Raw genomic sequence first — 110224 nt, forward strand, 5'->3', positions numbered from 1 at the left:
CATGCTTTTGGCGTGACCACCAAGGTTTCACCATGGCGACCAGCGAGAAGAGGGGTTGAGAGAGAAGGTCATCAACTATCGGGGAACGAGAAGACCGATCGAGGAGGGGGATACATATATATAGTTCCACGTCCATCGCCTTTGTGTCCAAATGACGCTTCATGCTTGCCTTCTAAATCCGTGTCAATCTCAAGGTTCTCTACACAATTCCCTTCGACCCATGCATTGTTTCGTCGGCGAGAAGCGAGAAACATAATCGTTCTTCTTCTGTACATATGATTCTTCCACCATCAACAATTACATTCATGCATGCGCGATATGGAGACACACACACACATTTATTTTTCCTTTATAGGCAAAGCTGAGGCTTAAGATGCGCTTTTTGCATGCACATCAAGATGATGGACGGTGGAGAAGCACCGACAAGATTTAGTGTCTTCAGCTGCACGTCTTGCTGGAATCATCAATTTAGGGCACCGTCAAGTACTATCTCAGGGGGCAACATGCATCAAGCCTTTGGAGGTAGCATCTGTCTATGCATGTCTTTATGGTCTGCTAAAGGAGTTTATATCATTTTGGTCGAACATGAGACGATACACCGACGGAAGAACTCGCAACAGCCTCTGCTATACAATATGCACATATATCCAAACGATGGTTTAGCTTTAGCCAGTAGGAATTTGGATGTTAGAATGTCGATTAATTATTATTATATATACAAATAATTCATAAAATCAACACCATGTGGGACCCGATTAGGCTTCGTCCGTTCAGATGGACGACGCGGTTGGTAATTTAGACTCTCGTACCGGGACACGCATTTCACACGTTGTTTGCTAACTCCGCGCGTTCACCTCCCGGACGGAGAAGAAGACGTCGAAGTCGTCGTCACATAAAACAGAAGAGAGACAAAAAGATGGAGGAGGAGAAACGGCGAGTGGAAAAGGAAGCGTTGCGGAGCATGCAATAACTGGCTGGCGCGTCAGTCGTCCGAACGAAAGGAGAGAAACGATCGATGGGTCCCGTCGAAGCAGGCAGGCGTTCGAGTCGAGGCGACAGAGTCATCCTTAACGCATGAAGAAGAACAAGAGGACCACTGTGCTTTCGGATGTCAGGCAGCAATGTCACGACGGTGGTCCGTCTAGCTGTTTGTTTCTGGTCGGCTGCTTCTGATCTCGCGTGGTGCGACCCACCCCGGCCATTCAAGTTTGAGGATCAGTTTCACGCATAAGTCGCGAGTAGGTTCAAAAGAGGGAGGAGCAGTGGTTGCCTTTCTTGGTCATCGGTCGCTGATTTGTGCTTCCGTTAAGATGATCGGTATCATCTTCGGATATCATAAGCTTCCCTGCAATCTGAATCTACAGACGGTGCGCGCTATTTGTTTGTTTGCCTCTCGTTTTCTTTTCTTTATTATTGTTGTTATTTACATCGGCGGGAACTTGATCGATCAGGTGACTTGGGGTGGAAGTAAGGGTTGCCCCGATCCATCACCCTGGGACGATAGATAACCTATACGGAGTCACCAACATGGCGGAGTCTCATCGTATATGTTAATCTTAGAGGTAAAGCAGTAAATCACAAAGGAAAAGCGAAACTATAATTATTTATTGAAAAAGAAGAACCGAGAAATAAGGCGGGAAAAGAAAAGAAGAATGGATCGGTGCTGTTGATGGAATTTAGGCCTGTGAATGATGCGAATGGGCTGTCCCTTCCGAACATTTCGCGTGTGGGCTTTCCAAAACGACGTTCGAACAATCGGTACGAGGTGGCTGGTTGTTGTTAGTTTGGCAAGTCCCATAGTCCCACATCGGAAAAATCAGACTTGTTGTCTCGTCTTGGAACTATAAATAAGGGCCTGAGCTTTGATGTTAGACACACCACGAGAAGTACCACAGACACCACAAGAAGTACAGCAGGCATCACAAGAAAACCTGCTTATGGTTTGAAGTCTTCTTGTTTAGGAAGCAAGCTGAAGGTGTTTTATGGCCTAGGAACATTTCCTAAGGCATTTGTAAGTGTCCCTCTTTTATAATAGTAATTGGCTCCTCTTTCTTCCGTGGATGTAGGTCTTGTCGCTTTTGAGATTTTACGGGAGGTAGCTACGAAGACTACGGCTAAGAGCATGTGGGACAAACTTAAAGCCTTGTACATGAAGAGGACAGTGGAGAATCGTCTCTACTTGAAGCAGAGTCTGTATATGCTTCAGATGGTTGAAGGTACATCTATACTCTCGCATCTTGATAAGTTTGATTCTTTGGTTATGGAGAGTCTGTATATGCTTCAGATGGTTGAAGGTACATCTATACTCTCGCATCTTGATAAGTTTGATTCTTTGGTTATGGATTTGGAGAATATAGATGCAAAAATTGATGATGAGGATAAGGCTTTGTTGCTCTTGTGTTCTCTTCCCCAATCTTTTAAGCATTTCCGTGATACTTTGATTTATGGAAAAGAAACAGTTTCTTATCAAGAAATTAAATCTGCACTGAAATCTAATGAGCAGATAGACAAGAATATCACTGGGGAAAGTAGAGAGAATCAGGCTGAGGGTCTGGTTGTTAGGGGGAGAATGGATAAAAGAGAATTTGACAGTAGTAGATCTAAATCTAGATCTAAATCCAGACATAGAAATTTGGAATGCTATTGAATCCGCTGAAGCTAGTGTAGCATCTGATGAGAATTTTGGAAATATTTTCTTTGCTACTGATGACAGGACAAAGTCTAAAAATGAATGAATTTTAGATTCAGGTTGTTCTTATCACATGTGTCCCAATAGGGAAAATCTAATGAGCAGATAGACAAGAATATCACTGGGGAAAGTAGAGAGAATCAGGCAGGTTGTTCTTATCACATGTGTCCCAATAGGGATTTGTTTTCCACATATGAATCTTGTAATGGTGGAATTGTTTTGATGGGCAATAATGCCGCATGTGATGTTGTTGGTAGAGGAACAATCCGAATTAAAATGCATGATGGTATTGTGAGGACGCTCACTAATGTTAGACATGTTCCTGATTTGAAAAAGAATCTCATCTCTTTAGGCACCCTAGAGGCCCTTGGGTGTAAATACACAGCTGAAGGTGGAGTTATGAAAGTTTCTAGAAGTGCTCTTATTGTTATGAAAGCTTGTAGGTCTGGTAGCTTGTATATTCTGCAGGGAACTACTGTCACAGGTTCAGTTGCAGTTTCGTCATCATCATTGTCTGATTCTGACATCACCAAATTATGGCATATGCGTCATATGAGAAATATTCGACCACCACAAAGGTATGCAAATTTGGTTGCATATGCTTTGTCTGTTGCAAAAGAAACAAGTGAAGTTGGTGAGCCTACTTCCTATTCAGATGCAGTTTCTTGTGATAATTCCGCTAAGTGGTTGATTGCTGAGGGAAAAGTCCTTGTTCAGAAAATTCATACGAAGGACAATCCAGCTGATATGTTTACGAAGCCTCTTCCGGTTTACAAGTTCAAGCAGTGCTTGGACTTGGTTGGTGTTCATTGTTGGTGATTGCCCGTTGGGGCTTTTGTGAAGAAGGTGGAGCAAGTTTTGTTAGGACATGCCAAGGTGGAGATTTGTTAGTTTGGCAAGTCCCATAGTCCCACATCGGGAAAATCAGACTTGTTGTCTCGTCTTGGAACTATAAATAAGGGCCTGAGCTTTGATGTTAGACACACCACGAGAAGTACCACAGACACCACAAGAAAACCTGCTTATGGTTTGAAGTCTTATTGTTTAGGAAGCTGAAGGTGTTTTATGGCCTAGGAACATTTCCTAAGGCATTTGTAAGTGTCCCTCTTTTATAATAGTAATTTGCTCCTCTTTCTTCCGTGGATGTAGGTCAAAGTCATTTGACCGAACCACGTATATCTGGTGTTCTGGTGTTTTGTTTGTTCTTGTCGCTTTTATTATTTCCGCTTTATTACCTTTGTTGTGTTGCCAAAATTACACTTCGGTAAATATTCTGGGGCTAGCTCTAACAGTTGTCTCTGTGTATGTTCGTCTCACACTGTTCTGCTTTATTGTGGCATTAGCTACTGTCAGAATCTCGAAGAACCAACCTCCAGTTCTTGTGGTTTCTCCCTCGAGTTCGACTCGCGAAGCTGTTGAATCTGAGAAGTAGATGGAGCCAGCGAATACAGAGAGAGAGAGAGAGAGCGAGAGAGAGAGAGAGAGTGTGTGTGTTACCTAATTACTCCCTCGAGGACCAGCCACAGGAGGAGAGACGAAAGGAATCTCAGCTTGAGGCGGATTTGCTTTAGCCTGTGGGGTCCTGCCCCCGAAAACCAATAGGACGCAGAGTCTCGTGGCTTGGCGGCGACCCCATCGGGCCGCCCACTAGATTTGTAGTGGCGGGAATGTGTTGTACATGAAAGATGGACTCGGTTTGAGAGGTAATGGTGCATCATAAGCATATCAATCATAACGTGGGGGTGAGGCCCCACTTGGAGCGTCGCGTGACCACCGAACCCCTCTCGGGACATGGATGGTTAACTACTTCCCAATCCCTTAATGTTCTTCCATGTATGCGTGTGTGAGTGCTGACACGAGAGAACAAATTCTTCCCCGATTCCTCTCATCCCCTTCAAAGAAGATTCCTCCGCCATGGTCGATCGGAGATCACCTGTCGCGGTCCTGTCAGCCAACACGAACCCACAGAGACCGACCGAATTCCAACCCGTCTAGCGTCCCACCGTGGACCTCCTGGACGTCTCGATGACGGGGCGGGGGGGAGGAAATGGTGTTTCCTGTCTCGTCTGGTCAGGCGACCTCGACCACAACAAAAGACGATGGCAAGAGCCGGTCCCCACAACCCCCGCCCGGCCCACCGCCGATATGCTATTCGGCCACGCAACGAGTCACGATTCCACCAACCGTCGTGCTCATGCTCATGCTCATGCATTGGTGAAGCCATCAAACACGGAAAGGAGGTCCTCCCACTGGTCACTAACCACGGACCCCACCAGTCCAAAGGGTCAGGTTTAAAAGGACAAGGACCGAGTTGCCCGTGACAGGTCGTCTTGTTGCTGGGACGACAAGGGGCCCACGGAATCTGACCTGTTATTCCGTCTCCGTTTCCCAGGCCGAAATCGTGTCACCTCAATATGACGTGTCTGCCGGCCGACCCAAACGGTGAGTATCTGAAACGTGGGACACCGCAAACACCTGATTCAATGGCAAATGGTGAGGACTGACAACCCCTTCACATATACCACCGTTTCGCCTATGCAATTTCCCAACTCCAAACCCCATAATTAATCTGCATCGAAAAAAGAAGAAGAAGGTTTTTCCTCTTTATATTTCTATTTCAATTGTTTTTAAACTTAGAATTTAAAATTCTAACTTTTTTCTAACTCAAAAAACGATCGATCCCTTTTTTTTTTGTTTTCTATAATGTTGGTTGGGTCCCACCAATAAGTAAGATGTAAAGTTGAAAAAACTGAAATATTTCGTAATAAAAAGAAATGATGGTCGAAGATGTTTGGTCGGCGTGGTTTTTTACTTGGTGAACTCCTCCGACCCCCCTCCTTTCCTCCTCCCCCAAGTCTTGATCGGAATTCTCGGTTGTGTTTATGACCGATGCATAGTCCTCCTCCGGTGCCGTGCTGTGGCGTCTGCTTCCTTTGTGGTCTTTGTTTCTGCTGGACTCCGTAGATCCATGTCTCTTATCCCTCGCGAGTTCTTTTTCCTCGCTCCGCTCCTTTTCTCCTTCCCGTTGCCTCTACCCACGAGTAAGAGGTGGTTTGCAGTTTGCTTTCTCGTGGCATTTCTTCTCGGCTTTTGAATCAAACTTCACCCATAAAATTTTGGGGGGTTAAAAGGTTGCGGCGTCGGCTTTCTTTTATCCGCTTTGTCTCTTTCTTTTTGCTTGATTTTCTGCGAGAGGGGCTGATTCTTTTCTTTCTTTTATTTTTTGTTCACTTTATATTATGGAAAAGGATTCAGCCCCAAAGTTCAGATTCGCTGTGAAAGCTGGTTTGGTGTTTAAAAATCCACCTTTGTTTCCGGAACTAAAGGAAAGGTACGCATTCTTTGCCCTTCACAATGGGGACTATAAGTAGCGTCGCCAGGGGAGGTGGAGAGGAAGGGCAGGGAGGGAGCTGTCATTCTCAGGGAGAGGCAGAGGATTTGATGGGGCAGGGCCCTCCCCGGAGTCCCAGTGGCGCGGCCCGCTTACCTCTGCTCTTCACTTCTCAGGTTCGCTTCTTCCCTTTCCAGCGCAATACACATATCACGAAACCAAATGGGCTGATTCAATAGAAATCCTTTTACTTTCCTTGCAAAAAATAATGAGGTGTGGAAGTATCAATCCTTCTCTCAAGTTGCGTATATGGGTTTACTTTTTATTTTAACTCAATTATGAGCATGAATTCATGTGTTGGCTTAGTTGGTGCTTCATTAATGTTTCAGACAGGTTCATTTGCACCGATTTGTCGGATGTTTGTTTTGTGTGACTGTGCGCAGCAGTGCTACTCATCTAAATTTCGAAACTATCTTCGATTAATGGGTTCCTCTTTTCTCATTGTTAAATTCGCTAAGCATTGAAGTGGATGATACACAGGTTTATTTAAATTTCTGACTCATTATGAAGCAATAATTGACTAGGTCTTCACTCATGATAGATATTGTTATATTTATTGAAATTGAACATGTGTTACCAATTAGTTTCTCCTGGAATGGTGCTTCCTTGTGAGATCAGAGATGCTGTAATTACGTTTTTTTTCCTCTCTTTTTGCCTGTGCTGGTTACTGCCACTGAAGTGACAGTTTCCTTGGACTATCAATTAGGTTTTCCACCAGTAGGTGCTATTGATACATGAAGCTAGGGCTTCCTTCTAAGTTGCAATTCCTGGACAGTTATCTCAAAGGGCCTTTGAGGTAGGAATTTTTCTGTTTTTTTTTTTGGGTAAACCCCCTAGGTTGTGCCTTGAAAAAGCTTGCTAATTTCACATCCGATATGTGCACTTGTCTTCGATAAAATCGTTCAGTTTGTAGGATTTTGCCACCTCTATCCTCAAGGAAATTAGGTTTTTCATAATTAGATGTCAGTCTCATTGCTTGGTGATCATCAGAGTTCTCTACAAATAATGTTCATCACACAAAACCAAAGTTAGCTATGTGAATAGCTACAAATGCAAGTATTTTTCGCTTGGTAGACTTGCCATTGATAATACGCAGAATGCATTCTCCTGAGATCAACTATGTTCCTCTATGATTTTAACAGATTTTGTGGTGTAATTCTCACTCTAATCATATGATTAGCGTAATTCTATGTCCTGCAGGTTCTGCTAAACGTTATCTTGTATTTCTTTTCCAGATTCCCGTGCCCCCGTTGCAGGGACGAGAGGAGATGCATTCACCAAGTGACTCACAGATGCCAAACTCCATTACGTATGAGGATGCCCTCGATGACCAAGGGATTCCAACGATGATCACCTGGATCCATGGTGGCATGGAAGTCTTCGTGGAAGGATCCTGGGATAACTGGAAGACAAAGTACTGGCAATTAGATCTTGTATGCCAAAATCTATTTTTGTTGATAGTATGTGGTGGTTCAATGAGGCTATGCTTTGTTTGTATTGTTGCAGGAAATCCTTGCAAAGGTCAGGCAAGGATTTTACAGTCATGATGGTGCTTCCTTCAGGTTTCTACCGATACAGATTCATAGTTGATGGAGAATGGCGATATGCCTCTGATGTCCCATGGATGAATGATGATATGGGGAATGGCCACAACATTTTGGACTTGAAGGTATCTATTTTACTTGTTATTCTTTTAAACCTCCATTAGACTCCAGGAGTCTTTTTTTATGCATAATTCTCAAGCTGGCTAATAAAATGGAGCATATTATTTGTAGAAATAAAATTTACATTGTCATATATGATCATGATACCGCCACACTGCGGTCAGTATTTATCATCTAGATTCACGAGGCAGAAACAGGCATGCGTTTAATTCTCATTGTCGTTCCTGCATCTTTTCCAAGAAATTTTTTTGTAGCTCTTTTGATAAATACTACAGAAGTGGCACACAGAGTGACAGGTTCAATATGAGATGTATTTTCATATCCATGAGTTTTATGCCTTCTTAGTGCTTATAGAATTTATTATAAATCCACTCGTATTTTGTTGTCATTATTAAGTAGTTGTCAGATGAGATATAGTCGGTTCCTTATCATTTATATGGACTGTCATGCTCTTGAGGCTTTTATGCGTTGACTTAGGGTCTTGATGAAGAATTGATCGGATGAGAAGAAAGAATTATCTTCTCCGGTTCTGAAGTAGCTCTGCATGAATCCTCTCATTTGCTCAACCATTGTTAGCTAATCTGGTTCGTCCACTGCCACCATCCATATATTTTCTTGTTGGCCTCGTTAGGGATTTCCTGATCAAATGAAATGGTCTTTTTTCTTGTTGGCCTCGTTAAGGATTTCCTTATCAAATGAAATAGTCTTCTTGGCAACGCATCTATTTGTTCTTTGTCATAATTACTTTTAACGGACAACAAATCTTGGCATAGAACACAAAAAAGCTTCTCAAATTGACTGTTCTTGATGCAAGCATCATGATAAGAACTTTACTGTATCATTAGGCCACTTAAAAGATTATCTCCTTTAGCTGAAAGAATAAAGAAAAGCATGTTGCTCACGTGAAACCAAACAAGGATTTGGGTGATGATTGCGGTACCGAAGAAACACTTGTTGAAGCAAAGTAGATGCAACAATTGCTTTGGAATTTGCTGTGCTTATGCCTTCCGTTTTATTTGTCTGTCTGTCGTTCTTTTCGCCTTCTGCCTATTCGAAATTAACAGTGAACAGAAAAGTATGTCTTGTTTCTCTTCAATTTTTTGGTTAACATCTAATGGTTACCCATGAATTGGAATTGGTATGGCAAAAACCCAGATCCAGAACTCCCCAAGGTTAAAGAGAACACGTTCTTGTGGTGCAGGCATTTGTTCCCGAGGATTTGAGAGGTGTTGCTGGGTTGGAAATGCCTCGATCCCCGGAGTCGAGCTACAACAACTGGCCGCTTGGTTCAGAGGACTACAGCAAAGAACCACCACTCGTACCTCCACAGTTACACCTCACCCTCCTTAATTCACCTGCCACCGTGGACTGCACCGCCTCTCTCACGAAGCCTCCCCACGTGGCACTAAATCATCTCTACATTCAGAAAGAAAAGAGTGGTCAGCCTGTCGTGGCACTCGGGAAAACTCATAGGTTTAATTCCAAGTTTGTCACCGTGATTCTCTACAGGTCCTTGGCAAGGTAAAATGTACAGATCGTACCTGCTGGTACAGTGTGTGACGGTCAAAACCATGTGCTTGGAGTCGAGGTAACTCGATCTATGATCAGTGAAACTGTGATGTTATGTTGAGGACCTCCAAAACCGATGAAGCGCGTCGTCATCTTCAAGGTCCTGCAATCAAGAAGCGAGCACTTGCTACTTGCTGCAGTGCTTCTTTGTGCTAGAAGAAGGAACAAAAAAAGAGCTGAGGTCTCTTTCACGGTGAGTGTGACCGACAGTAGCCATTAAAATTAAAGTCATATTTTGTTCCTTCTATTTCTTTCCCGTTCTTTTGACAGGTTGACGGCACTCGCTTTTTGGAGGAATAATTACATGGGAGTTTTGAGATTTACTTGGGTTGATAAGAGAGTTTTCAATTCTTGTACTGCTGCATGAAATAAATCTGCTATGCGATCTCTAAATTTCCATGGATTTCGAGAGACCATCTTCTTGTAATCAGAATACTAGGCGATAAGTAACATGGCTGAAGTCGACCTGACCTGTCACACTCGATCGCACCCATGCGTGCAACTGCTCTTTTACTTGCATAAACTAAAGACGAGACGAAATTTTTACCATTTACTTGCATTATTATGGTTCCATGTTATTGACATGCACGCATGCATGCTCTTATCGGCAGCTATATATAAAGATAGATACGCACGCACGCATGAATTTCCGCGTTGGTGCGGTGCGGTGCAGCGAGCGAGTCAGCAGCAGGCGACGGAGGATACGGACAGAGGGTAGCGGTAGGTATTGGCGTACTGGAAGGAGAGGCTCTCGCCGGAGGCGAGGGCTGCGCCATCGTTGACGAGACAGTCGTCGAAGCGGAGGCGGCGGAAGAGGAGGGGGTTTATGAGGCGGGCGGAGCTGAACCAGCCGCACCTCACGTGGATGTCCGCCACCGAGCACCTCGTTGGGCACGCGTTCAGGATCTGCACCGTGTACGTCGGGATCCCATTTGGCAGCGGCGCCGTCGCCCCCTGGTACAGCAGGATGTCGTCCTTGGAGCATTCCTCCTCCCCCATCCTCTCCGCCCTCGTTCCCTCCTCCGATCCCCCTCCTATATGTACACACACACACACACTCAAATCAGACAAACAAGAAAAGTATAAAATAACACGAATACGTATGCATATGGAGCCATCAAGGCCGTTGGATCTCACCAATTCCGAGAAGCTTCCGCGGTTCGGCCATCCGATAGCTGCCGGGAAAGTGGACGGCTCCTCCTACACGGCAGCGGGCCCCTGCGCACAGCACCGAGCACGTCAGTAAACAGCACCATCTCGTCGTTGCGCAGTTCATAGGATCGCGGCCTGATCTGATCTGCATTGCGTTTCGGTTTCGATCCGGACCGCCGACTCAGAGACGGATTATCAAGTGCCGATAAAAGGACTTTTGCTCTTGATGAAATGCTGCTGTGAGCGAGACGGCGGCTAAGCTTCGGTGAGACGAAGTGGACGAGGGGGGGGGAAGCGGGAAAGGTGCTTACCGTAATGAAGAAAGGAGGAGAGGGAGAGGGAGAGGGAGACGATGCTTAACAACGCCGCGGTCAACCACCAGGGTACCCGCCGCTTGAACCAGCCCATGGTCGAGCTCAGTCGTCGGATCCGCGATCACCAGCTGGTGTTGGACGCCTCCTGCAGTTGCAAGTGTGGATTCCGGGAAAAGGGAGCAGGAGAGAACTGTGGGAAGTCGACCTCCGTGCTTTCCCGAAATGGCCGGGGGTGGGTGGGAGCGGTTCCTCTCAAAGAGACGGATCCTACTCCCGTTATATAAGGGAGGTCCATTTCTCCCCGCTGCCGGGAAGAATTCGTAATAATCTATGTTTCTGCCGCCGGGTCTCTTCCGTTTGTTGGGGCCCGCGTTCTCGTGAGTGGGCATTTATGGGTGGATGGGTCCTTCCAAACCATTTACCTCTCGATCGGAGACGTGAGATCGTGATCGGAAGGTTGAGGCCAGGCCATGATGGCCCGGACCTGTTTTAAATGAGGGCGTCTTATCGGATGGCGTCCCCGAGGGACGAGGAAAGAATACGCCGCGAGAGCACTCCGACCGTCCATTCCCTGGACCCCGCCTTGGTTCGTCTATTTTGGCATCCCGGCGTCGAGGAGTAGATGCCCCTCGGTTTTCGAGAGCAAAGATAGCGGGAGTTATGCTGTATCTTTGACCGAGGGTCTCGCTACCGTACGATTTTGATTGGACGCCCTGTGAAGACAGCTAAAAAGATTTGTGGCATGGGATGCAGCGCGTACTGCACTGCACTTCCCAACGAGCCTCAGTTAAGGTGAGCTCGAGTGCTGTGATTAATGGGCTTTACGTGAGCGTCATAAATCGACAGCCAGCTCATCTGAAAATGAATGAAGAGTTTGTGGGAAATGCATTCTTGTTCCTACAAAACGTATGTATTGATTCCGATGCTGATGTATATCGACTGAAGATAATGCGTGTAATGCCTGCTTGTGGAACGTGGCAGGCCAACCCGTAGGTGGAAGAAACGGAGGCGGAAGCTGAAGCGGTGTCAGACTAATGGAAGAGACATATAACGAGTGAAAGCATATAATATATATTGCCAGAAGCAGAGAAGGGCGGAAACACGAGGAACGAGATAGCCGGAAGCAACAAGAAGAGGGTACCAGCGGACAAGATGGTGGAAGTAAATGAGGAGGTGGTGGTGGGAGTTAATGAGGGGGGAGCCTTGAGGTGAAAACTGGAGGCACGTTGGAACGTAAGCCGCCATATTGCCAGGGAATAATAGCAAGAGTGAGGTCGGAATGGGTCCGAGAATAATGGCAGGTGCTGGTGCAGGTGCTGCCTGCGCTTTGTGTTCTCCCCGTTTGCTCTGCATCGATGGCTGCTACCGGCGTAGGGGGCCGTCCTAGTCGATGATACAGACGAGTAGACACCACGTTTCACAAACATGTTCGCCAAAGGACACTCGTCGTGACTCTTCATGTGCCCGAATGGGAAAACCTTTGTACTCCAACCATTTGTTTCTTTCGTTGATTCCTTGTGATGAAATGTGCACAGAGACGAGCACTGCAAGATTGAATTTTAAGCAAGATGACAAATCTCCGCACCAGGAATTCTGCAATCAATGGGTGGATGGAATCATCATCCTCTGTTTGCTAACACCTCGAGGAACCCAATGCGAAGGATCGACAGGGCTGCACGCTCCTGTTGTTGTGTGAGGGTCCCTCTACTTGCATGACTTTGAAGTCGTAAGCCTCTTCAACTACTTGGTACACGCAAAACGTAATATTCCTGTTTATTCAACAGTGGCGAAGTTTTATTTTCCGAAGAGACATTGGATTTGCATTATTGTCCGCAAGTCGACAAAGAGATTCAAGAAAAAAATACATGATACGTTCAAGGTAGAATCACGCCTCAAGACGAGTTGTTTTGGGTACTGGTCATGTCATCATCAATGTCACACCACGCCACCGTCAGATCAACAAAAAGAGTATTTTCATGCGCTGAGCCATAACCCGTACCAAGATGTTCTTGGTACATCCCATCTCAGAAAACTTGAGACAATGTCGTATGACATCGTTCTGCGCGTCATGGGACGACGACCGTACAAAGGTATCATCTCGCTCCTCGAGGATTGATCGTCATGTCAAACTGCGTACGATCGACCCTCGTACAGTAGTATAAAAACCCCTGGCCAGATGGGTAGACAAAAACAGCATCCCGATTGAGAGAGAGAACGACCACCCCCCAAGCCAAACTGCGTAACCACCCAAATCTTATGTGAGAGAGAACGATCACCCCCCAAGCCATGACCATCCCGATTGAGAGTTGCCAACCAGCATCCCGATCGAGAGACGTCAATCAACATTCTGACGCCAACACCTCGTCCTGAGGGCTTGACTGACCTCGACAATTAGCTCAATCGATTGAAGATTCCCAAAGTCGATACATGGATAAGGCTGTGTTGACTCCTCAACAACGGCGCATCAATTCATCAACACCATGCAAGTGGGTATGAGCATTTGTTTCAGCGTCTTAAATGCCCATCTCTATCTCTCCAAATAAATATCTAGCCATCTATTCCCCAAGGACGCCACCCTTCTCGTTCCTATCTATTTATTCGTTGGACAGAGTTGGATCACGCGGTTGGACTAGCCACGCTCCATCAACACCACACGGCAAAGCCCAACCAGAATACGTTATGGAAAGAATGATGGGGCTAATCTCATATCAATTTGGGTACTGCTGCTGCTCTTCCTTCGGTATCCACTGCCATGAACACGCCTGTGCGCATTCGGTCATACTTCACTTTCCCATTGTAGAACTACACGAAGGGCTTCCATGTATGGATCCTCAGCAGTCCCTCCTACGGATCATCGCCTTGGACAAAGTCAAACCCTCCGACGTCTTTCTCCATTTGGGCTTCCAGCAGGCCCACATTTAGCTACGCACGCAGTAAGTCACCCACCCATCTCATGGAGAGGGTTCGGATTTGCAATTGTCACGGATCTTGTGAATAACATGGTCCGAACCCGCAATCGACGACTCGACGCGGAAGACTAGGTCAAATTCGTCGGCTCCTCCTGGTGATAGAGTTACTGAACTCACACTCTCGTCCATCCTGAAAACACAAGTTTCCTCCACATAGTTCCTCTCTTCAGCCGAGCCGTCCATATCGTACTACCACCTCCCATCTCTTCTCCTTTGCAGTACACATACACACCCACCCTCCAACTGGTCGTACTACCGCTGCCAAGAAAAACGAATCACGGATTCACCCCTCGGCCCCACCTCTTTTAGCTCCTTCCATAAGCTAACAAAACATATAATTACCCCAACGGCCCATCTCCTCTGTCCTTGGAACGCCTCCGCTGTCGCCATGGCCAAATCCCCATTCCCCTTCGTCCTCATCCTGCTCCTCCTATCCCTCGCCGTCGCCGTCTCCGCCCACGGTGGCAGTGGCGGCGGCGACGACGATGCGGACGCCGACGCCGACGCCACCGGGGACAACAAGCCGGATCTCCGATCTAAGTCGCTGATCCTCACCAAGGTCTGGTGCCTCATCGTGATCTTCTTTGCGACCTTCCTCCCCGGCGTATCCCCCTACTTCTTGAAGTGGAACGAGGCGTTCCTCGCCCTCGGCACCCAGTTCGCCGGCGGCGTCTTCCTGGGGACGGCCATGATGCACTTCCTCAGCGACTCTGACGAGACCTTCGAGGATCTCACCGACAAGGACTACCCCTTCGCCTTCATGCTGGCTTGCGCTGGCTTCGCCATCACCTTGCTCGCCGACTGCATCATATCAGTCGTGGTGGCAAGGGGGCGGAGCGTCCGAGACGTGGAAAACGGGCAAGGTTGTCTTCTTCTTCTTTATACTATATTTACTTCTCTGCTTGATTTATGTTCAGAACCGTAATGTGATGGAACAATCCTTTTCTTTGTCATGATTTTTCCCCGTTTAGAATATTCCGTTTCGTAGATTAATCTATCTTATGTTCTTCCAATCATTTTGATGTTTTCTTATCAACATCATAATCCTCGCTTGCTGAATTTGATCTCTCTTTTCTTTCGTGTAAGTTTTGACGGGAAAATTTTTTGAATCATGGCAGAAAGTTCGCTTCAGAGTAAACAGGTCACGACAGGCGGAGTCTCCCAATCCCAACAAGAGGTGAGATGGCCTCCTGCCGGTTTTATAAATTAGAATTTACTGCTTTCAAATTTACAGAATGCAATCATGCGATCAACAACCAGTAGCAGTATCTGAAGCCAAAACGTCACTCCTCCGATGATAATCTAATGATTCACAAATTGTACGATCGCGTTAAGTCGATCGTTATCCTATTATAAAAGCCCCGAATGTAACAAATTGGTTCAAGTCACTTGAGCTAAACCTTTGTACGACGCACGCAAAGGTTGTGCGTTTGCTTCTAAGCCTGTTAACTATTTTGATAATATGAATGAACTTTTCGTCCTACATGCTTCTTGCAGGTCGGACAGTGCACCGGTGATCATTCTGTGGCATCTCTACTACGTGATGCTAATTCACTTGGAGATAGCATATTGTTGATTTTTGCCTTGTGCTTCCACTCGGTTTTCGAAGGAATAGCGATTGGCGTCGCAGGTATATATATATTGTGTTTCTGATGCACTATCTGTTTTCCTGTCATGTTTTAGATCTGTGTTTCTTGTAGCGTTAAAAGAGATTGAAATTTACTTAGAAGTGAACAGAATTAAGATTAACATAGAAGCGAAATGCATCTATCGACTTTTTTTTTCTACAAAGATACAAGTGTTCCCACTGAAAAAATAAGAATTGGAGAATGTGATGAGTATATATAGAGGTCATTTTGGAAAAATTGAAATAACATGATGAAGAAAGAAAGGGAGTCATCATTGAAAGAGAAGTTGCCACTAATTATTATTTGGGACCTCTTGGAGAGAAAGCCAACTTGTTTGAAGGAATCTAATGCCCCCCAGTTGATTTTGTCAAAACAGTTTGTGGCCATCACTGCCTGGTAGAAAAGTCTTATGGTGATCGATAAGTCACTCTATTACTAGGTCAGGAAAAGTACGCTGGAATAGGAGACTTTTATTTTCATCATGGCTACAACTCCATTAGATGTCTATTCTTTCTGATAAATACCCCAGCGGAATGGAAATGTAGAAGAAACTTCAACCTTTGGAACCTTGCTATGCTTTCTTCCTCATTATTATGACCTCATAAACATAAAGGTCCCAATATGACAAAGGAATACTGCGTCCTTGTACTTACTTTCCAAGTTGTTTTTTTAATTTTTAGCAGACTTCGCTTGAACATTTTTATATGTTCTCGTTAGATGTCCTAATTTGTGGCTGCTGAGTACCATCACAGCCATATATCATCATCTAAAAAACTCCCACAAATTTGTTTCAAATAAAGATTAAAGGCTGCTTCAGTTCAGCTGAATTTACATCGAGGCGATGCTGATGTATTGTCTTGCTTGCAACGATGCACTTTTCGAAACTAAAATAGCCCGTTCGCTTTGATCTCTTGCTGATGCCGTTCGCCATCTTCCTGTTTCATTTATTTCTTCCTTTTTCTTCTTTTTGATGTGATGGTTGATGTGCAGATACCAAAGCTGATGCATGGAAAGCTTTGTGGACTATCAGCCTGCACAAGGTGTTTGCAGCCATCGCCATGGGCATAGCTCTCCTGAGGATGATGCCAAACCGTCCGCTTCTCTCCTGCGCCGCCTACTCGTTCGCTTTTGCAATCTCCAGCCCCATCGGGGTGGCGATTGGCATCATAATAGACGCAACCACGCAAGGCCGCGTGGCAGACTGGATTTACGCCATCTCCATGGGACTCGCAACTGGGGTCTTCATATACGTATCCATAAACCACCTGCTCGCTAAAGGCTATAAGCCACAGAAACCGGTTGCTGCAGACACGCCTTTTGTAAGATGGTTTGCTGTAGTGTTAGGAATTGGGGTGATAGCTGTTGTGATGATATGGGATACATGAGGCGCTACGATAGGAAGAAAAGTAGGAGGAGGATGTCTACTCTCTCTCTCTCTCTCTCTTATCAGTGGTAGGAGAAAGACGGATTCATTACAGTTGCAGAACAGACCATGGACGGACACTAGGATGAAACGTGGATCTCAAGGCCGCAGCCAGCTCACTTGAATCAGGCTAGGTCTGGTGTGAAAATTGAAGTGTCATTTGTAACTAGGTAGCTATTATTGTCAAGATCTGGATTAGAACGCCTTGTGCTCAACCGAGTCTTGTCATAGTCTTCTTATATTATGTGGACTTGAACTAGTTTTGTCTGTTTATCTCTGAATCATGCGCGATTACTGCTAATGTGCAAAGAACAAATCGATGGCTCTACTGGATTGCAAGTAGCGGCATGTGGAAGGAGGAGATGGGTTGGTTGGTGGCAAAGCTGAAGCAGGAGCAGGCGGCGGTCTCCAAGCTAAAGGTCGTGTAGATTGGCACTGTCTCGGTTCCCTACCTGCCAACAAGTAAAACACCCAACGATCAGAATACTGTAACTCCCTTCCTCGTCACACAAAATCAATCTGATTCTAGTACCACACGAAAAATAAAGTCCACGATAGAAGGGAACTGGGGGGGAAGAAGCAATGGCGGACCACCACCACCACCACCAAGAAATCTCATGAATGGTATACTGCTTTGCAATAAATAAAAATCAAGGCAAATGCATCATGCACAATATAAATCCAGCCAAAAGAACTAACCTCACAGGCTTTCTTTCACGCCAAGCCCATACTCATCAACCCGCTCATTATCTGATAAGCCCATACCATTTGTCTATAGTTTGGTATGCAATTAAAATGATAAGAAAATGGTTCTATTTTGATGACAGCTTGATCACCTCGGAGTCTGTAATGCTTCTAATAGAATGAATGCATGTAATGGCTTTTCGAAAGCAACAAAAGTCTGCCCTGGTGAGTCATAAGGTAAGCATCGTAATGGCTCTGATGCTGCAACTTCTGAAAATTCTTGTGCTTCAGATGCATCGACAAAAACGGTAACCTGAGAAAAATATTTTTTTTTAAAAAAGAATAATAAAATTCACGAATATAAAAGAACCAACGGAGCAGCATTGCCCAAAAGTAGCTACTTTGCCATTTCCAGTAGCTGTTCTTGGATGATGGTGTTTGTGCAGTTGTACTAAGGCCATCATAGATGTGTTTCACTGTATCTATATTGACTGAATATTCTGTTTCCGCTACGGTCAGCTCCACAGGTGCGGACGACTGAGAAAACATAAATACTAACTGATACGCAAAATGCAACATTAAACGTTATATTAGTAGTAAACAGCAGCAGTCTAGTAACCTTGAAGAGTTTTCCAAAGCTCGCAAACTCAGGAGTAGAAAAAAAAAGTAATTTTTCATATGCATCGAGGGCTGAGGTGGGAGCACTGGGAAGAGTCCCTAAACCAGTAGGCTTTTTCTCAGCAAGAGGTTGTGACTTCACATCCTTTGGAACAGAAGATATATCAAAGGGTATGTCTGAAGCTTCCTGATTAAACATTGGCACACACAAAAACGACACATGCATTCGCTAAGCAAATGATGATAGTCTTTAGAAGGACGTGCAGTTATTACTGATAAGTAGATGAGATTTCAACTCATTTATCTCTTTATTTTAACAATTACCTCATCATCACTATCAGCAGGCAGGCAACGTCTCAACAGAACAAATATACGAGGCTGCAGGAAATGGCGAAATTCCAAGAGCAGTTAGTGTTGGATTATCAGTTGAAGAAACATTGCTTTGAGAAAAACAATATACATTCTCGTACCTTTAATGAGTCAACTATCGCACCAAAGTTTGCTAAGGTACTTACGGCACAAGCTCGGACAGTAGCATTTTCAAGTCTTACCCGATTGTAAATATGACGAATATATTTACTAGGGTCTGAGGTCTTTGGGCCTTCAATTTCCAAGAAAGTGAAGTATCTAGCAGCAATAGTAAAAAAGCTATTGGTTCTCATTCATCTAAACGAACATGAACAAAGACCCCCTTGACTACAGGTGAAGACACAAGCAAGCATCACACGACTATCGAATCAACAATTGCTTTCTTACAGCCAAAACCCCCTTCTTCTCCGAGAAACGTTGCTTAAGAAATTTACAAGTAAAATATGAAACTTACAAACATGGAACTTATAAGTGACATTAGCAAATTTACATACAGTGAACGGTATTTGAGAGGGAACTTCAAGCACAAAGATCTTATTGCTTCCACAACAACAATCCTGAACTCATCTGCAATATCAGACATAAAGTTGGTAATTTGTTTCATCAAGCGATGAACACTTGTTTCATTGCCTGTTTCACAAGTGTGGCAATGCTCCTGTTCTTCTGGCCTGAGATTAAGCTTTCCATATCGATGTTACAACTTGTAACTGCCAAAGGATGTGATCGACGACGATGAGATGGTGAAGCCGATGTTCAAACCAGAGGATCTTTATTTATTATTATTCAGCGAAGCACGTGCTTCACTTACTGACCCAATTACACACATCTAGTAGAAACTGATCGCCACACAAGTTTCAAGTTTGAAGCGTACGTACGTGACTGCTGCATGCATGCACTAGTTCTTCTTGTCATCACCCCCCGCGGCGACCGGCGCGCGCACGCACAGACACAGAGAGATAGAGAGCCAGCAGGGAGTGACAACTTTATTTAGGGTAGGCAGGCAGGCAGGGAGCCATAGGATCTTCAGAGCTGGTGGCCATTACTGGATGACTTGCAGTTCCATCCAGGTGTCTCGTACCACTCTCCATCCTCAGACAGTACCATTCCTTTGTTCTTCTCCACCCACCACGCCTCCGGTATCTGCGACTCATCCTTCAAGTAGCCGCCCCCCTTGTTCACCAGCGCCAGGCTCCTCTTCACCTCCAAGTGGAACTCGCCGCCCTTCGAGGTCCACCCAGCCAACGTGTGGAGGACCACTTGCAGGTCGTGGTTATTCACAGAGTTGTTCAAGTAGGGCGACATATTGGCGTCTATCTCCAGAAATGAGCCGGTGTCAACGTAGTCGGTTGAAATTGGCCACAATGGAACGATGTCCCGAGTATTCCGGACACGTAGAGCTCGAAGGTTGGGCAGCTCCTCAAACCTTTTATTGAAGGCCTTGTTCCCAACTTTGGGGTTCTCAAACACCACGGCACATACTGGGAAGTACTCCTCCGCCTTGCCTTCTATCTTGGACAGTCCTTTGTTCACCATATCGAAAGAACTCAAGATGGCGAGGGCGCCTCCCAAGCTGTAGCCAACGCACACTATGCTAAGGCTCTCGTTCTTGTATAGCTCCACTAGCTCTTTTAACTTACTCAATAACTGCTCCCTTGCACTGGTTGCGTTGCATGGAAATTGCGAATCGCTGTCTTTCAACGTGTAGATGTCGTTCCAGCCTTGCATGACCATCACATCTCGTTTGTCGGGGTCCAATGGCACGAGACCGGTCGTGAAGTCCTCGCACCACTCCGACGGCCGTCCCGTGCCGCGCCATACGACGTAGATCTCGCGGCGCCCGGTACGCTTCGTGTATGCGTCCTTGGAGACGGCGATGTAGCCCATCCAATTGGACTCCTTGGTCTTGTTTGACGAATTTTGCGACATGGCGTAGAGGTACTCCTTGACGTCGTAGTTGGCCGCGTAGGGGAAGAACACTTGGTCGAGGAGGGTGCTGGGGCGGTAGCGGCACATGCCACGGTACTTGGAGTGGTCGTCGCCGATGAAGGAATCGCCGGTGACCTGACACATGTCACCGCATTGGAGGAGGAAGACGCGAAGGGATTGGTCGAGAGGGTCGAGAAGGCCGGACCAGTGCTCGGATCCGAGGAGCTCAGGCCAGGATGGTGTTTCCGCGCCAATCTTTTGCGCCATTCGAAGAGGAGGAGGATAGGAGTGAATGATACTTTGTGTGGAATATGGTGAGGTGCCCAGTGACATATATATACAAGGAGATGGTAGCACGAACATGAAGGCCCATACAGGGATTCCCAATAATTGAAGCTGCTTGCCGATGAATGCAGAGCTCACCACGTGTTTAATGGAATCAATGCCTCAGGCAACTTGTTTCTTCGTTTTCTTATTCACTGCCCCACAGTATTAATATGTGATTTCGACCGTCGGAAATATTTTGGAAGTCTGTCCTTTAATGTAACCAAATCAATCTATTCTTAATCCTCCTATTATTAATCCTCTTATGCAACATATTATTTCATGTTTATCTCTATTATGATTTTCTATCAATATTATCTCAATAACTCTATACTTAAACAAATCTACATTAACAAAAAAAGTTATACGAAAGACATGAAAAATACTTTTGTTAGAGGGGTGTTTTTTTTTTTACAATGAAAAAAAAAAGGTGTGATGTGATTTCAACGGCCCCCATAGTATTAATTAAGCATGGTGTGATTTCTTATTCACGGTCCCCAAAGTATTAATTAAGCATGATATGATTTCGATGTTAGAAACGTTTTGGAAGTCTGTCTTTTTTATTTAACCATATAATTGAAAATAAAACATAAATTATAAAGAAGAATTGAAGAATATGTTGTGAAAGGTGTTGATTTCATTCATCGAGATAATATATATTTATATAAGTTTTGAGGGAGAGATTTCTTTCGATCATGCACATAAATTACATAATCAGATCAATCGCTTAAATATATGATTAATCCTCCTATTACAGATTGATTGAGGATGTATGTAACATATCATTATATGTTTATCTCTATCATGATTTTCTCTCAATATTTTCTCAATAACTCAGTACTTAAACAAATCAACATTAACAAAAGAAGTTATGCGAAGGACATGAAAAATACTCTTGTTAAAAGAGTGTTTTTCTTACAATGAAAAAAAGAAGGTGTGATGTGATTTCGATGGACCCCCATAGTATTAATTAAGCATGATGTGATTTCTTATTCAAGGCCCCCATTATATTAATTAAGCATGATGTGATTTTTTATTCATGGCTCCCACAGTTTTAATTAAGCATGATGCAATTTCCACGTTGGAAACATTTTGGAAGTCTACCTTTTTCGTGTAATCATACAATTGAAAATAAAATACAAATTACACAGAAGAATTGAAGAATATGTTGTGAAAGGTATTGAATTCATTCATCGAGATAATATATATTTATATAAGTTTTGAGGGAGAGATTTCTCTCGATCATGCACTTAAATTATCTAATCAAATCAATCGCTTAAATATATGATTGATCCTCCTATTATAAATTGATTGAGAATATATGTAACATATCATTCCATGTTTATCTCTATCATGATCTTATGTTAATATTATCTCAATAACTCTGTACTTAAACAAATCAACATTAAGAAAAGAAGTTATGCAAAGGACATGAAAAATACTCTTGTTAAAAGAGTGTTTTTTTTACAATGAAAAAAAGGTGTGATGTGATTTCGATGGACCCTCATAGTATTAATTAAGCATGATGTGATTTCTTATTCAGGGCCCCATAGTATTAATTAAGCATGATGTGATTTCCACATTAGAAACGTTTTGGAAGTATGCTTTTTTCATTTAACCATATAATTGAAAATAAAACACAAATTACACAAAAGAATTAAGAATATGTTGTGAAAGATATTGATTTCATTAATCGAGATAATATATATTTATATAAGTTTTGAGGGAGAGATTTCTCTCAATCATGCACTTAAATTACCTAATCAGATCAATCGCTTAAATATATGATTGATCCTCCTATTATAGATTGATTGAGAATGTATGTAACATATCATTCCATGTTTATCTCTATCATGATCTTCTATTAATATTATCTCAATAACTCTGTATTTAAACAAATCAAAATTAACAAAAGAAGTTATGCCAAAGACCACATGAAAAAGACTCTTGTTAGAGTGGTATTTTTTTTTTTACAATGAAAAAAATGTGTGATGTGATTTCGACAGGCCCACAGTATAAATTAAGCATGATGTGATTTCGACGTTAAAAATATTTTAGAAGTCTATATTTTTCATTTAACCATACAATTGAAAATAAAAAATAAATTACATAGAAGAATTGAAGAATATGTTATGAAAGGTATTGATTTCATTCATCGAGATAATATATATTTATATAAGTTTTGAGGGAGAGATTTCTTTCGATCATGCACATAAATTACATAATCAGATCAATCGCTTAAATATATGATTGATCCTCCTATTACAGATTGATTGAGGATGTATGTAACATATCATTATATGTTTATCTCTATCATGATTTTCTCTCAATATTTTCTCAATAACTCAGTACTTAAACAAATCAACATTAACAAAAGAAGTTATGCGAAGGACATGAAAAATACTCTTGTTAAAAGAGTGTTTTTCTTACAATGAAAAAAAGAAGGTGTGATGTGATTTCGATGGACCCCCATAGTATTAATTAAGCATGATGTGATTTCTTATTCAAGGCCCCCATTATATTAATTAAGCATGATGTGATTTTTTATTCATGGCCCCCACAGTTTTAATTAAGCATGATGCGATTTCCACGTTGGAAACGTTTTGGAAGTCTACCTTTTTCATGTAACCATACAATTGAAAAATAAAATACAAATTACACAGAAGAATTGAAGAATATGTTGTGAAAGGTATTGAATTCATTCATCGAGATAATATATATTTATATAAGTTTTGAGGGAGAGATTTCTCTCAATCATTCACTTAAATTACCTAATCAGATCAATCCCTTAAATATATGATTGATCCTCCTATTATAGATTGATTGAGAATGCATGCAACATATCGTTTATCTCTGTCATGATCTTTTATCAATATTATCTCAATAACTCTGTACTTAAACAAATCAACATTAACAAAAGAAGTTACGCAAAAGACCTAAAAAAGACTCTTGTTAGAGGGGTGTTTTTTTTTTACAATGAAAAAAAGGTGTGATGTGATTTCGACGAGCCCCCACGGTATTAATTAAGGATGATGTGATTTCTTATTCACGCCCCCCACAGTATTAATTAAGCATGATGTGATTTCCACATTAGAAACGTTTTGGAAGTCTGTTTTTTTCATTTAACCATATAATTGAAAATAAAACCAAATTATACAAAAGAATTAAGAATATGTTGTGAAAGATATTGATTTTATTAATCGAGATAATATATATTTATATAAGTTTTGAGGGAGAGATTTCTCTCAATCATGCACTTAAATTACATCAATCGCTTAAATATATAATTGATCCTCCTATTATAGATTGATTGAAAATGTATGTAACATATCATTCCATGTTTATCTTGATCTTCTATTAATATTATCTCAATAACTCTGTACTTAAACAAATCAAAATTAACAAATGAAGTTATGCGAAAGACCTGAAAATTACTCTTGTTAGAGTGGTTTTTTTTTTTTTACAATGAAAAAAATGTGTGATGTGATTTCGACAGGCCCCACAGTATAAATTAAGCATGATGTGATTTCGACGTTAAAAATATTTTAGAAGTCTATATTTTTCATTTAACCATACAATTGAAATTAAAAAACAAATTACACAGAAGAATTGAAGAATATGTTATGAAAGGTATTGATTTCATTCATCGAGATAATATATATTTATATAAGTTTTGAGGGAGAGATTTCTCTCAATCATGCACTTAAATAACCTAATCAGATCAATTGCTTAAATATATGATTGATCCTCCTATTATAGATTGATTGAGGATGTATGCAACATATCATTCCATGTTTATCTCTATCATGATTTTCTCTAAATATTATCTCAATAACTCTGTTCTAAAACAAATTAATATTAACAAAAGAAGTTACGTGAAAGACCTAAAAAATACTCTGGTTAAAGAAGTGTTTTTTTTATAATGAAAAAAAGGTGTGATGTGATTTCGATGGGCCCTCACAGTTTTAATTAAGCATGATGTGATTTCCACGTTGGAAACATTTTGGAAGTTGCCTTTTTCATGTAACCATACAATTGAAAATAAAACATAAATTACACAGAAGAATTGAAGAATATGTTGTGAAAGGTATTGATTTCATTCATCGAGATAATATATATTTATATAAGTTTTGAGGGAGAGATTTCTCTCGATCATGCACTTAAATTATCTAATCAAATCAATCGCTTAAATATATGATTGATCCTCCTATTATAGATTGATTGAGAATATATGTAACATATCATTCCATGTTTATCTCTATCATGATCTTCTGTTAATATTATCTCAATAACTCTGTACTTAAACAAATCAACATTAACAAAAGAAGTTATGCAAAGGACATGAAAAATACTTTTGTTAAAAGAGTGTTTTTTTTTACATTGAAAAAAAGAAGGTGTGATGTGATTTCGATGGACCCCCATAGTATTAATTAAGCATGATGTGATTTCTTATTCAGGGCCCCATAGTATTAATTAAGCAAGATGTATTTTTTATTTATGGCCCCCATAGTTTTAATTAAGCATGATGTGATTTCCAAGTTGGAAACGTTTTGGAAGTTTACCTTTTTCATGTAACCATACAATTGAAAATAAAATACAAATTACACAGAAGAATTGAAGAATATGTTGTGAAAGGTATTGAATTCATTCATCGAGATAATATATATTTATATAAGTTTTGAGGGAGAGATTTCTCTCAATCATGCACTTAAATTACCTAATCAGATCAATCCCTTAAATATATGATTGATCCTCCTATTATAGATTGATTGAGAATGCATGCAACATATCATTTATCTCTGTCATGATCTTTTATCAATATTATCTCAATAACTCTGTACTTAAACAAATCAACATTAACAAAAGATGTTATGCAAAAGACCTAAAAAAGACTCTTGTTAGAGGGGTGTTTTTTTTTTTACAATGAAAAAAATGTGTGATGTGATTTCGACGGGCCCCCACAGTATTAATTAAGGATGATGTGATTTCTTATTCACGCCCCCCACAGTATTAATTAAGCATGATGTAATTTCCACGTTGGAAACTTTTTGGAAGTCTGCCTTTTTCATTTAACCATATAATTGAAAATAAAACACAAATTACACAGAAGAATTAAGAATATGTTGTGAAAGATATTGATTTCATTAATCGAGATAATATATATTTATATAAGTTTTGACGGAGAGATTTCTCTCAATCATGCACTTAAATTACCTAATCAGATCAATCGCTTAAATATATGATTGATCCTCCTATTATAGATTGATTGAGAATGTATGTAACATATCATTCCATGTTTATCTCTATCATGATCTTCTATTAATATTATCTCAATAACTCTGTATTTAAACAAATCAAAATTAACAAAAAGAAGTTATGCGAAAGACCACATGAAAAAGACTCTTGTTAGAGTGGTATTTTTTTTTTAATGAAAAAAAATGTGTGATGTGATTTCGATAAACCCCACAGTATTAATTAAGCATGATGTGATTTCGACGTTAAAAATATTTTAGAAGTCTATATTTTTCATTTAACCATACAATTGAAAATAAAAAATAAATTACACAGAAGAATTGAAGAATATGTTATGAAAGGTATTGAATTCATTCATCGAGATAATATATATTTATATAAGTTTTGAGAGAGATATTTCTCTCAATCATGCACTTAAATAACCTAATTAGATCAATTGCTTAAATATATGATTGATCCTCCTATTATACATTGATTGAGGATGTATGCGACATATCATTCCATGTTTATCTCTATCATGATTTTCTCTCAATATTATCTCAATAACTCTGTACTTAAATAAATCAATATTAACAAAAGAAGTTACGCGAAAGACCTAAAAAATACTCTGGTTAAAGGAGTATTTTTTTTATAATGAAAAAAAGGTGTGATGTGATTTCGATGGGCCCCCACAGTATTAATTAAGCATGATGTGATTTCCACGTTGGAAACGTTTTGGAAGTCTACCTTTTTCATATAACCATACAATTGAAAATAAAACACAAATTACACAGAAGAATTGAAGGATATGTTGTTAAAGGTATTAATTTCATTCATCGAGATAATATATATTTATATAAGTTTTGAGGGAGAGATTTCTCTCAATCATGCACTTAAATTACCTAATCAGATCAATCGCTTAAATATATGATTGATCCTCCTATTATAGATTGATTGAAAATGAATGTAACATATCATTCCATATTTATCTCTATCATGATCTTCTATTAATATTGTCTCAATAACTCTGTACTTAAACAAATCAAAATTAACAAAAGAAGTTATGCGAAAGACTTGAAAATGACTCTTGTTAGAGTGATATATTTTTTACAATGAAAAAAATGTGTGATGTGATTTCGACAGGGCCTCCACAGTATAAATTAAGCATGATGTGATTTCGATGTTAAAAATATTTTAGAAGTCTATATTTTTCATTTAACCATACAATTGAAAATAAAAAACAAATTACACAGAAGAATTGAAGAATATGTTATGAAAGGTATTGATTTCATTCATCGAGATAATATATATTTATATAAGTTTTGAGGGAGAGATTTCTCTCAATCATGCACTTAAATAACCTAATCAGATCAATTGCTTAAATATATGATTGATCCTCCTATTATAGATTGATTGAGGATGTATGTAACATATCATTCCATGTTTATCTCTATCATGATTTTCTCTAAATATTATCTCAATAACTCTGTTATTAAACAAATCAATATTAACAAAAGATGTTACGCGAAAGACCTAAAAAATACTCTGGTTAAAGGAGTGTTTTTTTTATAATGAAAAAAAGGTGTGATGTGATTTTGATGGCCCCCCATAGTTTTAATTAAGAATGATGTGATTTCCACGTTGGAAACATTTTGGAAGTCTGCCTTTTCATGTAACCATACAATTGAAAATAAAACATAAATTACACAGAAGAATTGAAGGATATGTTTTGAAAGGTATTGATTTCATTCATCGAGATAATATATATTTATATAAGTTTTGAGGGAGAGATTTCTCTCAATCATGCACTTAAATTATCTAATCAAATCAATCGCTTAAATATATGATTGATCCTCCTATTATAGATTGATTGACAATATATGTAACATATCATTCCATGTTTATCTCTATCATGATCTTCTCTTAATATTATCTCAATAACTCTGTACTTAAACAAATCAAAATTAACAAAAGAAATTATGCGAAGGACCTAAAAAAGACTCTTGTTAGAGGGGTGTTTGTTTTTTGTACTATGAAAAAAATGTGTGATGTGATTTCGATGGGCCCCCACAGAATTAATTAAGCATGGTGCTATTTCGATGTTGGAAACATTTTGGAAGTCTGTATTTTTCATGTAACCATATAATTGAAAATAAAACACAAATCACACAGAAGAATTGAAGAATATGTTGTGAAAGGTATTGAATTCATTCATCGAGATAATATATATTTATATAAGTTTTGAGGGAGTGATTTCTCGCGATCATGCACTTAAATTACCTAATCAGATCAATCGCTTAAATATATGATTGATCCTCCTATTATAGATTGATTGAGGATGTATGCTACATATCATTCCATGTTTATCTCTATCATGATCTTCTATCAATATTTTCTCAATAACTTTGTACTTAAACAAATCAACATTAACAAAAGAAGTTATGCGAAAGACCTGAAAAATACTCTTGTTAGAGGGGTGTTTTTCTTTTACAATGAAAAAGAGAAAGTGTGATGTGATTTCGACGGGCCCCTCCAGTATTAATTAAGCACGATGTGATTTATATATTTTCATATCCATATAGCTGAGACATTCATATCCATACTTTATATAATTTCTTGAAAAGAAAACACCTCTGCCAATAATATTTTCCACGTTTTCGGGTAACGTTTTTAGTTAGCGTTGATTTCTTTCTTAAGTATAAAGTTGTTGACACATCGTCACATTCGGTAGAAAACACCCCCAAACAATGTTTTCCACATCTTTCATATAGCTTCTTTTGGAAGTGTTAATTTGTTGAATATGTCATTTTAAGTACAAAAATGAAGAGACATCATCCAATTTTATAAGTATATTTGTTGCCTGACGAACACAGATTATAATCATTCTGATGTCCTTCTATAATTTTTTCACTATTATTATCGACTTATTTTCCTCATATGTTTTATGTATAGAGTTGTTGATACATTATCACAATAGAAAAATACATTTATTGACGATGAATACTATATATCCATACCTTCTTTTTTTTCATTGTAAAAAAAAACACCCCAATAACAAGAGTAGGTCATTCATGAAACGAACAGAATAGGTAGACCACCAAAAGAAAGTCGGTAAAGACTCAAGAAACAAGCCAAGTGTTGGGCTGGCAGCCCACAGATTCAGCCCATAGTGGGCTTAGGTAACCCACGGTTTACCCCCTCTTAACCTAACCCTAATTAACATTAGGGGGGTGTGGTGGTTACGAAAATAGACATAAATAGGGCAGCAAGGAAGCAGTTTTGGCAACCACGAGATTCCAAAGAAAAGGAGGAGAACAAGGCAGAAAAGGAAGAGAAAGAAAGGGAAGAAGACAAGGACAACACAGAGAGACTGTTCTCAATCATCTAGCAGTGCTTTAATCTCAGGTTAGATTAGATCTATAGTAGATTCTTACTGTGATTACTTGGGGAGGTTTTAGATATTGTGGACAGTGACGTGATCCTTGTATCTCAGTTATTCTCTTGTGATTATTGCTAGGGTTTAGGGCAAGAGATTAAGATTTGTATATTCATTATTCTCATAGTGGATTATCTCTTGTTTGCTCCGTGGTTTTTACCCTTCACATTGGAGAGGTTTTTCACGTATATCTTGGTGTTCTATATGATTATGCTTTCATTTAATTTTGCTGCGTATTATGGTCTTCTAGTATTCGTTCATATACAAAGGTTATTCCTCTTTATATCCCCATCAACTGGTATCAGAGCGGGGTTTTGATGATTTAATTTTTGTATTTGAACATGGAGGCCAGTAATGTTTCTCACATGATTAGTTTGAATGGAAACAATTGGATGATATGAAAACTAAGAATTAAAGATCTCTTGTATTACAAAGATTTGTATGGACCTTTGCAGGGGGATAGTGTAAAACCTACAACTATGACAGATGATGAGTGGAAGAGGTTAGATCGAAAAACAATTGGGTTTATTGGATAGTGGCTTGATGATAGTGTCTTTCACCATGTCTCTACTGAAATTTCTGTATATTCTCTTTGGAAAAAATTAGAAAGTCTCTATGAAAGAAAAATCGCTAGCAACAAAGCTTTTTTTATCAGAAAACTTGTGAACCTAAAATATAAAGAGGGTGCTTCTATTGTTGAGTATTTGAATAAAATACAGAGTATTACTAACCAGTTATCTTCTATGAAAATGTCTCTTGATGATGAGTTGCAGGCATTATTACTTCTCAGTTCATTATCAGAAAGTTGAGAGACACTAGTGGTTTCCCTTAGTAATTCTACACCAGATGGAGTTGTCACCATGAGTCTAGTAACAAGCGGTTTGTTGAATAAGGAGTTGAGAAGAAAGAGTTTAGCAACATCTCATAATGATTCACAGACACTTATCTCAGAGAACAAAGGAAGGTCAAAGTCTAGAAGCAGTTCACGCATAGGTAGAATCAAGTCAAAATCAAGAAAAGATATTATTTGCGTGGTGAGAAAGGACATTACAAGAACCAAGCAACCTAAGAAGAACAAGAAAAAGGGAAAAAAAGTGGAGTCTACAGAGTCAAAGGATAATACTACAACTACAGTGCAGGGTGGTGATTTTTTTATTTTATCTCCTTCTGATAATATTTTTTCTTGTGTGTGTTAAGATCTTGAGTGGGTGATTGACACAGGTGCTTCTTATCATGCTACACCACGGAGAGATTTTTTTGCTACATATAGGTCTAAAAACTTTGGTGTTATCAAGATGAGCAACTATGGTATAACAAACATCATTGACATGAGTGATATCCATTTAAAGACCAACCTTGGCTGCAAGTTGGTGCTTAAGGATGTGAGGCATGTGGTTGACTTGAGGCTGAATTTAATTTCAGTTGGAAGGCTAGATGATGAAGACTATAATAGCAGATTTCATAGAGGGCAATGGAAGCTCAGTAAGGGTTCTCTTGTTATAGCTAGTGGAAAGAAATGTCATACTTTGTATAGGTTGCAGGCTAAAGCTTATGACGAGCAGTTAAATGCTACAGAAACATACTTCAGCATTGAGTTGTGGCATCGGCGATTGGGACACCTGAGCGAGAAGGGGCTGCAAGCTCTTTCCAAGAAATAGGTATTGACAGACCTTAAAGGTATACATCTGAACCCTTGTATTGTTTGTTTGGCTGGTAAACAACATAGAGTTTCATTTTGCTAGTGCTGCTTTGTCTAGAAAAATGTATGCCTTAGACCATGTTTATACAGATGTATGTGGTCCTTTGAGGACAAAAACTCCTGGTGGATCTATTGATGTTCTTGGTATAAGTGGTGCACTTTATTTTGTCACTTTTATAGATGATTTTTCCAAGAAAGTTTGGGCCTATGCTTTGAAGACCAAAGATCAGGTTATTAATGTCTTCAAAGAGTTTCATGCGAGGATTGAAAGGGAGACAGAAAGGAAATTGAAATGCATAAGATCAAATAATGATGGTGAGTATACAGGATTGTTTAATGACTATTGCAGGTCACATGAGATCCAATATGAGATGACAGTTCCTAGTACACCTCAGCATAATGCAATTGCAGAGAGGATGAATCGCACCATCATGAAAAAGATTAGATATATGCTTTCACAGGCCAAGCTACCCAAAAGGTTTTGGGATGAGGCTTTGAGGACTGCAGTTGATGTGATCAACTTGTCACCATGCACAGCCCTAGATAGTGATGTTGCAGAGCATGTATGGTCAGGGAAAGATGTTTCCTACAAGCATTTGAGAGTGTTTGGTTGTCGCGCATTTGCACATATTCTAGACAATGAGAGGTCCAAGCTGGGTGGTAAGACTAAAGAATGTATTTTTCTTGACTACTCAAATGATCATTTTGGTTACAAGCTTTGGGATCCTGAAAAGCAGAAGGTGTTTAGAAGCAGAGATGTGGTCTTCTTTGAGGATCAAACCTTTGAGGATTTGAAGAAAAAGGCACCAGCCAAGACTTCTATAGAAGGATTAGCAGATTGTGACCCAATTACTCCTCCAGTATATCAGGGTGATGGGGGAGATGTGCGGGAAGATAGTGTAGAGCCTGATGTTGATCTACCTCCAGGACATGTTGAGCAAAAAGAAGTAGGAGAGCAAGTTCCAACAGAATCTCAATTGAGAAGATATTCTAGACAACGTCAACCTTCCAGAAGATACTCTACAGATGAGTATATGATGCTTACTAATGCAGGTGAACCAAAGAGTTACCAAGAAACAGTTGAAAGTGAGCATAAAGAGAAGTGATTCGTTGCTATGCAGAAAGAGATAGATGTTCTTCAGAAGAACCACACTTTTGATTTGGTACTACTACCAAATAGAATGAAGACCTTACCAAAAGAAAGATATGAGATATACCGACAGTTGGTCGGCATGACTTCATATTGAGGAGTCATGAGATAGCCTCTCTTATGGGCTGAAGGGGGAGGTTGTTGGGCTTGCAGCCCATAGTGAGCTTGGGCAACCCACAGCTCACTCCCTCTTAACCTAACCCTAATTAACATTAGGGGGTGTGGTGACTGCGAAAATAGGCATAAATAGGATAGCAAGGAGGCAGTTTTGGCAACCACGGGATTCCAAAGAAAAGGAGAAGAACAAGGTAGAAAAGGAAGAGAAAAAAATGGAAGAAGACAAGGACAGTGACGTGATCCTTGTATCCAGTTATTCTCTTGTGATTGTTGCTAAAAGATTGAGATTTGTATATTCATTATTCTCATAGTGAATTATCTCTTGTTTGTCCCGTGATTTTTACCCTTCACATTGGAGAGGTTTTCTACGTATATCTTGGTGTTCTATTTGATTATGCTTCCATTTAATTTCACTATGTATTATGATTTTCTAATATTTATTCGTATATAAAAGATTATTTCTCTACGTATCCTCTTTTCATTGTTAAAAAAAACACTCCAATAATTAAATACGTATATCTTGGTGTTCTATTTGATTATGCTTCCATTTAATTTCATTGTGTATTATGATTTTCTAATATTTATTCGTATATAAAAGATTATTTCTCTACGTATCCTCTTTTCATTGTTAAAAAAAACACTCCAATAATTGAATAGGTAACCACCAAAAGAAAGTCAGTCGGTAGAGACTCAAGAAACGAGCCAGAACAGAGAAAATAGTACGAAAGAGTAGCACATCAACAGTTCGATCGGTCACCAAAAGAAAAAAATTGAAGTTCGTGGAGATTGAAGAAACGAGCCAAGAACCCAGAAGATAAGAGAGAGAGAGAGAGAGAGAGAGAGCTCCGGGGATCTGATGGAGAAAAACGAACACCAGAAAACGCCAAGGAACACCTGGGAGTCGAAGATCTGCCAGAGGGAACTCCGGGGTGCAGAGATCGACGCCCGAGTAAAACTTTCGTTGAATATCCAACAACTTTCTCTGTTGGTATTCATTTCGTTCTCAATGAGGTCCGCCGTGGTGTTTTCGATGTTCTTGTCTCGCTTCTTGAATGTCCATAAACTTTCTTTTGGTGACCTACCGATCTGTTGATCTCCTTTTTTTTCTTTTTCTTTTTTTTCCCTCCTCTTCTTCTATGATGGTATTATGCGGTTCTTGTCTCGTTTCTTGAATCTCCATGAACTTACTTTTGGTGATCTACCTAATTGTAGATCCTCCTCTCTGTTTCTTTTATCATTGGGATCCGCTGGGGTTTCTTGCCCACACGTTGGGGGACGGGACGTCTTTCCCCGATTTCTTTTCCCGTCGGATGGCTTGGTTTCAACCGAATGAGCGATCTGTCATACGGGTTTCACCTCCGAGTTCGACCTCTTGTGCAGATCAGGTTTGCTTTTCTTTGGTAAGAATGGGTTCTGTGATTGTATATCTGGTGATCCAACCACAGTAAAATTAGGCCCAGTTGGTGTGTGATTCCCTTTGTTTGTTTCCAACCGTTCATTTATGATTGGCATATCTGATAAGTCATTGTTCTCCGTCATATGAGAAAGACAACCTCGATAGTTATCATCTCCGTAAACGTCAATTTGCTTTGGTTAATTATTTATCGCTCATGGTTGCGGTAAGTCTGTCACTCCTGTAAGTTTCAAACAATAGGGTTCTATCGTATCATTTCATTATGTCATGTTTTCCATTCCCATCCGGTAAAATATAGATCTGCAGCTGTTGAATCACTTCCTATCGTTTGATTGTTTTGTTGAGTTTATTTGGTTCATTACGTTATATGATCACACACTGATTGCAATCAGTTTCTAGTCTATGTTCTCGCTCGATTATCTAAAGAGGATTTTGGCGTGCTGAGTTGCTGATCTCCGTTATTATGTTATTCTAGGAAATGCTTGTAGACATTTTTATCATGGCCAAACACTTGTTGGTCAATGCTGCTTCCTACGAAAATTCAGTGTGTTTTTTTTAAGTATTTCATAATTGTTGGTAACAAATATACCGAGGCTGATGAGTCAGCATAGCCTGGTTCACGAGTCGATGTCGGGAGTCTTCGACCGATGAGCTGGTTGTCGAAGTCGATCACGCTCTCGGGTCGGGGTGCTGGCAGTCGTGCGTTGGCGTCTCTCGGTCGGGATGACGATGGTAGCCCGATGCCCTCCGCTTTCCTGCACATAAGACCCTCGTCGGTTGGTTACCGACGTTGGCCCCTCCGACGATCAAGTCAGTGCTTGGTGGAGGGTGTTTGTGTTTTTGGTTCCCCCTGGCCAGATGTCGGCCAAGGGTTTTTATTATCACTGCACGAGGGTCGATAGTACGCAGGCTTGGCATGCCAGCCGATCCTCGAGGGGTGCATTGGTAACTTTGTGCGGCGACAACTTCGGGACGCGCGGGATGGCGTCAGGTGACTGTCGTAGGCAGGTGTGGCGTGCCAATCGATTCTCGAGGGGCATCTCGAGGAACGTCTCCGTACGGATTCTGGCTTGGCGTGTGAGAAGGGTATACGTCAATGGTGACATGGCTGATAACGTGACTGGGACCCAAAATATATCTTATCAATAATGATTCAAAGCACTAAGATCTGTCTTGAGGTTTTCGATCATATATTGATTGGGTCACAATGGTACTTTGGTCGGTGTTGTTTGTGTTTGAGTGATGTGAGTGATGTGAGTGATTGAGCTTACTTGATCGGGCTTGATCACATTAGGTTGTGGTTCGTGATCATATGATGTGATTGATTATACATCTTTCATACGATCTCCCTAGGAGTCGAAGATCTGCCGGAGGGAACTCCGGGGTGCAGAGATCGACGCCCGAGTAAAACTTTCGTTGAATATCCAACAACTTTCTCTGTTGGTGCTCTACTGACCTGTTGATATTCATTTCGTTCTCAATGAGGTCCGCCGTGGTGTTTTCGATGTTCTTGTCTCGCTTCTTGAATGTCCATAAACTTTCTTTTGGTGACCTACCGATCTGTTGATCTCCTTTTTTTTCTTTCTTTTTTTTCCCTCCTCTTCTTCTATGATGGTATTCTGCGGTTCTTGTCTCGTTTCTTGAATCTCCATGAACTTTCTGTTGGTCAATGCTGCTTCCTACGAAAATTCAGTGTGTTTTTTTTAAGTATTTCATAATTGTTGGTGAACAAATATACCGAGGCTGGTGAGTCAGCATAGCCTGGTTCACGAGCCGATGTCGGGAGTCTTCGACCGATGAGCTGGTTGTTGAAGTCGATCACGCTCTCGGGTCGGGGTGCTGGCAGCCGTGCGCTGGCGTCTCTCGATCGGGATGACGATGGTAGCCCGATGCCCTCTGCTTTCCTGCACAGAAGACCCTCGTCGGTTGGTTACCGACGTTGGCCCCTCCGACGATCAAGTCAGTGCTTGGTGGAGGGTGTTTGTGTTTTTGGTTCCCCCTGGCCAGATGTCGGCCAAGGGTTTTTATTATCACTGCACGAGGATCGATAGTACGCAGGCTTGGCATGTCAGCCGATCCTCGAGGGGCACATTGGTAACTTTGTGTGATGATAGCTTTGGGACGCGCGGGATGGCATCAGGCGACTGTCGTAGGCAGGTGTGGCGTGCCAGTCGATTCTCGAGGAGCATCTTCAGAAACACCTCCGTACGGATTCTGGCTTGGCGTGTGAGAAGGGTATGCGTCAATGGTGACGTGACTGATGACGTACCTATGACCCAAAATATACCTTATCAATAATGATTCAAAGCACTAAGATCGTTTGGTCTTGAGGTTTTCGGTCATATATTGATTGGGTCACAATGGTACTCTGATCGGTGCTGTTTTCGGGTGTCGATTTTGTTCTTGTTACCATGGTGCATACCATGTTGCTGTATCGTGCTTGTTTCAATCTGCTGCCAAGCTTGTCTTCGCCTTCTGTAAATTTCATGTCAAGACTATTGGATTTGGTCTGACTGTTTGGTGGCATCTATTTGATCATTTCTTCTATTAAATGATTTGCCGTTTATCAACAATTGAGATCAACTTAATTTGGACTTACATCATGTAGATGCTTGTGGCCTTTTCTATATTTCTTTAAATGTACCATGACTTCGGTTTCTGCTTTCCTTCTCCTGTGATTTGAACCACGGAGATCAACTCTAAGTGTCATTCCATGTCAGTTTGCGTGAAAGTTCGGCTAGTACAATACTACAATTGCTTGTAAATAATAAGCTAGTGGCCCATCATCTGTCAACATATTTCAAATTTGATCACTGCACAGTAGAGAAGAAACAATGTGTTTACTTTTTTCACATCTTGTTTTGGGCTAATGTGTCTTTGCATGAATCGGCCATGCTAGTTAGTTAGCAAAAGTCAACTAAAAATGTGTTAACTAACTAATTTAGTTAGCAAAAGTCAACTAAAAATGATTTGAATCATCGAATCGAATTTACATTTCTCAAATATGGAACCATTGGCAAGGCGCCTTCTAAATGAAATTTGTGCATGTTAATTGATGTAAACAAAGATAAACATTAAATTTATTTATGGTTCAAAGTAAATACTCGGTTCTAAGGAATTACAAAGTTCACACATATCATATAGTATTGATACGAAAGCAAAAAATAAACAAATAAAGTCAAATTCCATATTATATTTTTCATTTACACGTGGATTTTATTAAAGATAGATTCCACATAAAAAAGTTATTAAATAATGAATTTCCGGGGGAAAAGCCTCTCACGTACCTAACCAATTCGTTTTTTTAGAGTTGGCACTCCATTTGTCATTTGTTAATGTTAAATTGATCTTCAAATGTAACTAGAAAACTAAGTTCTCAAGAAAAAATATTCATGTACATGTGCATTTGTTTTAGGTAGATTCATGTACAAAGCAAATATGCATATCATTCGTGAATAGTAGTTTAGTCGGTCATTTTCTAGCAAGTAAATTAAGATAAAACAAAAAACAAAAACTACTGGTTCAGATTGTATAACCCCAAGCAAATCTCAGCAATCGTATATCGGACTAGTGCCACACACAGATATAAAATAGATTTTGAAAAACGATAAAAAAAAAAAAACAAGACAAAACAAAACTGATGCGTGCAGCATGAACAAATGGCATTACCTACAAACAATGTGTAACAAACGCTCGTGTTTAATTTCATATCCAAAGAAAAACCTATGACCCACAGACCAACATAAAGAATGTTAAATAGAACAAATATATTGAGAAATTCAGTAGCAAATGTATACAGAATAATTCTGAAAAGAACATAATAAAACTCAAATGGCATTGCTCCTTGACCATCGCTTCAAGAACGTAATTACCCTAAACAGCAAAACTGGTACGGCAAATTGGAACCATCAATTGAAAACATACAAGTCCACGCATGCGAAAATGACGACCGAAACAATCAACCTTTAATCTAATTTGTGAGAGCTGACAAACTACACCTCAGTGATATGATATGGTGGAGAAAACTGGACCGCTGGATTATTATGGATAGATCGAGTTCTATATACATCTACACTCGAGATGAAGCGATAGGGAGAATCAGAACACCCGGGAAGTAAATCGACTATCTCGCCCCTCCCCACAAGCACACAAAGAATGAATGGACTGCCATGCGAACGCACTCAACATATATAGCAAAAGTATTATTTGTCTCAAGATCCTCCAGTTTAGTTCCCGTGTCGCAACAAATACCCCGTTCCGTATCTTACTAATTTCCCCCAACGAAGAACTTGACCTAAGCTATCCATTGACGACCATGTACTTCTCATGTTGTCACTACTCTTCATGTTCTTGGACCAAGACCACCAATCCAAATTCCACGGATTTAGGGCAACACGAATGAGACAGAAATACTATCTCATTCGTGACTGTTTGGCGCCTTGGATAGAACCTTTGCACCGAAACCTAGCGTAGCAACCCATAAAAAAGATCTACCAGAGATAATTAGTACAAGGCAAGAAATGCTGATCCACTTGCGAATCCACCAAGAAATGAGAGTCCCCGACTCACTGCACTGAATTCGTGAAAAGAAGCAGAACTAACGAATTTCCGCTTGGATAGTGGAAAGTGAACTACAAGAATCCCATCACGAAGGTGCAAACTGCTATAACAGATCGGTCCATGAGTTGAGACCAAGCCACCCAAGAGAAAAATAATAAAGAGACGAATCCACCAACAAATCGGCAAAAACTCACCGTGATTCTCACCGAAAAGAGAGGAAAAGGAAAATCAGATCCGGAAATCGGAGTAACAACAATACAATGTTATAAAGATCCAAAAAATGAACGGGAAAAAGAGCCAAGAAAGGGAAAACCTAACCAAGTAGCCAGGAACATCTTGGAATTGAAATCTACCTCAGAGAAGTCCGCCGAAATCAGATCGACGAGGAAAAAAAAGCCTTTCCATGGCAAAACCAAAGAACGACAAACCCCGCGAGCCCCGCCCGAAGAGAGAGAGAGAGAGAGAGAGAGACGAAACGGCCGTGAGTTCGGTACTTACTTTGGGGGTGAAGACCAACGGCTGGATGAAGCGGTGCCACTCGAACGGACGTGATGCTTCCACGCGTGGTTATCCGATTGGTTAGACTAGCGGAGGCGGTTACTAGTTGCGTTGGGTTCATGGGCGCGCCGCACCGACTTCCTGCGACTAATTCTTCTCGTACCGGCCTGGCTAGCAGTTACAAGGTTACGCGCGTTCGGATCGGAGATGCCAGGAAGCATCGGTGCTCGATGGTCTCTCGATGAAGCTAACATTTTTGGAGATTCATTTGTTTTATTTTAGGTGATCAAAATAAATTACTATGCACATTTGGTTTTCTCTGTCTTGATGCCTAAAAACATTGTCGCCGTCAAAGACTACGAATAAACAAAATGACTTGGAGCGCCAACAACGATTATAGTGATATAATTTCTATTTAAAAAACAAAAAAAAACGACATTTAGTGACATGGGGACGAACCGGATGCAGTGCCCCGCCCTTTTCGGGTCCAAATCCATCGTGTATTGGGCTTGATTTGATTGGGCCTCACCAACTGGATCATAACCAGATTAGTCCTTTCGGCGTTCTGACACCTGAAGTGCTTTCCCATACCCGGCGCTTCTCCCTGTCATAGAGAATCCTGTCAGCCGTCGCGAGTGCCTTGCAAACTACTTGGTCTCTTCCGCATTTGTTCTCGAGTTTCATCTTTTAGATTTATTTGTTGGAAATCTCGTCTCTCCTTCGATGACAAGCATGTCACATTGGTTGGGTTCTAAACTTTTCGATGGATTTCTCGTTAGTGAATTACATTTCTTCCTCCGTATATGTTCGCCAGAAGGCGGGGGATAGGCGAATGATGGACCCCATAGATAGGCTTCTTGTGAGCATGCAAAACCAAGGGAGTTCATCGTGCCCTTGCGGCTGTGAGTGTTCGTCCAAGGAGGAAGAAGCGTTGTTAGTATCTCATATTCCTGTCATTGATTCTGAGTTCCGTTCATGGCGAGGCCACGTATGGAAGCTGCGACTACGTGCGAATCAAGAGAAGTGGAAGCCGGGGAAATTGGTCATTCATTGCAAAGACAACCATGCATCCTACTACGGTGGAAAGCAAGAACAAGATATTTATGAGAACAAAACAGGAAAAACGAAAGGTTGCATGTTCCAAGGAACCCAGAGCCACCCATCTTGGATCATTCCACTTGTGGTCCGAAGTCAAACGATGAATGAGACCTTGCGGGCCTTGATAGGAAGGCCTTTGGCGAATTCAGGAAAGGCGTAGGCAAGAGGCTCATCGGGCTCCGCTATCTCCCAGTCGTAATTGAGGACGAGGTGATGAAGGAAGACAGCGATCTCCATCTTGGCGAGCTCCAACCCTGCGCAGTTGCGCAGGCCTTGCCCAAATGGCATGTAATTGTCGATCCTCGCAGTGCTACTGGAGATTGTCTGAAATCTCAACAACAACCGAGTTAGATCTCATTTTTGGCTACCGTAAACGTTCCTTTATGGATACTGCTAGTTAGTGCGAAGTTGAAAGGCAGCAGCATACAAGCTCATGTTTCATTTCAATTTCCAAGGAAACAGAGTGATGTTCTTGGGAAAGAGAAAGGGATTGCTTGTGTAGAAAGAATCTGGAAACGGACCTGCCACCTCCAAGGATCAAACTTCTGGGGGTTCTCGTAGACGTCAGGATCCAAATGTGCAGCGGCAAATATGGGAATGATGCTCCATCCACGAGGGATGTCATACCCTGAAGAGTCCAGCAAGTTGAGACTTTGGCGGAAGCAAGTGTCATGCACCAAGCGAATCTACTTCTCCGATCAACCTACTTCTACAGACGAGATAGGAAAAGCTACTTAGCTAATTTCTACCTTTGAACTGGACGTTAGTGTTGGCCTTCCTGTGAACGAATTTGATGATGTTGCCAAGCCGCAGCGTCTCGCTTATGACCTTCAACGAGTTATGTGATGGCATCAGAAGACGGTAGACGTGTACAAGCGACAGCAGGAGAAGACATCTATCTATCTATCTATCTATCTATCAATCTATCAAGAAATGGATGCATGGCTGAGGAACTCACGCATTGGGTAAACTCCATGTGCTTGTAATCCTCCCAGGTCAGGGCCGGAGGTCCTCCCCTTTGTTTCTTGGCTCTAACTATCTCAAGGTGCTCTTCCTGAAACAACGGTTCGCTTCCACATTGAGAACTAACACTAGCAGTGGTGTACTATCTACTAACAAGAAGGCCAGCCGGCTACTCGAGACAAGATAAGGCATACCCTGAGCTGCTCGACTGCTTTTGGACAGTCATGGAGGAAATAGAGAACCAACGTGATGGCCGTGGAAGAGGTCTCGTGGCCGCCAAAGAGCAATCCCAGCAAGAGGTCACCGAATTGCTCGGCATCAAGGTTCGATTGCTCCAGAATGAACCCGAGAAGATCCGCTTCACCGATACTGTCTGTTCCCTCTTTCTTCTTATGAAGCCTTTCCTCCATCAATCTCTCGATCACCTTCAAGATTGTGGCTCGCGACTACATCGCACCAAAGAGAAAACGTATTATTCAAACCCCACGGAGACTGGAGGACTAGTGGCTCTCCATCTCCATATTTCTAGAGTAAAGACGTGAAGCAGATCTGGGTAACAGAGGAACAGAGAGTGGGTATGTGTGACCTTAACAGCCTTTCTGTAAGCCGTTCCGGGGATGTTGAGAGGAAGTGCGATCACCCCCTTCATGAATGACATGTACAGCTTCCGAAGCCGCTCCGTCTCCTCCTCACCGGGGTTCATGCTCAGTATGTTCTTCACCATAAGGTTGAAGGTAATCTGTATGAATGGCCGCCGCACCAGCAATGAATCACGATCAAAATCGAAAAAGGAATCAGAACAAAAACACATGCACGACGGAAGCGACGGATGGAGATGGTCCAACCACAGGAGTAGTTTTTCGTGTTAACCTTGCAAGCCTCCTCTTTGGCCGGGAAAGGCGTGTTCTCGGGCCAGGACTCGAGGTTCTGCATGACGTACAGCTCGGAGTCGACGAGGAAGTTGGCTCGGAGCCTCGCGATGCCCATGAAGTTGACGGCGAGCGACTTCATGTAGCGGTGCATCTCCCCCGTGAGCACAAGCATCGACGTCTTGCCGAGGATATCCGCCACGCTCTTGGGGAAGCTTGGCACGAACAGCCTGTCGTCATTCATCAGCACGAACCGGTTGAGCTCGGCGTCGGCCGACACGATGGTGGGCGCGCCGAACAGGTTGGACTTGTATATCCTCCCATATCTGGGGATCACACCAGAAAAAAAGAAGCAGAAGCGATGGATCAAATAGGAGTGAGGGCATTAATCAATTACTTTGCACGATCCAACTCGTGGTGATGGTATATCAGGAGAGTAGTACACCGTTGGCTAGATACTACTCGATGATTACTTGTTGATGCGATCTTCCATGTACTCCCCCAGGGAGTTGCAAGGATGTTGCCTCCGAAAAGCGATGGTCTCGCCAAGAAGAGGCCATCCCATGCTCCCAGGTGGGAGGTTGAGGCCCTTGGTCTTCCGGCTCTCGCTGTTCCTTAGGCCAAGGGCGGCGGCCAGGAGGACTAGGAGGGTGGGGAACAGGAAGAAGAGAATGATCACAGGAGCCATGGCTTCTTCTCTCCCTGGCTCTCACTAGTGCTACCCTCCCTATCTGGTCCCTTTGGCAGCGCAGACGGATGTAATGCTGGTGTTATAATCAGCCAAGCGGCGCGGTACTGATCAAGCGGCGGAGTAAAAAAAGAAGAAGAAAATGTAGAACGAATACTGCAGTGTTGAGTGTGCCGAGCTGAACTCTCCCCCCACGTGAAACTGTTCCTCTGACACGCAAACCTACTCGCTGCTGCTTTTTGGAGGATGGTAGAGTCGACGGACGCGATTTGCCCGACCGCTCGGATCTGCAGATATCTGATGGATCGCTAACCCCACTCAGATCCACAGGAAGCGTCGCTGCATTAGATCTGGAAAATTTTAAGGTGTCAACATTGGAGTAATTCTGAGTCCCACCATTTCTTCTCTTCGCTTCTGAAGAATTATTTTCTATATATAATAGTAAAACTACATATTAGCAGTGTAAATTTAATGAGCATCACGTGCTGAGTAATTTAAGTCACATGCCGACGACGCTGAGATAATCATCAAATATTAAATAGAAGAAGATATATCAAATGGAGATGGACATGTTGTGTGTCTAAGAGGATATGATTTCCAAGACCACAACGTTAGGAAAAGTTTCATCGATAAGTGTGTCCCTTTAATCTAATCCTCGGAGCGCAAAGCAAGACGCGGTGTCAATTCATTTTTGGATTTTAACGCTTAAAAGAGAAAACAAGATATTAGTTTATTATATATACATATATATATAAGGAAAAAATCATGACTTCGTGGACATATATAACATTTTTTATCCGAACTAAGTATTAAATGTAGACTTTTATGCCTGTGAAAAATAATGTTGAGATTCTTTTTTTAATATGAACTGATCTTAACTTTTTAACTTGCTGGAAATTTGTGGCGATTAGTTGCACCATTTAGCATATAACCAAGCGAACACCCTTTCGATTCACAGAATCTGCAAAGGCAGTGCAGTTTTGTTTGAATTTGAGCAGACGATTGATCCCACGACAATTCATTTTTTGCAGTAGTTCTGAACTTTAAAGTTTTTTTTGTAGTCCCGTAATTGCATAATCGCGTTTCTCTCTAATTAGTTTAGAACAGTAACAAAGCGCGACTGCATGTTTGCAATCGATGATGTTCCCTGCCGCCGGCTCGCTTGCCCTGCGGCTGCTGCACCAGAAAACCACGTCTTTCGCAGCTGCATAGATCAACTCCGATTGATATGAACATTGCATTACAAAAGATAGAAAGATGGTGGGAGAAACTGGTCGAGCTCATCCCTCCACGAACTAACCACACCCCAACTCAACCGTTCCTCTCCCTCACCCGCACCGGCAGTCCCCCCTTCAACCTCAAGATCATGATGTATTCCAGCTGCCTCTCTCTCTCCTTATCTACCACCTCGATCTCGAACTTCTCCATCACGCTCGCCGCCACCGCCTTCATCTGGATGTAGGCCATGTCCTTCCCCAAGCACATCCTCGGCCCCGCGTGGAACACCGGGAACCGAAACGGATTCATCGGTCGGAACTCCACGTCCTTGTGTAGCCACCGCTCCGGCCTGAACTCCCCCCAGTCTGCTCCCCATATCGCCTCCATCCGCCCCATCGCGTACGAGCTGTACATCACCGTCCTCCCCTTGGCCACCCGCGTGCCGTCTGGCCATTCGTCGTCCGCCGCGCACTCCCGCACCTGCAAGGGCACCGGCGGGTACAGCCGCAGAGTTTCCGACAGCGCCGCCTGCAGATAGTCCATCTCCCTCAGTTCATCTAGCGTGAACGCTCCCCCCTCCTCTGGGTTCGGGCGCCCCGAGCGGACCCGTCGGATCTCGCCCATGATCCGCTCCTGCACCGCCGGTCGGGTCGAGATGAGCCAGAAGAACCAGGTCAGCGTCGCCGACGTGGTGTCGCGCCCGGCCAAGACGAAGCTGATGACGATGTCTCGGAGGAACTCGTCCGAGTAGTCCGCCTCCGCGATGAACCGGGACAGGAGGTCGTCGCCCAGAGCCGCCGCGCCGGCCTCCTTCCTCGATCGGACCACCCGCATGGCGAACCGATGGACGGCGGCGATGTTCTTCTTGAGGATCCCCTCCGAGCCGATGCCGAGGAGTCGCTTCAGCTTCCAGGACAAGAAGAACGGGTGGCTGTATCGCTCCACCACGAGGTTGATGGCGTCCTCGAAGGCGTGGGCGAATTCGCGGACTTCGTCATCTTCGTCACCGATGAGGCTGGCGGGGTCCACGTCGAAGGCTACCTTGCAGACGTTGTCGAAGGCGAGGCGGTCAAGGAGCTCCTGGAGGTCGAGTACCTCGCGAGCGGCGGCGGCGCGGGAGAGGCGACGGAGGAGGCGGCCGGCGACGGCGAGGCGGACATTGCTGAGGATGAAGGTGCGGATGGTCTTGGTGTTGAACTCGAGGCTGGCGGTCTTCCGTTGAATGCGCCAGTGGTCGCCGTCGGAGTTGAAGATGCCGCGGCCGAGGAAGTCGGCGAGTATGGTGGTGGAGCGGAGACCCTTGGGATAATTGTCGAAGCGGGTCTTGAGGATGTGCTCGACGTTGGAAGGATTGGCGGTGACGATGCCCATGAATGTGGTGACGGTGTGGATGGGGGTGGCGGCCAGGAGCTCCGTGGTCCAGTCCAGGATCCGGTGGCTGTTCCTGAGAAGCTCCGAGAGGGAGGTGCCGGACCCGGACTTGGGTTTCGCCTTGGACTGCTTGGAGGGACAATAGATGCAGTAAAGCACAGGAAAGGCGAGAAGAGGGAGGAGGACGGCGAAGAAGAAGAGCTTCATTCTTGGCTACTGCTGGTGCGTGTGTGCGCCGATGCCTGACTGTTTCTTGGACGCCGGAGACAACTTTAAGCCCATATGATCCCGTCCCTGTCGGCACATACTGATCCCCGTCGTACAACCAGGTAAAACTATATTCAAGGTGTTTAAATTATATTTAAATTAAATTATTTAAATTGAAAATATTTAAACTGATCTAAACTACGAATCAAAATATTTAAATTAAAATTATATTTAAATTAAAATTATTTTAATAAATTTATCAGGTCCATATAAGTCAATCATAATCATTCTTCGGTGAAACTAAATGAAATGTTACACTATCCTCTCTCTCTTCATATAATGCCCAAAATACTTTGCAAATAGAGCAAATTAGATCAGCTTCGATCAATCGCGTGTGACACCCAAATGAAGTGTTACAGCACCAACCAAGAAAGACAGAAATCGAAGACCACGAATCGACCGATCTGTTATTACTGTCTGACGTGACTAACTAAATTGAACCCCTTCACAAGTGTGACACCCAAACGTTATGGTTTCATGACACGTCACAGTCGTATCAATATTAAAAGCATTCTCTGAGGAGTTAATCGAGCAATCTTTTCCGGCGACCGAACCACAGAGTAGATCGGAGAGACGACGGCTTCCACTGATTTTTGGGTGAGATAGCAGATTATGTCGACTCATCCCTGTTATGTGGGCGTGCTTGCTAATCGAGAGGACGGTACAAATATTCGGTCATTATGACTCTTTTAGTCAGTCATTAGGACTACGTGGTCGCAACATAAGATGCGAAGCTCAATGCCAAATTGCCGTCCAGTGGAAATCACTCGTTAACTTTCAGTGGATATGGCTTTGCACCGACGGCTTCTGGTCGCATGGAAACGTGATCCGATGAAGCGAAGCCCTTTCTTTAGTTACTCGGGATCTTAATCTTAGATGCTTGACGTTATGCACGGGTTAGATTAGTCCAAAGGGCAGTGTGTAGCAGAATCTGAGCAGGGCAATCTTTAGAGGCCCAGTGTTGTGTTCAGAGCCCAAAACGAAATGAGGCCCGGTCGAGCAATCCTTTAAAGCAGGGCATAACTTTTAATTTTTATTTTTTGGGTCACTGTGATAATGTGGGCGTCTGATGTAAATTAAATTACAAAGAGAGCAGCAATAGGGGCATGTATGATAATGTGACGTTCTGGTGGCTCAAGGCATCGCGTGATGCGACATTACAATGCAAGCACTCAAGAAAGTGCAAGCCATTTTTATCTTGTGGGAAGTGCGAACAGCAGCACAGCGGAGAGATGACAACAAGCCTGCTTTCTTATAGTACATGATAACCCAGTCCTAGTCGACGTGAGATTTTGCATGGTGATGATATAAAAAGGGATGGATATCCAGCACACGAAAACCAAAATATTGTAGGACGTGCGGTTAGAACCACATTGGCTTTGTGCATCGACAGATCATCAGGACTCATAAAGATGGTGGGTTAAAGGACGTCGATGGACCCGCCCGCTGGCTGTCCCAATAATACACAAGCGGCCACGAGAGACAGAGAGAGAGAGAGAGAGGATAGGACGTCCAGTTAGAAGGAAAAAACAAGCAGTAGGACTCAGAAATAAAGATGGGAGGATGTGAATGCAGTTAAAACCACATTGGTTTTGTGCATCAACCAGTCAAGGATTCAGAAAGATGGTGGACTAAAGGACATCGATGGACCCGTCCGCTGCCTGTCTCAATAATACACAAGAGGCCACGAGAGAGAGAGAGAGAGAGAGAGAGAGAGAGAGAGAGAGAGAGGGTAGGTACCATGAATGGTCGGGATGCAAGATGGCCAAGGTGAGAGACCACGAGGATTCCATTCCTCGGCACAAATCCATGGGTATCAGCCAGCGTCGCAATCCTCTCTCAGCGTCAAGCGGGCCATGCGAGAGGATTCCATTGTCTCCATCTTCATGCGTCGACTGATGCATGGAGGTAAATATATCGGCACCCACATTCGAAATTGAGTTCAGTTCAGGTCATTCGTTTGGCACTGTAGAAACAGTCCAATAATAGGAGGCAATAAGATCTAACTACATACACGATAATTAAGCAAATACAAGGTCAACCAAGACATACCATGTGTTCATCATCGATGATCCCATAAAGGTCATATCATTGTGTGTATATGTATGTGCATGCGGTCCATCCATCCATCCACCCACGAGTCGGAAGTAGGTAGAGTAGGCTTTGGAAACCGTGCCACCCGGTTTGGAATTCGATGAATGAATAGTCTTGGTACATAAAACGTGGACGATCGTGGACGTTCATGCTACCTACCCGCGCTTCCTGCACGGTCGAGATTTGGTGATGGCAACCGACAAAAAAAACACTTAATTACAACCTTCCCCCTCCCCTACCAACCACCGGCCACTCCCATCGAGACAGAAGGATTCCAGTCCACGTGGCCGGTTGTACCTGATAGCTGCTCGCCGTCGACGAACACATCGGGGCCATCACATTAAGATAGCATATTCCGGAGCTAAGTCTATGGGTCCGACACATTTGTGACTACTCCCTGTTGCATAGTCGTGCGTATTATCTACCGCGAATGCGCAGATCCAAAGCAAATAATGACAGTAATAAAAAGGTTACCGATTAAATAAAATGCACCGACGGGAGAGAGAATCTTCTTGTCTTGGAGCACGCACATCATCTGCTGCCACGTTCTCGGTTCACGATGCAATGGCTCGCCACTCGGGTCACACGTGACTCCCAGACGTGCTTCGCGTTTCGCACGGTGCCGCCTCCCCAACACGGAAGGAGGACGAGATACCTTGTATCAAATCCTACTTGGGGGACACATGGAACACCATGTGACGAGCTGGGCCACCGCTGGGGCACGCAGCAGGCACGGACCCACCTCATGCGCACGGACGTAAGTTTCCATGTGCAAGCCTGCAACATCGGTTTCCGCGCACCCGCGCACGCACTGCAACGACCGGATGCTGCCGAAAATAAAAAAGCGAGGGATGGATCACATGGTTTCGGCAAGGCAGCTCATTGATTGCCATCTCAATTCTTAATGTGGGCCGACAAGCAGGCCACCATCCATGTGGCTGGGCTGCTGCGGTGCAAACACAAAAACAAAGGGTACGAGAATGGATCCTTCCTGTTTACTTCATGTGTACGCGCGTAAACCAATCTGACCTTTGCTCTCGTTCCTCGTGAGGTTACTCGCTCGCCTATGAACGATCAAAACTATTAGTAAATTTATATTTATTAGATAGAAAACATGAGATGGGTCGACATTTTCGTTGGAGATTCAACACCACGTCCTTCGCTTACCCTTGAATCGATGTGATTTCTCGCCAGTATATGGGGTTTTGTTCGACTGGAGTGGCCATCGGCATCTCCATATGGGCCAACACGCTGCGGCCCAGAACGAATGACCAGCATTGAGATCCGAGCATGCATACTCTTTCGTGATCTGTTCTACTCCCCCCGGATGGTGCCGATGCTAAACTCATGCTCTTTCTTCGATGGATACGGTTTGTGTTGCAATTATGTGTTGTTAATTGGCATAAGCATGTATGTCCAAATGGTAATCCGTCGTTGCATCATTGAGCCTAAATTATCCTTCTGAAGGGCTCGCCAAATCCCGTCCGATCGATCGTTCATAATTTTGTTTATGGTATACAATTCACTGAGCTAAAAACAGAGTTGAGAAAATTTCGTTTGTCCTGGCGACAACTTTGTATTTGTCACGTGTGAGCCACCGATTTTTATCAGGTCACTCCTAAGCGTCGGAAAAAGAAAATGTTTTAAGCAGCTTCGACCTCCAACCTGAATATTTTAGATCGCAAAAATGTCCGACTACATTAATTAATTGGGTTCGTTTTTGGTAACTGACTACTTGTTCTCTTTTTGGGCAAGTAATAATAATAATAATAATAATTATTATTATTATTATTATTATTATTATTTAGTATTAAGAGTAAAAACAAGCGAATATGATCATCTGCACACTATAGAAGGCGTAACATGAAATAGGATAATCCGCGCGTTGTTCACGCGGTAAAAATAAATAAATAAATAAATAAATAAAGTTGGTCCGAGTGGAAATGTGTTCTCATAACCTTTTACGTGGTATAAAAAAAACAGAGGAGGTTATATCCTGCATCGACCGAGGCGGCCGTCTGCGGCATAGAGGAGGGGAGAAGGGAGAGAGAGAGAGAGAGAGAGAGAGAAGAGGGAAGAGAGAATGGCACTCGAGCTCCTCCTCCTGATCTCCACGGCCGTAATAGCCGTCATAATCTTCTTCGCCTTTAGGAGCAACGGGAATGGAGACGGCAAGGCGTATACACTGCCACCGGGCAAGATGGGTCTGCCTCTCATCGGCCAGACCATTGCTTTCATGCAGCCTCATTCCTCCGCCTCCTTGGGAGACTTCATGGACCGAAGCGTGGCCAAGTTTGTTACGTGATTCTACCGATTCGATACAAGCCATGGCCACCATACTCGGTTATTTATGGATTGCCACTTTGGTATTCTTGGTTGCAGGTACGGGAAGATCTTTAGGATGAACTTGTTGGGGAAGCCGACGATCGTGTCGACCGACCCGGACTTCAATCGGCTCATCCTGCAGAGCGAGGGGCGGCTGTTCGAGAACAGCTGCCCCACCAGCATTGCCGAGATCATGGGAAGGTGGTCGATGCTGGCGCTGGTGGGGGACATCCACCGGGAGTTGAGATCCATCGCCGTCAACTTCATGAGCAACGTGAAGCTCCGGACATACTTCCTGGGAGACATCGAGCGTCAGGCCGTGAAGATTCTCGACTCGTGGACGGAGAACGCCACCTTCTCCGCCCAAGAGGCGGCGAAGAAGGTTTGGATCCAGATTTAATTTGTTTAGACAGAGTCGAGCGGGTTTTCGTTTTGGTTCTGGCTGCATTTGACACCGATGCGGGGGCGGCGCCTGCAGTTTGCCTTCGGCCTGATGGTGAAGCATCTGATGAGCATGGACGAGAGCATGCCGGAGACGGAGCAGCTGAGGAGAGAGTATCACACCTTCATGAAGGGAATGGCATCCATCCCTCTCAACTTACCGGGCACCGCCTACAGAAAAGCCTTGCAGGTCTGCTTACATTTTACTTCTTCGTTTCGCCTCTATGTACATTTTCTACTGGCTTTCCAAGGTTGCCTCTCTCGTCTTGGTGCTTATAGAACCAGACAGTACGGCCGTCCCTATACATGGAGTAGTCGCGGGAGGTTTTTATAGTAGGAAAGAAAAGGGAGGTCGAGCAAGCAAATGCCTGAAGGAGGCATCTTTGGTAAAGCATGCCTCTCTTTGGTGGTCGAGTCATTAGCTATATGGCTCTCAAACTATGCTTTGGCCATCTGTAGGTCCCCATTTTGCATTCGTGTAGGAGTGAAAACCGGAAAGCTCATGTGTTAGCTTCTGTTGGCAGAACCGTTCTACCGTTCTCTTCCCGCAGCTCATCCCACTCTCCCTTGTTAGGTTCTTTTGATATCAATGACTGGTTTCTTTCTTTCAAAAACAAAAGGTGGCCTTGTCCGAAGCAAGAGAAATTTCATCTCATTTAACAGAGGCTTTTCATATTACATGCACATTTCTTCTTTCTAAATGTAAAACACAAGCGAGCTGTACATTTGGTCCCTCGATGTCCTCAGCATCCATCGATGCAGGGCCTGTGCTTGTATGTGGTTTCTGAATCGTGGTTTGACCCTCCCTTTTCTTCTCGATAGTCAAGGGCCGTCATCCTCACGATCATGGGGCAGAAGCTGGACGAAAGGATCACTAAGATCCGCGAGAAATGTGAGGGGCTTGAAGAGGATGACCTCCTGGCATCGGTGTCGACGCATCCAACTCTCACCAGAGAACAGATCCTTGACCTGATACTCAGCATGCTCTTCGCCGGCCACGAAACATCCTCCGGTGCCATCTCTCTTGCCATCTATTTTCTGCAGGCCTGTCCTAAAGCGGTTCGACAACTGCGGGTGAGCCCAGCGAGACTCTTCTTCTATAATAGCATATATGTTTCATCTGTTTTCTGCTCCAGTAACAACGACAAGCTTCTCAGGAGGAGCACGCTGAGATCGCGAGGCTGAAGAAGGAACGAGGGGAGACCGCACTGACCTGGGATGACTACAAGAAGATGGAGTTCACGCATGCTGTAAGTTCTCTTTTGTGCCACTACTCCAAGCCGGTAACAAAGTAACAAAGGGAAAAACACGTCTCCCTCAGGTCATCAATGAGACGCTAAGGCTAGGCAACATCGTCCACTTCCTGCACCGGAAAGCCATCAAAGATGTCCAGTACAAAGGTAAGATGCAAATAATTACTGTTATTGTTATCACAGTAAATGAGACCAAGTTGCGCAAGAGAAGCTCATCAAAGATGTCACTTTTCACTTGGCAACGATGCAGGTTACGATATTCCATGTGGGTGGGAAGTGGTTCCTATAATCTCAGCAGCACATCTGGATCCGTCGATCTACGATGAACCACAGTGTTACAACCCATGGAGATGGAAGGTCAGCAATTCGATAGATATACATGCGTTTGCACACACAGCAGGAACATAGTTTGTCGTGGCAATGCACCAGATAGCTTGATTTCCAACCAGCGTTCAGGGCTTGTGTATTTGTCTCGCATGCAGGCTATCCTTGCGACCGTGACGAAGAACAGCAACGTGATGTCGTTCAGCGGCGGCCCGCGACTCTGCCCTGGAGCAGAGCTTGCAAAGCTAGAGATGGCCGTCTTCCTCCACCACCTTGTCCTCAAGTACGACTGGGAGCTGGCCGAGCGTGACTTCCCCGTCTCCTTTCCTTTCCTCGGCTTCCCCAAGGGCTTGCCCATTAAGGTTAGGCGCTTCGGTGGTAACCAAGTGGCTTAAGATCATTATGGAGACAGATGCGGATCATAGCATTTGTGAATCGATAACGTTTCCGATTGCTGCGCTGGTAATCGGAAGCATGCGTATCTTAATGGTTCTGCTGTGACAAGCCAAAGACTTGCTCCACCGGAAATCTACAATGTATCCTTTACTTATGAGCATCTCTATGTTTCTTCGGACCAGCTTCTTGTTGATTTTTGTTTGTGGCATCAAAAACGGGATCGACCACTAAAACACAATCTCCGGAAGGGTTCGCACGTCAGGCTTTGATAAAATATTAATGAGATCAAAGGGTTCGCATTGCAGGTCAGGCTTGCTCCTCATGTGAGTGGGTTGGCATGCAGGGCAGGTCATGGATCTGATACCGTCGTTGAAAGGACCTGACACGAGATACACGCGATAGGGTAGGAGCGCGACACTGGCATCGACGACCGAGTCCGGTGAACCTTTTCATACGTCCCATCCCCTTCGCTCCGGGCACATATATAGTTAATTGGATTCATCTTTGCTTGCGTAGTAGGTATCTCTATCTTCCCCATCGGGTCGGAACCCTCCAAGAAATGTGCACATGATTCGAAAGAAGAAGGAAAAAGAAAGAAGATGATATCTGGTCCAAGATCAGAGTTTTTTTCTTTCTGTTTGGATTAATTAGAACTGAAGTGTCGATCAAATATGGCATTCAGCCCAAGATTTTGGTTCGATTACCAGTCTTTCCCAGTGGAAGAGCACATAGAAAGTTTATCATAGCGTCGGACAATTATATGAGAAGTGCAAATGGTGATGTTTCTGGGCGCGGTGTAGACGTCTTCTAGAGGGTTTAGTTGTACATCCATTAATGCGCCTCTCCCTCTCTCACGCAGCGAATGGAGAATAAAGCTTCGGATTGCGTCGGTTGCTTTAGGTGCTCGAGCGAAGAAAAAGATCGGTGTTCCCATGTCCGTGTGTGTGTGTCAAAAGGATGATGCACTCGGAGAGAGCATGCGTTTGGTCTGGAACTCCGCTGGGGACGAGTTCAGTGTGACCAACCAAGTTGCAAAAGAGGCCCAAGGGGGCATCTTCTCTCTCTCTCTCTCTCTCTTTCTTTCTTTTCATACTTCTCCGCCCCTCTGGTTCTCCGCGCGTACCAAGCTTGGAAGGGGAGAAGATAGCAAGTGCGGTCTAGTCCACCTGCCAACCTTCTCCCCGGAGGCCAAATAATGCACTTGTGACCGTCCCGCAGAAGGCTCTCTCTCTCTCTCTCTCTCTCTCTCTCGCTCGCTCTCTCGGAGGTATGGATCTCTTCTGTTTATTTTTATGCCTCGTATGGTTGTTACTGGGTAAAGCTGGAGTCAGTCGGACAAATCTCTCTTCTTTGGGGTTCATCTGAAATGGTGGTTTTTTATTGATTGCTCCGCCGTGTTGATCTCGCTCGCCGTTCGTAATCTTGGTTTTACTGCGGGCTGCACTTTGGGGACAAATCTGGGTTCTTGATTTTGTTTGCACTCGTATGATTTCTAGTTAAAAAGAAAAAAAAAGATGTTTTTGGTATTCATCTTCGATCGAGATTATACCGTATCGGGAATCAGACGGAGTGATTTAATTTGATTTGGACCAAAGAAGAAAGAACAAAAGAGGGAAACTCAGAACCGTTGCTCATCTGCTTCCATCTGGGGATTTCTGGGTGATTAATTCTCTGTGTTTTCCCTTACCACTTTCGATGCTCATAAATCGGTCATCAATCTCTTCCTAAAAGGAATTCTTGATTCGAACCTTTTTTTTTTTTTACAGTTTACCCATCCTCGACCATAGGATTCAAAATGTCTTTGTCGACCCATCTGATTCCAATGAGTTTGTCTTTCAAGATGAGAGCGAGAGTGCCTCCGGTCAGCCCCTTCTGTGGAATCCTTCTGATCGGTGGACCTCTGATTGACTCGTCCAGCATATGGTTGACTTTTTGGAGACTTATGAGACGATGGATGATCTGCTAGCATATCGAATCATACGGTTCGAAGCATGTGAAATGCGCGAAATGCTAGCTAGGTCTGCTCGTGGCATGGAAGATGTTATCAAACAGAGGAAGAGTAGGATAAGCTTTAATCTTCCATATTTCTCTCAAGAAGAACTCTTTACAATTTCAGAAACTCTATATTTTTCATGACCTAAGGGGTTTATATAGTCCCCAAAGATACATTACAATAATTGTATTCAAGATGAATCATTCTCTTTCAAGAACCAATAACCAATTTGACTTATCCTTCCATAAAATTTTAATCTATTTTTTCTTCTTGATGTAATGAGTCTCCTTCTCGATGCAATGAATCTGTTTTTGATGAAATGAATCTCTTTATGACACTTGAACAAGTTTAATTTCAACATTCTTCCCCCTTAAACTTGTTCCATCTAATATGTCAAGTTTCTTTCGAAATTGTTGAATATATACTTTTTCTTCAAGAATTCCATTAGGAAATACTGATTTGACATCAATTTGTAAAATTTTCATTTTATTTGAGCTGCTAGAGAGATAAGTAATCTTATTGTCTCTAGTCGAGCAACTGGTGCAAATACTTCTTCATAGTCAATCTCATATTGTTATTTGTATCCCTTTGCAACCAATCGGGTCTTGTATTTCTCCACCTCTCCTTTTGCATTTTTTTTGTTTTGAAGATCCGCTTAATACCGATAGCTTGGTGGTCTTCTGCAAGTATAGTAAGCTACAACGTATTATTTTTGTTGTAAGATTAAATGTTTAAGAATAAATAGGGGTGGTGAATATATATCAAATGAATTTGAAATTTTTTTGTAGAAATAATGAAATTCTACATCAATTCATCATGCCATACACACCTCAACAAAATGATGTCTAAGAAAGAAAAAATAGGACTATCCTTAATATGGTCCGATGCATGTTAAAGGAAAGAAAAATTCCTAAAGAATTTTGGGGAGATGCTATTGCTTGTGCAGTTTATTTGTTTAATAGGTTTCCGACAAAATGAATTGGTAATGTTACACCAGAAGAAGCATAGAGCTTTCAAAAACTAAGGGTTGACCATTTGAGAATTTTTGGAAGTGTTGCATTTGTCAAGACACAAGAAGAAAAGAGAACAAAATTGGAAGATAAAAGTCAGAAATACATTTTGCTAGGTTATCCAAAGAATTCCAGTGGTTACAAACACTACAATCTTGTCACAAATAAAGTTGTGATGTCAAGAGATGTTGAGTTTGATGAACAACAGATTTGGAACTGGAAAAGTGGTGAGCAGCATAAGAAAGCTATAGCTTCAGAAGAAGATGATATAATACAAGCAAGCACCAAAGTGGTTTTGCCGGAATCATTACCTAGATCAGCCAGGTCACATGATTCAAGAAGTCCAATTATAAGAAGGACAAGACCGATTCAGGAGCTATATGATATGACTCGAAGGATTGATACTAACAATAATGAACTTTCTTTATTTTATCTTTTTGCAGGATATGATCCATTAATTTTCGAAGAAGCTTATAGAGATGAAAAATGATGACAAGCTATGAACGAAGAGATTCATGCCATTAATAAAAATAATACATGGGAGCTTACTACACTTCCAGAAGACCACCAAGCTATCGGTGTTAAGTGGATCTTCAAAACAAAAGAAATGCAAAAGGAGAGGTGGAGAAATACAAAGCCCAATTGGTTGCAAAGGGATACAAACAACAATATGAGATTGACTATGAAGAAGTAATTACACCAGTTGCTCGACGAGAGACAATAAGATTACTCATCTCTCTAGCTGCTCAAATAAAATGAAAAATTTTACAAATTGATGTCAAATCAGTATTTCTTAATAGAGTTCTTGAAGAAGAGGTATAATATTCAACAACTTCGAAAGAAACTTGTCATGTTAGATGGAACAAGTTTAAGGGGGGAGAATGTTGGAATTAAACTTGTTCAACTCTCATAAAGAGATTCATTTCATCAAAGAAATGTTCATTGCATCGAGAAGGAGATTCATTACATCAAGAAGAAAAAATAAATTAAAATTCTATAGAAGGATAATTCAAATTGGTTATTGGTTCTTGAAAGAGAATGATTCATCTTGAATATAATTATTGTAATGTATTTTTGGGGACTATATAAATCCCATATGTTGGGTCATTAAAAAATATAGAGTTTCTGAAATTGTAAAGAGTTCTTCTCGAGAGAAATATAGAAGATTAACAGGACTATCCCTTCTTCTTATCAAGATCAACAGGGCACGGTTTCTTCCACCACACCATGAAACCTTTTGGACTCGTCTGGAACTTTTCTTGAGATTAGTGGACTGTCCAATCACCCATAGCAGTTTGCCTAATGTCTGCATGCCTATAGCCCGTTCAAAGGTGTCATGCTCAAATTATTATTATAATACCAAATGCTCCATCTTGACACCACATCTTAAATATTGTTTGTTGGTTGTGTTTTAGCTTGCTTTGTCTGTTTTGTTCCTGGGTGAAAAATCTAGATAAAAATATAAATTCTTAAGCCAATCAAAATTATCCAGACTAATTAACTATAATTATCTGGGATTTTTCTTTCTTGCCTCAATATAAATCAAATTACCATAAATAATATGTTACTTTATTTGAATATTTATGTAGTATGATTATGGAAATGAACTAAATTGATTTGTTAGGAAATTAGGCGATCAATTAAATAATTTAATAATTTAAAATTAATTAATTTATTTCCTAATAATGATGTGAATTTTAAGAAATAAATATTTTGAATTATATTTTTGTGTGAATTATAAAAAAATAAATATTGTATTTCTATTTTTATGTGTGAAAATAAAATTAAATCATTAATTATCTTTCGAGAACGATATATTTTTTTTTATATAAAGGGGCTCTCTCTCCCCCGTTGCTTGTCAAAGCTAGCAACAGGAGGATTGATGAGAGGTAGGATCCTCAACTCATTTTTTTATATTTTTTTATTTATATTTTTAAATATTTGATATTAAAATTATTATAATTTTACGATGTATAATAATATTTTAATTTTAAAATTTTTATGATTGGTAAATAAGGATCGTTGAATTTTTATGTTAGAATTATTATTTAAGTTCATGATGATGGTGCATGACTTATATTTCAAGCAAAAATCTTAAGTTAGTGAATTATACTTTTAAGATGTGATTTAACAATTAAAATTCTTATTTTTGGATTGAAATAATAGCTCTAATTCTTTTAAATAAATATATGTTTGTTTCAAGAATTAATGTATTAATATTTATGATTTAATTAGTTTTAACTATAGGATCATGAATTTATTAGATTATTTAAGTTATAAAAATGGATTTAGAAGTCTATTTTAATAAATTCATATTGTATTATTAAAAATTCTAATGGTAATTTATTCAAGATTAATTATTATCTTATAATATTTTAAAGTATTTTTTTAAAAATTGAAATCTAATTTAATAAGAGGGATCAAACTCAAGTCTGACTTGAGTCAAGTTGATCGATTAGACCAATCTATGTGATCATGTATAATCTAACTCATATGGCCAAACACGACCCAGCCCATGTGGTTAGGCACAACCCAACTCATATGATCAGATTTGATCTAGCTCATGTGATCAAGCATGACCTTGCTCACGAGTCGGTGCAGTCTAGTTCAACGACCAAGCTCGAAGACCAAGTACGACTCAACTCATGACACGTCAACCTAGTCTAATACTTGGGATAGGCATATGTGGCGTCGGTCCAATTTGGATTAGTACTATGTAGCCTAGCTCAATTCCCTCCTCTCTTATTGATTTAAGCTCATTAGTTGATTAAACTACATCAGTTTGGTTAAGATGATTCAAGGTGATTTTGGACCGATTTGATTAGTTCAAACTCATTTGACCACATTAAAACCAATTAGATCCAAATTAGACCACTCTAGAATGATTCTAGACGATTTCAATAAGGATTAGAGGTTGGGCTCAGATAGAATTTAATTTGGTTCAAGTCAATTGGACTATTTCAATTATGGTTCAGGTCGATTGAGGGCTGCTAAGAGATTGATAACTTATGTTCATATGAATTGATGAACTTAAAAACTTTATTTGAAGTAGTGATTTGAAATTGATTAGTGATTTTCTATTATCTTGGGATTAACTCGATGATATTAATGTGATTGTTACTTTGTGGTATATGCCAGTGGTTTACATTGGAAGTGCACTCTGTGAAAGGAACTATGGATCCATCATAATGTAAAGTCACCAATGAACATAATCTAGCATGTCATACACTAAGCATGATCTCTTATGATATTTTTGAATACATGCATGAATCAATGAATGAATATACTCGATCGATATACTATTTGACATACTATTTGTTAAAATAATATGGATTACGTCATGGATACATAATTGAATACCCGATTGACATACTATTTGATATACTATTGCATTCATTCAATTATTTGACATACATAATCGCCTTACCGCAAATCAGGAGTTTGGCATACTATTTTTTTAAAACCAAGGAGTTGCCAGTTTTGCTCTCATCCTCTACCGGATTGCACTTGCACTGGAATGGTGGAAACTCTTTTTCTATTTTACAGTGAGAGCAATAGAGAAAGAAATATCTGTTCTCATCCTCTCCCACCCAGCTTTCTGCTTGAGAAGATCTTATTTATAGTATCAGTTAGCCAATGTGATAGACATGTCACAGGTTGAATCGTTAGGTGCCACAAACCATTGCTTTTGAGTTTAGCTCTCTTTTTTGCGTCTGTATCGTAGCATGAGTTTTCAACTATCTTAACTCTCTATTTTTTGCACCTCTATGATGCATTTGAACCTATTCCGAAGCTGTGGTTTCTATCTTTGTTGTGATACAATTTAGATTGTCTCAGAAACTGGACTTGCTATGTGACTTAGATGTAAACCATCGACACATTTGAACATATTCTGAGGCTATGTTTCCACCCTTATTGTGATACAAATTGTTGTGTGTAATTAGATCATAACCATTGGTAAAAATGCATTATTTATTTACAATTAAGAGGTTTGATGAGTACCTTAGTAGCATGAATGTGCAATTTCTGTTTCGCTATCCTGCTAAAAGCATGTCTCATCAACAGGGAAGGCGGACGCAAACATGTTCGGAAGGAAGCATAACTCTCATGATGACCAGGATCATGCTGCTCTACCACACCAAGAGAAGGTAATTAGACTGAACACATTGTTCTGTATTACACTATGGGAAGTTCTATATCAGGCTCATGAAGTACAATCTCAAGAATACATATATATTTTTCGATTAAATGAGTCAGCTTCGCGGTGGAGTCTCTGAATGTAGGTTGTTTTGGATTGAATATGCTCATCTACCATACTGCATAAGCTTTCAAAAAACTATGTTTTTCTTGATGGTCATACTCGCAATGGTTCATCCGATTGCCATGTGCCACACCTGTTTATCACGAAAATTTCTATCCGACTGATGTAATCTTTCTACATATACAATATATGGGCATTGCAGGACAAAGAACAAGAAAACATCATCATTCGTGTTTAATTTTAAACTCTTTTCAGCTTGATCATGCTAATTTGTGAGATTATATGATATATCTTGCATGATAAATTGTGGATATTGTGCAACAAACAGGTGGAAGAGCTGAGAGCTGCTATCGGACCCTTATCCGGACGTAGCTTCATGTTCTGCACCGATGCATGTCTGAGGAGATACTTGGAAGCTTGGAACTGGAACGTTGACAAGTCGAAGAAAATGTTAGAGGAGACACTCGAGTGGCGAGCGACTTACAAGCCAGAGGAAATTCGTTGGGTGAGCTCGATTCAGATGTTTGATTTGACACCGCAGTCGATATATTTACACTGTTTTCCCGATCGTTTCATATATTTACACTGTTTTCCCGATCGTTTCAGCCTGAGGTTGCTACCGAAGGTGAAACCGGCAAGGTCTACAGAGCGGATTTTCATGATCGCGAGGGAAGAAGTGTTCTTGTGCTGAGACCAGGGAGACAGGTTTGCCATTCATGTTTTCATTTTCCTATCCTACAAGGAAACGAAAAAAAAAAAAATCTGAGAATAGAGATACAAGCTACATGCATCTGTTGCAGAACACATGCTCGCACGACAGCCAACTCAGGCATCTGGTGTATCTCCTGGAGAATGCCATCATCAATCTGCCCCAAGGACAAGAGCAGATGGTTTGGCTGATAGACTTCACAGGATGGTCATTGAGGAACTCGGTGCCGATTAAGACTGCTCGAGAGACGGCAAACGTTTTGCAGTCTCACTATCCCGAGAGGCTTGCGGCTGCATTCCTATATAATCCCCCAAGAATTTTTGAATCATTTTGGAAGGTCCGTAGCCCTTAATCGATTATGTCTGATGGTTTATCGGTCTTTAGCGTTTTCTGGTTTTTGTGCGCAGATAGTTAAGTATTTCCTGGACCCGAAGACCTTCGAGAAGGTGAAATTTGTGTACCCGAAGAAGGAAGAGAGCATGGGAGTGCTGCGCAAAAGCTTCGATTTCCAGATGCTGCCCGAGGATTTTGGAGGAGAGAGCAATGTGCATTATGATCACGAGGAGTTCGCGAGACTGATGGCAAAGGATGATGCCAAGTCAGCGGCGATTTGGGGAGAGGATCAGCTGCCGGAGCATCTGAGGTCGCACATTTGGTGAGAGAGAGAGAGAGACCTTTAAAACACAATTCCATGCTTCAAACTAACTGGTCCATTCCAATTCCAATTTATGATAGGTAAGCATGAACGAGAACAGCAACTCCTCGAAAAAGGAGGAAGTCAAAAGAACAAGATAAGCGATATGCTGATCATCTGGAATTTGACGACGCTAAAAGAACTACGACACCAATACACGGGCTGTATCATCACTTGTATACAGAACAACTTCAACGATGTCTGGATCTGAACATATTCGATTGCAGCAAAAATATACGCACGAGTAAGGCTACAAACTTTCAGCCTGATCGGACAGAAAAAACATTCCGTTTATGAGAAACAAAATGGGTACATTAAAACCTACATAAATAAATAAGTATTGGTTATATGTTTGATGCAAAGGAAAAGTATATGAACCAAGTTGACATTTCTTTGGACATCCCTTCCCTTGTTGATATTTAATTATTGACAGAAAATGTTGGAGAGGTTAAAAAACATTACTGAAAGAATCAAGGTTTTATGCCAAACTATATGCATGCTCCGAATTATGTGAACAAACCAATGGAAGACATCATATGAAACAGTCAAAACTTTCCATGCAAGAAACTTCCATAGACAAATTGGAAACACGGGGAACGCAGGCAACAAAAAAAAAAAAAAAAACAAGTGTGGTATTCTAGATTTCGTTGTAGCTCAAAGCGTTACCAGTTACTAGGACTCAATTCAACAATATCAAAATTGGCCTGAGCCATTGCCAGAGTTTTTCCAAAGTAGGAGGATAGATGAAGAGCAAGGACGGACATGATGTATCTTAAATAATGAAGAGAAAACAAAAACTCCAAGAAATCAAGAAGAGTTCCAAGGTGATCAAGAACAGATTGGAAAACACAATAGACTAGATCAAAAGAAGGCAATAACAGTATGGGCATTATAATGACAAATAAAGGGATAAAAATTAAACCAAAAGAGATTCTAAGAAACCTAAAGGTTTTAGATAAGAGATTCAGGATGAAGCTACTGCAGGCTTGGTGAAAAGAAAATGTACGGAAGGTCAGAACTTTGGAAGATATAAAGCAGATCAAAATTCCAATGAAGAAGAAACTAAGAAAGCAGCAAGAAGATTTACAGACCATAATTGATTCCTTTTTACAAGACATAGCTACCAAAGATGGAAAGCAACATATTTGCTAAGCAAGGTAGAATAGAGACTTAAGTTATTCGAAGCACGAAAGAGATGAAGATCATAATTGGTAAAGTTCTGGAAAAAGAAAGTGGAGAAGGTACAGTAACTAGGGTTAAATAATTCAATACAGGTAGCTAACTTTAGGAACTCTGATATTTAAACAGATCAAATCTGACATCTGATTCTTATGGGTCAGCTGATGATATCCTGTTCTTATACGGTTGTTTTATCTCTATTTCCTCATCAGGTATTCTTCAATTATTTAACATAATGTTGGTAATTTAACTATTTGGTTATCAAAGGCTTGGAAAGTGAGACGTTCCACTTCTAGATTGTAATAGCATGCCAATGACTACTGCAAAAGGCCAATTCCAAGAGAATATGAAGAATTTTGATTGCCATCATAGTATAGCACAAAGTAAAATGATCTACATACAAGAATAATAATTATTGTCATAGTTGCAGTTAGGCAAGTACATAAATCAATTAAGCATAAATGCATCACAAAAATAGAACACTTCTAATGAACTCATTCAGTTGGTCCTACAATAGAAGTAACGTTATGGTGTCATCCAAAGCATGATCATGGTGGTGGACATCAAAGAGCATAAGATCAAAACACCATCGTCCAAACAGGGAACACATTCCAATAATATAGCTGCAGTACTTGTAACATCAAATTTTCATCTAAAGGGTACACGGCGAGTAATATGATGTACTCTAGAAAGAACAGCTTATGTTAAAAGGCTAATAAACAAGAAATGCTATCTCAATAAATTTCAAAAATAAAAGGGGTACTTGGGCTAAAAAGTAAGGTATGCCCAATCACTTGCTGCAGTTCAAGACTTGTAAAAGACAAATTACGGTCTTCAAAGTAAATGAGCAGCAGTAAGAATCTAAGATCCCACATAGCATAAAACCAGCACACCTCGGTCACAAAGGTAAAGCACGTCCTATACGAAAAATAGAGAACTACGTTAGGATAAAATTTGCCAGAATATAAAGCACTATTAGAATATCCGAAAACAGAGCAACGATCACTAAGTTTCTGCATGCTGTTAAAAATAGTTTTAAGGAGAGCGATGAAATTGACCTTTAATTTACACTTGACACCTACTATATTGAATAAGATGTCGAGGAATAAAATGGATATAGTGGCCAATTTCACAGAAGTCATGGTTTAAAATTCCTCACATGTTTCTTCCCTTCTGCGTTGCACTCTCCATAGCCATGATCAGATGCGCTTGTTTAAACCTATCATCAGAATTACCACAAGACAAAGTTCCAATTTTGCTATAAAAATTAATCCAACGAGTATTCTTTGGATGCTATAACACTCCGTGAAACCAAACCCTTTTCAGATTTACATTCTTCTTGCAAGAAATACTGGTGGCAAATGCAAATCCTCAATGCATGACAAAATCAAAGATTTCCCCAGTTATTTGATGACCAATCAAAGATAAAGTCTTTCGTGAATGTTACCTTGGGAGAGCCAACTCCAACATGAGGAATCGACCGCAATGAAAGATCTGAGGCGAGCGGCGGCGATGGCGCTGTGAAGCGGCATCAGCGAATCGACGCTCCCCAATGCCTGTGCGATCGACCTAACATAGGTCGTGCCGAAATTAGTCGAGAGTACGAATCGAAACTAAAAATAAGAAAAAATAACAAGTAGAAGAGTTCGAGGGCAAGAATTTGGAGTTGCAGTAGCCTTCACCTCCGAACGAAAGGGGCGGCCCTTCGGGACGGCGCAGGCTTCGGGAGTATGGATTTGGAGCGGACCGCGACGGACCTCGCCGCGGCCATGGCGGCGGACCTACAGAGCGAGGCCATCACGGATCGATCTTGACGGTCTTCCTCCTGACGGATGTGGGGAATAAAGAAAAGCTCTTAAACCCTAACCGAGTGGGTGAGACAAATCGGTCGAACGAGTCGCGGACTCGCGGCAATGAGCCAAATCAACAATCGGGCTTCGGCGGTGGAAAGAGGGATCGTGGATCCCGCATTCCACGTCGGCTATGGCTCGTCCAATAGGTAAAAGAGAAATAAATATCTGAGATATATTGCCACGAGACGGTGAATTCGACCCGAAAACGTCCCCACCGTTACCAAAAACATCTCCACCGCCGTTTCGTCTCCAAAACCAGAAACAGAAAACGAAAACAACGTCAGCGTTGCAGGTTCCAACCCGCCCTTTGGCCACCGCTCTCTCGGAACCCTTCTGAGTGCCTCTCTCCGGCGGCCGGCTACAGCCATGATTCGCGCGGTGATCGTGATGAACACCCAGGGCAAGCCCCGCCTCCTCAAGTTTTACGAGTTCCAGGTACCCAATATCTCCTCTGTCTCTCTTATTCGCCCTCGTAATTTGCATTCGGATCCGAATACGAATCCTCTCTTGACTCTGGCTGCTTTTGCTCTTCTGTCGAAGCCCAGCCCCCGGAGAAACAGCACGAACTCACACGGAGCGTCTTCGCAGGTCAGGGAGCTCGTAATTTCAATACATTAGAAAACCCCTCGATTAATCCCCGGTTTCCCCATTTGTTTCACATTTTTCGCTATCGATTTTCTGTTAAATATTCGATCTTTTGCGTCAACCTGTTGCAGTTTTATCTGGAAGACCGGACAACGTCAGCAATTTCGTTGAAGCAGATGCAATCTTCGGCCCAGTAATCTTTTCCTCTTTACTCTTCGTATCTTTTGTTGCAGAAATAACAAAGAAAAAAAAACAGGAGGAATTCAAAGAGGTCTACACATATGAATGTTTTAGCTTGTTCGCCTTTTATCCGTTTGTGTTACAATAATTGCTCTACTTGCTAACGAGAATTCCTCTCAAACTGGGTTTTGCTGAGAAGAACATGTTGTTGATTAATAGAGCGAGGAGCCTGCAAAAATTAGGGCTCTGCGCATTAAATATGAATCGTGAACAAAATATACGGTTTCTTATAAATTGAGTAGATAGGCAGTCTCTTTAATGTTTGCTCGTGAGGAATTTCCTATGTTTGCTGAGGAAATCCTTTCTATAAATCTGGTGATATGCATTATCATGCTTCATCCTTCTTGCAGGGTACCCGGCTGGTATACAAGCACCTCGCTACGCTGTATTTTGTCTTTGTGTTTGACAGTTGTGAGAACGAACTAGCTATGCTTGACCTCATACAAGGTGCAAAACAAGTTTTCAACCTTTTACATGAGATTGTTTTTCTTTATAAAAATTGTTCCTTCTCCACTGGTATGGATTTTCTTTATGTGTCATGAGTAGCACTATTAGTATTGGCTGAGCTCATATCTTCCGATCTTTCCCTATGATTCACAAATATGTCCGAAGGTTTTGTTTCTAATTTAGATGCTGTCGTCTGCAGTCCTTGTTGAGACACTGGACAGATGCTTCAAAAATGTCTGTGAGCTTGACATAGTGTTTAACTTCAACAAGGTAATCGTAGTTGTTGTGAAGCTTTCTCAGTATGTCTCTTTTTTTTGCTAGCAATTTTTTGGATTACTTCGACAAGCTAGCCTGACAAAAAAAAAATGCCAAATATCTGGATGAGTTGAGCATATTCTATCAGCCTGCAACTGAAACGTACTGCACTGCTCTTTCATCTTAAATAAAAGAAGAAGACGGAAAAGCTATGAAAAGTGAGTTTAGGATAATATAATTTTGTTTTGCTAATTATATAGGCATATGGAACAAAAGATTTGAAGTACTTGAACTTCTAGATTGATGGAGAGGATGTTGCAAATAATCAAGAAATTCTATCATGTTTACTAGAAGGTGCTTATGGAGTGACCAGAACACTTGCAAGATATTCATGTTAGACTTGGCATGACTAGATCATAAATAGAAAGTTTAAACGATTGGCATATTCTATTATAATTTGTTCATTAATGTAAAGTAGAATGGCAATCCGGTATGATTTCACACGCTCATGAACTCTTTGGAACAATACTCTTACCTGTCTATCATTACCTCTGTTAGCTACAAGTGAATCTGCCCTCTATTCTTGATGTCCATATCGACTGTGAAACTGATTTAGCAGGGTATCATCTTATTTATCCTTAAGGTCTATACCTACTGTGAAACTGATTTAGCAGTGTATCATCTTATTTATCCTTCAGGTCTATATCTACTGCAAAACTGATTTAGCAGCGTATCATCCTTTTGTTCAATTTAGAACAGATTTACAACAATCAGATCAATACCACCGTTTTCATGTATAACTTGGATTTCTTATGTGCAGATGCACACCATCCTAGACGAAATTATATTTGGAGGCCAGGTGCTGGAAACTAGTTCTGAGCGAGTTCTGAAGGCCGTTGAGGAAATCTCAAGGTGCCATCTCTTTTGAACTATTCCAAATAATGTGCAAAAAATGCATGCATGTCCTGTGTAGACATGAAAGTACATGCACACATAATCCTGTTGATTTTTGTATCTCTACTTGTAAACTGTAAAATCTATTTCCCTCTTGCAGGCTAGAGAAGTCTTCAAGTTCAGTCAGCTTTGTGCCAAAGTCTGTATCCGGACGGTTTGGCCGCTAGCGTCTTGCAAGTTCAAGATATCGTTCCAGGACTAGCGTGTCACCACCAATACAATGGAGTTTAATAGCAATACCTGCCACTCATTAATAACTGTAGCATCACATCGTGATTTTGTTTCTACGACAATTTCCATTGAAGTTCATCAAAGAAAGTGATTTGCGGGCTGATATTGTTTGTTGGTGGAAGTGTGCGTTTTATGGGTAACATTGGACTAAGATTCTCTTCTTTACCATATTAGTTTCATGTAAGCTACTGATTGCGAATCGAGTTTTCCATGGAAGCTTATTCGGAGTTGGTCTTCGTGGGTTATATCATTCATTTTTCGTTCTGCTTTTATCAGCAAGTTAAGCCGACTTTAAACTGCAGCCTTTGGTCATTCTTTGTTAATCCTCTTGTTCATGGTAAATAATAATAATATATTTTTTCGAGTGTCCAAAATCACAAAGAGCAACCTAAACCCAGTGTCCAAACTCCGCCGCCCGGCCACCATCCAAATGGCTGGCTCTCCGATAAGATCACTTGTTGTCGAGTGTTAAAAGAGTGATCGAACAGGTGGAAACAGAAAGCTGGCGATGCGAAACCAAGTTATCCAACATACAATAAATACCCTGAAAAGCCACCGATGAAGGCTAAATTACACCTCCTTGTTTTAAGCTGCCAAATCGATTCAGCATCTTCAGCACCGACTGAAAGCAGTAAGATATGATAGTGACCTCCGCGAGCCTGCTGCCTCGATGTCGAGCTCTTCCATTGGAATACTTGTGTACAAATGCATGAACAGGAGAGGAAGAGAAAGAAATCGACCCGATCACGGATCATCACTCGTCGAACTCACCATCGAGGTCAGATGCCGATAGGCAGGAACTCAAATGGCGAGCCGCCCACCATATGTCGAACCTTCTTCTCGATCCTCCATGTCATGGAAACCAGATGGCTCTGGGAAGATCTCCTTCGACGGTCTCTTCCGAGAGAATGATCGTTCTCCTCCACTTCCCTGAGACCCGACTGTACCAGATCTTTTCAGCTTCTGGTCCTCCCTTAGTTGCCCTGGCACAGACATGATGCCCGAGGAGCTGCGTCGCCAGCTTCCCGTGAAGGCAGCATTCCAAGAGCCCCGTGATGAAGTAGCCCTCAGCCTGGCTGAACCAGAGTTGTCGTCTTCCCTCACCACCTTCACAGGGTTTTCCAGTGCCTTCAGGACATAGCTCGCAGGTGGCCGCCTGTTAGGCTTTGGATTCAAGCAAGACTTGGCTATGATTGCCATGGCCCAGACCTCCTCCAAGTGGTCCTCATCCACTACGAGGAACGGGTCGACAATCTTTGTCACGAGTTCCTTCTCATACACTTCGATGCAGCGTCATTTGACCCACTGATTCCAAGCTTACCGGTAACTAGCTCGAGCAACACCTTGCCAAGACAATGCACATCATACGCACATGTTGCAGGAGGTTCTGCAAATTCATCAAGCACAAGGAAAAGAAGTGATTAGCCGAGAGTTGAACGAAACCATTCAATAAAACATAACGGGGGTCTTCTTCTTTCTTTCATACCGGAAACACTTTGTTCCGAGCTCCTGCATGTCAAGAAGAGAAGCGGATATTAGAACATGACAAGGTTGAAGCTATATTACGATCAATGGAATTTTCAATGTTGTCAGAGAGGATAAAACAAGCAATCTATTAAGGATGTATGAGTCTGGGAAACAAGTGTTATCCTGATCATATGACAATAAATCATGTGATCTAGCCACTTGATTACTTTCTTTTTCTTTCTCTATATGCTGCCTCGAATCTTTTGAGCAACATCAGTTTACTAAGAAACAAACAGTTCAATAGTTCCGAAATAACAACATCGGAGGTCTCATTATCTAATATAGACTTTCCTAATGAGTCAGCGTGTTGTGTTTTACCGTTTATCTTTACGGTTAACATCTTCTTCTTTGTTGAACCGAAGACATGTCGCAACACTGGATCTGTCGAGAATGGTGCGTTTCATGAGATATAACCAATCCACGATCCGAATATGACAGTGGATACGGATTCAAATTTGATAGCAATTTACAGAATATAAATCGGATGATACGCAAAGGTTACTAAGATCCATGATATACAGAACAAGATAAGAAAAAGAATAACAAACATGAAATTGACATGATGGAACTCTAGAATTACTCTATTTTAAGGAAATATTATTTTGAGATTAACTAACAAGTAATAAAGACTATTGTGAATTTTGAACTTACTGTGACATCCGCAATAGCTTGGCGATAACACTATGGTGTGCTTCTTCCTGAGGACATACCTCACTCAAACTTCCAAGCCTCACTTCAAATTTATCATCGAGGAGGATACTGCTCGTTTGGATGTCTCTGCAAATGATAACAGTACATCTGTTAAATAATACTATTACTTGCTAATGGCAAGTTTGACAGTGTCACGATAGCACATACACATCGAGGAAAGTAGCTATCACTAATTAGAAATTTTAACCACAATGCGCACCTGAACTTTTAACAGTGGTCCTGAATTAATGTAATGGTGCAGAAGTATTAAAAGGCAATCTTACCAAAATATATCCAGTGAAATTGTTGCAAATTGGACCACAAAAACAATTGTGGGGAAAAGAAATCCCAGTTCTGGTTGTTAAAGAAACATGAATTATCATGAAATGTGAATTGCTGGAAATATTATAAGCTTGAGGAATTGTTCAAATGTTAAAAAGATTTATAAAAATGGAGAATCTTGGAGTTGTATGAGGCGTGCCGAATGATAACAATGCGGAAAATTTGGAAACTGCATACAGTCAAGAAGTTCAACAGCATTAGACCTGGTAGATGATGCAAAGAACACTTCAAGCTAGACTTACAAGAAAACCAGAAGAAGACCCAAGCACTGGACATTAAATTAGGAAACATAGAACACCTCAAACACTGCAGATTTGCAAATTGAGTAACTAGAGTTCAAGGTATGAACCACCAAGAGGCAAAGAGATTGATTTATCATTAGAAGGACAGGCTATCCATTAAGGAACAAGTATAGCAAGATTATATACGCAAGGCTTAAACTGCCCAAAAAAATGTTGAGAATGGAACTTTGGAAGGTCTCTGAGAAGTATGCAATAACTCTAGTTTTGCCAAACATGGATCATACGAGAGATGATGGATAAAACAATACGATTTAGTTTTCTCCAACCATGTAAGGGCATTACCTATGAACAAGCGGCGGCGAACATTCGTGATGAAGATGGTACAGAGCCTGAACAATGCCTGTTGCAATCTTCAACCTCTTTATCCAATCCAGCGAGTGCACCCCTCCTTCTGGCTCAGGTTTTCTCTGCAATGCAGTGTAGAGGTCACCATTTGGCACATACTTGTAGACGAGGAATTTCTCATTCTCTTTTCCCAGGCAGTGGCCCAGAAATGGCACCAATCTCTCATGCAAACCATTGGAGAACAAATCCAATTCTACAACACGAGCATCCTTACTGGCCAGAACATTGATCCTCTTCACAACTATAGGAAGACCGTTTTCCAAAGCACCACAGTAAATACCTCCCGATCGTCCATGCTTGACAAGGTTCATACCGCTGAAGCCTGCGGTAGCCCGAACCAGCTGCTCGTAACCGAAGGCCTTCCCCACAGCAGTCAAATTCACATAAACACCGGGAGCCTGTGTGCCACCTCCGGAAGAGGCTGCAGCTCCACCACTCTCCTGCTGTTCAACTTGCCGAAAACCATGTCTCTTCAAATAACATATCAGTAGAAGAACCAATATGGCAAGCGCCAAAACGCCCCCAAGAGTCCCTGTCAAAATATACTTTAAGTTCCAGTGTCCGAAGGCAGAGCACTCGGGATCACATAGCCATCATAAGGTAACCCTCTATCCCTATAAAACTTCAAACAGTCGTCTGGGCTCCTCTGGTTCATTGCATTCTTAAGGCAACTCAACCAATAAGATACATTGTTGCCCGTTTTATCTAATGGCCATGCACCTTCCAAGTAATTAATCGATATATTCACCATTACGAATTTGGTGAACATGTTCCCGAATCGAGTAGAGATGGAACCGTAGAAAAGATTGCTCGAGAGATCGAAGAGAGCACCACTGACAGTGCCTTTTACAGCAGCTGGCACGGTGTCCGGAAGTACTCCGGTGTGCCTATTACCAGAGACATCAAAGACCCGAAGCTCCGAGAGAGACCACAGTGAATCCGGTAACGCCCCCGATAAGTTGTTGTGACTAAGTACGATGGACTGCAGCAGGGTGAGACCGGCCAAGAGTCCATCGGTTAGAGCTCCCGAGAGTGAGTTGTTCCCCAAGTTCAGATTTTGGAGGCTCCTCAGGTTTCTGAGACTATTCGGGAGTGATCCAGTGAGGGAATTGAAGCTGAGATCGAGAACCGTGAGCCAGGAGAGATCGCCGAGCTGTGAGGGGACCGATCCGGAGAGGCTATTGTTTGCCAAGATCAGGGTTTTCAGGTTCCGGAGGCTGCCAAGTGCGAGCGGCACCGGTCCAGAGAGGAAGTTGGACGAGAGGTCGAGGTACAAGAGGCTGGCGAGCGCTCCGAGGGATGTCGGGATCGGCCCGGAGAGCGCGTTGTGCGAGAGGTCCAGGAGCGTGAGGTTATCGAGTTGCCCGAGCGTGGTAGGGATATTTCCAGTGATGGCATTGCCGGCGAGGACAAGCACAGCGAGACTGGCGACGCCACCAAGGGAGTAGGGGATGGAACCCGCGACGGAGGCATCGCGGAGGACGAGGGTGGCGAAAGTCGGGGCGAGGTCAGCACCGAGCCAGTCCGGAATGGAGCCGGGGAGTGCGAAGCCAGTGGCGTTGAAGGACCGGAGCTGGGTGAGGTTCTGCAGCCCGTCGACGGCGAACTAGGGGCTGAGGTGGCCAACCCGGGTTCGACGGAGGCCGGAGATGTCGAGTGCGACGACCCGCCCGGCGGCGCTGCAAGTGACGCCGGTCCAGGAGGTGCAGGGGTCCGCGCGGCGCGGCCAGTCCCGGGCGCGGATCCCAAGCGAAGCACGGAGGCTGTAGAGGCCCGCGAGATCAGAAGACGAGTTCCGCTTCTGCACTCCCGCGGCGGATCATCCTTTTCCAACAAGTCTAATATATTTAGATTTAAGCTCAATAATAATATCCAAGAATAGATTTCGGGTCTAACTAGCCTTCGTATGTCTAGTGTTAGTCAAAATAATCATATTTTACGTTAACTATAAGATTCCATAAGTTAACTTTCTTATTAAATATAATTTTAATTATTTTATTATGAATGACAATTCTAATGATACATATATCCCTAAGGCTTAGTCCATCACCAAATTTTCTCCCGAAAACTATGCTCCAAACAATAAAAATGCATACCACTCGAATGCTAAACTTTTTCTTTAAAAAAGTATTTCTAATCTTATTGATATTATTAAGAACGTCATTAGAAAGTCAATATAAACTCAAACAGTGATTAAAGGCAACAAATAAAACAGAATATATATATATATATATATATATATATATATATATTGTCATGCCAGCATTCTGCCAGGATTTATGGACTAATAATTATTGTGATCGACTTAGCCCACAGCAGTGTGCCTTCTGCCTCCCCCTGGTGGCACGCCACGTGCCAAAGCATGTGTCTGGATTGCTGCGTCGACCGTCGCCGACTCCCAGCGCGAGCACGGCACGCGCCCAGACCACTACAATCTTCCACTCACATCCAACGTGCAAAGCATGTGTATGGATCCTGTAGATCGAGCGTATCCGCACACCGCCACGTTCCGTAGGGCACGCAACCCGAGCGTGGCACACGCCGCCACCGGCCCAGTGTCACGATCCCGGGGTCCATCATCGTCACCCCCCTTGCGCGGAGGGTCACCAACCTCGGTGAAAGACAACAGCCATGCCCATGTCCCCTTGTTTTGTGTTTCCGATGGCGCGCACCACCCACGGTTTCTCTCTTCCGGGCTTCCGGCCTTGGGTTCAGGACAAAACAACCGGACCCATCGTTTTCTATGCCAAACCTCGCCTATACATAGCAGAGAGCGCAATATTTCTCTTCCAGATTTCCATTCCTCTGCAGTTAAAAAGTTCCCATTCCATGGCTCCCTCGGCGGCGATGCTCTTCCTAAGCTACCACCAGTGGAAACCCAAGCCCTCCCCTCAACCTCTTCCCAGTGCTCCTCCTCCTGCCGCCGCTGATACTTCGTTTCTGGTGAAGTTCTCCAGAAGCCCGGTCTCGCGTCCCTCCTCGCTGCCGGCTGAGCCCGCTGCTCAGGCAGAAGCGAAAGCGTCCGACGCCAGCACCAAACGACATCCGACCACGGAGGACAAGTTCCAGGAGGCACTTGAGCTCGGCTGTTGGTCCTTGTGAGGGACAATACTCAGCCGTACAGCCATCTTCGTGCAAAATGTAAAGTTCTTGCTAGATCTATGTATCATATGTTACTCCACAAGGCGTTCCGTGCCCTCTCAAATTATGTGCATCAACGCTCTCCAAAGATGTCGATTAAAGGTGGATTTTGAAGCTGTAGGCCTTTACGCTCTCAGAATCCTCCAATTCTCTTCTCTCTGGCTTTGATCTGCCAGATGGTATCCCAACTTCATACCATTTTTTTTTCTCAAAATGAAATAGAAAATTCTGGCGAAATCAATCCACGAGCAGATGAGGGGTTTTGACAGGTCACATTGTTTGTCTCTTTCCTTGTTCTTCTCGAAATATTCAAGTTTTTGGAGTCTCCGTGGAGCGATTACAGGAGTGGAAGAATCATATTGGATCGATCTGTGCCAGAACTGAATTATCGGCGTTGCGTTCTTAGATCTCAGAAATAATAAAAGATAATATATTGCCGGAACTGAATTATCTTTACTGGATTCCTCGTTCTCAGAAATAATAAAAGTAACATATTGCCAGATCCGAATCCGAATCCGAATCCGAATCGTGCCACTGCATCCCGCCTCGCAAAATCTGAGCCCTCTTCCCCCTATAAATGTTTCTCTTATTCCCAGAGAGAGTCGCATCGATGAAGGAACTGCCCAATTCCACTTTCTTCTTTCTGTCGATCTTTGCCTCTCACTCGTATGTATGTTCGCGTTTTCTCTTGTGTGTCGAATTGTGGTTTCTCGGCGTTGATTTCTCTAGGTTTTAATCTTCTCTCCCCCTTCTTGGAAACAGATCGCAGTTGAGGGCTGCTTGCATGGAGAGCTGGATGAGGTGTACGCCTCGATTCGGCATGTCGAGAAGATTGAGGACATAAAAATCGACCTCCTAATCCGCTGTGGCGACTTCCAGGTCTTGATCATCTTTTTTCCTTATCAGCGTTTGCCCCACTCTCTCGATTTTGTGATGGATCAAGGATCTTTGAATTCGGAACAAAATCCTATCATTATCTACTTACATACCTAGCATGTGAAGAATTCACTTCTTGGAGTCTGGTGCATCAAACTTGCTAGTTGGATAATGAATTAGTGTATAATAGCGTTATACATGTCAAATACCTGCATTTTCGAAAAGTTAAATTTTGCAACAAAAGGAAGGGAGCAAAATTTGAGGTTCTGTCCTAGTAAGACAGCTTCAGGACAACTTGAGGCTTCAGCGATGGAATAAGAGATAGTTTATAAACAATTTAAGGTTTCTAAATTGATATCTAGCAAAAAAGCTTATGTGCAATCAAAGAAAACTTTACTTTCACAAGGTTAAATTCTCGGACAATACTAAGATAATCTTCATAGTTTACTCAAAATAACCATCCGAGCCTTGTTTCCTGTTGAATAATGTCTTCTTGACACTTTAGGAATCCTCTTAACAAACCAATCGACATCTAAAAATTCTCCTAAACTATTAGTTTTTGGGCTCAATTCTAAATATTCATAGAATGCAATGGATCATCCCTGGTCTGCCATGTAACTGGATGACATTGGCTTGCTTTTGTTGCACTTAATACCACACTCATGATTATTTGGTCATAGAATACAGCAATGGCATTCTGCTATGTAGAGGATTTGGTGGTTATGACCTTTCCTGCAACTCAACGTCAGACACTTTAATTATTCCCCGTAAGGAAATCTATGATGAATATTTCATGCTATATTTGTAGCTATTTTTGCAAGTTGGTCTACTTTGAAATAGATAATAAGAATTTCCTTCTGGGGTTTCTCTTAGTTTCAGTATCCCTTATAGTTTGATGGACAATTTAAGTAGCTTTGAGATGATCTTCATGCAAGAAAGTTATTTTCTTTGATTGTTAGTTCATTTTTCATGTTGATTGGAGGATCCTTAGATGGTTTTTTTACTGTGAAATCTTGGTCCATTGTATATTTCATCTCTGGAAAGCTTTGTTCCACTTTCTTCTCCACATTAGTAAATTGTTTTTTATTTGATGATCCAAAAACTCATACTTCGTAGTTTTGTTTATCTTCATTGGGATATTGGAAAATTGCATCACAGCTTGTGTTGATGTCATCTTTGTGGGATGATGGGCTCTGTTTCCAATTTAGTTGCAGCCCTGCTATAACCAAAGGCTACAATAATGGATCAGAACCAAATTCTGATTGACTTAACAGTTTAGCAGTTGTGGTTGAACTGGGACTATGACTAGACTAAGACTGATCCTATTCCTACACCCAAACTACTGTAGGATTCCATCACCTTGTGTAGTCAGTTAAAGGATAGCATTTCTGCACAAGGCTTTGATGTGGATTGCATAGTTTCTATCTACTAAGTAGTTGAAACCAACATTTTGGGGGCCATGAAGAATATATATTTAAACAGTAGGCGGAACCCGTTCTGGCTCTAGCTGCCCGAAAAGCAGAATTTGTGTTACTTATTATGTTTGAGATAAATATGTATTTTATCAATCTTCTCTAAGCAGTACATTTGTAATGCTAGAGACATTGGCCGTGCTTGTCTTTCCATTGTACTTTTAATTTAAAAATCATTGTGTAACAATTGATAGTTGAACAATTTGAAATATGGATTATTGTTCATTTTCCCACATTATTCTAACATGTGGTAGCAGCTCCTACATAGTTGGGATCTTATTTTAAAAAAATAATAATAGAAATCCTTCAATCATGTCAAGATGCCTGCTTGCATACCCATATGCATATAATGTTCTCTTGCTCATAAGCACTTGCATGTGTTTACCTTGATCCAGCTTATATCTTTGACCATTTAATTCTTTGTCCGAGCAGGCAGTCAGGAATGAAAATGATCTTGAGAGCTTGAGTTGCGACCACCAAAATATCGGAGTATGAACTCATTCTGGAAGTATTACTCTGGACAAGAAGTAGCACCTGTTCTGACTATATATATATTGGTGGGAACCATGACGCATCAAATTATTTATGGGAACTGTGAGTTTCTTATATGATAATTAGCAGCTTTTAAGATAGAGGGGAGATTTCTATATGCATGATTTTGATTAACCTCAGATGTCAATGTGGTTGTAGCTTATAAAAACATGTGGGGTATCTAATCCTCATTTGGGTAATTTTTCAAGATAATTTAGTTTAGGAAGTGAATTTGAGACTTCTATTTGGACTTGCATTATCACATCATTTGATGGTTTAAAGACTAACTCATGCTAAAGTCCTCTGACTACAGCATTAGCCTTGTTCTTATTTTGTGTGTATGTGGATGCATGCATATGTTGGCTTGACTTGATTCCTTTGGTAGGTATTATGGAGGCTGGGCTGCACCTAATATATATTTCTTGGTCTTTTCTGGAGTTATTAAATTTGTCAACATTCGAATTGGTGGGATTTTTGGGATTTATAAACAAGGCCATTATCATCTAGGTGAGTTTATTTTTCAGTCTAGTGTCTGTGATAAATCTATGTTGAGTTATGCTTTCGTTTTGTTATTTTGTGGATTGGTAGAAAAGAACTTATTTCACTTATGTTGTCCATATTATATTACTATATTCAGATTTTTGGCATACTATTTTCCTACATAGTTCATTGTGATTTTATATGCCAAAATAAAAGAGCCTTCTCTGATCACATATGGTCTTGTCTATATATTTTGTGCCTTCCTGAATTTATTTTGCTAACCTATATAGTCTCTAAGTTGAACCCAACTAAGATTATTGTTTGATCATACCTTCATTATGCTATCAAATCATAATATTTTCTTTTACCAGGACATTTTGAGAGACCTCCATTTTTGAGAGTGATCTGCGGTCTGTATACCACATACGCAAGTATGATGTAATGAAGCTCAAGCACATTAAGGAACCAATAGATATTTTCATATCACATGACTGGCCTGTTGTTGTCTATGAATATGGAAATTTAAAGAGGCTTGTTCGATGTAAACCCCATTTTGAAGAAGAGGCACACTAAGTTTTCTAATTTCACATCGCTGTGCATATTAAGCTTTTTTAATTTCACATTATTTTAAAATAAAGAGAGTGAAATAGTTATTATACTTGTCATTGGCCCCTGGCCAGTTGTATTAGCAGTACTATTTTACATATCTGTCAATAAGGTTATAAAAAATTTTTAAGAAGCCATGATCAACACTAGAAGCTGGATTGGGATTGTTGGACGGGTTAGTTTATTTTACTGGATCAGGTTGGAATTGGCAGATTATATTACCTGATTTGTTTTTGTGATTTAGAGTAGATCAGCTAATTCCGTTGGTTTTCTATTTCTCAGAGTTTTGGAACTAATTAGTGGATCAAACAATTCTTCACTTCATGCTTAAAAAGAGGTAGTCTGGTCAAATTAGAGCCAAAAGTGTTGATTAATCTAGATTACAGTGTATCTTCCTTATCTAAATTAACCTAGGATAATATGAAAAGATATAAAAAGAAATATTTTTTATTTATGAACAATTATGCACAAATTTATTAAAGCATAAAATAAAGAAGAATCGTTTAGGATGATATGAAAATGTTAAGAGACCTATAGATGTTTTAGTTAAAAAATGTGAGACAATTAGTAACTAATCATGTAAGGAGAGGTAGAGGAAAATCTAAGAAGACTTTACCAAAAACTACAACTACAAATAAAGATTTAAATATTCTTAATTTCGATGAATATATTGCTTTACATAAAACTTGATGATAGAAAAAGATTTATGTAGCCAACCCCAAATAGTTGGGACATTGCTGTTGTGTATCTAAAGTTAAACCAGGAATAAAAGTTCAAAATCTCAGTTTTGTCTCAATAGTTAGAGCTCTGTTTTTTGAACAGTATTGATCTCAACAAGTTCACTTCACAGCATAAAATTTTCGTATAATCCATATCGAATGCCAACATTAGGTCTCTATGATTCATGAAGCAGATACCAGTTTCTTATACTGGAATAGAAGTGGTTGCAACTTTTTTTTTTTTCCTCCCTCAAATGATATTGATTCCTAAATACAAGATAAATGGTCTCCTAAGGGAATATTTTAGGCGGGTTGCCATTTTACTACAAAGGCTTTCAGGATTGGGCTTGGATTAACATGATGTAGGGCAGGATTTTGTTCAAGTTGGTTGTATTGTGGTTGTGATAATTTTATTAAGGCATGCATGTATCGAGGCCGACAGGCACTAGACACCGTAAGGCTTAGGTTTTTAGCATTGCCTGAAGGGTCATAATCTTTACTGAGGAGTATATCAAGTGTGCCTCACGATCTTTTCAAAAGTCTCAGGGTATAATGATAAGATGATGAGAAGATGCTAGAGATAATTCAGAGCTCATCAAGTTCATATTAAAGATTTTAAAACTTTAATTATCTGCTCACTAGTCATGAAAAATTTGAGGAATAATGGTATTTTTCCTTTTCACTAATTCTTGGAATCTTCTTGCAGTATTGTTATTCTTTCTTTCTGGTACAGTACAACTGCATAAACAGCTAAATTCTTGCGTTCTTATTGTTTTTTTTTATGAGTTTTACATTCTTCAATTTTCTGCTATACAACAACATACTGACTTCTTTGATATGCTAATGCCTAAGGGCTTTGACATTTGTCCTATGATCATTGTATGCTCATTCGTGTTACCTTGAAGTCACATTTTGTTGATCAACTTCATTGTTATAACTTATATGGATGAACTAATTTAAGCTTGATTAATTATCTAGTTGACATATATAATGTGATTATTTTGATGGTTCAGTAATGAAACATTCTGGCAATACAGTCTCCAGAAATTCTAAGATAGAATAACATTGATTCTTGGAGATTTTTTAGTAGCACTAGTAGAAGTAATTTCTTATGTGTTATAAGAATATGTATCGTTGTAATGGAAAAGCATAGTCATAACTTCGATGTGTATAAACTGAATATAGTGAGCAAGCTATTTACACTCAAAAGCAATCATGTAGTCTGCAGACTATTTATGAGTATCCAAAAAATACATCTCTTTGATTATTATCTACAAAATTGGATGTTTCCAAGAAATTTCCTATACTCCCAAGAATTATGTGACAAGTACCATATTTTTCATATATCCAATATGGATATGGCAAGCAACTTGAAGAATCTGCATTTCATTGCTTGGACAGTTGTAAATTTATTGATATACTGTGATTATTATGCTGAAAATGAATGTTATACACTGTTAGTATTGATGCTATTAATGTCAGTAGGCTAATTAGTGTGGTTCTTCTTCAGATCAAGAAGAGGACTCTAGGCAGGCAAAACCAACATAAGGCACACTAATAGTTTTCAGGTCATATTCACTGTAATTTTACAGCTGCTATTCAGCGCAAGAAGGATGAGTCTATCACAAGGTTTGTTGCTCTTGACAAATGTGTTCCAGGTCGGAAATTTTTGCTGGTTGAGATTCCATGTTTGTTGTTACTCTAATGATGCATATTATATGAAATCTAATTGAAAAGCCTAACTCAGTTAAATTTTTAGATTGTTGATATCAACTCAGATCCAGGCCCATATGAAATTCGGCATGATGCGGACTGGCTGGTAATAACAAGGAAGTTCAATAGTATCTGTTCAATAGTATCTTTCCGTTGAGCTGAAGAACTGTTCCTTTGAGGTTAAAATGACCTTTTTTTTTAATTCATGTTTGATATTCACATTGAGTTGTACTATAATCAAAGTGTATACGTGATTTCTTTGATTATGCTTTCAGATCTGAACAGCTCGACAAGCAAGGTTATCGAGCGTGGGTGAGGAATAAGTTAAATACTAGAGGAGCCAGACTTTTTGATTTTGTGCAGACTGTTTCACCCTTTGATCCTTCTCAGCCACTCACAGAAACTTCAACTTCAGGTAATAATAGGATCCTCCATATCCAATTTTATAGAATGATCACGTTTGCAAACATGAGGCATTTGAACTCTTCTATTTTCTTTTCCTTCTGTTGCGAAAACTATTAGTATTTTGTAGCTATGATTTGTAGTGCTTAAGATGCAGTAGTCACTTTTCCAACCATAGGTTATCATATGTTTCCAAACATGAGATGAGTGATCCATTGAGCTTGCATATGTTGAATGATTGCTTTCATATTTTATCTTGCATAGCTTAAGGCGGGTAGTTGCAGAAACAGTTTCTTACCTTAGATATTAGTTATTCAACTTCTCATCGAGTATGATACTAGTTTCGATTTCAATTGTAACCTTCTCAAGGTGTTTTTTTTTTGTTTTTGCTTTTGAATAGTGGTCTAAGGGAGAGGTCGAGGACTATGCAGGAGGCATGTGTTTCGTTGTGGAAGATATTTTTCAATATCTAAATTGACCTTTTTGACTTTACTACCCTGGTTAAGTAATTTGCCACCTCTTCCTCCTTTGCCTCACGGAGCCAATTCCATTCCGTGTATCCATTATACGGGCATGCAAACAAGACTCGAGACACTAGTCTCAGGGCAATAGAGCAAATAGAACAATTGATTTGTGCAAGAGAACAATCCATTTATGGGGTGCCTCATTCATCTTTAAGAGCAATACAACAATTCAATAATTTCTTTTCTATGATTTGTTGTAATGGACTTTTAGCTTTTAGTCGTCATAAGGTTACATGTATCAATGCTTGTCCTAGTGTTTATGGTCCATGAATGTGGTACCGGTGTATCATTTTCACAATTTAATGCTTAATCTGTTCCAAAAGCTACATGACAATGTCGGAACCCTTACCGTTGCTGGACCTCCCATATCTTCTTATACTATTGCAGAGGCTAGCATGTCAACACAAAATATCAAATTTTTTAGAGTTAAAGGTTCATTTTATTGATTTAGTTATAGATCACCAAAGTTTTATGGTTTACTAATGTCTAAAATAATTTTTATATTTTTAAAAACATAACATATAAGTTTTTTTCGTCGAGTCTAAGTTAACAAATGTTAGAGTCTAAGTAACAAATGTTACTTATAATAAATTATTAATATAATGACATAAAAAAATTTATTTTAGCACATGTGGTTTTGGTCATGGGCCACTTAAGCTTTTATGGTTTTATTTGAGTTTAAAATAATCTTTACATTTTCAAAAGCATAACATATAAGCTTCTCTTATTAAGTCTGAGTTAATAGATGTTAGAGTCTGTTTACGTAGTATGTTGACTCATAATAAATCGTTAATATAATAATATGTAATTTAAATTAAAAAAATTTTTAGACTACCATCAATAGCGGGAGAAGGTGTCGTCGTAGAAGCGACCAACAGCAGTAGTCTCTTTCGTCGATTAGTCTGACGATTTGACGCTAGGCATGCAATGGTCTCCTGGAGTCTCATCGGTGTGTCTTCGTTTCCATCGTCTTCCACTTCGTTCTCCTGTGTTGTATGCACAAAATATAAGGATGTGTACCTTGAAGACATGCAATATAAGGATGTCCACGACCACCGAATTTTAAGATTGACAAAATGCGTGAAAACGGTAAACTTGGATATAATTGCCAGCAAAGAAGTTTAAAAGTGTCATGAAAGATATCACGACACGATGGAAATTAATAGGTCATAATCGATTGTTGGACTAAGACTACTGAGTTGTTATTTTGTTATTAATCATTTGATATGAAGTCTCCATTTTGTCCTATGACAGACACTTGTGTCGGCAGATAAACAGAATCATGTTGTATTTTATGTTTTTGTCCACCACTTCGAGCTTTTGCCCATACATCTTTGGAATTACACGAGGGCATTCCTCCATCCTTGCATTTGACTGAGAAATATATGTGTTGCTTGGCAGATGCTTGGAATCAAGTACTGTTGTATTATTTTACTAAAATGGTACAAATCGGTTGGTATGTATATGTATATGTATATGTATATGTATATGTATATGTATATGTATATGTGTATGTGTATGTGTATGTGTATGTGTATGTGTATGTGTATGTGTATGTGTATGTGTATGTGTATGTGTATGTGTATGTGTATGTGTATGTGTATGTGTATGTGTATGTGTATGTGTATGTGTATATCTTTATATATATATAGAGAGAGAGAGCTCGTGAACACGACCATATATATATATATATATATATAAATAATTGTATATCTTTATATATATATATCTAGAGCTCGTGAACACGACCCACCTTCCCGTCGGGCTGCTGCTTTGCGGATCGTGCTGCCAATGTCGTTACCCCGACGTTACCTTTTGTGGTCCGATCGCACTAGAATTAATCAGATTGTCTTTTTTCTTTTGTTATATTCATCTCTTTGTGCTGTTCAAAATCTTCTCCGAATTGCTGGGGCTCAATTAGTATGCTTGCATGTAGTATGCGCATCAGTGAATGCGTTCTTGTTCTATTTTTGACTGCAAATGTTTCAGAGTTGAATACGCAACTTACTGGCGGTGACCGACTCGGGTGAAAGAAAAAAAAATGTTGGATGCTTCGATCTAATTCTCACCGGCCTTATCGTTGTTCAGAGATTCCGCCGTTCTTTTCTTTCCTGCTCGAAGATCTACGAGTGCATCATGATTGGATCACGGCTTACCTTGAGCATACGTTGATCCAAATATGACGTATCATTTAGAGAGACAGGGGTGAGGTTTACCTATGTTAGGGTGCCATTAATATGGCACATCACACCATGGCTGACGCCGGCCCGACGCTGACACCTCCTCGTTTGCCACTCTTGACTGGTTGTCTTTATTCCGTGGTTTCTCTCCGTGGATCGGTCTAATCTTATCCATGGACATGACAATACGAAACGAAGAAGCGAGTTTGAACAGCGCCCTCATGCGTTTCCATCAGTTCCATCCAGTGCTCTTCCACTTCCATGGCTCGTGGGGGTTGCTTTAGTCGTCACCCTATGAATTCAACCTTCTTCTTCTTCTTCTTCTTATTTTTTCCCTTGTACTTGCTTCTCTCTCTCCTACTTCCACCTCACGTTACTTGCTTGGATTCTAATGTTTGGAGCCCGATACCGAAGCCAAGCCGATCTTTCTTTGTTGTTCAAGGCATTCCGGGTCAAACGCTTCCCACACCACTCCACTCCACTCTCTCTTGCTTCCAAGGAAGAGATGCCGGATCTCCTTTGCCATAAATTTCATCCTTCCTCGACCAACTCGGCTTCAAACATGGTATCTTATAAAGGATATATGTTGAATCGGAGCAGAGTGGGCGGACGTCCGTGGTTGGTGGAACCTCACTGGAGAACCAGAAGGCCGCTTTCTTTTGAGCAATCGAGTGCCCTTCTTTAGATGGGATGGGATGGAATCGAAAGAAACGTGTGGGAGCGTGGATCGGCTTCTTGTGTCAACGCCAGATCTCCCCAAAATAGGAAGGCGGGGATGCGTCGCACCCTCCCCCACTCAGATCAGTGCTAAACCCCGCCGTTGTGGCCCCCACACGAGAGCATGCCTTGCGTTGTAGCACGCGACCCCTGTTCAAAGCGTTGAATTCAGATCGCGTTCGCCCACGGTCAAAGTTGGAAGAGTGCTCTTTGCTTTTACCGATGGGAATAGCCATCAACATCTTTCCATACGCCTCAGATGCTTGTCCCTGTGGAAGCCTCTCTGCGGTTGCTGTTCCTCTCTACCCTTCCTTCACCTCATCCAGAAGACCTGAACGGGTCAAAGGAGCTACTCAATTCTTGGTCCTTCCTTTACAGAGCCACATGACAAGCCGATATATGAACAGGAGCCACATAGCCTGTTTCACTTTGACCCTGTCCCGCGTGGCAGGAAGAACTCGTCAGAGCAGGGAAAGAAAGCGAAGCCACTGCCCTCATGTTGCTCCAAGCTCCCGCCCCACACCTCCTCCTCTTTTCAGCACGTGGTTGGTGATCGAGCTTGTGCGCGATAAGGAGCACCGTGATGTTTTCTTTGTCTTGCCCGTGGTCCAACAGCAACAATTCTACATAAACGACACCGGGGACGTCGTGAGCTCCGGACCCCATGCATGTCCCGCCGCCCAACACACCATCGCCTTCGTTGCAATCCCAGTGCCATAATGTGTGTCATCGCACACCCTTTTTTCAGCATTATTATTTTTACAAAAAGAAAATAAAAAAAAAAAAAGGGAAAGAAAGACATTTAAGACGGTGCCTTAGCGTTATCCCGTCGTATTGGACACCTGCGGTTTTCGACTCCAACCATTCCTACCTACGAGAGGGCCGATTCGGAAAGCAACACAGGTTCATCATTCAGTGTTCGGTTTCATTTGGTGGACGCTGCGCTGAGGTGCAACGGATACGCCCTCGAAGCTTACTTAGGGTTGTCGTGTGTGTGCGCGTGCAAAAAGACGATCTCGGAGTTGCGGTCGTCAAAGCGTCAACCGTTGTTGGGGCCGTCAAAAAATATTACTTGTTGAACTACATAGATTGACGCATGTGTGGAGTCGAAGACTCGGTCGGCTTCGAGAAACCAGGCAAAATGCGGTGGTTCGATTGGTCCGTAATGGTGCCGCATTGGAGGAGGGTGCTGTATGAATAATGCATCACTTTGTCCATCTGGTCGTTACGTTGCCATCGCCGTTTTCACTAAATTGCGGCTGAGATTTCACACACAAAAAATACTAATTAATTTGGATAAGATAATGTTTTAAAAAATGATGTCGATTTTGTAGTAAATGATACATAAAATGTATTGTTTTTTTATTTCGAACTTACTAAACACATGAATTTTTTTTTTACTCGCAATCAATGAATCAATATTTTTTTTCAAAAAAATTATATTTATTTCATTACGTTTATTGTTAAAACAATCATTCTCAGACCCATACATGCTTTTGTAGAAACCGAATGAAATAAGATATAAATAATTATTTTACCTCTAAAAAGATATTTTTAGTTTCGAGTCGCGAGACTTAGATAGCATCCCTTAAGAAGATGATGATACTAATTTTTTGTTTCAATAATTAATTTTTTTACCCTTTAAAATAGTCGTGGTGTATAGAAAATCTACGATTTTACTTAAATTCCTATGTGTTTTTTTTTCTTGAAGTTCCTTAGTTGCTTATACATTAGATATAATAAATTCATTTATCTTCTTCTTTACACAATAAATAGTCGAGATCAAGTCGTCATGAATGTATCAGCTAATTTAGTTGATAGAAACCTTGATAATAATAATAATAATAATAATAATAATAATAATAATAATAATAATAATAATAAATAATAAGAAGTGGCCGTTTGCATAGTAGACAAACCAATATACGCTTACGTCCCAGGTGACGTAAGCTTGGTGGCACATATTGGGTACGTGACCACTAAATGAAGCAGGCGATGCGGTGAAGGGAAAAGGAGGCGATGCAGGCGAATTGATTGGTTGGAAGGTGACAAGTGCAGTATGGAAACGCGTTTTTAGATAAACTAGTGCAAGAGAATGTTAAGAGCTTGCTTTCGAGGCCACTCTTTATGATATGGTGGTGTTTGGAAGTCAAGACGTGACTCTACCGAGAGGAGTCGAGTGCAGCAACACGACAGGACATACAGAAGGAAAAAAGGCAAAAGCGAGTAATGCAGCATTACTAATCGGCTTTAAGCTGCAGAAAGTCCCACTGAAGCAAGATTAGTGGCGGCGTATTATTATAAAGGGAATGAATGCTCCCAACCGGTAAGTGTCCGGTGGCCAAAGTGCGATCCTCCCATCCACTGTCTAAAGTGCCATTTTTAGTGTCCATCTCTCGAGCTTGCAAGCAGAGAAGAAGAAGAAGAAGAAGAAAGAGGAGGAAATCAACCCGAGCGCTGACTGATATCCGTGAACTCATATTGCCCTTTCGGACGGACACAGATGCAAAACTTAATGTCATGTATATCCTCCATTCATTCATCAGATTACAAAAAACAACAAAAGGAAAAGTTTTGAGGGCAAGAATATAAGATTACAAAGCCTCGTCTCGAAAGAACTGATGAACCCCACTCATCCGGCACAGTCAATGAGATGATCTGTTTCTGAACTAGCAGTACTTGCTCCCTCCACGTCATGTTTCATGCACGGTTTCCCTGCCCTCTCTCGGTCTTCTACGAGAGAAGGTGATCGTCCACTGCCATCGCCGCTGGTGTCTGCAGTAATAGGAATGAGTTGAGGAGGAGGAGGAGGAGGAGGAGCGCTCGAAGCTTTTGTCAATTCCGTAGCTCTCTCCATCTCCGTCATCCAATCCGTTCTGGCCAGTGCGTATGCCATGAGGGCCGCGCATGATGTCTGCGCCGCCAGCAACCCCAACCATAGGCCCGGGAGCCCCATTTTCCCGACGAAACCCAGCAGTACGGCCACGGGCATTCCGACCAAGTAGAAGGAGCTCAGATTGATGTTAGCCCCGGTGCTCGGCCTCGCGCTCCCCCTTAGCACGCCGCACCCGGTGGTCTGCGGGCAATTCCCCAGCTCGCACAGCCCCGCAATCGGCAGAGCCACGGACGTGAGCTTCAGAATCTCCGCGTCGGTGGTGAATAGCCTTCCCCACCGATGCCTCATCAAGGTCGTGAATGCCATCGCTGCGAGTCCCAGCCCCACGGCGCACGCCAACGATACCAGGGTCGCCGTCCGGGCCTTGGCGGGACGATTCGCGCCCAACACGTTGCCGACGCGGGTCGACACCCCAAGGCTCAACGCCGACGGGAAGACGTACACCAACGACGTCGTCTGGATCAGTATCCCCATGGAAGCGACAGCTGCCCTGGGGTTGGCGAGCAGGCCACTGAAGAGTATCATGAACTCGTACCACCACCATTCGAGGCACACGGACACGCACGACGGCACGGCGAGCTTCAGCAGCTTCGACCACCCCCGAAGGCAGTCCATGCTCGGGCTCACCCACGAGTCCTTGCACACGCCGGAGCAGAGGACGAAGAGAAGCAAGCAAATCAGGAGATTCAAGTTGGTCCAGACCATCGCCAGGGCCACGCCCGCGATGCCCATTTTGAGATGCACCACCAGGATATAATTCAGCGGCACGTGGAGGACGACGGAGACGAGCGAGCAGTACGTGATCGGAAAAGTGATGTTCTGAGATCTCAGATAGATGCGAAGAGGGTGCAGAAATGACAAGAAGAACAGGTCAGGAATGGCGAATGTGATGAAGACGTGGGCGGCGGAGGAAATCTGCTCGTCCTGACCGCACCACAGGAGGACTCTCTTCATGTTGAGCCACAGGAAGGAGATTGGGAGGGAGGCGGATAGGAGAAGCAGGATGGCCCGTTGCAGAGTGAGAGCAAGGAGCTTGCGTTGCTTCGCGCCGAATGCCTGGCCGCATATGGGCTCCATGCCCATGGCGAGGCCGGAGAGGACGGAGTAGCCCGTGATATTAGCAACCCCGATCGACAGAGAGCCGCCTGCAAGCTCGAGCTCCCCGAGAAAGCCAAGGAAAAGCATCGACACCATGGCGCGCGAGTAAAGAACGAGGCCAGTGAGAGCCGTGGGGATAGATATCTTCCCTATGGCTCTCATTTCCTCCACCACCTGAATCCAATTCAATCAAGCGACGCATATTAATCTCCAGCACCCATATAAAAAAAGCCAAGTAAAGAACAGAGACCTAGCGGCAAAGAGCTTTGGTGTCGCACATAGGGGACACACCACTAGTCTATGAATATATCAGCAGGAGCTTGCTTCCGGTGTGTTTACCTCTGAAAGAGCAGGACATCTATGGAGATCTAAATCAGGGGGTTGAAGAGGGAGATGCTCCATGAACTTGTCGTGAGACTTCTTCTGGGACGGGAGGACGGTGTGGTGTTGCAGACGGCGCTGCGGCTTCCTTGCTGTGGCTTCTCTACGTTTCCTCCTCCTCTGGTTCTTTGCTGTGTTTGCTGCCCTCGAACGAACGGGGGAGGGAACGCGCATCTCCTTAAATAATGGGATACGACACGACCAGACAACACGTGTCGATTGTTTATTCTCAAGGTGGGACTCGGGAACACACTGCGGCCCTCTTCCACCGGCTCCATTTCATCGGGACATCATACGATTGGGCGAAGGGGCACCGACTCATGTACGTGCTCACCCTCTCTCTACGGATGGACGGTTGACGGGGACTTGGACTTCGTATGACTCGCCTCGTTTGCGTGTCATGCTTGCAGAACCTCCGCAGCCACCGAAGACGCAATCGCTGACACTTAATTCTGGAGATATATGTGAAATCTGATCTTTTGATCCACGGTCGTCTGCGTGCAAAGGCTGCGGCTGATTCCAAGCCATTTTACCTTGCTTTGCGCATCATCTCAGCTTTCACCACAACGTAAAGCAACAAACAAAGAAGAAGATACAACTTTCTCTGTTTTTAGTCCTGCCACCTCCCCCATCTTTTTCTTATTCCATCAGCAGCATTGTTGTTCTTTCCCCGTGCTTCCAAAGGTTTCACTTTGTTCGACCTCCAGAAAAGTGCAAGGATGCCGGGGTTGGTGCTCTGTTACCCGAGTTTTGTTGGAATCCTTGGCACCCCTTCACCCACCCTTTATTCCTTGGGCCTCGAGTGCTTCCTTTGCCGCAGGGGCCCCTTCCACTCCCTCCTGCGTTTTGTTCCTTCTCCAACTTATCTCCACGTTCCCGTTTTCTCTGACGTCGCTTTAGTTCTCGAAGGGTCTCGTGACTCGGATCACAGGCGCTCACCGAGCTTCGTCTCCCCAAGCGTCAATCTTCCTCCGCTGGTGTGGTGCTATGAAACACGTAAAGGTACAATTGAGTCCTTTGTTTTGTTTATGGTGACACGGAATGAACTTTTCGAAGGAGACACAAAGAACATGAGGACAGATGAAATTAAACAAAAAAAAGATAATATCAAACCTAACAATGTTCTTCTTGCGTTAGCTTTTCATCAATAGAAAACTAGTATGTTACGTCCGATGAGATAACATAATATAGCAGATCATTGATATAGATCGTGGAATCTGATGCCTTCTCCTGAAATGTATGTGCCGACATATAAATAGTCCAACCCACTTTGGAGAGAGACTTACATGTGCCCAAGTTGATCATAAATTTATCCCCCCCGCAGAGAGAATAAACGAGTGAGAGAGCGAGTAGAGTGGCTGTCAAGTATCACCAGAGCAAAGAGACAGTGAGAAGTAATGTGTATTCAATCAGATCGATGGTGGTAAATGGTGGAATCGATGGGCAACAAGCACATATAATAGGACATGTATGCGTGCAATGCCCCATTGTACAATCATTCTTTTTGGGTCCCTCATTCAGCAGGTGTCATCGAGCTCCAAGGGGCTGGGCAGAGCACAAGGTGACGGACGCACCATCTCACTCTCCCACAGTGGTGCAGCAGTGCACAATGATGGGACTGGGACCTCTACCAAAAGAGGTGAAGGGGAATCGACACGCATTTGCATTGCGGCAGGAATTAACAGCTAGTACGCCATGATCGATGGCTTCCGTTGGCTCCTTCCTTGCATGCCTGCGCACCACCATTCTGATGCTTCTCCGTGGCCTACTCCGGTCTCATCTTGTTCTCTTCTTCTGCAGCTACTTCGGCCGGCTCCAACGCGTCTAGGTTTAGCTCGGCCACCGATCTTGAAGCTTTTGAGTTTGGGATCGACAGGCTCTGCCACCATTGCTGTCCTTAATGCGTATTAACCGGATCTTCCCGGTTAAGGTGAGTCCTCGCTGTAGTTCGTGTATCTTGCTTTCTCTCTTTAAATATAAGCCAAGTAAACAAAGAAGAATCAAATACTGGAATTGGCTCAAAGTCCTGCAAATGATTGATGAACTCTTATCGATGATCACGGTGAATAATTCTGGAATTAACTTCCTTCAAGCTGGTCTCTGGCGGTCGGCTCTTCTTCGATTGCCAACCAAGCGCTGCATACATTATACGATGCGGTGGCTAACCATGGAGTAGTTTGTGGAGACTCAGAACACTAACTTAGCCCATGAGCCAAGTCCAACGCCCTGTATACATTGTTGGGCTGTGGCGTATCGTAAGACGACAGACTTGTGGAGCCTGGAGATGAGCAATCAGTCTATAGACTAGGGAGATTGAAGCTAAAGGAGACGGCAGTCTATAACAAATCATGGCGCAATTTCCAGGACTTAAATTACCTGTCTACTCACCATCAAATCAAATCTCAATCAACAACTTCTCCATCCATGGATCGTAGAAGAACCACTATAGATTGTCTTTTACCGGCATGATCTCTTCCACCGAACATGTTTCTTTGTTGCGCCTTCCAACACGTGGAAAACTATGGAAGATGTCCGTCCCATATGAACCGGGAGAAGCCCAGACAATAAAATGTACAGTAAATACAGAATCAACTGGAGCCCGATATTGCCATCTCCTGTTGCCCCTTGACATTATTATCGTCCTCGCATTGTCAACACGACGACCATCTTTTCTTGCTCCCACGACTGTATCTATGATGTTGACAAAGAGATGCCCACACTCTCATCGTTGGCATGGCGACGGCCCACCGTAAACTGCAGCAACTCCACTCTTTGCCAGCCAAAGAACAAGGATAACTTTATATTTACTTTTTACGACATTAACTGTGCTCGGTTGATCCTTTTTAACTTCTCTTACGAGGGAGGATTCATCAGAATCTGCTCGTGCTATGACTCTTATTCTGATCGAATCTGTCATGTCCCTACTTGGAGTCTGCCAAGTAGAAAGCGTTTGCGGGGGCAATGGCGAGCTAGCCAGTAGACAATTCATCGAACATAATTAACGCATGGCCAAAAAGAGTGCCACGTGAACTAGTTGAGCCCATCGATTTAGCTGCCTGCCTAATCGACATCCGGGTCTCACATTATTAGATTTAATGTCTCAAGGGAATCTTAATCGGGTTGCTGTCACGGAGCACCCATACTCCAGTTCAATAATCTAAATGCTACCATTGGTTGGAGAAGTAACTACGACTGAGATGATCTTGCGCTTGATTTCTGCTGAGTTTGATTTAATTAGTCCTGCTAACGACTGTTCCATTCCTCTGAAATCTAACGCAGTTCATCCAAAGCGGCAGGGCAATATTTTAGACAGCAGTGATAGATAGCACTGAGAAGCCTTTGGAGTTAGAAGATTACAGAGGATCTCCGTTGTTGATGGTAGGTAGCTAAATGTTTGGAAGATGCTGGCCATCTTTGACGGCTACCTCCGGCCTCGGTACCATCCCACATGATCGACGCCCCCATGCGGGTGCTCGAAGAGGACACATGAGTCGGTACGAAGTGGTAAGGGTCAAGTGGGATTTGTAGTATTCCTCGTCTTCGTTCCTCCGATGCTGAGAACAATAGATATGGGAAGATGCTGGTGCTCGATCATGCGGCCACATCATGACATGTTTGGGGGATTATCGAGCTAGGCTGTTTCCAAGGAGGGAAGGACGGTGAGATCCAGACATGACAAGACAACTGCATTCGTTTTTGGGTAAAGCTGCATGCTCACCAAAGAGTCGATTGATTCCAGCACGTGATTCTTTATATCCTCTTGCTAGAGTGGACCATCCAGCCACGTGAATGATTGACAGAATACTCCACTAGTTGAGCGAAAAAATAACATCTTCAGCAGGAGGTGAATGATTGACAGTATACTTCACTGATCGAGAAAAATAGCATCTTTAAGATCCTGCTATTCATTTGATTTAGACCTGAATCTTATTATATAGAGGAGGAAGAGAGTGTCAGATATATTTTTTAATTAAAAAATTATTATATGAAATGATGTTCATGATGTTCATATACTTTAGCTTATGTCATTTTCTAGATGTATTTTTACAGCCTGAGTAACTCTAAACTTGAGGACTGAGAGATGGATATGACCACCAAGATCTATATATACATATATATATATATATATATATATATGGTTTCAGAAAGGATTATTCCAAGAAGATTGAGCACGGTTGGATCCAATATTGCTGGGATATGTAGTGGTGGGTGAGGTAGCAAGTGCACTAATTATTTATATCTTCGCTTTCCATAGATTATTGAGAAATAGGAATCTCGTGCTCAATAATTGGCGATATAGTATTCACTGGAGGCGTCGAAACGTACAAACGGATGCAGCAAGGTCGTAGCTTGCGAGCGATTCGAGCTGTTCCAGCGATTCAGCGAATCGTGAACGTGCGGAAACTGGATTGGGTGATACACTATGGGATTCCGAAAGATTTGATGGAACTCAGTTAGATCATTGTGCGGTCGGTACAGATCTTCTCATCATAATTAAGATTTTTCTTGTTTTCCTGAAAGATTTGTGTTTTTTTTACATTCTCCTCTGAACCTAAAATGATTCGAATGCGTTTCCTCATGAAATGCCCACATCACAAGTGATACTGTACTTCAAGCATACGAATTCTGGTTCTTCAGTTTTCACCCTTTGATTCTGTTCTCGACATTATCAAGAACTTGTACATCATTAAGATCGATATGTCGGAGTCACTATGCAGAGTTACATGCACCTGAATCGCTAGTAATCTTCTTACGCATGCCACGCACGGTCGGTACTGCCAACGGAAAAGGTTATACAATCACAGACGGATCGACTGAAACACCAATTATCTATTGGCCATGAATATTTCAGCTATCGATGAAAACTATTCGTAGCTGTATATGACGTCGGTGGCAGAGCAGAGCAGGCAACAAGAGGAGGTGGTGGATGGCAGCAACGATCTCTTGTTTGCTGTCTTTATTAGCTGTTGCTGATGACTCACAAACAAACGACGATTTGCTGAGTTTTTAGTTTGTAATACAGAGCTAAAAGAAGTTTTTGAGGATGTTGGCATCCACTAGAATCGAGCTTCAGTGTGATTTGTTTGGGGGGGAATAACAATGTTGCTATATCGTCTTCCATCTCGGTAACTCGATCCGTGTCTGTAGAAATATATGGAGTTATCCTTCTTTAGATCTTCGTTTCAGAAAATAATAATTTTTGTTGGCCTGTGGCTGCCTGCTGGGTCAGCAATGTCGGAGTAATTAAAAGGAGGAGACAGAGCAGAAATAATAGAGATGGAGACGGAAAGATGTAGCTTTGAAGTCCTATATATAGAGCCAAAAGCCTCCATAAAAACAGTGATAGAGGGAAGCACGAAGGTTCAACCCGCAGAAGCGTATAGATCAGATAAAAATTTCGAAAGGAGAATACTGCTCTTTTCTCCGTCGACTTGCTGCTGCAGGTTGGCTTTCATCCTCTCTTTGAAAACTATTGGAGCATTCTTTGGTTTCCTCCTTTCTGGTTCTTGGTTTTCTTCGGTATCAAGTAGCTTTGACACAAAAGAGGCTTTTTTTTTATTTTTCGTCCATGGATCTTTATTATTATTATTATTATTTATGATTCCATCTTGATTCTCGCAAGCATCGAACTAAACTCGTACGCTTTGATGAAATCTGCTCCAGAATTTGATCCTGAAGAACGATCACCTGCCTGGGTACTACTGCATATTCCTCTGTAGGGGAAGAACCTGTGGCCATGGAAGCATTGGCATCTCCATGCTATTCTGACATGGTAAGGAGGTCGGGCTGAGGTCTTTTTGGTTGCAAATCCAACTTTTAGACCAAAAAGAAGCATTCTAAGTTCCTACGATTGACAGGGAATGGAACAGAGTTTCTTGAATCAGTGGGAGTTGACCAATTTAGATCAGTTCGGCACACAACAACTAGAACTAGCCCTCGGGCAAGATCTAGAACGATCTCCCTCCTCTGAAAGCTACACGTCATACTCTTCCTTCCATCCACCAGCGAGCACCGAGAGGGCCAAGAAACTCATCAAGACCAGCAGCTGGAGTTCTTGCACCACCGACAAGAACTCGGCGGCGCTCTCGGATGCCTCGTGTCCAAGAATCCTGTCATTTGGCAACCCGGAATCACCACTTTGTCACTCCAACCTGAGTCACGCTGTAACGATGAAGAAGAAAGAAGAGACGGATGTCTCGATTCCCTCAAAGAGGAACTACGGTGCCATGTCCGGAGATGGAACCAAGAGGGCGAACGCGGGGGCCAGGCCGGCCTCTCATAACCAGGAACACATCATGGCCGAGAGAAAGCGAAGAGAGAAGCTCAGCCAGAGATTCATAGAGCTATCCGCGGTGGTTCCTGACCTAAAGAAGGTGTGTTCTCGATCCATTTTTGGTTTTCGATGTGCTTCATCCTGTAGGTTTTAGTAGATCACGTTTTGTTGCAGAGATAGATGCATATTTCTTTCTTTGAGGCAATGTAAAGAAACCTTAGATGTTGTCGTACAATAGTTTCAAGAATCAGCAGCCGGATCTCATAGTAGATAATGCGATCGGTAGATCTGTTGTACTTAAATTTCTCTCCAAGTAATCTACGAATGACGGAATGAAACAATGGAGCGAGGAGCAAATTAAGTTGCAAACTGAAATTGGTCACATTTCGATTTCATCAAGCAACATAAATGCTTGCATTCCCTCTCTGTAGTCTCCGACTATCGATGTTCCTCAGCTCTGATATACTTGGAACTTGCAAAGTAGCTGACAGAATGTATCTCCAAATTTTTGTTCTTTGGAAGATGGACAAAGCTTCTGTTCTCGGAGATGCTATCAAGTACCTGAAGCAACTTCAGGAGAAGGTTACGAGCCTCCAAGATCAAGTTACACAGAGGAACGTTGAATCGGCAGTGCTTGTCAAGAAATCTCAGCTCTGTGCAAATGACGATAGCTCCTCCTCCGACGAGAACTTCGACGAGAGCCTCCCGGAGATCGAGGCCAGGGTGTGCGACAAGACTATCCTCATCAAGATTCACTGCGAGAACCGGAAAGGGATATTGGTGAAAGCGCTCTCTGAGATCGAGAAGCTCCACCTTTCTGTAACGAACACAAGCGTCATGCCTTTCACCAGCTCTTCTCTCGACATCACCGTGATGACTCAGGCAAGATTCTTTAAACCTCTGGTGCCTACGATTCTGCACTCACTAGCAATTCATATCTAGTTTGAACACTCGATGAGCTTGTCATCTTCTTTTACAGACCGAAGAGGAGTTCTCCATGTCAGCCAAAGACCTGGTGAAGAAGCTGAATTCTGTTTTCAGAGAATTCATGTGATGAAGCCAATCGAGCTCTATGTAGAAAAGAAAGGTTTATGGCGGTCTGCCTCTTTTTCGTGTTTTTCCCCCTTTTGTTTTAAGCTAGTTTCGGTTCCCAGTCTTTTCCAGTATCATCATCATCATCTTCTTCTTGTTCTTCTTCTTCTTCTTCTTCTTCTTCTTCTGGACCCGTTAATCATCCTCCGAAGGTCACCATTTCCCCCCTGTTTTGCTGCATGAGTTTCGTCCTCAGGCTCTTTTTGCTCCTCTTTTTCTCGAGCTTTTTTACATGTTGAGCTGATCGTTCATGTTTTCACAAGAGAAGAGCGAGACACTCACTCGGGTTCTGTTGAGCTTTTGTTTTTTGAGGACTTTGTGGGGGAAGTTGACTTTTGAATTCGTTTCTTATCTTCCCTTCCCTTGTAGCCCTTTCCTCTGATGAGTTCGACGATCGAAACTTGCTTCCTCGGTCCCCGATCAATGATCGTTTGATCCTGGAAGCCCGAGTAGGTGCTCTTCTTAGTTCCGGAGGACGACTGACTCTTGTTTCAGATGTTTGAGGTGATCCTTCATGATGGCCATACGAATAATTCCTAGCTGTTCTTTCTTGCTTGTGTAGTCTTGTGGAGATCTGTAAGGAAAAAAGCAGACATGTAGCATGGCAGATAATTACTAATAAATGGTTTCCAAGGCTCCTCGTCGCATGTTATGAGCTGTGAGCCCTTTTTCTTATTCTTTTATCTGGTCTCCTCGAACAAGAGGATCTAATTCGAGGCAAACCAGATTGCATCGTAGAGGAAGACAGGTGGCAAATCGTTGGCTGGGGCGTTTAATAATGCTGGAGAATCTCATGCAAAAGTACTCCAATGAAATGAAATATGTATTTCTTCATGAAAATATTACTTTATGGTCACAGTCTCATTCAATCCCCATCACCGATTGTGAAGCCTTTGTCCGGACTACAACGAGCAAACAAGCAGTACAGTCTTCATAGAAGCACCGAGAAAGAAGTTGCAATCACAAATGCAGACCACTGAGCTTCTACTGTGATTACGATGTGCAATTATCTTTGTCGAAAGGAATCATCACTGAGCTGCTTCTACTGTGAGTATGATGTGCAAATATCTGTCTTGTTCTTGACATGGTAATTTTTCGCCTGTATTGATCATCTAAGGGAAACGATTGAATCAACTTTACCAACCTTCAAAGGAAAATTTTAGGAAATATGATGCTAATTTCTACAGTTGTGTCACGATCACCTCGTTGCATAATAATGCAATACTTTAAAGCCGCTGTTCTGCTCGAGTCAAATAAAAAGGGCCGCATGGTGTGTGCAGGCTCTGACGTGAAAGGCTGAGAAGAAGGATAACGCGAATACTTGGCTCCAGAGAGTGGTAGCACAATCATGCAGCCATGGAGATGGATAGGTGGTGGTCCAAACCAAACAGTTGGGTCGGTGTTTCAACCACCGCCATGATAGGCGTCCAGCAAAGGATTCAGAGATAATGCACGCAGTAGATTGCCATGCTTCCGCATGTATCCGCGACAGAGCAGCTAGGCTGGCTGTGGCCACATGGCCAATTCTTTCCCACGCTCCCAAAAGCTTGTCAAGGCAATGTGATAGCTGCTGCTTCCCTCCCTCCTTGGAAGCTAGAGATGGGATCGAAGATGACTCATGCTTATAAATCAATCATGTGCTAGCTTTTCTGGCCACTTTCACTTTGTCACCGAGATGACGATCAGATGGATAAAGATGCTTCCTGTTGGCAATGTATGGTTATTGCCACGCTCCGATCATTTCACCCTGCTTGCCTTCGTCTTCTTCCCCACTTTTTCCTTGCCGTCTGAGACTACTTTTAACTTCGGATGCCTTCTTTTTTACTCGAGAAGAAGCACAAAGGAAAGGGAGGAAGTTGAAAGTTTGTACACTCATCCAAGCAAGGAAGAGAGAGAGAGAGAGAGAGAGAGAGAGAGAGAGAGAGGGGAAGAAATAGCTGAGGCCAGCATTGGGCATGAAAGAAGACTCGGACCTAACTCAATTAGAATGAGTGATATGTGGCGGACCAAAAGGCCCGGAAATGAAATATATCAACAAGTATTTGGTCGAATAGGTTTCTCTCATCAACAGGTAGTGGTTTTTTCGTCGAATTTTTGAAGACCATAAAGATATAAATTTCTGACGGATACTAAATTCGATAGCTCTATATGTATCAGAAGCAGTCGGGCAGATGTAAATTGGGTGGGATGTGTAGGACTAAACATGATAGGAACGAGTCGAGGATGATGAAGGGATGGAAGAATATAGATGACGAAGAGTTACTTTCCGGTCTGCTAAATTCACCCGAATGGAATTGGGTGCAAGTTAAATGGAGGGAAGGGAACCAAGTCGAATGTTCCTGTCATCCAAATGCAATCGATCGTCGGTCGATCGGATGAAGAAGCTTCCGCCCAACAACATCTGATTCGCTACGTATCGCAGAGCTGCTGGGTGGGAAGGTAGCACGGAGGGATGGGCACCGTCCCTACCGCTGCGCCGATTAACCTGCATTCACATTCCCCTCCTCTCGCTCGATTGGTGTTCCATGGCGAGCTAATCTAAACTAGAGGTGTACCTATTTCTTTAACGCTTCGATGATATGCCAACATCACAGTAAGAGAATATTTGTACATTTCCGCTGCAGCGGGACGAACTTGCACGCTCTGTGCACGTGGCCGGGTTCATGCATGCATCCCCCCCCTCCCCCTCCTCACCCGTGCAACCCCTCTGCCATCTTTGTACTTGTGGCATGAATACTTGGCAGACGTGGAACACCTCACCATCATATCCAGTAATCTGACATCATCCCACTCACTTCTCTCCGTCGAATCGAATGCCATCCATCGCGTTCTCTTTCGGCCGACGCTCGCTAGCTTCATACGATCAACATGTCATGTCTGTCAAATGGCTTGCCCTACCGTGGCTGGCATTCGTTCGAGTGTTGCACCACCATACGTGTAACCAAGGTGATTACCGACGAGGAACGGAGTGGGGGACTGCTTAAAAAGGCTCATCAGCTGCAGCAGGGAAGGTTGGTGCTACTTAGCCATCACTCATTGACCATTCCAAGTACGACGGGACTGCCGTCGTCCTTCCTCTCTCGAGTACGGGGCTAGGTTCTACCCGCTTTGTTTTGTTCTCCTTGCATGCAACGTGGCACTCGTCCTCTCCACGTTAACCGAGTCACATCGAAGACCTCAGTGCCGATGGATCCTACCGAGGAACAAAAAGGAAGCCTTCAGGATCGTCTTTCGAGGGCATGCATCTCGCGCAACTCGATTGACAGTCAACAAAAAGCTGAATGGTCACGTACAGGCCAATGGTTCCGACGTCATTGCGTACTGTCGAAACCTCGTGATACTATTTCTCCAATCATGAAGGCTTTCGATTGGAAGATACGAGCAATATTGATTGAAGGTGGGCATGCCTTTTTTTTACCTCTCTGAGAAACTAGAAGAGCCGCCATTAACAGCGACCGGAGCGAGCTAGCTAGATTAAAAACTCCAACCTTTCCCGTGGGGATGGTTGTCGAAGGGTCCTAATCTTCCTTCTTTGTGCTCCTTGGACACTTATATAGAGGCAAACATAGGTTGTTTGCACATAGCACTATGGTGCACGGCATACTAATCTCTCGACGCTACGTGTGCGTGGTGAACCAGCAATTTCACGTGAACCCTCCTCGCCTTGTGTTTGCGACTTTTAATGACTTCGTCAAAGAATTCTTTCGTCCATCAATTTTCTACCTTCCTTTTCTTAATAGCATATAAAGCTTTCCTCTCGAGTTCCCACACAAACCTGATGAGGCAAGATATAAATTCAACCAGAATTTTCTTTTATTATATTTTACTGTCGATCTGTATCTATAAACTACAATAAAAATCATATTACATGTCGAGTAAATTTTCTTATGGAAGTCCACGTTAGGTTGGCTGGTGGAGGTCACGAGCAGAAGCATCACGAACAAATAAAAATGAACACTGTTGCCCAAAACTTCACCTGATTCAAGAACAAGCACCGCTGTGATTTCCCATCCGCCGTGCGCCATGGACCATTAATGTGTCGCCACGTCACCCCGCAAGAAAACAACAGCGATCGGAAAACGTCGGCAGAGGGTCCCCTGATTGGACGTGTCGCAGAATTATTGGGAGTGCAAGGTGAAAATGGAATAGATCAGGCAAACCTTTTTGTCATTGCACCGCCCGCTATCCTGCTGACATGGAACGCCACGTGAACTACTGTCCCACCCCACCATCCATCGGCGGACCTCCTCCTATCGGATGGCAGCCGCGGAGCCCGCGGGTGGTGAGGCCCCTCCTCCCCGTGGCTCACCGCGGCGCCCGAGCCACCGGGTCCGGCATGCCCATTACCATCAGAAGAGAGTAAATTTTGAGGGGCCGGGACGGCTTGCTCTTAGCTGGAAGCCAAGGCTGTCGTGGGGTCGTTCCATTTCTATGAAGCAATCCGGGTCTCGTTCTTCCTCCCTTCTCCTCTATAAAACCCCCTCCTTCGCCTCTCTCTTTCCGCAACAAGCTCACTTCTCAGTCTTCCCATCATTGCTTCTGCTACCACTGATAGCAGTGGAAGACGATGGTTCACACCGCTGTCCTATCGGTTATCTTCTCCTTCCTCGCGCTCGTCGCATTAGTCGGCGCACGCCCGGCTACTTTCCTCCAGGATTTCCGCATCACCTGGGCTGACACTCACATCAAGCAGCTGCAAGGAGGCACCGCAATTCAACTGAAGCTGGACCCGTCCTCAGGTGATCCCCGATCGATTTCTGATGGCTAATTAGTTCTTATCACGGCATGGCATTTATTGACCGTGAACATTCATTACCTGCTGCCTCGTTTAGTGGAGGAGGGTTGTAATGCTTCGCACGGCATGCAGGTTGTGGGTTTGCCTCCAACAAGCAGTACCACTACGGGCGCGTTAGCATGAAGATTAAGCTCATCCCTGGCGACTCCGCCGGAACTGTTACCGCCTTCTATGTTCGTAGCTCCTACTAGATCCCCATAGGTTCGCTCGCTCATGCTACCGCCGGTATAAGTTTTGGTTATGTGATTGTTGGTGCTTGCAGCTGAACTCGGACACCGACACCGTCCGCGACGAGTTGGACTTCGAGTTCCTGGGGAACAGGAGCGGGCAGCCATACACGGTGCAGACCAACGTGTATGCTCATGGCAAGGGTGATCGTGAGCAGAGAGTTAACCTTTGGTTCGACCCTGCTGCAGACTATCACACTTATACCATCCTCTGGAACCATTACCATGTCGTGTAAGCTACCTCTACTCTTCCCGCTCCCCAAACATTGTGTCATTATTTTCAGTATCCGAACAAAGGGACCCAACAGAAGATATAGAGTAGCCTTCTCAAAGATTTCATGTCCTCGCTCCAGTAATCGAATCAAAACACCCGGTAATAGAAATCAAGAAGGCTCCTATTCCGCTCCAAAGGGAACCGATTCGGTCGATCACTCTGCAGCCGTGAGCATATTCTCCGACGTTACTAAGATAAGACCGAACCATTAAATTTCCCAACACCAGACAGCTTACATGTATGTGCAAACTATGCCAAAGCTTATTACTGAAGAACATGCTGTATCACAGCGTGTGGACGATCTGACCTGAGTCTTCTATTCTACTGCATCCCGACTTAAATTAATGGTTACAGTCGATAGTGCTAGCTCGTGAGTAATAAATAAAATGCAGGATCCCCATTCGCCAGTGTAAAGTCACATCTTTCTTAACATCATCAGTTGCTTTTCGTGATATCAATCATTGATAATGGCTGGGTTGTACAGCTTCTCCGTGGATAACGTGCCGGTCAGGGTGTTCAAGAACACCGAGCGTAGAGGTATCCCCTACCCCACGCTGCAACCCATGGGGGTGTACTCCACTCTGTGGGAGGCCGACGACTGGGCGACGCGAGGTGGACTGGAGAAGATCGACTGGGGCAAGGCCCCCTTCTACGCCTACTACAAGGACTTCGACATCGAGGGATGCGCCGTCCCCGGCCCGGCCAACTGCGCCTCCAACCCCAACAACTGGTGGGAGGGGCCGGCGTACCGGCAGCTCAGCCCGGAGCAGGCGAGGCTGTACCGGTGGGTGCGGACCAACCACATGATCTACGACTACTGCACCGACAAGTCCCGGTACCCGGTCCCCCCGCCGGAGTGCTGGGCCGGGATCTGAGCCACTGCATGCATGCATGAATCCATGGGATAGGAGCGTGCACGCGTACTTCAGCCGAGGAAGGCGTCCATGATACAATAAGTTCGAGTTGCTTGTTCCGTTTTGTGGTCACAGTGCAAGGTGTAATGCTCGTCTCCGCCTGTTTACGTACTTGTTTCTGTCTTCATGTAATTTCAACCTACGCAGTAATGAACAAAGCCATCGGCCTGTTTCACATCATATATGATTCCAACCCACAGTGCCGTGGCCTGCGGTGTTAAAGGTTACCCATGACTTCGTTATCAGATGAAGTGAAAAGCTTTCATGGGTGACCACTCTATCCTTGGTTATTAATGCACGCCAAGTCTGCGCTCCAAGCATGAATAAGCTCCAGAAACCAAGGGAACCTGGAACTCAACTTTTTTATCTTCGTACTGTTTGACCATGGGGAAACAGTGGGTGTATTGCCGGAGAAGGAAAGAAGCTAGTGGGGCTTTGAGCATTAACCTATAGAGACTCATATTTAACTCGTAAGAAACAATAATAGAACAGGGAATTAATACATTGGACATGCATGCCGATCAAAGCCCCTTTCCCTCTGCACTGTGAATTTGGTACGCAGTTTAACTTATGTTAATTCGATTCACTAATCTCAACATAAATGTCTTGTGAGAATTAACTTTTTACAGATTATATGTTACATTACCGACTTAACTCTCTTTAATCCCCAGCAAGTCTTGGACCACAAATAATTATATATTCTGATGCTACCCGTCAACTTTCATTCCACTGTAGACTGCAAGAGTCCTCAGGACACCTATAGTTCATTTCGCTATCCATCACTTTGTCACTTTATACATAGGATTCATCATCGTGCGCAAGAACATGGCCCGTTCATTGTAGCAAAAGATCACAGACAGGGAGTCGATCAGATCCAAAGAATAGCCGAGTGGACAATAGGTGGTGTTGATCAGCGAACCAGAACTAGTCCGACCATCACCGACGCCCATAACGCAACTAATCGCTCAGCCCGTATCATTTTGGATGTGGATCGTTCCTATCTCCCACTCATCACCTATTATTCGACCAGGCTCGATCTAATTCGATAGCATAGCAGATCGTCGAGAAGACCTCGCCTCGGGCTTATTTTACTACAGGCATCGCATTGCCGAGTTCTGCTGCTTTGGTTGAATTATCTTCTTGAGTTATGATGCTCTTTCATCAATGTCGAACGTCGATAGAACACGATAAAGCCTTCGCCTTTATTGGTTAAGGACCAATATGGAGTTGATGCATCTCCCCGATTAGTCACTCGCCTTCGTCTATCTTCCTCCCTCACGTCTCCTCTTTCTTTCTCCCCTATAAAACACGCCAATCGGAATGTCAAATCACCATCTTTCTCACACAGCTCTCACATCTTTAATACCGTACACCCAATTGGGATCATCCAGCTCCTTCGGCCCTCCTTCAAGAATGCCCAATGATATAGACGACAAGCATCCTGATTCCCAAACTCTTGTCCCCTCGTAGTTCCTCAAACGGTTCATGAACCAGGCTGTCCGAGCTCTAATAATGGAAGCTGCACCAAGGCATATTCACTGTAAACAGAAACAAAGATGACGCATTCGTGCAACCTGTTGCGACAAACGACGAAGAATAACAACGTTACTTTGCGATAGCGTGAGCGAGAGAGAGACTCAAGCGAAGTAAGTCTCGCACCACCACCACCACCACCTGTTTGGGTGTCCTTGCACCGCTGCTCCTCGTCTACAAATATATATATTTCCTCTACAAATTATTGCTACCTTCGTCCTCTACTCTTGGGAAATATTTCGATGCTAGTTTTGCAGATTGGGTATCCCTTCCATTAAGCCTCGATGAAAGGGAGTAAGTCGTCTCTCAAATGTCACATACTCTGATCAGTGTCATATGTATTATAACCAGAAGATTTCCTCGCGTTGCTTGTGTGTATATATATACAATTATTTATTTATTCTGCCCACAGATGTACTTGTAATCTTCAAAGAAAGCTTCTATATTGTTACATTAGCCAAAAGCTGACCCTAATGTCACAAGTTGACGTGACTATCCTCTTCCAATCAAGTAGGGATTTGTCACCGCCATAGAAAAAGGCAAAGCATCGGATAAGATAATTGTGATCACGCGACGCCTTCGACGAAGAGACAAAAATAAATGACTCCGTCTCCTGAATTCCAAATTCGTATCGAGACCGGATCGTGTTTCGTGGGGCCTACCGGAGATGGGTGGGGCCGAGCTTCACGTGGATGTGACCCACCAACTAGTTCTCCGTTCATAGGTCCGCGAGGCCGCCTACGTGTAATGGATGGGTGATCTTTCCATCTATCGATCAATCATTCCTTCCTTTCCCCACACGCTTTCCTCTCCTTCCTTTGCCTTCACATCTTTCCTACCATTCAACAGCCACAATCACGTGCACCATCTCGATCGGGTCCCTTCCACATTGTCCCACACAAAGCCAGGAGATCGATCGCACCGTGTGCCTCCACGAAAAGTCCGTGTCTTCCTGTGTCTTCCCCTAACCAGGCAACATGACCTGCGATAATAGCATTAAGGCTGCTCCTTCCGTGAGCATAAGAGGGAAGGTAGATGGAGGGAGTCACACGGTTGTTCGCTAATTCCAACATGTATGACACGAGTAAACAAACAACACCATATATAGTTGAGCCACGATTGGATCATAGAAAGCAAATGAGAATCATGTCTTCTATACACAATGATTAAGACCGAGGAACATATGACGATCAAGGGACATGGGTTAACTAGTCTACCTATAGTGCTTTACAGTAGAAGGAAATTACGAGGGAGTTTTTCTTTGTTTCTTTCTTATTTAGAAAGCGCAATTGCTTGCTCAACCAAAACCAGGTAACCGGCGAGAATTGCCAAGACGTGAAGCACGTATCAAGTGTAACTCCCAAGGTCTAGAGAGAGAGAAGAGAGAGAGAGAGGGGTCATAGTCACTGCTGGCTAACATTTTGCTGAGTGGATGAAAGGATTAAAGAAGTGAGGCTTCGGTGGCGCCACCGCAAAGGACTCGGCTCTGCCGCCTTTAGGGGCGACGTCGGCGGCGGCTCCGATCGTCTTGCAGGAAGGACACATGGTGAGGCCGGCCGCCGGAAACTGCATGTAGACGGACGGCGCAAATTTGAGGGCCTTCAGCTCCTGCAGCTCCTTCTGCAGCCTCCGGTTCTCGTCGGTCAGCGACTCGCAGCACCTCTTCAGAAACTCGCAGTCAACTTCGGTCTGCTTGAGCTTGGTCCTGCCATCACACCATCGGCAGACACCATGAATCAACACTATTACGTGCGCTCATAACTACCATAAACCAAGATTTTTCACGGAACAAAAGAACAATTTCCATCTCGCTACATATGTATGCGTGTCTTTAGACATGCATGATTGGAACTTCATGGAGAGTTGGAGAAGAAATTAGGGACCAACCGTGCTCTCCTATTTTGGAACCAGACTTCCACTTGCCGTGGCCGGAGATTCAATTGTTTGGCCAATGCATGCTTTTGTTTCTGATCATCAAAATAAGACTGAGTAAATAATCAGGGGAGAGAGACAGAGAGATTATTAATTGACCAAACGTATATGGTAAATACTAACAGGATTGAGCGTACTGTGCTCCTTGAACCGGTCTTCCAACAGGGCCGACTGCTCCTTCGTGAGCCTAAGCTTCTTCCTTGCACTGCCATCGTTATCGTCGTCGCAGGTACCGCCGCGAGAATCGACTCTCTCCACCTCTGCTTCCTCGTCGGCTTCCGTGACGTCTTTCTCCTTCTTAATCGTCGGACCGTAGGCAGCGGAAAAGGATGAGACCGTGCTGTGGGGAGACGACGGCCGCGCCTGACGGCCCTCCTCCGACGGCTTATTCGCTTCAGCCCTGAGCAAGGTTGCGCTCCCGTCGACGTCATCGGAGAGGCTTAACGTGAGCGATGGCTGCTTCTGTGGCATGGAGCTCCTGAGAGGTGAGCAGGCTTCCTGCAGGCGACGGGAATTGGCCGACGACGGGGTGTTCCTTCGGCCGATGCCCAACCCAAGAGCAAGACCGGTGTCGCACGCATCGATCTCCGGGCTCATGTCCATGCTTCGCTTACTTTCTTGACTCTCCAACTCGCTACTCTATATATATTTGCCTCGGAGAAAGAGAGAGGCTAGGGCGAAGGATGGATGTCGAGGAACTAGGATTTGTGAGGGAAATGAATTGGCGATGGGGAAGGCAAACGAGAGGGGCCTATGGGATATGGAAAAATAGCTCTCTCCCACAAAGATGTATACACAAACTACAAAGGTTGACGAAGGAGGCAACCTACCTCCCTAGTACTAGAGAATAAAGGAGGAGCAAAGACCAGCTAGCTCTTTAGGACGGGAAGGTGTGGGGGAGATGACTGCGTGGATTCACATGGGAAAAGGGTGCATCGAGGTACACCAAATTATTATAACAAAGCATCAAGTGTGTGATGTTGCCACCCCACTCTCTCTCTCTACTTGGGATCTCATTAACTACGTGTGGTACCTCCTCCTCCTCCCTCCTTTTTCTTTTCCTACTTTCCTCATCCGGAACCCAACCCCTTCCTTTCTTTTTCCTCTGCTTTTACCTCCCTCTTGTGCAGCTCGGATTTTATACTGAAATCCATGCTCGACGCGTCATGCCATTATATGCGCCTCTCTACCATCTGGAACTTCGTGCCATGATACCGACTGGATTCACTATCGGTTCATCTTAACTCCGACTCATGCACTCGTTTTTTTCCTTTTACTCGCATCGAAGCATATGGATACCGGGAAAACATGATTCCATGCATTGTACGTCACCCTTAATTCCTATCTACAACGTATAATGTGTTACGTAATCTTAGTCGTTGAGCGAATCATAGAACTGCAAAAGAGCGTGGATTCCGTGATTGGAACACCTCGTCTTGGGGGTCCGGCCTCCTTGAAGACCACACATGAGATGTTGGCTCCCAACATGGAGTGGTTGCCTTGTTACACTCTGGTAGATATGGGGCTCATGTAGCTTCCGCCCTCCGTCTGTCTGCTCCTCCTTCGGCCTGTGACGGTGGCGGTGAGATGGACAGCTGAGCTAATGATCAAAGCGTTAATTGCACCATCCCCTCCTTGTCTTGCTCACAAGGAGAAAAGAAGCAGGTGTGGGCTAGCTATGTCCGAGATCTGAAACACCGAATGGGAGGGCCATGGGGTTTCCCAAAGATGAAGACAGAGAATGGACAGTTTCCCTAATCTAGGAGGCTGATGTTGAGCCTGGCCTTTTCACTTAAATGGTCGTCACAAATGACCATCAATAATTGCTACCTACCAACCACTTGTGATCCATAAATATATGCTTCTTTTGTTGGAGGTGCTCGTTATCCATCGTATTGCAGCGATATGCGCAGGGATCTGTGAATAATAAGCATGGAATATATACATAGAGAGAGAGAGAGAGAGAGAGAGTATGATAAGACATATAAATAATTAGTGTCATGTGTATATCCATATATGATAGTACTCTTTGATCACTGTTGATGTTGATCACTTCAAGTGGGCACGGTAGCTCAGATGAGCATTGACTCGAAGGTGAGCATATACAGTGACATGTCAGAGAATAATGGTTTAATCAACCACAAGGAAAGCGAAGGTGCTCCTCAATCAAAACAAATCGCATAATAATATGCCGGTGGAGGGCTTGGGAACATCGAGCGCATGCATCCCCACTCTCTCACACCCCAACTTGCGTTCTGATGGATAAAGCTGCTGTCACCGACGTGCATGGGACGTGTCCAGCATGCACCACCGATGACCCTTCATGGAGAGGCTGTGCCCCTCCTGCCACTGGATTGATCTCATGTGGGCCAAACGGGGATCGGCAATATTGTACGCTACGCAGTCAGAGCCAATCCTAATCCTTGGCTGACGACGAGCTTTACGATGCTAATACATCCTTTGGTTGCATCACCGAGCCACCGACGAAGGAGATGACGCAGGCCCACCTGATCTGGCGGTGGCCAACTCCTCGTGGGGCGGCGGCTTCTCCGTGACATCAATGCGTCCATTAGCATCTCTGGATCCGATTGATTCGACCGTCAGCTGGATTAAATCGAGGCTTCCATCCATTATAATCTCATGAACAACACTTTCTGGGATACGTAATTCAAATTATTATTATTGGACTCGGATTTGACCCCTCCAATCACATCCGTTTTCTATTGGCTTACTTGTACGTGGGTTGCAAGGAAATCCTCACCCCTCACCCTCTTCTTTGTTCTAGAGAGTCTACATGCGTGTAGACCGAGTTAAGTCCCTTGTCTCGGAAGGGTTGAACCGGTCATTCCATTCCTATCTGTCTGGAACGAGCTCTCCAATGATTGCACCCCTAATCTTTTGCCTCTTCCAATTTACTTGCACAACAGGTAATGACTCAACTTCTGAGGTGTTTGAATGTAGAATGCCTTCTGCTTACGCACTGCCCGAGATGGATAAGTCTGATTGGAAATATCTGATGTTTCTCCGATCACTGTACTCACCCACCCGTCCATTAATCAGAATCCAACAATGACGTCCGATCTCTATCTCATATCATCCATCAACTACGACATCATCAGTATGCCGCTGTTATTGGTCAATCCCCAACCAATCTGTCACGATTCTCACTGCCCATTGTTAATTAACACCACACACACACACACACACACACATTCCAATCTAATTCCTGTGATGGGATCCGAATCCACTGCGATCGCCATCACCAAATAATCCCCATATCTTTGGTGGACCCTCTTTACCTCACCCGGTACTCCTGTGCACCTCTCAAAACACCCAACTTGCCCAACCTAGTCAACATATTTATCATCAACTCGAATCGAATCGCATCCATTATTCCCAAGGAACTAAATTGCAATTTGGTGTTGTTTTCCACGTTCCAAAATATGGTTTCAGGCAAACTATATGGTTTATACATCAATTTCTTGCGTCCTCCACTTCTATTTTCTTAAAGAAAAAGAAAAATATGGATTTCGATCAATCCAGCCAAAACTATAATAGAAGAATCAACAAACAAACAAGAGAAGAGTGTAACAAAGAGTCTGAAGTAAAGTGCAAAGAGAGCCGTCGGCATAAAAGCATTTATCCCGCGAGGAGAATGAGAATATGGTATCGACAATAATTTTGTGGCGAGATATGGTCTTCACATCAAGTACACATCCTGCATGACGATGATGATATCAGCTTCCTGCACTCGATAAAGCTGGAGATTTCCGGTTCATCCCAATATTCCCTTAGATCATAGTCCTTAAAAGGGATCATAACTCGAAACCATTTGGAGAGGTTTTGAAGCTTATCCATTATCTGTTTAATGCTCCTTAATTTCTTTGGCATATTCTAACTGATAGTGGGCGATCGGTATCGACTTCCTCTCTTTATGCTTCTTATTTTTATCTCTTTTCATGATTTGTTTTTTCGATCTTCAATTTTGTGAAGTCTAGCTCTTGATGATTCTTATTTTCCCTTAGGTGTAGCTTGTGCTATCGCAATATACATGCATAACAACGTATACATGGTTGATTCAAGATATGTCAAGTGTTATGCAAAGGTAAATCAAGGAAAAAGGGACACAGTGTTTGCATATACCAACCAACTAAGTTTAATTTATCCCAAATCGAGGACTAGTATGCATGAGGAGCAGTTGGCAATAACTTGTAGACTGGGTTTGGGCAACAGTGACAACTCGTTGGCTTGTTCTTGAAGGATGTCTCTCCATGCCAAGCAACGCAAACCCACCACCAATCCTTTGCTTTCTCAAGTGGCTCAGTCAGTCACAATGGAAATGGAACCATCCAACGTGCCACTCGGTCAATACCTTATCATGTCACTGTTTGTCTGATCAATGTAGTTTCCGGCTACGTTCCACCTTACCTCATCTCGCTGTGCCGATATGTTTTCACTGTCAAGATTGCCACTACTCATTCATGCTAGCTTTAGGGACGCAACAACGAGAACTGAGAAGACTAGATCGGGGACAAATTCGCAGTTCGATGCAACAATTTTCCCAAGACTCCCTAACATGATCAATCCTTGACAAAGTCTATCTCCTCAAAAGATATGCTAATCATGTAGGTATGATACATCTAATGATCGCGAGAAACAATAAGAAATGAATTTATATCGAAAAAAATTATGGGTATAAAATCTATATAATAGTAATAAGAAGATGGCTTTCAATATAAAAAGATTGGACCGATCAGTCTGAACGAAAGCAGACCGGATGATTCCGTAATAAATCATAGGAATCAACCGAGTTCGTACGAACAACTCGGATTTCCAATGTACAAGAAAAACAATGATATTTCTGTTTTATAAATCAATGTCACGAAAGAAAGCTCATAAACAATAATTGAGTCTTTATTATTATTGTTGTTGTTGAATCCATCAAATCGGAGAAAGATATAGTATGAGTAGGACAGGTGTTCAAATGTGCAATGCATGTAGAAATATTTGAATTAAATAAGTCTCGTTGCACCACTGGATAAGCCAATTATAATATCACGAAAACAATACTACATCGAAGAAGATAACAATAACAATCAGAGGTCCATGTACTTAATGCACGACTGTGGGATTTGAAGGTCACCGGTGGACATTAGTAGAAGAAGAAGAAGAAGAAGAAGAAGAGGAAGTAAAGATAAGGAATCGAGGAGGTGATTACGTTGACGAGTCGACTTTTAGATTGTGCCAACCAACAACCACTGTGTTTGGTGGAAACCACACTTGCTCTTGAATAAGAATCCAACCTATCACATAGGAGGGACACATCACGGCGTCTGTTGCATTCGACAGCATTAGTCGCGATCATATTAGAATTTTGGGGCCTTTGATTGCATGCAAACGGAAAATAATGCCCCAAAATAATTCTTAATAGTCAAAAGAAAAAAGAGAGAACAACTTGCCGTAAAATGATTTGTAGCCCACTCGCGAACAACCAGTCACCGTCGTCGCCTCTTCTTCCGAAATCATGGCCAAGATTGCTCGACACAGTATGCCAAGCCTTTCTTTGACCGAAGCCGAGTCAACATTTTGACTAATCAACGCGATCGATGACTCGAGAACTTGCACTTACTTTCCTTTGATCATTACTCATCGATCACTACTCATCCATATCACCAAAGCTTAACTACAATTTAATAC

General features: G+C 42.6%; 14 protein-coding genes, 2 long non-coding RNA genes and 2 pseudogenes across 20 annotated transcripts; 9 read left to right on the forward strand and 9 right to left on the reverse strand.

Moving 5' to 3' along the window:
• Positions 1–5467: 5467 nt before the first annotated feature.
• LOC135619924 (SNF1-related protein kinase regulatory subunit beta-2-like) lies at positions 5468–9558 on the forward strand. The gene is made up of 5 exons (XM_065122423.1): positions 5468–5820; positions 5938–6196; positions 7316–7494; positions 7587–7749; positions 8946–9558. Exons 2-5 carry the CDS (start codon positions 6044–6046, stop codon positions 9267–9269), a joined length of 819 nt encoding a protein of 272 aa, XP_064978495.1. The 5' UTR covers positions 5468–5820; positions 5938–6043; the 3' UTR covers positions 9270–9558.
• A 77-nt stretch (positions 9559–9635) lies between these two features.
• Positions 9636–11009, reverse strand: LOC135619925 (TPD1 protein homolog 1-like). Its single transcript, XM_065122424.1, has 3 exons — positions 10777–11009; positions 10451–10531; positions 9636–10347 (listed from the first exon to the last, which is right to left on the reverse strand). The coding sequence occupies exons 1-3, from the start codon at positions 10871–10873 to the stop codon at positions 9995–9997; spliced, it is 531 nt and encodes a 176-aa protein (XP_064978496.1). The 5' UTR covers positions 10874–11009; the 3' UTR covers positions 9636–9994.
• Positions 11010–14093: 3084 nt separating this feature from the next.
• LOC135619926 (zinc transporter 2-like) lies at positions 14094–16902 on the forward strand. Its single transcript, XM_065122425.1, has 4 exons — positions 14094–14611; positions 14867–14925; positions 15246–15378; positions 16367–16902. The coding sequence occupies exons 1-4, from the start codon at positions 14137–14139 to the stop codon at positions 16759–16761; spliced, it is 1062 nt and encodes a 353-aa protein (XP_064978497.1). The 5' UTR covers positions 14094–14136; the 3' UTR covers positions 16762–16902.
• A 729-nt stretch (positions 16903–17631) lies between these two features.
• LOC135620430 (coatomer subunit gamma-2-like) lies at positions 17632–19190 on the reverse strand (annotated as a pseudogene).
• A 30-nt stretch (positions 19191–19220) lies between these two features.
• LOC103996196 (phospholipase A1-II 5-like) lies at positions 19221–20708 on the reverse strand. The gene has a single exon (XM_009417056.3). The coding sequence runs from the start codon at positions 20661–20663 to the stop codon at positions 19494–19496; it is 1170 nt and encodes a 389-aa protein (XP_009415331.1). The 5' UTR covers positions 20664–20708; the 3' UTR covers positions 19221–19493.
• A 12326-nt stretch (positions 20709–33034) lies between these two features.
• On the forward strand, positions 33035–34036 carry LOC108953592 (uncharacterized). The gene is made up of 2 exons (XR_001979383.2): positions 33035–33365; positions 33567–34036. It is a non-coding gene; the product is annotated as an uncharacterized LOC108953592 (long non-coding RNA).
• A 5810-nt stretch (positions 34037–39846) lies between these two features.
• Positions 39847–42536, reverse strand: LOC135619928 (cholesterol 16,22-dihydroxylase CYP90G4-like). Its single transcript, XM_065122426.1, has 8 exons — positions 42230–42536; positions 41758–42082; positions 41474–41626; positions 41082–41333; positions 40883–40978; positions 40674–40752; positions 40446–40552; positions 39847–40248 (listed from the first exon to the last, which is right to left on the reverse strand). The coding sequence occupies exons 1-8, from the start codon at positions 42442–42444 to the stop codon at positions 40018–40020; spliced, it is 1458 nt and encodes a 485-aa protein (XP_064978498.1). The 5' UTR covers positions 42445–42536; the 3' UTR covers positions 39847–40017.
• A 1104-nt stretch (positions 42537–43640) lies between these two features.
• On the reverse strand, positions 43641–45339 carry LOC103996194 (cytochrome P450 CYP94D108-like). The gene has a single exon (XM_009417054.3). It carries the CDS (start codon positions 45238–45240, stop codon positions 43756–43758), a length of 1485 nt encoding a protein of 494 aa, XP_009415329.2. The 5' UTR covers positions 45241–45339; the 3' UTR covers positions 43641–43755.
• A 4048-nt stretch (positions 45340–49387) lies between these two features.
• On the forward strand, positions 49388–52314 carry LOC135619929 (cholesterol 22-hydroxylase CYP90B27-like). Its single transcript, XM_065122428.1, has 8 exons — positions 49388–49686; positions 49777–50101; positions 50198–50350; positions 50983–51234; positions 51318–51410; positions 51482–51560; positions 51664–51770; positions 51896–52314. Exons 1-8 carry the CDS (start codon positions 49478–49480, stop codon positions 52130–52132), a joined length of 1455 nt encoding a protein of 484 aa, XP_064978500.1. The 5' UTR covers positions 49388–49477; the 3' UTR covers positions 52133–52314.
• Positions 52315–52458: 144 nt separating this feature from the next.
• Positions 52459–61077, forward strand: LOC135619930 (CRAL-TRIO domain-containing protein C23B6.04c-like). Its single transcript, XM_065122429.1, has 7 exons — positions 52459–53400; positions 59202–59284; positions 59726–59902; positions 60004–60102; positions 60198–60443; positions 60514–60761; positions 60842–61077. Exons 2-7 carry the CDS (start codon positions 59219–59221, stop codon positions 60843–60845), a joined length of 840 nt encoding a protein of 279 aa, XP_064978501.1. The 5' UTR covers positions 52459–53400; positions 59202–59218; the 3' UTR covers positions 60846–61077.
• A 1491-nt stretch (positions 61078–62568) lies between these two features.
• Positions 62569–63875, reverse strand: LOC103996191 (protein NONRESPONDING TO OXYLIPINS 2, mitochondrial). 2 transcript variants are annotated; one of them, XM_009417051.3, is made up of 4 exons: positions 63662–63875; positions 63427–63548; positions 63139–63198; positions 62569–62897 (listed from the first exon to the last, which is right to left on the reverse strand). In XM_009417051.3, exons 1-3 carry the CDS (start codon positions 63775–63777, stop codon positions 63179–63181), a joined length of 258 nt encoding a protein of 85 aa, XP_009415326.2. In that variant the 5' UTR covers positions 63778–63875; the 3' UTR covers positions 62569–62897; positions 63139–63178. The 2 variants fall into 2 exon arrangements, with proteins under 2 accessions (XP_009415326.2, XP_009415323.2); XM_009417048.3 differs by lacking the exon at positions 63139–63198 and having other exon boundaries at positions 63662–63874.
• Positions 63876–64036: 161 nt separating this feature from the next.
• Positions 64037–66647, forward strand: LOC135619931 (AP-3 complex subunit sigma-like). The gene is made up of 7 exons (XM_065122430.1): positions 64037–64267; positions 64378–64420; positions 64549–64610; positions 65008–65104; positions 65304–65374; positions 66180–66271; positions 66414–66647. Exons 1-7 carry the CDS (start codon positions 64199–64201, stop codon positions 66478–66480), a joined length of 501 nt encoding a protein of 166 aa, XP_064978502.1. The 5' UTR covers positions 64037–64198; the 3' UTR covers positions 66481–66647.
• Positions 66648–66879: 232 nt separating this feature from the next.
• On the reverse strand, positions 66880–72330 carry LOC103996500 (probable LRR receptor-like serine/threonine-protein kinase At2g16250; annotated as a pseudogene).
• Positions 72331–72340: 10 nt separating this feature from the next.
• Positions 72341–80665, forward strand: LOC135619932 (uncharacterized). 3 transcript variants are annotated; one of them, XR_010489547.1, is made up of 8 exons: positions 72341–73561; positions 73654–73770; positions 75672–75833; positions 76156–76277; positions 79086–79233; positions 79335–79467; positions 79564–79703; positions 80091–80665. It is a non-coding gene; the product is annotated as an uncharacterized LOC135619932 (long non-coding RNA). The 3 variants fall into 3 exon arrangements; XR_010489545.1 differs by having other exon boundaries at positions 72342–73561; positions 79086–79204; positions 80091–80662; XR_010489546.1 differs by having other exon boundaries at positions 72342–73557; positions 79086–79204; positions 80091–80662.
• A 4954-nt stretch (positions 80666–85619) lies between these two features.
• Positions 85620–87675, reverse strand: LOC135619933 (protein DETOXIFICATION 48-like). The gene is made up of 2 exons (XM_065122432.1): positions 87445–87675; positions 85620–87279 (listed from the first exon to the last, which is right to left on the reverse strand). The coding sequence occupies exons 1-2, from the start codon at positions 87658–87660 to the stop codon at positions 85744–85746; spliced, it is 1752 nt and encodes a 583-aa protein (XP_064978504.1). The 5' UTR covers positions 87661–87675; the 3' UTR covers positions 85620–85743.
• A 5105-nt stretch (positions 87676–92780) lies between these two features.
• On the forward strand, positions 92781–95504 carry LOC103996188 (transcription factor bHLH18). Of its 2 annotated transcripts, none has more exons than XM_009417045.3 (5): positions 92781–92930; positions 93151–93259; positions 93345–93860; positions 94283–94642; positions 94740–95504. In XM_009417045.3, the coding sequence occupies exons 2-5, from the start codon at positions 93224–93226 to the stop codon at positions 94812–94814; spliced, it is 987 nt and encodes a 328-aa protein (XP_009415320.2). In that variant the 5' UTR covers positions 92781–92930; positions 93151–93223; the 3' UTR covers positions 94815–95504. The 2 variants fall into 2 exon arrangements, with proteins under 2 accessions (XP_009415320.2, XP_064978505.1); XM_065122433.1 differs by lacking the exon at positions 92781–92930 and adding an exon at positions 92988–93006.
• Positions 95505–99339: 3835 nt separating this feature from the next.
• LOC135619934 (probable xyloglucan endotransglucosylase/hydrolase protein 7) lies at positions 99340–101242 on the forward strand. The gene is made up of 4 exons (XM_065122434.1): positions 99340–99591; positions 99720–99820; positions 99910–100106; positions 100633–101242. The coding sequence occupies exons 1-4, from the start codon at positions 99420–99422 to the stop codon at positions 101021–101023; spliced, it is 861 nt and encodes a 286-aa protein (XP_064978506.1). The 5' UTR covers positions 99340–99419; the 3' UTR covers positions 101024–101242.
• A 2472-nt stretch (positions 101243–103714) lies between these two features.
• Positions 103715–105553, reverse strand: LOC135619935 (homeobox-leucine zipper protein HOX19-like). The gene is made up of 3 exons (XM_065122436.1): positions 104651–105553; positions 104483–104562; positions 103715–104300 (listed from the first exon to the last, which is right to left on the reverse strand). Exons 1-3 carry the CDS (start codon positions 105128–105130, stop codon positions 104009–104011), a joined length of 852 nt encoding a protein of 283 aa, XP_064978508.1. The 5' UTR covers positions 105131–105553; the 3' UTR covers positions 103715–104008.
• Positions 105554–110224: the final 4671 nt, after the last annotated feature.

This window comes from Musa acuminata, chromosome BXJ2-8 (assembly GCF_036884655.1).
Source record: "Musa acuminata AAA Group cultivar baxijiao chromosome BXJ2-8, Cavendish_Baxijiao_AAA, whole genome shotgun sequence".
Lineage (NCBI taxonomy): Eukaryota > Viridiplantae > Streptophyta > Magnoliopsida > Zingiberales > Musaceae > Musa > Musa acuminata.

What these genes read in the sequence shown, in the direction of transcription:
- LOC135619924 (XM_065122423.1), top strand. Translation starts at nt 6,044, where the DNA reads ATGGGGACTATAAGTAGCGTCGCCAGGGGAGGTGGAGAGGAAGGGCAG. An exon ending in TGGGATAACTGGAAGACAAA is followed by an intron (nt 7,495 to 7,586) that starts GTACTGGCAATT and finishes GTATTGTTGCAG; the next exon opens with GAAATCCTTGCAAAGGTCAG. An exon ending in ACAACATTTTGGACTTGAAG is followed by an intron (nt 7,750 to 8,945) that starts GTATCTATTTTA and finishes CTTGTGGTGCAG; the next exon opens with GCATTTGTTCCCGAGGATTT.
- LOC135619925 (XM_065122424.1), bottom strand. Translation starts at nt 10,873, where the DNA reads ATGGGCTGGTTCAAGCGGCGGGTACCCTGGTGGTTGACCGCGGCGTTG. An exon ending in CTCCTCCTTTCTTCATTACG is followed by an intron (nt 10,532 to 10,776) that starts GTAAGCACCTTT and finishes TGCTGTGCGCAG; the next exon opens with GGGCCCGCTGCCGTGTAGGA. An exon ending in GCGGAAGCTTCTCGGAATTG is followed by an intron (nt 10,348 to 10,450) that starts GTGAGATCCAAC and finishes GTGTACATATAG; the next exon opens with GAGGGGGATCGGAGGAGGGA.
- LOC135619926 (XM_065122425.1), top strand. Translation starts at nt 14,137, where the DNA reads ATGGCCAAATCCCCATTCCCCTTCGTCCTCATCCTGCTCCTCCTATCC. An exon ending in AGACGTGGAAAACGGGCAAG is followed by an intron (nt 14,612 to 14,866) that starts GTTGTCTTCTTC and finishes GAATCATGGCAG; the next exon opens with AAAGTTCGCTTCAGAGTAAA. An exon ending in TCTCCCAATCCCAACAAGAG is followed by an intron (nt 14,926 to 15,245) that starts GTGAGATGGCCT and finishes TGCTTCTTGCAG; the next exon opens with GTCGGACAGTGCACCGGTGA.
- LOC103996196 (XM_009417056.3), bottom strand. Translation starts at nt 20,663, where the DNA reads ATGGCGCAAAAGATTGGCGCGGAAACACCATCCTGGCCTGAGCTCCTC.
- LOC135619928 (XM_065122426.1), bottom strand. Translation starts at nt 42,444, where the DNA reads ATGGCTCCTGTGATCATTCTCTTCTTCCTGTTCCCCACCCTCCTAGTC. An exon ending in CTTACAGAAAGGCTGTTAAG is followed by an intron (nt 41,334 to 41,473) that starts GTCACACATACC and finishes GGTGCGATGTAG; the next exon opens with TCGCGAGCCACAATCTTGAA. An exon ending in AAGCAGTCGAGCAGCTCAGG is followed by an intron (nt 40,979 to 41,081) that starts GTATGCCTTATC and finishes CCGTTGTTTCAG; the next exon opens with GAAGAGCACCTTGAGATAGT.
- LOC103996194 (XM_009417054.3), bottom strand. Translation starts at nt 45,240, where the DNA reads ATGAAGCTCTTCTTCTTCGCCGTCCTCCTCCCTCTTCTCGCCTTTCCT.
- LOC135619929 (XM_065122428.1), top strand. Translation starts at nt 49,478, where the DNA reads ATGGCACTCGAGCTCCTCCTCCTGATCTCCACGGCCGTAATAGCCGTC. An exon ending in ATGGACCGAAGCGTGGCCAA is followed by an intron (nt 49,687 to 49,776) that starts GTTTGTTACGTG and finishes TCTTGGTTGCAG; the next exon opens with GTACGGGAAGATCTTTAGGA. An exon ending in ACAACCCATGGAGATGGAAG is followed by an intron (nt 51,771 to 51,895) that starts GTCAGCAATTCG and finishes TCTCGCATGCAG; the next exon opens with GCTATCCTTGCGACCGTGAC.
- LOC135619930 (XM_065122429.1), top strand. Translation starts at nt 59,219, where the DNA reads ATGTTCGGAAGGAAGCATAACTCTCATGATGACCAGGATCATGCTGCT. An exon ending in AGCCAGAGGAAATTCGTTGG is followed by an intron (nt 59,903 to 60,003) that starts GTGAGCTCGATT and finishes CGATCGTTTCAG; the next exon opens with CCTGAGGTTGCTACCGAAGG. An exon ending in TGCTGAGACCAGGGAGACAG is followed by an intron (nt 60,103 to 60,197) that starts GTTTGCCATTCA and finishes CATCTGTTGCAG; the next exon opens with AACACATGCTCGCACGACAG.
- LOC103996191 (XM_009417051.3), bottom strand. Translation starts at nt 63,777, where the DNA reads ATGGCCTCGCTCTGTAGGTCCGCCGCCATGGCCGCGGCGAGGTCCGTC. An exon ending in GCCGCCCCTTTCGTTCGGAG is followed by an intron (nt 63,549 to 63,661) that starts GTGAAGGCTACT and finishes GACCTATGTTAG; the next exon opens with GTCGATCGCACAGGCATTGG. An exon ending in TTGGAGTTGGCTCTCCCAAG is followed by an intron (nt 63,199 to 63,426) that starts GTAACATTCACG and finishes TTCTGATGATAG; the next exon opens with GTTTAAACAAGCGCATCTGA.
- LOC135619931 (XM_065122430.1), top strand. Translation starts at nt 64,199, where the DNA reads ATGATTCGCGCGGTGATCGTGATGAACACCCAGGGCAAGCCCCGCCTC. An exon ending in CAGATGCAATCTTCGGCCCA is followed by an intron (nt 64,611 to 65,007) that starts GTAATCTTTTCC and finishes TCCTTCTTGCAG; the next exon opens with GGTACCCGGCTGGTATACAA. An exon ending in GCCGTTGAGGAAATCTCAAG is followed by an intron (nt 66,272 to 66,413) that starts GTGCCATCTCTT and finishes TCCCTCTTGCAG; the next exon opens with GCTAGAGAAGTCTTCAAGTT.
- LOC135619933 (XM_065122432.1), bottom strand. Translation starts at nt 87,660, where the DNA reads ATGCGCGTTCCCTCCCCCGTTCGTTCGAGGGCAGCAAACACAGCAAAG. An exon ending in GATGTCCTGCTCTTTCAGAG is followed by an intron (nt 87,280 to 87,444) that starts GTAAACACACCG and finishes AATTGGATTCAG; the next exon opens with GTGGTGGAGGAAATGAGAGC.
- LOC103996188 (XM_009417045.3), top strand. Translation starts at nt 93,224, where the DNA reads ATGGAAGCATTGGCATCTCCATGCTATTCTGACATG. An exon ending in TGGTTCCTGACCTAAAGAAG is followed by an intron (nt 93,861 to 94,282) that starts GTGTGTTCTCGA and finishes GTTCTTTGGAAG; the next exon opens with ATGGACAAAGCTTCTGTTCT. An exon ending in ACATCACCGTGATGACTCAG is followed by an intron (nt 94,643 to 94,739) that starts GCAAGATTCTTT and finishes CTTCTTTTACAG; the next exon opens with ACCGAAGAGGAGTTCTCCAT.
- LOC135619934 (XM_065122434.1), top strand. Translation starts at nt 99,420, where the DNA reads ATGGTTCACACCGCTGTCCTATCGGTTATCTTCTCCTTCCTCGCGCTC. An exon ending in GAAGCTGGACCCGTCCTCAG is followed by an intron (nt 99,592 to 99,719) that starts GTGATCCCCGAT and finishes CACGGCATGCAG; the next exon opens with GTTGTGGGTTTGCCTCCAAC. An exon ending in GAACTGTTACCGCCTTCTAT is followed by an intron (nt 99,821 to 99,909) that starts GTTCGTAGCTCC and finishes TGGTGCTTGCAG; the next exon opens with CTGAACTCGGACACCGACAC.
- LOC135619935 (XM_065122436.1), bottom strand. Translation starts at nt 105,130, where the DNA reads ATGGACATGAGCCCGGAGATCGATGCGTGCGACACCGGTCTTGCTCTT. An exon ending in AGCACAGTACGCTCAATCCT is followed by an intron (nt 104,563 to 104,650) that starts GTTAGTATTTAC and finishes TTTGATGATCAG; the next exon opens with AAACAAAAGCATGCATTGGC. An exon ending in TTCCAAAATAGGAGAGCACG is followed by an intron (nt 104,301 to 104,482) that starts GTTGGTCCCTAA and finishes GTGTGATGGCAG; the next exon opens with GACCAAGCTCAAGCAGACCG.